Source organism: Anser brachyrhynchus (assembly GCF_964034855.1).
Source record: "Anser brachyrhynchus genome assembly, chromosome: 4".
Classification (NCBI taxonomy): Eukaryota; Metazoa; Chordata; class Aves; order Anseriformes; family Anatidae; genus Anser; species Anser brachyrhynchus.
The window spans coordinates 52,791,230-52,935,408 of NC_137698.1; the positions used below are offsets into that span (position 1 = coordinate 52,791,230).

The 144,179-nt window shown below is 36.4% G+C and overlaps 2 protein-coding genes and 3 long non-coding RNA genes across 15 annotated transcripts in view; 3 read left to right on the top strand and 2 right to left on the bottom strand.

Moving 5' to 3' along the window:
• Window positions 1-3,769, top strand: part of LOC308193920 — a 6,175-nt gene extending 2,406 nt beyond the window's left edge. Inside the window, exons 2-3 of the long non-coding RNA XR_013950058.1 lie at window positions 253-338; window positions 419-3,769. This is a non-coding gene — a long non-coding RNA (uncharacterized lncRNA). The remainder of the gene's footprint in view (window positions 1-252; window positions 339-418) is intronic.
• Window positions 3,770-9,978: 6,209 nt separating this feature from the next.
• LOC308193784 lies at window positions 9,979-20,958 on the bottom strand. The gene is made up of 3 exons (XR_013949917.1): window positions 19,587-20,958; window positions 14,030-14,107; window positions 9,979-12,370 (listed from the first exon to the last, which is right to left on the bottom strand). It is a non-coding gene; the product is annotated as an uncharacterized lncRNA (long non-coding RNA).
• Window positions 20,959-25,815: 4,857 nt separating this feature from the next.
• Window positions 25,816-82,755, top strand: GABRG1 (gamma-aminobutyric acid type A receptor subunit gamma1). 10 transcript variants are annotated; one of them, XM_080591158.1, is made up of 10 exons: window positions 25,816-27,083; window positions 44,082-44,230; window positions 51,968-52,035; window positions 64,567-64,787; window positions 67,611-67,693; window positions 68,897-69,034; window positions 69,172-69,324; window positions 72,751-72,962; window positions 73,227-73,308; window positions 78,828-78,964. In XM_080591158.1, exons 1-9 carry the CDS (start codon window positions 26,779-26,781, stop codon window positions 73,263-73,265), a joined length of 1,368 nt encoding a protein of 455 aa, XP_080447284.1. In that variant the 5' UTR covers window positions 25,816-26,778; the 3' UTR covers window positions 73,266-73,308; window positions 78,828-78,964. The 10 variants fall into 10 exon arrangements, with proteins under 10 accessions (XP_080447284.1, XP_080447285.1, XP_080447282.1 ...); XM_080591159.1 differs by lacking the exons at window positions 73,227-73,308; window positions 78,828-78,964 and adding an exon at window positions 79,828-82,755 and having other exon boundaries at window positions 25,817-27,083; XM_080591156.1 differs by lacking the exon at window positions 73,227-73,308 and having other exon boundaries at window positions 26,037-27,083; window positions 78,828-82,729.
• Window positions 80,304-103,220, bottom strand: LOC308194793 (uncharacterized protein). Of its 2 annotated transcripts, XM_080591166.1 has the most exons (5): window positions 102,951-103,220; window positions 94,366-94,483; window positions 92,998-93,079; window positions 92,204-92,290; window positions 89,620-89,921 (listed from the first exon to the last, which is right to left on the bottom strand). In XM_080591166.1, the coding sequence occupies exons 1-4, from the start codon at window positions 103,044-103,046 to the stop codon at window positions 92,224-92,226; spliced, it is 363 nt and encodes a 120-aa protein (XP_080447292.1). In that variant the 5' UTR covers window positions 103,047-103,220; the 3' UTR covers window positions 89,620-89,921; window positions 92,204-92,223. The 2 variants fall into 2 exon arrangements, with proteins under 2 accessions (XP_080447293.1, XP_080447292.1); XM_080591167.1 differs by lacking the exons at window positions 89,620-89,921; window positions 92,204-92,290 and adding an exon at window positions 80,304-83,284.
• A 2,975-nt stretch (window positions 103,221-106,195) lies between these two features.
• On the top strand, window positions 106,196-109,603 carry LOC308194797. The gene is made up of 3 exons (XR_013950874.1): window positions 106,196-106,919; window positions 106,996-107,087; window positions 107,847-109,603. It is a non-coding gene; the product is annotated as an uncharacterized lncRNA (long non-coding RNA).
• The last annotated feature ends 34,576 nt before the right edge of the window (window positions 109,604-144,179 follow it).

Sequence of the window (144,179 nt, forward strand, 5' to 3'; positions counted from 1 at the left end):
GGCCTAAGCCATGTCTTTATGGCAAGTATATTTGTGTTATAACCTGTGAATGAGTAAAAACTGTTGCTTGGATCACAATTATGGAAACCTAGAGAAGAACAGTTAATATCTATAGAACTAAACTGTTACATAAACGAGGAAACTTCCTAATCTAGCTTGATATAATACTTCAAAATGTTCAAATAGTTATAGAATTAAAAACCTAGGCTGACATTCATCACTCTCAGGCTGTGTTTTAATAATGTGTACAAGGTGATACCAGACCATGGTAATAACAGAAGTCCTGCCCCTGCCTCACCTTTGATGATGCACTTCTGCTTCCTTGCAACAGCTTTGTGGTGAGTTGGGAACTGATATGGATAACAATCAATCTGTGAAAATAAACACTGATTTTATTTATTTATTTTGGCTGGATTAGCTCCCTGATTTCACCAGCTGAGCTACAGCAGAAAACAAGTGCTCGCTGAAAGTAAGAAATGGGAAGGAGCATCCAGAGTTAAGACAAGGACTTAGGACAGCTGTAAACCCACATCTTCCCGCTTTGTTTGCTCTGTCACAGTTTGAATCCTTGGGTAAAATCCTGGCCTGATTCCTGTAAGTTGGGAAGTTCCCTTTGTCTCCAAGGTTTGTCACCCACCTTATTATTAGCATATATTTTGTCTGTAATTTAGCCTTTTGGCAAGTATGTCAAACTTATTTGGTATTTTTCATAGGAGACATCTTTCCTGTCTATCAGCAGCTTCTTTATTTACTTGAGTTCTCTTTATATTCAGTATCATCCTCTCAGAGCCTGTGTGGTTAGCCAGCCAGAAAAGCAGAGTCCACTCTCTATGACCACGATCCAAATCCTGCTATAGAGATGAATAACTTTACTGATGTTAACAGATCTGTTTAACTCCTGGAACAATGTGGGTGTGGTGTTATGCATTGAAGTGCTGCATCAAGGACTGCATCTTTTCCAGAATTAGGAGCATATAGCAGGACATTGCCTTTAGGGTTGTTAGGATTTTTGCTAATTCTTCAGATATTTTTCTCCTACATTAAGGGAATTTAGGAAAAATGAACTGTATCTCTTGCATTCCCATGACAGTCAACACAATATGTGACCCATTGTCATTGCTGCCCTCCCCCCCCCTTTTTTTTCCTACCTAATATGCAGATGTTTCAATTTTCCTTAAAAGAGTTTGTATTCCTTACACTTTTAAAGAAAGTCTCTGACCTATGAGCTCAGCATCAAAAGTTATAACAGCCTCTGTATCTCCAGACAATCTGAGTCAATGGATCACTTCTGAGAAGTGTCATTTTAATGTGCTGTGGACTAATCAGTTAATTATTTAATTGGTACTTCAATTAGGATAATTTAAGTAATTTGGGCAAGGAAGAGGTTTGTTTCCCCTACTAGGCTACAAATACATATTTTTAACTGTCTGTGGTGCTAAGGAAATGGAAAAGAGGAAATCATAAAAGAAGAACAAACTGAAGTCTCTATTGCACCAACACCAACATTCTGAATCAAATAGAACTAAAAACTGCAGACTGTAAGGCAAGGAAGAACTTATTTAAAAGTTCCTACAAAAGCTACTACAGAAGCAATAGATCTTATCAACAATGCAAACACTTGCCCTCTAATAAGGAAATGGGAAATGGTGGGACACAGTCTAGAATTGCAGCTGCACCTCATTTTGGTGATAGTGGCATGGAGAATTCTTTTGTCCACCACAGGAAAGCCAGTATGTGAGAAGGCTTTTCACAGTGTGTTTCAGGTTGTCAGCAGTTTCATCTTTATCACATGATTAGATCTCTGATTACACTTTAATATCTTATGTTTATTAGTCTAAAGTTATTTGGAATAATCCTTTTTATGTTATGATACTGCAACTGACTCAGTGTCCTGATCTCCTGCTATTCATTCTCTGCTTTTGCAATGAAAATTTCTAAATTATCCATTCAGTCTTGCAGAACATTAATGACAATAAGATGATTTCCAATTATTCTGAGCTTTTCACAATGTCATAAATAACTGACTACTTGAAATTATTCCCTTTCTTGCTATTCACACATTATACTGGTTGCTAAGGCCTAAGTATTTATGCCTGAACAGTAGTTGGTTTGTTGCTAAGTTCTAATAATGATAACAACATGTTAACTTTCAAGTTTAGTAAGCATAACACACATATCAATATTGTTTTAATTATTTAAATATTGATGAAATAGTGATCATCAATGCTGAAGAAAAAAATTTATGCTAATGAAAATTTGTTATGAATGATATTTTGTTAATATTAGCAATGTGTTTAGGTCATGATAGGGTGTTTTAACCACTGTTTCCTCCTGACTCCCACTGCAGATCTTGATTTTGTTGTTGTTGTTCAGACTTTCCACTTGTTTTTATTAACTGGATTTTTTTTTTTTTAAAAGAGGTGGAAAAACTACTCTCTTTCCACATATGAGAATTACTTCTGACATTTGTTTTTTTTTTGGATGTTGACATTTGATTTCTCATGTTAGTAATTATACTTGAATCCCTTACAGCTGCTCAAGTACCAATTGCATATTACATCCCTGCATCCAATTACATTTTCTGGTAACAATTTATTATTATTATTTTTCTCATCCTGGTATGTATTGCAATAACACACTGAGTACTGCTGTTCAGAACATTCATAAGTCTACTTCATTAGAATTTATTTTGATCAGTTTTGAAGGACCAGAGAGGGCCACAAAGATGGTCGAGGGGATGGAGCACCTCTCTTATAATGAGAGGCTGAGAGACTTGGGACTGGAGGAGGCTCAGGTGGGATCTTAGGGTTTATAAATACCAGAAGGGAGCGTACAAAGAGGATAGAGTCAGGCACTTTTCAGTGGTTCTCAGTGCCAGGATAAGAGGAAAAAACTGAAACACGTGAGGTTCCCTCTGAACATCACAAAGCACTTCTTTACTGTGTGGGTGATGAAATACTGACACAGGCTGCCCAGAGGGGCTGTGGAGACTCCCTCCTTGGAGATCTTCAAAAGCTATGTGGACATGGTACTGTGCACCCTGCTGTGGGTGTCCCTGCAGGGCTTTGGACCAGATGGCCTCCAGAGGTACCTGCCAACCTCAACCACTGTCATTCTATGAAGGAATCTTATTGGTTTCAAGTTTTTAATTAATACATTATCCACAAATTATTCCCATTGATTAATTTGCAAGTTCACTTACTGATTACAATTTGTAAAATGTAGACCATATATAAAAACTGAAACAAAAGTCTCAGTTCATCTAAAGATTTCTTCAGTGGTGTAATGTGTCGCTGCATACCAAAATTACTTACCTATTTTAGTAGAAATTAACATTCAGATGACAAAGTCTGCCTTGTACCTACTCCTTGAGGAAAGTCATAGCATTTGATTAAGAAAATAGGTACAGTATTATACTGTAAACAACCAAGGAGGCTGAAGTTGCGCAGGCAAATAGGTGAGCAATTGATTTACTGATCTATATCATGTTGTCATATATAATTGTTTACATTTTAAATTTAATGTAAGGAAAAGATTATACCAAATACTACTAAGTAACAATCCCTCACCTCATGCTTCACCAGCTTGAATTACACTGGTGTGGGTTTTGTTCCTGTCTTGTTGAACCAGGATCACCCACTCAACCATGTCCCTAAGCATCATGTCCAACCCCTCCTTGAACAACCCCAGGTATAGTGACTCCACCGCCTCCCTGGGCAAACCGTTCCAATGCCTGACTGCTCTTTCTGAGAAGAAATGTCTCCTTATTTCCAACCTAAACCTCCCCATGCACAACTGGAGGCCATTCCCTCTAGTCTTATCACTAGTTATCTGTGAGAAGAGGCCAACCCCCAGCTCCCCACACCTTCCTTTCAGGTAGTTGTAGGGAGCTCTAAGGTCTCCCCTGAGCCTCCTCTTCTCCAGACTAAACAACCCCAGCTCCCTCAGGTGCTCCCCATAGGACTTGTATTCCAGGCCCTTCACCAGCTTCGTAGCCCTTCTCTGGACAAAATCCAGGGCCTTGATGTCCTTCTTGTAGTCAGGGGCCCAAAACTGAACACAGTACTTGAGGTACAGCCTCACCAGAGCAGAGTGCAGGGGGACAATCACCCCCCTGGTCCTGCTGGCTACACTATTCCTGATATAAGCCAGGATGCAGTTGGTCTTCTTGGCCACCTGAGCACACTGCCAGCTCATGTTCAAGCAAGTGTCAACCAGCATCCCCAGATCCTTTTACTCTGCACAGCTTTCAAGCCACTCTGCCCCAAGACTCTAACATTGAGTGGGGTTGTTGTGGCCAAAGTGCAGGACCCGCCACTTAGCCATGTTGAACCTCATCCCATTGGCCTCTACCCATCGACCCATCCTGTCCAGGCCCCTCAGCAGGGCCTTCCAACCCTCCAGCAGACAGACACTTCCCCCCAGCTTGGTGTCATCTGCAGACTTACTGAGGGTGAACTCAATTCCCTTGTCCAAATTGTCAATAAAGATATTAAAGAGGATGGGCGCCAACACTGAACCCTAGGGAACACCAGTCCTGACCGGTCACCAACTGGATTTCACTCCATTCACCACTACTTTCTGGGCCCAACCTTCCAGACAGTTTTTAACCCAGCAAAGAGTGTAACTGTCCAAGCCATGGGCTTCCAGCTTCGTTAAATTTAAATTAATGGAGCTCAGAACAAAGCACTTTCCTGCCCAGATAACATGCAAAGGTAGATTCACGTTCATTCCTAAACTTAATTGCAGTCCTGAAAGAAGCAGAATGGTGTGTAGTGAGAGTGAGGCCATTGCTCTCTCCTCCCATTGCAGTGGAATATAATCTGGTCTTGTTACAGGAAAGACAATGACTTTCTTTCATAGGAATTGTACCACGATTTGTCTTCATTCTACTTAATCAAGGAATGATGCTAACAGTTGAGCCTGAAGGCATTACCTAGTCTTCAGGGACCATTATTGTTCATATTTTGCCATTTTGCATAAAAGCTTTTAAAATAAAATGCAATGTTGAGGCTGTAAAATAACCTCAATATCTGTTTAACATCCCACTCATATGATATCTCAGTGAAATCCCTACAAAAAAAGAAAAGTGGTTTAAATGAAAGAGGAAAAAGCTATGGAAATCACATCTGTTGTATGATACAGTACCATAGGGAGTGAAAGAAAAGGAAAATGTGCAAAGAAGCTAAGAAAAGAATTACTTTAACTGGAAAATAATTGGAGAGGGAGAATCATCCAAGAAGAAAAGTGCAGAACATGACTCATTATTTTCATAGCAAGTTACAAATAAATTGCTTAGAAATGCGTTATGTTATTTGGATGTTTAATTATTCAGAATGGATTTTAAAGAGAAAATTTTAGAAAGTCTTATTTCTAACCCTGACTGTCTTTCAGCCTGACCTACCTTTAAAGAATTGATGCTTTTTATGTTCTTTTGCACTTTAGAAAATCTGACTAAATAAAGTAACATGATTCATTGATACATTTGTTTTAAGAAGTAATTCAGTAAAAAGCACAACAGATTTTTATTTTTTATTTTTTCTTGCTAATCCAGATATATGACCATTTCAGTAAATTGTTAAATTAGGGTTAAAAATGGTGTTTGCACAAACCACATTCTATATATAAGCACAAAAGTAACATTTGTCAGTCATAGGAAACATCTATAACCAAAATAAGTTAGAAAAGTCTTCTATAAGAGAAATCACTCATGCTTTAAAGATTATTTTAAAAGTAATTGTCACTGGTATTTAGAAAAATAAAAGATTTTATAACTGTTTCATCCTCCCAGCACATACAACTGTATAAAACTCTTTAAAGCATAAAAATGTTTAACAGACACCTGGATTTCAGTAAATTTAATGTGAGATGAGAATTGTATTTTCATTTCATGGTATATTTCCCTAATTCTAAATCAGAAACTTAGTCTAGGCAATAGTCATTAGCTCAATAATTAGGGAGTGACTCAAAGATATCTCACACCCAGTGCAGCAGAATGTGAATATCAATACCTGCAATATTTGTGAATAATTTAAATTAAGCATTTGTGTGTTTGGAAAATTATATTGCTAACTGCTGTGGTGTCTTACATCTTGTTGAAATCTCTGAGTAAATCTCTGACCCTTTGTCAGATGGTGGTGCTTGCTCTTGGTGAAGGGGCACCTTGCAGGTGGATGAGCCTGGGAAGAGACCTGCTGTTTGTGCTAACAGTGAATGACCTAGACCTTCAGCTGCCATGGAGGAAAAGATCAGATTGTATCACAGCTCAAGTTTCTAACTACCTTTTTATTTTTATTTTTATTTTTATTTTTATTTTTATTTTTATTTTTATTTTTATTTTTATTTTTATTTTTATTTTTATTTTTATTTTTATTTTATTTATTTTATTTTATATTATTTTATTTTATTTTATTTTATTTTATTTTATTTTATTTTATTTTATTTTATTTTATTTTATTTATTTTTTCCTGGATGTAAAATACTGGTATTGAATTGACTTCCGTGTGGCTATCTAGCTGCCACCTCCTCCCCTCATGTCAGCTGGTGGCACAATGTGGCCTCACAGAGTGCAATGACAACCAAAGCTCATTTTGGTGGTTGCAACAGCAGATTGGGCAAATGAGTCTGGGGTTTATGGCATGACCACTGGCTGGCAGAGGAATGATTGGAAGGATGGTGTCAGGTGCCTTGTCTTACTGGGGCAGCTGACAAAGCATATTTCTTGTGGTGGTCACAAGGATGGGGGCCATTAGGGCTTTTTTTAGAGGTGGGAAAACTATGAAAGTTGGTACGGATTGAGCTGAAGAGAATGATCAACAACCTCTCAAACTGTCCTTCAGCTATGTAGCTCTTGCCTCAGAAAATGTCCTAGCAATACAGGCACGTGAGAAAAGAGAAATACAGATTTTCTTTTTTCTTAATTCACAAAAAGAATAAAAGTCAATTTCTCTGATTTTGAGAGTTGCTCTTCCTTCTCCTATAACTTTTTCTTTCAAAAAAGATTAATACTTAGATGTGTCTTTTATTCAGAATCCATGACACTGAGATTTTGGTAGAGAGGGACCTTGTACTCAACAGAGAGCTCTCATTGCAGTCGACTTTTAGAAAACCTTCCTCTACTTAAAGTGCCTCCCTTTCTGCTCTTGTAGCCTTTGATCAGGTTACTAGAGGCTATATAACAAAGGGGAGGTTATGTAATAATGTATCGCTTCAAGTAAAATGTATTTTATATTCATTCCTCAGTACTATATATCCCTTTCATAGTCATACTTGAGAGTCACCATAAATAAATTTGGGGTTAGATTCTACCTCTCAAGGTGACTTGTGCAGAATAAAGGCAGTTGTTATTGTGTTTCAGGTCTTTGTAATATATGTAGAAGGCAAAGAGGGTTGTATCAAACAAAAATATTTCAGTTTCCTGCTTTTTGCTTTTTTTTTTTTTTTTTTACAGCAGAAAGTCAGAAAAACAGAAAACTATTGAACTTGCACTTTCTCAAAGAAAACTTGCTGAGCAATTGAGGGGGAATAGCTTTCTTCAAAATCAGCTTGTTTGAGTTTCAGTTGTTTTAGGGATTTCCTGTTGTTTTCTTTGCTAACACATTTAATCCTCATGATTTTTTCCTTAGCTTAGTGAAAATAATTCTTCCTTAGCATTGGTCTTTTCCAGATTTTTTCCTATCTTTTCTAGCATCAAACATCTCCAAATTTAATTTCTTTAAATTCTGTTTGTTTAGGGATTCATTTTAGTTTGGATTTTGTTTGTTTTCCCAGCACGTGGCATTCTAGTGAATTCTTTGTTAGCTTAGTGAAAGGAATTTTCCCCTTAGCTTCAGTACTTATCATTGTATTTCCTTTTTAAAAAGTGTGGGAGCTTACAAGAGCATTTCTGAGTCCCGTATCTCCCCACAAAACCACAGAAGATTAGATGCAGTGTACCTCTTCTCAGGCACAGAACTCTGAGGAAGAAACAGTTTTATTTTCAGAAACGTCTGCATGCATTGGAGAGAAGTCAATAACAGGCAAACCTCAACTGCATAACATCCTTTGCAGTTAGTTTGAAAGTATGAAGGCGTAAGGATTTATAATGTATGTAAAGCCATAATCCTTTCCTTAGCTTTTCCGAATCATCTGAGAAATTCTCACTCATTCCCCTGTGCTGGCTCAGGGAGGGGATAGAGCTGGAGCTGCAGGTGGGTGCAAAAGGCATGGTGAGCCCCCAGCTTTTGCAGTACACCAGGGGCAGGGGGTGATTGCCACCAACTTTGCATGGTGTGTGGTGGAGATGGAAGGCAGCTTGCATCAGAGACCAGCTTTCAGCAGCATGCAAGCCAAAAAAAGAGGGCTTGCAGAGACAGCTCAGCTACAAGCAATTGGCTGTGGGTGCCAGCAGCTCCAGGGAAATTCTCAACAACTGGAAAGGGTAACCATTTTCTTTTCACTCTCCTTCCATTCCTGTGAACAGTCAGGCTATTGGCTGTCCCCTTTTTCTGCTTCACCCACATAGATATATAACCTGGCATCAGGCTGTGCAAGGTGGGATGTACGTGAGTGTGTCCCATCTTGCTGCAACAGAAGAGAAAGCTCAAGTAACATGACAGAACAATAATAAAAGAGTTATTCCAAAAGTCTGTGGTAAAGTTCCTGGAGGGTATGAGAGAACTTACCAAAATGTAAAAGAGAACATACACTTAAGTCAACTAGAGGATTCAGATCATAAAACTTTTTTTTCTACAGAAACAAATTTCACCCAGAAAAAAAAAAAAGGCCTTGAGATATTTCAAACCAATATTAATTCCCAGAAAATCCCAAGCTAGTACTCTGTAAAAAAAAAAAAAAAAAAAAAAAAAAAGAGAGAGAGAGAGGAGAGAGAGAGAGAGCATTTGTTCTGATAGTAAGATAGTAGGTGCCTTAGAAATGGCTTTGAGAATAAAATTCCCTCCACATGTATCAGATGTTAGCAATCATTTTACTTGAGGTCTTTTGGCATCAAACCAGACCACTTTTTTTTTTTTTCCTATTTAGAAACAACTGGGATGGTTTAATTATTAAAATAATGTGAGAAAAAATTAATAATTGTAATAACTATTAAACAGCTTCAAAGGAACTTCTTGGTTCATAAAACTCACGATAACCTGACAAGGGATATTTAACTCAAGTTTATTTAAGGTATTTTCTACCTCCAGCTTCCCTGGTGCCTCAAATTATTTCTGAAATATAGAGTGTATTAATTCTTTCACTTGAATGCCTTGGACTGATCTCCAGGGAATTCTCTTAAAGCAGATCACATTGTAGCCTTTGATAAAACGCAGCTCAGACTTTTACAATTTCCTTTCCTTCAGCATTTCCATTCCCAATTCAGTTAGCCTGAGTTGCATGAAAAATAATTATATTTTGCTTGTCCTTTAACTTGCCTCACAAAAATTCTTCTCCCTTACTTTGCATGCACAGAGCACCCATCCATACTTTCTTTTTGCCTGGGTAAGAAGAGTGAAATTGTCATGTTATCTCCTCCTCTGGATATTATAATAAAGAAAGGTTATTTTCAAAATCTCATTCTCTAAGGTATGTCATCTTAAGTTTGATTCTGAGGTTTGTGAGGCTTTACCCTACAAAGCTCCTGTGGGTCTGCCTACAGGCAGTGTTCTTCTGCTTGTGCTTAGGTCCCCAAAGAGTAACTGTTGGGGTAATGTGTCACAAAATGTCATTCCTCAGTTCTGTTACTGATTTCTATTACCAGCAAATTTCTCTACACAATTTGCCTGCATTTTACTTGTGTTTTCTTTGGCACAAGCTTTTTTTTTTTTTTTTTTTTTTTTTTTTTTTTTTTTTTGTGTGTGTGTGTTTTTTTTGGCAAAACAACGTTTATAACTGTGGTGCCTGTAAACAGATAGACAATTATCAGGATGTTAGAGATAATACATGATATCCAGGCACCATGGCATCTTCAAGATGCTGTGTTTAAAGCTCATCTTGTGACTTTGTAGTGAATTTTAAGTGGGAATGGTTTGTTTTCCATTAGCACAGTCTCTGCAGAGTGACAGGTATAGTGGGAAGATAACTAAGCAGTAGCCATGTTCAACACTGAGTTGTGTAAATGATGAGGGAGCACACACAGCCTCTTCTTATCACAGGCACTTCCATTTAGAGCATATGAAAAATGATGTGAGACATATATTAATATCTAGGTAGCTACTGTGCTCTACGAGAGCTATCTTTAAAAGGCTTGTTTGTCTACTAGAGTATCCAACTGTTGGTTTTTTTTCCTAAAATATGTTTTCACACTTAGATGTCATTTCAGTCCTGAAGAACTACTACTTTAATCTGCTGAATGCGGGATGGTCCCTAAGGGATTTTTGGACACCATTTAAAGTCAGCTTTTATAGCTCTCTTATGCTTTATGACTGACACAGCTATTTTGAAGTGGAGAGAATGTCTACAAAGTAGATAAAGGGGAAAAAAAATGCTCAGGCAATTCAGAATAGGAAAAGGAAGAAGCAAACACATTAATAATTTGCTATATTTAATCACAAGCTAGAGTATTACTCCCTTAGAGGGAGATTTCCTGAAGACATTCTGCTCAAAAATTATTGAATTATGTTAGGATGAGAGATTATTTAAGAAATTCTGTGAACTGAAGTAATCAGACACATCAGGGAAGTAAAAAGACCCTAGAAAGGACTTTTGGGGTTTTATGTGTTTAGGGGGCTGTTATATTTAAGGATACAGTAAAAAGATGTGCTGTGGCGTATTAAGTGATTCATTGTTCTTCAGTAACTGTGTCTGATGGGCTGTGATTTTTATCAAAGACTCCAGCAGCTCATTTCATAAGCATTTACCATTATTTTATAAACATTTGTTTTCCCTAAACTGCCTCTACTAGTGAAAAACTAATTATCCCAAAATAAATATCAGAGATACAAGGAACTTTCTCTTGGTTTTTCTCACTTGTGTCTCTGAAACTTTATAATTTTAGGCAGAAGCTTCTGTAGCTGGGAGGAAGTAGGGCTTTCTGTGTAAAAGGAAAAGATTCACCTTCACAGGTACTCTTTGGGGCCATCAGAAGATGAATTGTGCCCGGAGAAGGCTTCGACAAATGAAAGCTCAGTCCCATCCTGATACAGTCTGACCAATCTGGTCAGCAGCAATTGTAGCAATGAGAGCATGCAGACAATTCAGAGATGGCCAGGAGGTCAAACGGTGCCTGTACAGATGAACTGAGGGCACAATTAACTTGTGTGTGTGAGGTGGCTCCTTATTTGTGTAGTTCAGGGAGCACTGTTCAGTGACTGCAGTTAGCCAATGCTGCAAACGTTTGTGCTTTAAGGTCTTGCAATCCCTGCATCTTTCCGGAGCGCTAGGGGCTAGGTGGAAACAATGACACAATCTCTTCACCAAATTGCTGCTATTCTTGTTTCAATTGTTGTGACATAAAAGGCGATCAAACATTCCTACTCAATAGGCCCTTATATATACAGAGCAATTCATTAAAAGAAAAACTATCCTATTTACCTGTCTATGATTACAGTAGGTGCATGTTTTAAGAAATGAAAGAATAAAAGATACTTGAGATACCCTACATATCTTTAAAGAGTAATGCATCCAAATTGCAGTCACAATTCAAGGGTGGAGCACCAGACCAATAGCTTGTGCAGTCTATGTGGGCTAAAGAAACACACCTTCTGCAAAGTCAAGAATTTATTGTTAGTCTAATTAACATATTAGAAATCTAATCAAAGACTTATTACTAATCTTGTTACAATGATACTGGCACTTACTGTTCAAATTATCCAATTACAGCTAATTCTCATTTATAACAGAGATACAATTGTTGAACACAGACTTCATAGTGTTTATCCTTGTCTCTTTTATGTTCACTTTTTCACTGATACTCTGGGACAGAAAATTGATAGTACTACTCTTCCTTAAAGAGAATATGGTAGGGAAAGTGAATTATTCAGGGGATCTGTCATCTCAGGTGTTTCACTAGAAGCAACACAGTGTTGGTGGTTGGATTTCTTCCTCCTTATTTCTGGTTTTGTTTGAGATTATTTTTATAAGTTCTCCAAGAAATTCATATGCTTTATTTATTTATTTATTTTTCCAGTGGTCTGCAAATTCCATGTTATTTTTTGGGTTTTAGTACATATGGTTTTTCATGTGTTGGATACTTTTGCTGTCTTTGTTATCCCTCGGCCCTGTACTACCCTGGTCTCAGGGTTGCATTTCTTTAGTAAGCAGCAACTGGTTGTCTGTGATTTATGTATTTAGCCCTGAGGTTTCTGGTATCATCCTGCACTTGCAGTTTCATGGCTCTAATATTGAACTTTTGGAGGCTGCTGTACTTCTTCGTGAGCCTTGAAGGTGTTCTTTCCTGATAAAATAATTAACACTCCATTAGCACAACCTAGTCAAGCATACATCCTTGTTCAAAGGTTATTAAAGAGTTCAGTCCACAAAAATAATGCTCCAGAGATACATCTATTTGTATATAGATATGCCCTGGTAACTACTTGATATTAATACCTATTAGTTATGGCAATATCACTGTTATCAAAATTGCTTTACAACAGGAGGGATTTCAGTCACTAGAATCATAGTAGCTATTTAAAATATTTATAGCATGTTACTTTTGGTCACTGCCTTAATGTAATTATATAACTTGGTAGTGCAATTTAGTGGCTTCTATAGCTCAGAGAAGATTTGAGAAGTTAAACTCAAATCCTCAGCATATTTCACACATTATGAAAAGCTGTGTAGGAAAGAAGATAGAGTTATTCTATTTAAATGCAATGAATATGCAAAATTCATTGGTAGGTAGCACTGGGACATGACTCCTAAATCACTGATTCCAACTCATTGTTATTACCAACATGAATTATGTTTCTTTGTAAACTTAACAGTTCTGTTTAAAATCCATTTATGTTTTGCACAGATAATGACATCACCTTAAGCAGGTTTGTACGAAGAACAAAGGCAGCTCAAAATGCCTACTAGCAACTCTTCACCCATCCAAGACTGGATATTTTGACAGTTACATATTCTAAATAGGATTTGTAATGCTATACTGAAAGCTGTGTACTGGCTTTGTTAGGAGAAAGAGCAGGACCACAATATAAAACATCCAGTTACCATGAAAAATCCTGGTAAGAAGTAAAACTAGTTGCAGACAAGAGAACAGGGAAGAAAAACTCCTAGGAGCTATATTAGTGGGAGTTCTTCTATGGCTAAAAGTTTGAACTGATTTATGAAAAGAATATTTGGGTAAGTTCAGCAAGTTGGGGAGGATTTACTGAAGGACTTAAAGGCACTAAAAGGTACTTAAACTTACAAAATCTCATGGAAAAATACTGTCTGAAGACGACGGGTGATTTCAGAATTCTGCTTAAAAAAACAACAACTTTTCTTTAGACCTTCCAGCACCAAACATAATTCTTTTAGTTCAACAACCAAAAATTCAGAACCATGTTGTGAATGGATCATTAAACCAATCTACCTTAATTCCTACCTCCTATAGGTCTTTGTTCAACGGGTGCTAAGTGCTCTTTGCTTTCAACTTGTCTGTTTGACAAATAAAACTATGTTAAACTGAAAGTAACTGTATTTAACCTCTATTTTGCTCGGAATTGTTCACATTTTTTTCCAGACCTGGTAAACACATTTTGTAACTGCGTTCTCCAACTATTTCAGCTGGTCTTAGACAATATCTTACCTTTTGTTTCCCTGAGAAAAGACAAAAATCGTCACAACAGACCTGATTCTGGTAACTTGTTGATAGAGAAATACGGGGATAAAGATGGATCATCAGCATGCAGCATAAGATTACAGACCTATAAGCCTGAATAATACATTGGGCTCCTATAAAAAAGCCACAAAACCAGGAATAAGATCTGAAATTTAAAACAAGATTGAAAGGTATCTAAAAGTCACCGTTACTTAGAGGGATGAAGGTGATAAATATTTCTATAGCCAAGGATCAGGGACTAAATCTGGAAAAGGCAAAAGGAAACATATCAACGTTGTTCATACCTACCTCAATTGTGGGAAACACAATCTGCTGTCAGTCTAGATACACTAGGTGGGCAGTTTCTGACAAGAAAGATAAAGCATCCTGCAAAGGGTAATGAAGCACTGAGTTTAATGAAAGCAAAAAAAACCAAAACTATGCAGGTACTTCATGATGAGGACGTAAAGCCTTCTGCAGACCAGATGTCACACAACAGGGTGAAAGTTTCTTAGTTTAATATTTGGGTTTAGTTTTTATATCTAAGATGATGATAAACTTGGAGATGTAACATGGTGTCTGTTACTACGGTTAGTCTTGTAGCTAGCAGGGTGATTTTATATTTTCCTTACAGAGAGAAAGAAAAGTAGCCACAGACGTGTATGATGAAATGGGGAAAAGACTACCGACCTTCAGATGATAGGTTGAGACAGTTGGGTACATTCATCCATGGCTAAAAGATTTTCAGAAAAGTTAATTAGAAAAAGTAAGGGATTTCTTTTGGTTACGGTTAATTGGATAAATTCTCAATGATTAATATAGGCAGCATTAGCAGCATGAAATCTGCAAGATCTTGATACACAGTGATTTGTTTTGGTTTGGTTTTTATTTGGTTTGGTTTGGGGGGTTTGAGGTGTAGTTAGCACCTCAAAACTCCATATAGCTGCACTGTGGATGAAAGAAGGCAAGAGGCTGTACAGTGGGGCATAAGGTAGAGGGGAGACTGATTATATTGAGTTTGTAGGAATTGAATGCATTCTACTAATTTGTCAGAAACAGTAATTAGCAGTAGTACAGCTAAAGTGAACATCATCTGAAGGAATGGGAGGGAAGGACTAGTCACACAGCTAAATTGTAGACTCTCTGAGCAGCTGAGAAAGAGAAATTGAATCCTCCAAAAGAATTATACCCCTTTCCATGGACTACTTAGTGATCCTGAGAAGTAAATCTCTTAGCCTAAGCACTCCACAACAACATCAGAAGTAAATTGGGTGTCCATCTAGGCACTTGCTAAACTTTCATCTTTGCTGTTCACTTCCCAAGAGTCTAACTATTAAAATAACTATAACATTCTAAATGTATCTGTTTTTATGGACACGAATGCAAAAATAAACCCTTTTGAACTATTTTTATAATTGGTGAGCTAATGCAGAACTGCAAGTCAAAGAGCTAAACATACTTATATGACACCAAGCTTTCTAAAAACAATCACCTATTTAGTTGCCACCAAAGTAAGAATAAGAAGTCATTCCTGCTGGTGTGAAATAGAAGTCCTTCTGAAGAATGACTTTCCTAGTTAATGTATTGTTCAAATTCAGAGACAGCATAAATATCTAGGCCAAAAGAATGAACTAGGCTTTCACTCTTACATACCATATCTAGGAAGATATTGTGTAATAGGATTATATGTGCTATACCTTTCTTGAATCTAAATAGAAGAATTAATTGCGCAGAGTTACCAGTTCAGGTCCTACCATCATCTCTATGTCCAAACCAGAACCAAAGATGTCAGAGCTATGTCTACAGCAGCAAATACATTTTTCCTAGTCTTTTCTTTCTTAAAATTTCTACAAATGTAAATAAAAAAGCAACTAGATCAACTCGTTAATTATTAAAAAATATGAGGAAGCTCAGAAGCATGGTTTTCTCTTAATCTGGTAAGAAAATTACTACTAAAAGCCACCATCAAAATTTAAAATGTGGAAGTAGTGTTTAGCAGTATAATAATTACTTTTTCTGACCTTTTCCTCCCAGAAGCATTATATTGTTGGAGTTATAATGCCATATTTATGGTTGAGAGGACAGGATCACTGCAATACAGTACTCCTAAAGTACATGTGCTAATAAAGTAACATGGTAGCTTAAATAACTTAGAAACAAATCAGTTTAGTTCTGTCTTAGCACTTGGCTACTGACATAATTTTGCTTATTCTCAGCATCTTTCCACTCGTAGACCCTGATATTGTCAAAGTTGTGACTTTCTGAAGTTCAGCTATAACTTGGAATTTCCAGACACATTCTAGCAAAAGAGAGAGATTACATTTAAAAATTTCTCCCCTCTCCTCGATAAGTAAAACAGATAAAAATTATTTCAGTATGTATATTTTTTTTCACCTAAATTACTTCTCAAAGGAAAATGTGATGATATTTCAAGGAGCATTCTTACAGGATAAAAGCATATCTTGCTATCTTTAAATGCCTTTAAATAAGATCAAAATGCAATCACAACTACATACATTATGTAAGATGACATTAGGTACATCTAGTAAGATGTTGCACAACTTTATATTATGTTGCATTTTAGTCTATGCAGTTATTTTCAATACATTCTTAATCATCAGAGACTCAAACAAGATTAATGAAGTCATCTCTCCTCAACAGATGTAGTGTGTAGGGTCACCCATTTTTCAGAAGTTTTAAAGATGTTTAAAAGCAGCTTATTCTGAGCCCAAACAAGAAATATGCACTTCTGACTAGGACATTCATATAAGGCTTCAGCAAGAATACTTGCTGCAAGCAAGAATCTCCATCATCCCAAGAAGGCAAGTAGCTTTACTTTTTAAAGAAAGTGTTTAGTCACCAGGAGAAAAATGTTCTGTGATATCTATTTGGCAGGGGACTACACCACTGCTATTCAAAAGTATTTTGCCATTGCAGTATGCTCCTGCAGTCCCTGGTATTCATACAGCTGTGACTCAACTTATCTGGGTCTTATACAGAGACTGTGGTTTAGAATAATATGTTGGTGACTCATGGCCAAGAGATATCATGAAAATGTCTTTTCCATTTGTGTTGCTTTTTTTTTTTTCCCTTCAAGGGCCTGATCTCACTCTGCTATGGACTGGATCTGTAGAGTTTTGGCAAAGTCTGAGACTGGCTAAAAGCATGGTCTCTTGCTCTTGCCATGATTCACCAAGAGAGTGCAGCTGGATTCCAGGTCCAGCTCACAACACAGACTCTAAATGTTAAAACCTGGAGGCAGGACTTTATCAAAAGAACAATTACTGGAAGAAATCTGTAGAACGAACAAAGGCAAGCAGGGTTCATAACGGACAGAAGGCTCTGCTGAAAGACAAAACTGAAAAGTGATTGTCTCTATCTTTCTGTCTTTCCAGAAGGTTTTCACACTCAAGATCTATGTTTTTATTAACTGGAATGTGTGCACCCCACACTGAAATTTGACAAGGTAGTTAAAGAAATTTAAAAAGTCATTGATATTATGGTGGATATTTTGAAGAAATTCTGTGGAGAGGAAGAGACAAGCTAGAAAAATGGAAGTAGGAGTATGGTCCTCTTAAAAGAAATTTTTCTCAGCAGAAATAGTGTGACACAAGAAGAGCTGCAAACTGCCTTGTAAATAGTAACCTTGGTCCTGGTATTGATCCAGAGAGAAGTGAGGACTATGATAAAGAGGTGTATAAAATGGAGATTCTTCAGCTACAGTATGTATCGTCAAATTCTGCATGAATGACAGCTTTTACTGTCACTTTTCACACTCAACTTTTACTCATAAACCTGTGACACACTGAGATTGACAGCTATTAACATGTTGCAGTCTTTACAATACTTCTCAAGGAAAAGGGCTAGCCTCTTGGTGGATGACATTTTGCCAGCAACTAATGAGTGTTTAATAGAGAAAAAGAATTGGTAATATAGAAGAAATAATTTAAAGTAAAGAAATAAAACAATATTAATTAGAAAATTATTTTTAAATAGCATTTTATTTTAGTAAATCAGATTAAATTAAAATGATATTTTTCAGACTAAATAAAGAATCTCTTTTACATGGCTAATACAGTTTGGTAACTGAGGTGAAACTTCTCAAAAACATGTAATACTTTTAGCTGCTATTAAAGAAATCAAAGAATATAACAGAGTACCAGCTGAAGAACAAGATAATATGAATATCACCAGTCTTGTCAGTGGAATTATTTTAGGAGATACTTTCAAGAGAATGGTTGAATTACCTCAGGGAAGGATCATACTCAAGAATAATAGAATCATCAATGATATAAACTGAAACAGCTGTTCTCTTAGTCTCCGATCAAAAGGGTGAATTGTTATTGATAATCATAGCTGCTAATGACTTTCCTGAGAGCATATGATAAACCGTAAGATAATTCCTTCATATTTAAAAATAGTTGATTTCTGCGTCATTCACTAGAACTACCTCTGCACAGCAATAAATTTTGGTCATGCTGGAATGATGAATTTTCATCATATACTAGAATATGCAAGTCAGTGATTAAGGATGACTGCAAAAACAAGTTTGTCTAGCAGCAAAAGTCCCAAGACTAAGGGTATTCTAGTCTTACCTCTCTAGTATTGATTGAAAGAGAAAAATAACCTTCTCTGGGACTTGCTAAGAAAAAAAAAAATCAAAGCACTTTTGTATTGATGATGTGATGGAGTTTTGAAAACTCTGCAGACTTCTGCATTTCGACACAATGGAATATGCATATTTATATTCTTTATCGTTTAACTTCAATCTATATCAACACTCCTTAATGCTGACATGTTTGATACCATCAGGAAATGGTTACTGGTAATTAATAGTATTATCTTCATGCGATCTAGTGAGGACTTGTCATGACAAACTACTGAGGAAGGTTGTTTTTTTCCTCTTTGTGTTTCAGTAATTAAGCTTGGAACTAATGCAGTTTTTACATTATGTATTTGGACCTATTCCTGACACTGCAAATAAATCTATTGACCTGACAGTTGACTTTACAGCAAACTATTTGTATAATTTGAAGCTCAGATAGATCTCTCCTTATTTCCCTAGGAAACATGGGAGATACTGATGATTGTGATGGATTAAAAAATGGAAATTGAAGATACCTTTTTAACGTGTCCTACACTAACCAATAATGGGAAGATGAAAGAAGAACTGTAAGAAGAAAAATGGAGATGCAAAAGAAAAGGGCAAAATTAGTGCAACCTCAAAGAATATATACCCTCTGCAATAGGCAGGGAAATGTAATCTAATACACCAAAATGCAATCTCCTAAATACCTCAGGTTTTTGTTACAGTTGAGAGGTCTAGAGGTCAATTAATAACAATTATAGGAGAAGTTCAGTAAGTGACATAATATATTACAAAAAGAGTGCTCATGTTCTGGACAGCAATTATATTACTCTTCATTAGATTTGCGATGGGATTCTGTTACTAAGAGTTTAAATTGGCATTCTGGAGAGAGTATTTTTCCATTATCAGACAGACCAGTCTTATAAAGAGGATTCACCTTTTTATGTTTTATACTTTGCAGATTAAAAAACTTCTTATATTCTGAGGAGGATTTGTCAGGATAAGGTATACTAAAAAGCCACTTTCAACAGAGGCTGAACCGAGTACCAGCCAAATCTTTTTGAAACTGGGAAAAGTACAGACCACACTCTTTTGCCTGTTCCATTATTTTTCATTTTCACATCTTTGTCCTCCTGATCTGGCTGGAACAGTAAGTGCTCACAGTAGTCAAATAGAACAGCTGCCCTGTTAGCCTCTAACAAAATAAGACCAGACAGATAATCAAATATTAGTCTCCTGAGAGCATCCTATAAGCTGTGAAACAATTCTTATTCTTACCATTTTCAGAGAATTTCTATCCTGTGTGGAGACAAGAGGAAACAGCAAAAAGAGAACTTTGCTATATGATTTGAAACTATGAGAGCAGGTGCTTGGAAGGCTGATTTGCCACAGCTGATGCCAGGGTCCCTGTCTTCTAATTATTTAATATGGCTTTAGCTACATTGGCAAATACTGTGGTGTAATAGGACAAGGTCTTCAGAGAAAATTAGTTGGTGCCGAGGATTCACCACAACTAATCTGGTCATGTAGACTGAAGACCTATTAGGACTGGAATACAGTAGGTTCCAGCACTTCTGGAAGGCACTTTCTTGTTCAGTCTCCTCCAAAAACATGCTACAAGCATCATCATGTGCTTCAGGGCCTCTCTGTTATGCCAATAAAATCTCAGTACATGGGGATGATCGCGAAGTTCACTTTGAAAGTAAACTGTATATGCACATCTGTGGTTCACTGGGGTGAACTGTGTTGCTTCCTTGCCAGGGAAAACAGCAAAAACTGGAGAAGAGTCTGAACCAGTGTTCACCTCCTGCCTGCAATACCAACCTAGTCCAAACTGGACTTATGTTCCTAAACCACTGGCCTGAGATACCACAGGCATCATTGCCCCATTCCTGTGTAAGACTCCTCATCCTGTCTACAACACAAGTGCCTCGCACTTGCAAATATGATGCAGCCCTCTTTCTGTTGGTCACTGTCTTCCATAGGAAAATCCACCATCTTAAAAGATGGGAAATCCAGGTCGTGAGAAATACAGTACCCATGGCCTCTGTTTTCTCTGATATTTCCTGGAAGGTGAGGGAGATGCAGAGAAAGAAATGTACTCTCGGGAGGAAGAAGAGACAGAGTGTTAATTTATATCCTGAAAAAGAGGATGGGGCAAGAAAGTATTTACTTCTGTTTTCTGACTCATATTAAGAATATTTCAAGGTCTAGTGAAAGGCAATTGTGTAGTGGGTTTATGTGACAAGGTTTTGGTAGCAGGGGGCCATAGGGGTGGCTTAAGTGAGAAGGATCTAGAAGCTGCCTCATGTTAGGTAAGGGCCCCACTGCTGACCAGAGCCGAGCCAATAAATGATGTTGTTTGCGCCTCTGTGACCATATTTAAGACAGGGAAAAACAAAAAAAAACAAACAAAAAACCCAAACACTACACCACACAGCAGCTGGGAGAGTGAGAGGAGTGAGGAACAGCCTTGCAGGTGCCAAGGTCAGTGAAGAAGGAGGGGGAGAGGTGCTCCAGGCGCCGGAGCAGAAGTCCCCTGCGGCCTGTGGTGAGGACCATGGTGAAGCAGGCTGTCCCCCTGCAGCCCATGGAGTACCACGGTGGAGTAGGGTTCCACCCTGCAGCCCATGGAGGAGACCACGGTGGAGCAGGTGGACCTGCACCAACAGAGACTGTGTCCTGTGGAAGACCCCTGCCAGAGCAGATTCTGGGCCGGACCTGCAGCCCGTGGAGAGGAAACCATGCAGGAGCCGGTGACCTGGCAGGAGCTGCTGCCCGTGGGGGATCCAGGTTGGAGCAGTTTGCTCCTGAGGGATGGACCCTGTGGTACGGACCCATATCTGGAGCAGTTCTTGAAGAGCTGCTGCCTGTGGGCAGCCCACGCAGGATCAGTTCAGCAAGGACTGCGTCCCGTGGGAGGGACCCCACAGCACAGGGGACGAGAGTGACTGAGAAGGAGCAGCGGAGAAGAAGCGCTATAGACTGACCATAACCCCCATTCCCCTGTTCCCCTGCGCTGCTTGGGGGGAGGAGGTGGAAGAGGGTGGATGGGGGGGAAGGTGCTTTTGGTTTCTTTCCTTTGTTTCTCGCTTCTCTAGCTTGTTAGTAATAGGCAATGCTCCCTATGCTGACTCTCTATGTGCAGACTCCCTATGCTGAGTCTGTTTTGCCCATCACGATAATTACTGTGCGATCTCCTTGTCCTTATCTCAACCCTTGAGCCCTTTTCATCGTATTTTCTCCCCGTTCCTCTTTCAGGAGGGGGAGTGAGAGAGCGGTTGTGGTGGAGCTCGGCCGCCCACCCGAGTAAAACCGCCACAAATGGCAACAGTTTTCTGGAAGGCCAAGCAAATTAGTGGGATTTTAAATTACCTTTCTGTACCTAGGCACTTCAGCCTTGTCACCCTGTATCTGCCTCCTCTCCAAGATTTTTCATTTTGGAATGGCATAAAAGGAGAAGGGTAACAAGTGGTAACTGTAGAGGAATACAGTTTTATATGATCTAACATTTCTCCTCTCCCCTGGATGCAAAGATGTGTCTAGTCTTCTCCCTTCCCACATCCGTCGCTCTCTACTTGAGATTACTTCTCATTTAATTTTTAAGTGCCGCTATAGTTGCACTGTTAGTAATCATTTTAATGAATAACATAAGTGAGTGAGCAGTTAAATCAATGTATCAGAGATGAAATCATAATTAAAATGGTATTTAGCTATGGGAAGTGAGAGTTTTATAATTTATTTTCTATTAAGATGTTGTCTGTTTCACCAAACACAATTATTTTGTGGTTTTAATCATGATATGAAAGCTTCACTGAAGTTATTTTTCCCCATCTTTCTGTTCTCCTCCATGAAAAATCCACTAGCCTAATCTTTAAGGATACATTTTAAAAGCTCAGTGCTAAAATGTTTGCGTTCATTGTCTTTGTTCTTGAAATTATTATTTATTTATTTATTTATTTTACAGCAATTGCAACAGCAGGCTACCATGCTGTTTATCATACAATTCTTGAATTTTATTACAGGGTAAACATTCAGATGGGTTTAAGCATGAAAGATTTATTGCATATTTGAAACATTTTTTTTTTTATTTATTTCCCCTGATGTGCCCTAAGAAGAATGTAACTGTTTTCATTTGGGCTGCAGTTACAAAATACAATACATGTGACTCTGCACTCGCATTTCTGGTTACTCAAGTGCAACAACATAAATCACATGTGTATGCTCTTTGCAATCTGAGGGGCAAGGTACCCACAAGTCCCACAAGTAATTACTTTGTGCATCCGCAGTTAGGATCTGCATATGTAACTCCACTAAAAAGGTGCTAAGTAAATTTGAACCTACCGTTCAAATGGTCCTTTATCTCTTGCTGCAATGGTCCTTTATCTCTTGCTATTATATTCACTTTTATTTTTCTGGAGAACCGAAGACCTACATTATTTTCTTTTCCTTCTCCACACATTGGATGTCTTTGCTCTCAGCAGGGTAAGTGCTCCTTACACAACAACAAAAGTGACGACCACCAACTTTTCTCAAGCACAGTGAATGCAGTTGGACCACCCATTAGTGCTAGATTTTCAAAGCTCTTCAGGTACTCAAAGTGGTAGGCAACACCCAGACCTGCCTTTAGATTTAATTTGTTCCTGTCAGGAAAACAGTTATGTCCCAGAGAAATAAAGAACATGTGTGATACCAACTATGTGAAATTACATAGGGCTGCTTTTAGGTTCCTTGGTGGTCTTGAACAATGAAATGTTGAGGACTCAACATGCTTTTGAATACTAGGGGTGAAAGCTCCCAGCTGCAAAATACGTTTTTTTGTTTGTTTGTTTGTTTGTTTTTCTTCCTCCTTAGATTTGGACTTGGACTTTAAGCATGAAAATTCTTTATAATTGTAGATGCACTACAGATTGTAGGTACCTCAAAGTTGAATAGGTGGCATCCAGACTGGAAATCACGAGCTTGTGCCAAGTCTTACAGCGTCCGAGGGATAGGGGTATTTGCATGGAATCCAAATCAAACCTCACAGTTATAGGAAAGGAGTTATCTAACCTGGCTGTGTATTAAAGGACTTTCATGTTGCATTAGGTTATCTTATTATATTGCACTCCTGAAGGATGGAGTGTAGAAAAAGATTTCAGATGATCTTAGGCAGAATCTCGGTCCCGACCTATGTAAACTAGTGCCCTTCTAGTTGCTTATAAGGGTGCTGTGCTACAGTGTTCGAGCATTTAATGGTTAAATATAAATGCTTTCTGTGGATCTTCTACTATTAGGTAGCAGCATTGCTGAGGGCTGAGATGCAGTTTCATATTTAGGTACTTCAAATCTTTACCAAATTCAGTCCTTGAATTATCATCTTCTGTCTGCCAACGTCATCACTTCCCATTTTATTTTTCATTTTCTTTACTCTAAGGAATTTATCAATACTCTTTATTTTCCATAGTCTTAAAAAACAACAACAACAACAAAATTTCACTTGCAAATTTTGCTATTTCTTGTCTTTAAATCTATTACTTCAGTGAAGAATCAGTTAAATAAAATAATCTCAGGAACAGACCTACAAAAAAGGTGACCATGCTGATGGTAGTCTCAAGCAATTTGTGAAAGATTACATTAATGTCCTATCCAACCTGTAATTATGCAGCTCTTTTAACAATTAACTGATAGACTTTAAAAGGTCTTGAAAGACAATAAATTATGTAGCCCTATTCTTCTATTCGCAGACTCATTAAATATGACTGAAGAAGTTAGAGAGACGTTGGTTTTCCTTTGCAGAAGCCATTCTGGTTTGTTCCTCTTTAATAACAACAGTGATCTGAATCCTGCAGTTTTGTTTGAGCATTAGCGTTGTTCATTTTGCTGTTTCTGAAGTGATGCCTACTAGGTCTGAAATTGCACTGGCGATCCCTCTAATGTTTTAGTCGTTTGTTTGTCTGAAGACAGCCCTTCTACTGTCAGCTGGAGAAAATGATTTTAACTGAGAATTTAAATATTGTTGTTAGGTCATCTTCACCAATACCAAGTGACTGATGAGTATCAGCAAGTCCTGATTAACACACTGTCCTTTAGTTTATTATCCTGCATCAATATCTCCTTCTTTTGATACTCATCTGGGCAAAGTTAACCTCCCCAGATTTCCTTCAATATCTCCTCTCCCATTTTGCAGTTTTCCTTTATTGCTTCTTTTGTTTCTTAGAAATCCAGAAAATCCAAGAATTTTTGTATCCTTGGGTTTTCTTATTCTGATAGTTTACTATTATTATTATTCTTTCATATTTGCTTTTCAAAGTTTTTATAACAAATTTTCATCTATTTCATATTCTATTTCATATTCTATTTCATATTCTATTTCATCTATTGTTTTATAATGGACTTCTGTTGCTTACAGCAAAAGTCAGATTAGCTACTATCTGAATCCATTGTGTCCTGTTACCATTCTTGTTCTTGTATCATTTGAGAAATCTGGTGCTGATTTTATTTTAAACTATTTTTAATGTCAGTCTTCTGTGCCTTAGTATCCTAATCCCAGAAATCTAACAACAAAAAAAATTTTTGCACTATTTATTCTACATGCTATATTAGCTGTAATCCTCTACCTCAAGTGCTAGCAAGCAGGTGGTCCCACACAAGGCTGAAATTATGTGTTTTTAAATCTTTATTGTAAACTGCCTCTGTAGAAAGAAGTTGTCTTGTAATCCTGCAAGTACCCTTAAACTTCTCATGTCAAACTTTTCTCAATAGTCACATTAATTGTATAACATTTCATTGATGGGATGAAATTTTATAGAATAGTAAGAATTTTAATGGCTCCATAAACATCAAAATGCAAAGGCACAAGAATTTATTGCATATTTGTGAAACACGGTCCATTTGACAGATCAATCCATAACAAACCTAAAGACCATGGCTGTTTTCAGGGCAAAAGGACTTCACAGAGAGAAAGGGACTTGGAGATGGGCTGGGATTACTTTATTGCTTAGGGGTACAGCAAACCTGCTCCTTGGAGCCAGTGCCACCAGCTGCAGCAGGAGAGCTGCTCCTGCACTTACTCTTTAATAAATGCATGTTCTCTCCTCTGAGCTCATGCCTCTGCCATCATGCTAGGATGCTGCCTGCTGTGTTAATCCGCCAATAAAGAGACCTCAGGTCATATACTAATATGTGCCTTTACCTTCTGCCAGCACCCCCAGGACTGGCTATTAATTTTCAAGTCGTTGAATTTTCACTTAATGTACTGCAGCTCTCTGAAGCGTGGTGAATTTCTTTAACCATTAAAGCAGCTGTAAACCGTGCGTATGGAATAATAACTGGATGATGATGCATAAAGAAACAGGAGAACCCAAACCAAAACAACACCTTTCATCGGAATAACCACTGAATGGGGCATTAGTTGCATTTCTATACAGTTTTGACTCAAAGGAGGAGGATGATGATGATCACAACCAAACAGGTTGCTCCATGCTGAGAATCAAGCAGTGCAGTTACTCCAGGAGTGCCCCATAGACAGCTGCAGTCTGGGACACCTCCAGGGCCACGGAAGAGTTAGGGGGAGAGACTGGGGGGCCACCCGACCTGAAGCACAGGAACGCGCGTAGTTTCTGCGCTAGTCCCGCCGGAGGAAAGGGCTGCGGGCGCGCAATGGTCGCCGAGTTTCCGCCACTGCAGTTGCCTCACAATTTATACAAATCGCTTTTTTTTTTTTTTTTTCGCCTACTCTTCCCCGCAGGTCTCCCGAGAGGGGCAGGAGGAAGAAGCAACAAGGGGAAGGAGAGGTGAAAAAAAAAAAAAAAAGAAAAAGCTCGTTTTGCATTTTATAGCAAGCCCCTATGCGTTTTGTAGCATCGTCGGCTCCAGCCCCCGGCCTCCCTTCCCCACCCCGGGGGCGCTCCGCGGCCGCGCAGAGCCGCCTGCAGCCTCCGGGCTTGCGCGGCTCTCGTTTTTGGGGTGCACGCAGTTCCCGCGGCTGCACTTGCGCGCCGCCTGCCTCCATCGCGGCTCTGGGGGACCGCGGTTGGAGGGGAGGGCCCCTGGGGACGGGCGGGGGGCTGGAGGCTGGAGGCTCCCCCCATGCCTGCAGCTGGTGCCGCCCTCCCCCAAAATCGCGGTCGAGCGGGGCCGCGCAGTTCCCGCGGGTCTCCGCGCAAGGGGACCCCGCGCATCCCCTCCCGGCTGCGGGTCCCCGTTTGCCGGGGCCGAGGTGCTGCCCCTCAGGCTAAAAAAAAAGGATTAATATATATATTAAAAAGCCTAATATATATACAATACATAGCTTTAAATATATATTAAATATTTTATACATCACACACATATATATATTAAAGATCTGTTTTATTTCCCTCTTTGAAGAAAATAGCAAATCAATGCCTCCCTTTCCCCCAAGCATGTTTCCCTTCTAGTAAAGAAGGCTCCACCTCTGCTAGGGATTGATTCGCCCGGCGGTTTTTAGGATAATTTATGGAGCAACCTGATGAGCCTATTGGGCGAGTTGCTCGGTCCTTGTAGAGTGGGTTCCTACCTGTTTGGGTGTTTTATTTTATTCCCCCCCCCCCCCCCCCTTTCCCTTCCCCTCCCTTTGCCTGCCGTGTGCCGCGAAGGGGGGGGGGACGGTGGGATTGGCAGGGTCGCCGTTCCCCAGCCTCTCCGGAGAAAAGTCGGGGAGAGGAGAAGCTCCCGCACGCCCATGGATGCGTGGGGGGGCCCCGCGCCCCTCTGGAGCCGCCGCCGCGGGGCCCGGCTGCTGCTGCTGCTGCTGACCGTGCGGCTGGGGAGCGGGTGAGTACGGCCGGGCACCGCCACCGCCAGCCCGTCTCCTCCCGGGGAGGTGCCGGCCGGGCTTGGGGAGGGGAAGGAGGCGTGCTGAGAAACTTAAAAAAAATAATAATAAATAATAATAATAAAATTTTAAAGGTGCTTCCTTCGGATGCGGGGGAAGTCGGCACCGGGAAAGTAAAAGTTGTGCCGCATCCCACTTGTTCGTGGGAGCGTCGCATCACCCGGCCGGCGCAACAAGCGGCCCCCCCGGCCCGGCTGCGCTCCCACGGGTGGGGAGAGTCTGCCCCCGCCGCGGGTGGCAGCGTGCTGGCACCGCTCGTGGTGCTGCTACTTTTTTTTTCTTTTTTCCTCCCCCCTTTTTTTTTTCCCTAGCGCGCCGCCTGTGGGGCGCGCGCAGCCGGGGGTGCCGCCTGGCCCTGATCCTGCCCAGCCCTGGCTTGCGGGATCGGGCCCACGCGTGCCGGGCTGCTGCTGCTCCTCAAGTCCGCCAAGTTGGAGACGTGCCTTCCGAGGGAGAGTTGCGAAATTCGGGCTGGAGGGTCTCAAGACACAACAGTTTGGTGCTGCTGCGTGTTACTAGTGCCCGTAAAAAAAATTAACAAAAGGCAATCTGATCGTTCAACGGCGTTAATAATTCAGAGGTGATGTGCATCATTCCACAGGTTATACTCTCGTAAAAAAACACAAAGCAGTATCGAAATGGTATTCGGTTGTTGCTCAGTGTCTTCATAAAGGAAGACCAAATTGTCATTCCAAGAGGCTATAGCAGATATGTAGTATAAAGACTGGCTGAAAAAGAAAAAAAAAATCCATAAACATTTTTTTTTAAAGTCCATTAGAATGTAGACCCCTTCCTCATGTTGAATGATCATTTATCAATCTGTGTGAAGTGTGTTCATCTCAGCTCATCTCTCATCTTCAGAAGGCTGCTGTGTTATCCCATTTAGAAACCCTACTGATTATACTTTTCTTATTCTGCCTTTTAAAACCTTGGCATATTATGGAAATATTTTTCAAAAGCATTGATGGAAATTATACCAGTGCAGCTGTGCATCTTCAGAATGCTTCTTAATGAACATATTGTACCTCAGGTATGAACGAAATTATCAAGTGGTTTGAGAGAAAAGAATATGCATCCTAATTTATCAGTTCAAAGGCTTGGTTACAAAGGAGGAGGACTAGCTTAAAAAAAAGTTAGTTTTTTGTTGTTTTTTTGTTTGTCAAAGTGTGGTTGTGATTACAAGACTAGGTGTTAGATTATTATGTTTACATCTCATTAATGGTCGCATTTATAAAGAAGTTGATGAGAAGTCTTCAGTGAGAAAAAGGAGTAACTTACATGCATCTTTTTATTTTGTGCTTCAGAACATCTCAGATAAAATGCACCCTTTGGTTTAAATATGCACATATCTGAATCAACGTTTTTCAGCCTTGCCTTTCATTCAGAGAATACATAGGAAAACGGTGTCTGTTGAGAGATTTTGTTGTTGCTGTTGTTATTTTTTTTTTTAAGTAACCGCAAACGGACATTTTTTTCAGATGTTTTCCTGATTCTCTGATGTGTATTGCATTACAACTCAGGGTGTTTGCAGAGAGCTTGTGAGCTCTAGCGCCCTTTAGCAGCCTGCCACAAAGTATGATGGAAATACTATTTCTCTTCTCTGGCTGCCTTTCTGTAGTTTCAGCCAGAGCTTTTCATTGAAGTCCAAATGAAAAAGCGTAGAAGCAATGCTTTTCTCAAGAATAGACTAGGCTGCACCAATTCTAGCTGGTTTTCCAAAAACATCCTGGAGGAGCCAAGCCATCTTTCAAGACACAGTTTTTAAAGGCTGCAAATTGCATAACTTTTCATATGTCTTTCATAGAATGGGTTGGGTTGGAAGGGACCTTAAAGACCATCTAGTTCCAACCTTCAGTTATATATGTTGTTTTGTGTTGAGTGTGGGTAAAAGTTACTGCAGATGTGACATGTGGAACTAAAGCCTAAGAAAGGAAATTTGAAGTTGACTTCAACCATGAGTTTATCATTTTTAGTGTATTGCCCCCAAAGCCATAGCACACCTTCACTGAAGGAATTTGCAACAGTTGAACTCTGACCCGTAAAACAGTTGTTTTCCCCTAGTTCTGCACACACACCACAAAGAGACCAGAATTGCCATTGCACTTGGTGCAAGTTCATGAGCTGGTATTTTGAAGGGAGATGTCTTCAATAGCTGGTATACCTTCTACAGAAGTGATCCTTTCCATTAGGTATGCGCAAGAAAAGAGTAGTTACCCAGCAGTCACTGCAGTCCTACAAGTTCAGCACACTCATTATTCTTATTAATCTCATATAAACAGATATTTCTTGGGGAGACCATAAGGGTTGATAATAAAATTAATATTGTTTTCCTAGTTCTAAATATACAGGTACAGCTAAACTGTCACATTTTTTAAAAATTTCTACTGAGTAGAGCAAGAGTTCAGTTGGAAGGGACCTTCAAAGATCATTGAGTCCAACTTCCTGACCTCTTCAGGGCTAACCAAAAGTTAAAGCTTATTAACGAGGTCATTGTCTGAATGCCTCTTGCTGTTTTAAACGATATCTGTTGGTCAGCATCTATAACAGCATACTGTAAGGTTTACTTTATTTTGCTATATCTTCTCTTTAGTTTTGGCGGTGGGTGTTCTAAAAAGCAATTATAAATGCCCCATCACAATGGGACTGTTGGCAGGTGCAAATGTCAACTAATATTTTCTTTTTCATTTCATAGAATCTCATAGGAAAATACTTATATAATACAGCCTACATTTTCTTCTTGGATAAATTCATGGATCAGAGTTAAGCCTGTTATAACAACCTTGTTTCTTAATGCTTGATAATAGTGATTTAGTGTTTCGTTTGAACATCTGTGATGTTTATTCTTTATTATCCTTACTCATATATGCTTTGTTCATGATGTGAGAGTGAAGAACTTGTTATTTATTAGCACCAATTGTTTAAAAAGTTCTTTATTTTATTAACAGTTCATAATCTTTTTTGGGGGTGTTAATATAAAGTTTAACTAGAAATAGTTAAATATCAAGAATTATTATTATTTATGCATCACTTAATATTAATTTAATATTTATAATAATTTAATAATTTATATTTTATAATATATAATAATTTTATAATTTATAATAATTTAATATTTAATATTATTATTTATGCATCATTTTATTTTCCTTTATTGGATTTAAAGGAAATCTTCAAACTATGGCAATCTAAAAATGCTCTCATAGTAAATTAAACAACATTTTCAATTGCTTTTAACTTTCTGCTTGTTAAATATTCTGTTGTTGTTGCTTGCTACCAAGTCAAACTTTTTTTTAAGCTGGGTAGAAAACATTAAAGATGAGCACTCATTGACTTTGGTCAACTTTTTCAAGGATACATGTCTGACCACATAAATGACAAGGGGATAGAAGGACCTATGTTTTTTCTTTGAAGTTACAGAGGAATTGTAATAATTCGGGTTTAATGCAACACCTAATTTCTATGGATAGTATGCAGGACTACCTAAATGGAGGGAACTGAGTACCTTGGCATATGTGCAGTTGGAAAGTGAGTTGCCCTGGTTTGTGCTACCATATATAGCTGAAGAGGTCATGTATTTTGAACTCACAGAAAAAAGAGTCTGCAAGTTGCCAAGATGAGCAAACAACCATTTTTTATAGTAACATTTATGAGAGAAGAATGTCTGGGCTTTTTAATTACTTGCTTAGTCCTTTTTTGCATGGCATACTAAATAGATCATGCACTTAAATAAAATAATAATATCATAACATGTGTGGTAAAAAGTGACAGAGAGAAATTATGATTACAAACAACAGTATGTAGCACACTGACAAGAGCCTTTGAAAGGGTGGTGGATGGCAGCGGTGCTAAGTTTTATTTCTTAATAATTTCACTTAATAGTAAAAATTTGTAAGGAAGAATAGCTCAGATGCAATTGAATTAATCTGCTGATGACATGGAAACCCTGATTTTGCGGTTTTACACATGTGAGTGCTTCTATTAGTAAGTCTAAAAATAGTGTGGTGAGTTCAGTGGCCTACTGGCCTATGTAAAAACCTGATTCTACATATTTAAACTTAAAATGGTAAATCATGCACTGAAGAGGATGTTGTGATAGAGGTGACTGGAAAGACTAGATATGTCTCTCCAGTGCTCCAAGGATTTGATCAGAATGGAATTTGCTTCAAAGAGGGAAATCCTAATGATTGGCAAAGATGAAAATAAATACTTCATAAAATATGCTTTCAGTGATGTATGTTAAAGTCTGCAGGATCTGTTGTGATAATCTGGTCCAACATAAGAATAAATGAAGATGCAGAACTTGACTTCTGCATCAGGTTTGTTGCTTCAGTATAACTGTTCTAAGCCCCTGCACACACACTCAACAAGAAGGAATCCAGTGAAGTATTTTACAGTATTTCTAGTCTTAGGTTCTTCTAGCTTCCAGCCACTGGATTTTCTGCCTTCTTCTGCTAGATGAAAAAGTCTCTCTTCCTCTCCTCCTGTCTTCCTTCCTCTTTTTTTTTTTTTTCTCTTGCATGTACCACATGCTGCAACTGTCCCAGTCACTTTTGAATCCGATGTGCTTCAGTCCATCTCTTGGGAAATCCATGACCCCGTTTGTACCTCTGATTCTTTAGGGCAACCTCACAGTGAGGACCCATGGCTGTAGATGCTCTTAGGAATGGAGCATGGTCTACAGTACCTTGAAGAAATCTCAGAGCACCTCAAATTAATCCTGAAGATTCTTAAGGGAATCACTATCTTGGTTAGAAAACATCCTGTTTTCTGTTTTCACCATAGTCTTTCATGACACGTTGTGGGTTACTTCCTTGCTTCAAAAAACTTCCTCACCTCTCAGAGATGAGAAACTGTTGTGCAGTTATGTGCATAGCAGTATTTATGGGGTGAGTGATCTAGTCCAAAATGAAAGTTTTATACAAATGTGTCACAATCAGAGATATTCAGCACAGGGTGGAATTTTCCATTAAATTGGATTTACCCAAGTTATAGCAGGAATTATTTCCTTGGTATATATAGTTTAAGAGGCAACTTGATAGCAGATTACATTTTTCTCCCAGATAAGTAAACTGAGCTACTTAAATTTCTTCAGCAAATATTGAATTATTCGTTTAGACATTTTTTAAACCCTTTCCAATTTTTCTTTGAAGAGCAGACCTCAAAAATGGGTAGATTATACAAATATTAGCCTCACTAATGGTATATACACACAGAATATTACTTCCCTACTCCTGCTTAATACTGCTGAGATAATATATCCCAGGATTAGCTCCAGTACTGCCCTGGTGTACCTCGTGTTCTTTTTGCTTTCTGCCTTGATTCTCAAATCCTTTTCAGTGCCACTGCATTCCTCATTCCTGGTCGGGTGTGAATGTCTTTCCGTAGTCCTAAATTATATGCAGTCATTCTTGTTTTCAAGAAGATAGACAGAAATTGTGGGTAGAAAAGATCTGAGGTAACACAAGATACATCCCCACTGGATGAAATTATTCAAAGTCTTAAAAAGTGGCTGATTGTCCATATAATATGGTTTTCTTCTTATTTAAGGCAGTGTACCATGAGGGATTAAGTCTTATTATTAATAATGTAATATGATGGTCCAATTTATCTTTCAGAATAAAGTTCAGCTGGGTGGAATTTATATTAGGAAAAGTTGTAGTATTAAGTATTAATTTAGGTTGCTAACTCTGGCACTGTAAGTCATGACAATTTTTTTTTTTCTCTTCATTGTGCAATGTCACATTTACATTGTAGAATAAATTATGTAGACGTTTTTAAAAATAAACTATTCTCAAAATTTTCCTTGAGGGAGAAATGTACTTGACCTCACCAACATATAGACATTGAATGTATACCAGATTGTGTCAGACCTGCTGCAGGTGAGCTATGGAGCCATATCTTAAGATCTAGATTTTTTTGATGAAGACCATCCATCTGATGGCCAGCAGGTTTCATCCAGCAGGGGACATTTCTTACAGTCATAAACTTTATTCACCATCTGACAAGAGGTGGAATGCTTCTCTTGTAAAATATATGTGTCATATTTAATACACAATAAATTACACTGGAGAAGAGAGAATTTTGCTTGCAGAAACAGACAGCAAATTTAATCTTGCATGGTTTAGGTATTGCCACTAGCCCTTAAAGAGCGTATTTGCCTCTTTGTATGATTATTCATTAATTTCATTGACCTTGGGATTAGTCCACAATTGCCTAATAACAATTACACAAAAATTTCAGAAGAATCCATTAACTCTCTTTCTCTTGGGGATAAGTTGTCATTGTCTAGTTATAGAAGGTGTATGGCTTTTTCTATGGTATTGAGCCAGATTCACCTATACACTGCAGTTATGGTATGCAGTTCAATACAAGTCTCTGGTTCTGTTGCTACTTCAGTCTATATATATTACTTAAACTCCTGGGGAAGGAGATTGGTACTTGCTCAGGTGTGTGTCATTATTTGGAAGTATTTTGAAGAAGCTAGTATTTGTGAAGGGCTATAGTAGATTTCTAGTTACCTGAAGATTTTGCAGGAAATATGCAATGAATTGTGTTAGAACAAATGTTCGCATGAGTATGCAGAATTATCAGTAGCTTATATAACTGAAATTACCTCATGAAGGAGAACTTGTTTTATATATTTCTTGTGATGCAGGAGACATTTTAAAGTTGAAATCTAACACTGTTGACTTTGTGATTTGATTAATGTTATAGTGGCTGTGGGATGGCATTTAATTAGGGTAACTACTTTTTATTAAGGTTATGGATCTCAGTATTCATTTATGTTAGGTTTGTTTTAGGTCTAGTTCTACTCTGGAAAATGTCTCTTCAATCAAAGCACTTAACCCACCAACAATACATCAGTTCATTCTGAACCCGATGATAATTAACATTTCATCAGTCAACTGCAGATAAAGATCTGCAAGAGATCTTCAAGAGACTGCAGATAAAGATCTGCCGTCTCTTGAACTGGATGCTGATTTGTGGCACATGGATTTATGTATGTTTGTGTGATGATTCTAGTCTGAAACTCCTAGGAGGTCTGATACTGTTGTGCTTAATGTGCTCCAGATATCCAGAGGTGATGCCTTTTCATCATCATGTCCGTCCTTAGTAATTTGGGAACATTTTGTCCTTTATTTAGTACCATTTGTCTCTTTTCAGTCATATCTACTTAGACTCTATAATTTGCTATGGTTATCCTTTTATCTTCTGTCCTCTGAAGCTCAATTTCTTTCCTGTTATTTGGTCTGAAGGAGCACTGGAATATGGCGTTTTATGTTTTAATTACTTGATTGCATGTTGTGACCAAAACCCACAAAAAAGGTGAGACTTACCAATTGAGAAAGCAAAACTTAACAATGTCCATTTCATTCAAATCCATCTGAAATAAATCTCCCTAAGAATTTTAGTAATTTACACTTCAGTTTCAGTCAAGACAGTATCAATTTTCTTAAAAACTACTTTATCTTCTTGATAAATTTTATTTTCTTTTGCATATAATGGTGGGAAGACTCTCCTTAGAAGACAATTGGTAGGAGAAGATAAATGTATATTTCTCTAAAAAAAATTATCAAGGCAGAATGCTCTTCATCTGTAAGATTAAAATATAGATAGCATAAGGGCCTCTATTATTATTATTATTTTCAGCTAGCAATAGAAAGGTTTGTACTGGCAAAAAGGAAGGACCTACTTACTGAAGATAATGGGCACTTTCAAGTACTTGTCTAGGCAAAGAACTGCTTTAAGATATTGTAATAATGATTTTCTGAGAACAGAGGAAGAAGAATACTTCCACTGTGAATGTGAGTGTTATGATCAATGAGTTACACAGGTTTTGTTAGCCAAAAAAAAACACACAACACATTCTGCAAGTTTGTAATCAGAACATAGAATAATTGGTGTGAAGAAGGAGGACTAGTGATAAATGTGTCCTGTTTCCTCACTTGTCTGGGGCAGAAAAAGAGCTGCTCAGAGTATTGGGAATAATGATGTTAGTATAGCCATTGCTGAAGACAATTTATTTATTTTCAACCTGTTGAAAGACTGCTTATACCAAGTTCATATGTTTGATGGCAGGGCTGCCGTTCAGAGGGCCCCAGAGCTGATGGTAGAATGGGTCGAGAGGAATATTATGAAATTTGTTGAGGATGAATATGAAGTTCTGCAGCTGGGCCAGAAGCCCCCTGGCAGCAGAACAGGCTGGGGACTGCTGTCTGAGGATCAGCTCTGCCAGAAAGGACCTGGAACTTGTGGTGGACAGCAGGGTGCCTTAGCAGCAAAGGGGGCCAGCAACATCTTGGGCTGAACAGGCATGTACTCAGGAGGTTGAGGGAAGTGATCATCTCCCTCTGCTCAGCACTTGCCAAACCACATATAGACACTGCATCCACTTTTGGGTCTAAACAGGAGAGAACTTAGCAGTGGGCTGTCAAGCTGGTCAGGCAGGAAATCTTGCCCTGTGACAAGAAGCTGTGGGACTGGGGCTTGTTCAGCCTGTAGAAGAAGTGGCTTTGAGGGACCCAGTAGGAACCCCTAGCACTTACAGGAAGGTGATTAAGAGGACAGTGATAGCCTCTTCACAGTAATGAGTGATAGGAGAATAAAGAACAATGGTGAAGAATTACAATAGGAAAAGACCCAATAAGGTATAAAGAAAAAAAATCACTATAAAGATAGATAAGCTGTGGAACATGTCCATTAAGGCTGTGGGATTTCTGTCCTTGGAGGTTTCAAAGACCCAAATGGATTAAGCTTTATGCATCCTGGTCTGAATTCAGCATGAGCCCTCCTTTGAGTTGAAGTTGACTTCCCAAGGTCTTTTCTAAAGTGCATGATTCTGTGGGAAATAGCAAGAATTAGCAAATTACCTCTTTTATTTTCTTTTTTTCTTTTCCCATTACTGTTTGCTGTCTTACTCATACGAGGTTCTTGCTCCATGTTTTATAGTGTAAAAGAAAAGGGGTGCAGGGGTGCAGAAACCGCTACTTGTCCCCATCAGATTTACAAAACTGGGAAGAGTATTTTTGTGACCACATATGAAGGTAAACTGCTATCTTTACTAAGGTGGTCAAAGTGCTTTATCAGACTTAATATGTTTGAGAAACCAGTAGCTCTGAACTGGCACAGAGAATTACCTATATGTGGACAGATAGATGTGATAATTTGATTAGAATGATGATGATAATTTCTGTGAGAACTTTGAAGCCATTTGAATTAATAAGAACAAATTTGACAAGTGTCATTTGAACTAATATAACATTATATGAAAGTTGACATAGGAGGAGAGCAATTTGTGTTGGTCTCAAAAAAAATTGTTCTGTATCATATCTTTAATAATACGTGTTGTTCTGAACTTCAAAAATTCATGTTTCTATAAATGTTCTTTGGAGTCAGGTTGTGCCTTTGTTAAGTGTTCAGAGTTAAGACTAGTCATATTGTTCATATTAGTTTTTGTTATACTACTATATCACCGAGATGTTGAAGATCATTTTACAAGAAATGTGATAATGCTTTTAAGTGAAGGTCTTACTGAGACTAAAATTAATTGTACTGAACTTATTGTGTGTGGGAGAAAAGTTTCATATCTTTCAGAGGTGTACTTCAAAGCTGTAATCACTCAGAAAAGCTTGATCACCTGATGCATGTGATATGCATTAAGATGTCATGAGTCTGATAGTCTAAACACTCAAATTTGTAAGCAACACTTCCCATTACATGAATTGTTGAAATGCCAGCTTTTGTTTTGTTAGGTGATTTTCTTAAACAAAACTTTACCCATTATCAAATAGCTAAGTAAACTTCTTTATTAAATTTAACCTAAAAATTGAATGTTTCTCTATGTTAAGAATCTCTGTTTTTTTTTTTAATTATTATTATTTTTTTATTATCATTATTATTTTTCCCATAATTTTCCCTGATAATTTGAATGCTGGTTTAAGGGGAAAATTCATCCCTTCAGTAAAAACTTGTGAAGAAGAAGGGAAAGAGGAAACAAGGCAAGAAATAATGAATAGCCAGAAAATATGAGATTAGAGAAAGAGAAGAACATAAGTAAGTATGCATATACAGAAGAAGAATCAGCCTAATGGTATCTGGTAGGTATACCGCAAAAATATTTTAAAAAGCTATATTAAGTAAAACGGATACTTCAGTGGGATAGAAATGCATTTTGACACACAACAAGATGCCAGACTCTGGCAAGGCAAAAAAAGCAGGAAGTAAGGGAATAAATTGATAAAAGCACCTGAGATGAAATGGATGGGGAGAAAAGAAAAGAGATGTTTTTGTCAAGAGAATGTCAAACCACTTTAAGAAGAATGAAGATGAAGGAATATGTCAGTGAGTCTATATCCCACAGGATTAGAAAGAGCTAGTAATGCTTCCTGGATACATGTTTTCAGTAGCCACATTTCTTTGTTTGCAGTTCCAGTATTTTCCCAGGAATTTTCTGCCATGAATAAAGCATTCTGGTGAAGAAGCTGATGATGAAATGCAAAAGAGTTCTACTGAAATTTCATACAGCAGATGAGTATGAAGTCAGTCATCAAGTTCGGAAGTTCTGGAGAGATGCCTAAACAATACAGTACTTATAGCATCAGAAGAAAAAAATCAGGAAAGTCTTTGAAGAAAAAATGTTGTTGTGTCCTATTCTAGCAGTCATGACTATGTGGTTCTGCTGCTACTGCTATTGCTGTGAAAAAGGGATATTTTTGTATGTGCAGAACTCTGAGTCCTGAAGGATACTGCAAGTCTGTTTCAGGTTCTTGCTTTATCTTAGGTAGGTCCAAGAAAATATGCTATTATATATTTTAAATTACTCAGATAAGAGCGATTATTCTTTCCTACCGTGTTGAAGTTGTATTTTGCTCTATTTGTAATGAAGTCTCTTCTGTCTCAGGCAATGTTTAAACTTGTCATCCTTCTACAGTTCAGATTTTCATCTATACCTGGCCCTATGCCTTGGTCATTCATGTGAAACATGTAAGAACTTACCTTTTTACCTTCAGAATTAGAACCAGCACCTCTAAAAGTACCTGACTCTGCATATTGGGTTGTCAAATCCCATGCTTTGTTTTTCAGCAATGCTTTAGGTCTTTTTTCATAGTTGACTAGGTCATCTGATATCTGAACTCTCACTGATGGGGCCATGAAATACACTTTTGTATTGTATCCAAGCTTATCATGTTTGGTGTTCTAGAACAAGATCATGTCTGGTTAGATATCTGAGAGGTTGGAAGCCTGCCCTGGAAACCTTTGTCTGGACTAATTTATTGTGAAACATTGTCTGGTTAATTGCAGGATATCGACAGACTTCTGAAGCTGTATTTTTATTATCAATGTATTCTTTCATATTTGCAGTTTGGGAAACATTACCATTTTGTCTGAAAGTTGAAAACCATTTTTTTTTTTTAAGTACTGTAAAATAGAAGTTAATTATACTTAGAGGACATACAACTAATATGCTGGGAAGCACAACCAGTGAATAACAGCTGTCTTCAGGCATTTTTTGTGATTTGTTAGTTGCTTCTTGCATTAAATATATCAAAAATATATAGGCTGCTAGGACCTTACATATAAGAAGCAGAAAAGCGCACTTACTGATTGTGGAGTCTTTTAATTTTTTAAACTTTCTGTTGTGGACTTTATTCTTGTCAAGATGGTCATTACATGGTCTTCACATTTGTGCTCTGTTCTATCATTATGCAACCTTTCGAAAGCTTGGCAGGTGATGTGTGCTGGGAACTTCCTTTCTCAGGTCCCAGTCACTACATCCAATGTCAGCCGTCTATTAGTTGTCTGTGGTTTGTGCAGCACTGATTTCCTCCCCTTATCCTTTCCTTTCCTTTGTAAAGCCTCTGCATGCATCTTTAGCTGCTGAACCAGTTCATTTGTCAGGCAGAAGAGCAGAATCGAGACTGGTCTTTTAGAAATGGAAATATTACATCATCTGCTCATTAAAAGGAGCTTTCTCTTTCATCCTCAGCTTTGACTTCTGTTCTTCTTTTAGCTTGTCTCAGAGAGTCAGATGAGTGGAATGCTCTGTGCAAGGCAGTGTGTCCAGTTTACCAACAGGAGAGAGTTAGCAGTGCTTCTGGAGTAAAATGGGATTATGCTCTTTTTACTCAGAGGAAAGGGAAGGCATGAAGTGTCAGTGGAGATAATACAGGTTTTCTGGCCAGTCTCTATTGCTTCTCCAAAAGTCTATAGGTTCCCCATAGATCAACCCTACCTGGAGGACTGGGAACCTTTGTGTGTGTTGGGTGGGAAGAGGAGCCTGGGAGTGGGTAATGAAATTGATCCTCAGCTGTGTTTAAATACTCCATCTATGCTATGCATGTAGTTCTATATGTAATACTTTCATACGCTGATGCAAATGGCAGTAGCAGCAGTCTTACTATATCCATTTTTTTTTCAGTTCCTTATATAACCTGACAGATGTTAATTGCAACTTAAAGCTCATCCGATTGTTTTTTCTCATACTTAAAGTAGAACAAAGACCTGTGATATTAATGTCTGAAGATGTGCATGCTGCCTGATGTTGAAAAGAGTTATTCAGTCATTAGTTGCTTGTGCTGAGGGATTTATTAGTCATGGTAATGTCTCCAATTAGTTGAAGGACAGAGAGCATAATTAGGGCACTTTGTGCCTAATTACTGTTCACTGTATACATGCAGTTACTGTTAAGTTTATTAGGCTAGTGGAAGTGTTATAACAACAAGCATGTGATGAAGTGAAGACTTTCATACTTAGAAAATTATACAAATTAAGGTCAACCTAGAAATATTTGAATGTAAAGATGTCATATTTTTGCTCTGAACCTTTGTCTCTCCAGACCGTTCGAAAAAGACCTACTGAGTGAAATCTGTTGAAAAAAATATATAGTTTATAGTAAATGGAGAGAGGATCAAGTGTGATGATCTGTGTATAGTGAAATAACCTTTAGATAAACTGGGAAAGGAAAAGAACTCCTCTTTAATTGTTTGCCTTTCTTCCCTGGGTTGTGAGAGAGAGAGAGAGGAAAGTGCTATTTTTAAAGTTAGGGTGGAGTTAATTAGCATTAATCTTCATGGGTTTGTAAGATTTATTTCAACTGCAAAGAAGTAAAATGGTGTTAAGCTGAAGCTAACTGTTGTTGCTAAATATTTCAATGGCATACCTGAATTTAACACTTTATCTTTTTAGTTTGGAATTAAATTTATTACCCTTTATCCCATTCCAAAACCTGGGGAAAAAACTGGCCTTTGAAAAGTGAATTAAGAGGCACAGAGAATTAGGCCAAAGATAAACAGTTTTGGACCAACTTGTTCTCCAATGTGAATATTTCTTTAAATAATGTGGTCTAGCAGCCTCAGTTAGATCCTGGTAACACCTTCTCAACAAATCCTGCTGACTGTAATTCTGAAGGGTTTTCTACCTTTGAAACAGAGTGGGTCAAACCAATGTAGCATGACAAGAATCAGTAATTCTGATTCCTAGAAATGAGTATATATCCATTGTCTGCCCTTCATGTGTCTGTGTGCTCTGTTTGGGGAACTACCTGCTTTATGCGACTTCCCTACAAATCTCTGAATGGAGGACTCCAGCTGACAGTTGTGGTGTGCTCTGTTTCACTGGAACACATACAGAAAACATTCTATATATTCTGCTCACTTCCTTCTTCCGGCCAACACCATTCCTGTCTTATCTCTCTTGTGTGACTTGCAAGTCAGTGGCTATGGCTTTTGAATAAAAAGTGCAGAAATGTCTAGCATTAGCATTGCAGAGAGATTATAGTCTTCATTGCTTGCTCAAAGTGGTCTTGGGCACATTCTAAAAAAAAAATAAAAAGGATGTCATTCTGGTAGCAAGATCTCACAGTCAATCATCTCTGTAAAGGCTAGTTACATAGGATTGGAGAGAGTGACAATGTCTCCTCTCAAATTGCGAATAGCAATAGTGCCTTTTCCTCCACATTTGGATATATTCATTTCTAATCTGCACTGGTTCCTTTGGTTGTTTAGCTAATGGATGAACAAGTCACAAAGTCTTGAGCTAGCATACTGGTATGGAAGAAAAGAAACAGTTCCTGATAAAAGAACTACCTTAAATGGATTTATTTAGTAGTGTCTGGAAAAGCTGTTGGATGTTGGGATGGAATTTTTCCATCTCACCCTGCTATTGTATTATTAATAGCTTTCAGAAACCTATCAGTGTCCTCATCTGCATAGTACTTTATAGTTCAAAGTTTTAAAAATAGATGTCCAGAGATTTTGCCTTAGGCAAAACAGGAAGTACAAATCTTGTATGTACTTGTATATTTATTTTATTTTATTAATTTCAAATATATTTAAAGATATTACATGATAGAAAAAAGAGAAGTGGAGAGTGGATTGCTTGGAGAGGTAGTGCAGTTTTTTCTCCTTGGAGGTCTCCACGACCTGACTGAATCAAGCCCTGATCAACCTGGTCTGACCTCAGAGCTATCCATGCCTTTAGCAGGAGGCTGGACTAGAGACTTCCTGTGGTCCCTTCCCACATGAGTTGTCATGTGAATCCATAAATAAAATGAATGATTCAAAATGGCAGGGTATTTGAGAGGCTGTGTATAGAGGTATCATGGTCGTAACTCTTCTTGCATTTAGGTCGGCATGGGCATTTGGCATGACTTCTTGTACCTTTCATCTTGGCTAAATCTAGGCTATTTTTAATAATGATGATGCAAAAAGAACATTAAAGGGAGACAAAACTGTGTCCTCATCACTGTGTCATGTATGGAGCTCTGGTAGTTTCTCTGTACTTTCTGTTGTTTAAGGGATGGGGAACAAAAGGAATAAGACACAATGGTCAGTTTTGTAGTGAATGTTTCCTTCTTTAGAGAGTTGCTCATAAGTTAAGTTTTACTCCTCATCATCTTAATGCCTCAGGGAAAAGCTGGGATTGCCTCTGCACTCTGAGGAACCATAAGCTAATTTATATAGTAATTAGCTGACATAAAGTACAAACAGGCCAAAATTAAATAAATAAATAAAACAATGTGGTAATGAAACATGAAAGAGATGGCAATAGGTAGCTTTGAGGGAAAAGGAGTGTACATTTACAAAACTTCACTTCCTACTTCTTTTAGCACTCCCATTAGTGGAATTCTGCTAATGGGGGATGTTAAATATTTAATAGCTGACATTTCTATAATGTCTATGTAGTGCAGTAAAAGGTACATTTCAATTTAAAAGAATGAAAGCACTTTTCAGGTTGTTAGAGGGGAAGCTGATGGTGAACCTTGTATTTAGATTTCTTATTACTTTCAGCTATAATAGACTCTTGTGACTTGTTTGCAGCAAGCTAGGTATGAAAACCTTTATATCCAAGCAGTGCCTTTTGTTCACCTTCTGGAAACTTACCGAATTGTGGCCAGCTCCCTCTTGCACTTGCCTGAAAAGCAGGCTTGCTGAAACTACTGAGCAATTACTACAGTGGTGATAGTCTTGAGTTTCAGCGAGACTTAATAGAGATGTGAGAGGTGGTGCAAGGTCTTATGGATACAGACTGTTTTGGTGCATTCCGACAAAGGACTACAATAACAACCAGGCATGCCTATTCCATCTCTGTCCTTTCCTGACTTTTTCTGACCTTTCTCTATGAAGTCGTAGTGTTGTGGAACATCCTGGTGGTCTTCATTCCTGTAGGATATTTACTGAAAAATTCCACCCTTAGCCTTGAGTGCAGTATGTTTGTAATTTAGAAGCTCTTTAAAATCATTTTCTAATAATATATAAATACATTTTTAGTTTTGGTGTTCAATACAAATTGGTACAAGGACAGTACTTTGATTCCTTTCCTTTACTGGAATATCTATGCTTATGGTAACATTAGAACTGATTTATATGAATTGCATACCCTCAGTAATAATTGCTATCCAGTGTCCCCTTGTGAAGATTGTATGACAGTCAGAGTTACTGCTATCAGTCTGATGCACTTTGCTTGATTTGAAGCCCATAGCAGTTCCCTGAAATATGCTGGATGAGTAATGTAGATTGCAAACTTTAGCACTGGAGGAATACTTAAGTCCACATGCATTTGATCCAAATGGAAAGAAAACTACTTCCAGGCATTCTTTGACCTTTTGGTGATATCTGAGTGAATCTGCAGACATAACCAAAGTACTGCCATTTTTTTACTAATGACTTAGCGATAAAATACATATTGCTGCTTATCTAATTAAAAGACAGGCAATGCATGAACATATAAGTGTTTTTCTTGTGCATTTGTTCCATCTTGATAAAATGGCTAACAAATAATTGTAACCGGAAAGAGTGGTACAGAATTTTAACTATAGCACGTATACATGCAGGTATATTTTTGACACATGACTGCAGTTTCTAACTGTGAATGTTTCATAGCATATGGACACAATATTTGCTTGCTTTCTTAAAATTTGAATGGAGTTGAGTGAGTGTATTTGAGGTCTTATTGTTTATGTAATAGATAGAATAAGAGGCTACTAAGAAGGAAATTCTGTTAATGCTTTTGACACCAATATGTGTCTATTATGATGACTAAACATCTATTAGAAACATCAATACCATGAATTGAAAACAGAGTATGTATAGCAAAAAACTTAGGAATTCCATTTTGTGTTTTAAAACAGGAAAAAGTTGACAGAGGATGCCTACTGGTGCTTTTATGAGTTTTACTCATAGTTTGAGTTTTTCTGTGTATGTAATGTATTAATGTTTCTCTTGACATATTTATTAGCTTAAAATTTCTCTGCTATGAAATAAAATGTTGGTGTTTCAAATAAGGTACTTCCTCTTTCTGTTGGCACCAGAACTCATTATAAAATACTTTAAATTATGTTCAGTATTTTACCAGTTTCTTCTTCACCTCTTGTGTATTTTGTTTCACTGTTTCTTTTTTTCTAACCTTTTTTTTTTTTTTTTTAATTCAATCACCATTAGAACCGATAAAGCAGATGATGAGGATGATGAAGATCTAACAGTGAATAAAACATGGGTCCTAGCACCGAAGATTCATGGTGGGGATGTGACTCACATACTGGACTCCTTACTTCAAGGATATGACAATAAGCTTCGGCCAGATATTGGAGGTAAGCTCTTTAAATAATTCAGTAAATAGAAGATGTGAACCAGAGATCACCTGCATTTTGCTAAAGTTGGCAAAAATGTGTTTAATATGTTATTATGCTTAATGAAGTTAAATATAACAGCAATAAAATGCAGTGGTTTTCTAGAACTGATAAAAATAATATATCATGCATGAGCAGAATTTTTGTGTTATATTTCTAATCTTTTTCTTATGCAAAGTATTGTTTTCTTGGGACAGTGATCAATAAAGCATTAAAAGATAATTATATTTTGCTTTGTTACTCCAAGATAATATCACAAAAATAATTGTATATATAAACCAGCCACAATTAAATATATATATATAGAGAGAGTCAGCAGGAGTTTATTAAAGTATTATTCCTAGACATTTTAATCTTACTTTTGAAAGTGAACTGTAAATGTGTATTTTAAAGAGATTGAACTCAATCCACCACTCCTCTTTCCTTAGCTCAGATTTTGAAAAATTTTGTAAGAATCTGTGAAGACAGTTTAGGACTTTTCTTGAAGATTATAGGAAGGAAGATTTCATTACTGTAGTTTGAACTTTGCAGTTAGTAGGAAATCAATTTTGTCTTTCAATAGTAAAAATATCAATTCAGATATAACTATTAAGTATAAATATTTTGTAGGATTTGTGTTGAAAACGTAGAATACATGAAAAATTCACCAGCTCTCATCTACCACATGCATACTGGATCAAGCTAAGAAAAATAATTTTATTTCTCTGGGTCTGTTTTCTGAACTGTGGAGGGAGAGGTGGAGGACAGACTTATGTGTTAAATACTTGGTGTCAGAGAAATGCAAAGTCTATCAGGTGCTTATTCAATAAACAATTGTACAATCTAGACTTATTTCATTTATGTAGGAGAACAGAGAGATGCAATCCCAGACTGTTTTCTTTTGAAAGCTTCTGACAAATTGTTTTTTCCCTGAATTTCTTAGTTCTGTTTTGTTCCTGACTGTTTCTTTGAAGACACTGAATGGCAATTTTTCTTTCCCTGTCATAATAGGGAATCTCATGAAGTTTGCTCCAAGTCTTTCCCTTCACCTTTATTTAATTGAATTACTGTGAACATTTAGACAACAAAAAAAAAAAAACTCCTCCAGCTTATTTTTCTTTAAATTATCAATGTGTGGCAGATGTATAGCATTCCTGTTTTTTTCAGACTGCTCCATACATCAGACAGCAAAAGAATTATAAGGGAGTAATCTATCTCCACAAAAAATCCTTCTAATGGAAGGTGTAGATGAAAGAAACCAGAATTCTGTTTCTCTTCTCTCCCCTTAGTATTTTGTAATAAAGAAAGGGAAAACAGAGGAAGAGAAAATTATTCTGACATATCCAACAGGTTATGCACTGGTCTTGGCAGAACAAAAGCTCTGCCTTTCTGTGAGTAACTCTATTTATAACTTTCTGGATTTCTAATATTAGTTCCCGAAAGGAAACACCTCCTAACTTCTACCTTCTCTCATATAAATGCTCCCTTTCTTTTTCTTCTTTACTTTCTTGATGCTACACTTTTGTAGTAATTTGACTTTTGCTATCTGGGACTTACCTCTATCCATATATTAAAAGGCTTGTGAACATTAGCCAGTGATGAGAACAGGAGACATTCTGGGGTATTCACATTGTTGTTAGGAGAACAAGTATTAAGGCTGATCCTTCTGGATGGAGGAGAAGTTTCAGAGTTCTGCCACAGGGCAGAAATTTTGGAGAATGTAAGATGAAAGTTCCAGCTTCAAATACAGACATCTTATTCTGTCCAGATGCTTGAGAAGTGCAGTAGAGATTTATCAGAGATAAAAACAAAATCAGCCTATGGTTCATTCATCTTAGTCTGCTTCAATTATGTGGATCAAATGTAGTGTCAGATTCCACAATTTCAGAGTATATGTCAGTACTTTTACAGCAAGGTTATTGACTGGAATTATAATTATCTTTCAAGGTAATAATCTCCCCCACAACATCTTTACTATTGTATTACAAAGCTCAGTTAAAAAGACCACATTTGTTTTTATTTTTTTAATTTTTTTGAGGCCTGCACTTTTTGAATTTAAATAGGAGAGCAGAATTTTGTTTTCTTACTAATGTTGACACAGAATTTCAGCATCACAGAGTGAGATAAGGAGTTTCATTGTTAAATACGCAGAGTAAGATGATAAAGGAGAGCCAAATGAAAGTTGAAAAGTTAATGGTAATACTGAAATTTAATAGCAGAAAACCACATTCTGTCATTTTTGGTGTGTTTCACACAAATATCCATGAGTTGTACTGATTTCTAAATTGCTAACCTTTAATATGTTTATTAAACATATAGGTCTTTAACTTACATATAACATACTTCTAGATGTTTGGAGCATAAACATATTATTAAAGTAGTACTTCTCAGTATGAAATAGTAGCGGTTACCACCTGGGTTCTCTTATCTGTAGCATAAATTCCTATAATTACAGATACAATCTTGGAGTGTTGATGTATTAATGAAAAAATATTATTCTCCCTGTATGTTTACCTTTTGGCTACTTATAACCACACCGTTTTAGCTCCAGTCCTAGATCAAATTATTTGTTATTTTTCAACTTTCTAAAAGGCAAGTATTCTGGCTGCTCATTATTCTACCTTTCACAACTTAGGGATACTAAAATAATTAATATTTTTTTCTAGCTGTGTCTTATGCCCAGTGTCGTGTAAAACACAGCTGATAATCTGAAAGTTCAATTAGAAATAGTGATTAGTGACATATTACAACTCTAATGTAATGTTTTCAATCACCAAGTTAAGAAAAGTCATTATTGAAAGATTTTTAAGAATGATGAGGATTATAGCTCATGGGCACAGAGAAATTTCTACCTAGAGAATTTTATATAGTTGTGATTGCCCTGTAAGCAGAGCATGGGCAAGTAATTGCATCTCAGTCCACTAAGGTGAAAAGACGTATTCAGGGATTTAAAGGTTACATCACAAAATGTGGGCTTTCAAGAGACTGACAGATACACTAACTCTGAAAAGATAAGGTTATAATGAGGATATTCTCTTGAACATGTAGGTGCTCTTAGTGTAGTATCGACAGAAGGATGTAATAGGCAGGAAAGTAATAAATAAGCTCAAAAAGTAGCAGGTAAATGTAGAGAAGTATGTATTCTGATATGGAGAATATTTTACAAGAATTAAAGTAAATTAAGTACAAGAGTAATGTGTAGAAGACTGTATGCAGTAAATGTTAAAAGTACTCTGTGGGTGCACTGCATGGAAAATGATGGAAATTATAAAAGTGTTGGGGTAGGTATTTGCTAAAGATTTATTTTTTTTTAATAAAAAAGGATTGAAGAACAGGGCTCTGCTTTCATCAAACTCACTGAAAAAAATCTTTAGAGATGGAGCTGGAAGCCCAATGTAGACACTTGAGGACAAATTTTAATATAGATAGCCATATAAGTATATTCTTAGATTACTGGTTGTGAAAATTGTATTGTTATATTAAATATTTTTACAAATTAAGGATCCCTGTTATTTCTTTATGCACCTAATTTCTTTGCTGAATAACTGCTTTATCACCAAGAGGAGAAAACTCTTTAGGCTTCTTTATGCAATTATTAAGGAATTACAGAAAATTTTCTCAAAAAAAAAAAAAAAGCTTAGATGAAATTAGCAAAAGTCTCTGTTTAAATTAAAAATCATGATAAATTAAAAATCATGATAAATAAAAATAAGGGCTATGCTTTCATTGTAAAATGCACATTTTTTTGATAAGGGAAACAGTGAATGAACAGGAGTGAATTTAGATGGACTAACATTCTATTGGGTAATGGTGAGTACTGAAGTAAACTAAATGGAGGAATATTCAACAAGAAAAAGGGCAACAATCTACACTTTTAAAACAATTGTAATAGTTTCTGTCAGGAGATAGAGGTTTGTAAACCTAGAATAACTGGTAAATAGAGATCTTCAGCATAAAAGGCAGAGAGATTTCAAATACCAAAGGCTGAAAATTGGACCTGGATAAATACAGGATGAAACAGAGTTACTTTCAAAAGCAAGAACAATTATTAAAGTAATTTGTCAGTGATCAGAGTAGATTTTTGTCATTGTGATTTTTCTAATCTAGAGCTAATGTTTTCCAGAATACAGATTTTTGAACCCAAATTTGAGTTCAGAATATTCCTGGGGATTATCCATCATCATCCCTTGCTAGGGGAGCACTGGTCCATATCTGCAAAAGAAAGGCTTCTTTCCATGTCTTGTTGCTTTCTGGGAAATTCTTTCTCGCTCTTGAATTTTAAGCACAAGAGTCACTTATTTCTTTCCTGGGACAAGCCTGTCCATAGCTACATACTTGTGTCAAATGATGTTCAGTGACAGTCAAACTTTCTAAAGAACAGAAATTTAGACTAGTGAAGAAATGGTAGCAAACCAGGAAATCAGGAAGTGTGAGTGCATCTCTCCAGATAAGGCTTAGCGAATGGGTTCCCTCTGTCTCTTGCATGCTACAGCTAATTTGGGACATTATTAATTCTCTCTTGGGGGCAGCTGCTTCTTGGTGTTCTTTGCTCTCCCTGTTTAATATGCAGTCTACTGTCCTCTCGCTTCCTTGCTTTACTCTAGCCTCTTTCGTGCTATCTCTTTTCACTCTTTAGAAGTTTCTGTAAGTCTACAATACTGTTTTGTACTTCACTCAGGATGTGTTAAACAGGTTTCTACCTACTCATAATGTTTTCAAGGCTGTTACTAAATTTCGTAAATAAAATAAGAAGCATTCATTGTAGAAATATCTTCTCAAACCACGTTTTACAGTTAGCTCTATGTGGAGAGCAGTTGAACAAAGTAATTATATGGATGTTAAATTAGTATAAATAATGTATTTTCCTCCAGCTTTTGTCATTTTGGTGGGCTCATATCACTTCTAGTTTATGAACATGAGTAGAATGAATTCTTTCTTCTAATTCACAGAAACACTGGGATCTGTTCTATACAGAAGAACTAAGAAAAAACAGCCCCTTTTAATGTTATTTCATCAGATATATTTCTTCTTCATTTGGGTCAATTAAAATAATTTCAACAGAGGCAGATTTTCAGACTCTTCACTGGCTCTTAATAGGTCTAATAATTTTACTCAGAGCAGTATGGAAAAGGCAACTGAACCCTGTGGCACATTACAAGAGAACCCTCGTGGCAGATCAAGTACTGCTTTCTGCAAGCTGGAATTTCATAAAATTGACACAGCCCACATTAAAAACTGGCTCACTGACAGATCTCAAAATTCAGTTACTAATAAGGAAATATCAGAGGTAGGGCTGTCTCACAGGAAAGTCTTGATCAAGAATAGTGATATTTTGAAAGATTTCAGCAATTTTTTTTTTAAGTAAAGTTGGCAAATGACACAAAGACTGTTGGAGACTGTATGTGCAGAATAATTTCGTCCTTCAGTAAATTCAGAGACACAAACAAAAGATAATTGTTAAAATAAAGAAAAAAAGAAAAAGAAAGCCTGTGGGTTATAATTCAAGGTGAGAGCTGCACAGAAGAGCAATGATTTAGGGCAAAACTTAGTTATTTTGTGTAGTATGAGTTCTTAGGTATGCATCACCCAGAAGCGTAAGTCCCCTTTGAAAAAAGACACTATGAGTAGAAAACTGGAAGTATTCATGCAGCACTGATAACACCATTACAAAAAATTCCAGTCTTGGTGTCTACATTTCAAAATGGGTCTGGAAACAATAGAACAAGTTTAGAAGTTAAAGCTGAACAGATTATCCATGACTAGCACTTGCAGTATGTGGCATGAACTGCTCAGGTTATGGAAGTCTGAGGTGACTTTAATCCTTGTGTATAGATGTTTGTGTGTGAAGAAGAGGTTTGACATATGGCTAGGCATTGCCAAAGTTGGAATTAAAGAATTGAACTTCAGAATAAAGCAAAATTTCCTATTAATAGGAAGAATTAAATATTTCCTACAGTTACAGGGCAAACAGGACAGGATTCAGCATTTCTTGACCAATGAAGCAAGATATGCTTTGATCCAGCTCCTTATGTTCTAGCCTGGCAGTGGTTAAAATGAGGGGTTTGGCTGTTACATAGATAAACAGGTTTGCAAAATCAAAGGGAGTACATATGTATTTGTGAGACGTGGTGTGTGTAAAAATACACCACATTACACAGGCAACATGTGTATATATACACACAAATATATATATTTATTTTTATTTTTTCTTCCTCTGATATTTCCATCTGTGCATACTAATTTCCAGGGTCCATTTAAACTTCCTGTGAAGCATGCTCGGGACAGCAGGATGATCAAGGGATTTAGTGCTCCGTGGTTATACAAAAAATTTTTTGTGCAGCCTGACTAAGGTGTCTGGGTCTCAGGTTCAGGGCAATGGGTAGTCAGATTTGGGATCAGGGAGAATTTCCTGCCAAGTAAGACTGGCAGGGAAAAGGTATCTTCGGATATTTAGGAAATGTATCTTGCCTGTTGTCATAGCTGACAGGGGGGATGTTGCCTTGTTTCTTTCTGTGTGCATGTCTGAGTTTTAGATTTCTGAGATTTGAAAAATCCTGTATTAATTAAGATTTTACATTTGTTGTAGAGCACTTAGGAGATCTCTGATGGTTTGCAGTATAAAGAAATCAAATCTGATGACCTAGCAACCCTCTTCTGTGAAATCAAAGTACATTTTTCCTGTACCTTCCTCCTTGTCCATCTACAAATAAACAGAGGTGCTTCACTTTAATGTGTGAGATCATGGGAGAAAGAGCAGCAGAATTTCGTAATTAAGGGACTAGGACACGTATCTTCTTATGTCCATACTCTTTGTCATTCACTCTCCAGTACAAGCTGGAAAAAATGCTTGGTGAATTGATGTTGTTTAAATGCAAATCTCTCCTGCACCACACCCTGACCTCTTCCATTTGTACCTTTTCCCCAAAAAACAGTTATGAGGTTAGAACTGATTTATCAATGACACGTACATCAGACGTGACTTTCTTTGGAAATTGCTTAGAGTTTTTGTCTTTCTGTAAATACATTATGAGAATATATTTCTAAAACAGTTAATTTTGTCAGCCCAGTGAGAGTAGTTTTACTGGATTTCTTAAGAAAAATAAGTTTGAAAATGTTTACCTTTTAAACGACTTTCTCTTAATGAACTTCCAATTTGGTGTGTGGAGCAGTATATTGATCAAGTTGATGAAAGGATATTAATAATCCTTAGGTGTTCTATTATTGCATGAATTGAAGAAATATGTAATAAGTTATTTTATTTTTGTCAGACATCTTCAGTAGGAATTGACAGAAGGTGCTGCATATTGATTTATTGTAGTTGATAAACACACCTGCTCCAAGACCTTATGGTTTGCTGTACTAGCATTTTTTTCCAAATATTTGTTTCTGTTTATGATTAATTTTTAATGTTGGAAGAATGTTCTCCCCCCCCCCCCTTACCTTTTATACTTTTTTATATCTATCTTATACCTATTCACATGACAAAGTACAGATGGTGGTTATATTAAGAATTAAAAAATTCATCTTGATAATTCTAACAATTCACATGGAATAAGGGAGCCAAATCATATATGATTCTTCACGGAATGAACAAAAGAGAGATTTACTTTTTCTGAGTTTAATAAATGAATATTGTTGTTTTAATACATACATTGAAATACATTAACAGTGTAAAGAGTTAATTAAATATGTAATTACTATTGTTACTATTTTGTTTAGTGAGAACTACGGTAATTGAGACAGATGTCTACGTTAACAGCATTGGCCCAGTTGACCCAATCAATATGGTAAGTTTTGAATATTGACAGAAAGTAGTATCTGAGAGATGTTGTAGATTAATGTTATGAAATAATTATAATCTTATTCAAATAAGCTTCTTTATTTCTTACTGTGTATTCTTTTGTTGTTAGATATAGTTGTGCTTATTGCAGAAACTTGTTTAGACTCTGTATTTCAAATCGTTTTACTCTTTCAATAAACTTCTTTTTAAAAATGTGTTTTCTAAAAATACAGAAGACATTGCATCAAGTGTTTATTTTGGTACATGTTGAACATTTTCCCTATGTTTGTTTATACTTGGTCTACCTCTGGCCCAGTATAAAATATTTCCTGGAGATATTCTTAAGACTAGGAAAAATAACAATTTACCCAGCATTTGTGAGTAAAACCATTTTCAGTGTAATGAGTTATTTATTTTGATAATTCATGGAAAGAAAAAAAAAAATTAACTCTATTGTCTTCCTTCTTCTATGTCTTATTTAGTTTTATGGGTCTTCCTCAATGTGTGTGTACATAGCTGGTTTCTTCAGAAGTTAAAGCAATGCAATGCACCTTAGTTTCAGGAGAGATATGTTGAGGTCAGATCTCATATATTTGGTACAAATACTGAAATAACAGCACTTACGAGGAAGTTCAGCCTGTGGCCTTTCCTCAAATTACTTAGATTTTCTGTCATTTCTGTCTGAAATGGCGATGCTGGAGGATTTAGAGAGGCTTCTGTACAAGACTTCTCCTGGGCAGTGCTACCCAGCAGTGGCAGTGGCTCCTGTCAGTAGCTCAGGATCTGAAGTACTAAGACTGAGACTGGCACTTGGGCGAGTTTGAGCTCATTGTCCTCCTGTCTTTTTCCTTTTCCACCTCCCTACAGGGTTGCTCACAGTTTTGCATTTGCATGCAGAAGGGCATTTTGTTCAGTTCTAGTATGCTGGGGTATGCCAGTGCAGGCAATTTCTGAGCACGTGGTGAAAGCATAGTTATTCCAGAAGACTGTTAAAGATTTTGTGATTTGCTTGTATGTCATCATGCTTGGGGACGGGGAATGTTGACTTTTGTTGGTGTGAAGCAGGAAAGGACAGAGGTATTTAGATACTAGGGATAAAGGTGCCAAAAACAGATGATGCAGATCTGTGGCAAATGACATACATTACAGCGTAACAATCTACCAAGTTTAGGGTTGTCATCACTTGGGCTGTGGCAGGGAATTCAATGTTTCGGGTGAGGGCTGTATGTAAATTACTGATTGAAAGAGCAGAAGAGCAACGTGGTAGGGGAAATTTTTCACATTTTCATGTCCAATATAAGTGCTTTTTGTGGTTTCATCCGTTTTCCGACTGTAGTCTTTCTCCTCTGCTTCTTCTCTTCACATCTTCTGAAGGAACTTACGGCGGGAGCCAAATATGGGGACAGACAGTTACTGCTAATGAGGACATAGCAAATTGTAAATGTTTCCTTTACTAGTAACCAATATAAGTCTTTCAGCCTGTGACCAGTAGGTTGCATACAGGAGGACCAAAAAGGGGAAATGCTTACAGCTCCAGTTTGCCAGTTGTGAAGAACCAACTCTTGCCATCCTCTTACCCCTACCCTGTGTTGCACCTGTAGTAATTATAGCATCAGCCATAGGACTGTATCATGCCACTTGGTTAGAGGTCTACCCATATCCGCTACAGCTGGGCAATGCTGCTTTTGCCATAGTGCTAACAAAATGCAGTCATACTGACTTTAATCTAAGGCAAGGATATCATATTGAAAAAGCATATTACTTCATTATAAAGTAGGATCCTAATGGTTATAATGTATATCAACATTTATCCCCCTAACCTGATTTAAAAAAGAAATAACAATGAAGCCGCTCACCAGAGGCTAATAAGGTAAATGTCTTTAAAACACAGAACTTTGAAAACTATTCTATGTTTTTAAAAAATGAGCAAAGAACTACTTAGCAATTCAAATTATAATCTAAGGGCACTATGGCCTTCATAAAATATCAATTGCTTTCTCTATGCTTGGACTCCAGGAACCTGGTTCATATGAGCATCTAATATCACTAGAAAAATCAAATGTTTGTGAAAATAAATAAAACCATATATATGCAAACAGTTTTTATTAAGGCTTCCAACAAAGATGTCTTTAATCTAGGAAACGACAATCTCAGCAAAAAATAATTATGGATTTGACCCTGTAAGCAATTGTTATGTGAGCTCTTTCATTAGGGAAGCACTTTCCCTGAAGTTAATATTGTTTGTGATAGTTAACCAATATTCCAAAAATTGCTTCCATTACAAGGGTTGTCCTTAGTCCTTCATTCTATCACTCTATGTGAGAACACATATCTGTGATTCCCCATTGAATTACTCATTTGCCAGATATGTTAATTCACTCTGGCAAATGATGTCCTTTAACTATTTACTTAGGAAACAATATGGCATGATGTAGAAAGGATTTTTTTTGAAACGATGTTGAAACAGCGTATCAGGGGAGTATGTTCCTCTGAAAGCTTCAAAGGACACTCATTATGAGAGGAAACTGATTTATGTTTATAATTCAGTCTATTTTCCTCTTGCTATCTGATAGACTCTTTCACTTTCATAAAAGTGAGGCTTTAAGCATATGTATGACATTCATTAGAACTTGTTTTTGAAGGCTTGCATTTTGGCTTTCAGTATTTAATTTAACAAAGATCTACATAAATTTCTAGATGGTATAGACACCCCATGCATAAAAGATGTTTTCCTACAGCGTGTGGTCTCTCTAGGCATCTGCAGCCTCAGTAAACATTTTTAAAAAGTGTCCAGATCAACGAAGTATTTAGGCTTCTAATACTCATTAAGCCTAAAGGTTTTTGAATCTGTTGTTTAGAGCTACCCTGGGCTATGCATCCTGCAAGGGTCATATAAACCATATCTAAGTGCATTTTTATGGCCAAAGTCTCAGTCCCCAATACCTCTGCAGTGGTCCAGAGTTTTGTTAATGGAATTTAGACATATGATGAATATTTAGAGCCTGTTTTCATTTATGTGGAAGCTTATTCTGCTGAGCGCTTAATATATATGTACTAGGCTCTTTCCTTCCAAACTAGGAAACTAGGACTAATATTAAAAAAAAAAAAAAAAAAAAAGCCACTCTGGTGGTACAGGTTTTAAGTCTGTTATATGGTCCCTGTGTAGAAATACATATTCATCCATGCTGTCTGTTGGCCTCACAATCTTTTTTTTTTTTTTTTTTTTTGGCCCTCAATTTCATCCCCCAATCCCTCTGTGTTCACCAACACATAATGTTTTGTGCTACTGTTGCCCCAATGTCTCCAGGATATGCAGATGTTCTCTGCTACTGCCTGTGGCAGAGCCATACCAGTGCCTTGGCTTTTGTGGTCTGAAAGCTCAGGTTGGAATTCCTTTCATGTTGGAAGAAGACTGTGCAGAGGAGAACCATTGTCTGTAAGAGCTCTATGATGACCAAGTGAGAGTAAGGGCATGAGCACTTCTGGCCATGTTTGAGAATTTGAGTTTTCATAAGGTTCTGCATGTTCATCATGCAAGCATTACAGGTTTTGTTTTATTTTGTTTTGGACCCTATTGTATGCATGTTATGAAAGCAGCTTCCTTTCTCTTTCATATGGTAGGAATAATTGTTTGGAAATCAGAACAGAAATATCAACAAGTCTTTGAATATTACCTGTTGCTTATTGTGTAGCATCATCTTTGGATTGAACTAGAATAGCACACTTTCTTTCCCAACTTACTCTTTTATTTTGACTAAAAAAGGTAGATCCCAATCATTCTGATGCCTATCAGCACTAAAAGTGATCAGAGTTAGTTGCTTGTTGCTTGATGAGTGTTTGAGATAGATGGAGACAACGTTCATTTACAACAGTTGAGGAAATATTCCTTCAGTAATCTTAAACGTTGTTTCTTTGTTATAAAATACATTTAAGTATTAAAAACAGCATGTCTATTAGTATTTCTTATTTTGGCAGCTGTAGGAGTTTGAATAATAATTCATAAATACAATTTTATGAATGCTTTCTGTTTTTCATGGGGGAAAAAAAATAGCTTAAATTGATTAGTCTGGTTCTGGCGGGTAGCGAGTTTACCTATTACTACTGCAAGGTACTCGCAGCTTATCCTACCCGGTTTCAGGGGAATCAGCCAAGTACAAGCAATATTCTGCTCATACTGGCTCAGCACAACAGTCCGTATGTCACTCTCAATTTCTGTAATCATTTTGAAGGGAATGGCAAGGGATGAGGGAAAAGACAGCCTTCGTATGACAGGGAAATGTTGCAGCAGCTTTCTGAAAGCAAACCAAAGAAGAGCCATCTTTTCAGCCCCCCGTTTAAACAGCATTCAGTACTTGTCACTTTTTCAACTGCAGTTTACCAGCCGTCTCTTTACAGATACGAAGTCAGAATAGGTAGTTAAGGTCCCACACAGAGCACTAGAAAATCTGTGCTCTTTGATATAAAATGTGCCCTAATTTGTTTGTGCTGTTTAGGAATGATGCAATATGAGGCTGCAGACTTTTTGTGCTGTAGCTCATTCTTAAATCTTGTGTTAGTCTAGTTCATGTTTCAGGAGATACTGTTTTTGTTTAGTAGCATTGTGTTACTTAAGACACAGTTGACATATTTTCAGTATAAATAAGAATTAAGAAAAAAAAACGACTTTAACTCTCTTGACTTCAGTAGAGAGTATGCCACCATATACTGGTTTAAAATCCATTTTATATCATTTTAGATTCGTCATATCCACAGTCAGAACAATAACTTTTTGACCCTTCCACACTGTCCTTTGCTGTGGATAATCACAGCTCTGTATGGCATTGAGGTCTGAAATCTAAAAATTTTCCATAATGTGATGGATCACAGAACCAGGAGCAAGGTCTCAGACAGCCTCACAAATTCTGATTTTCTTTTTTTTTTTTCCTTTTTTTTTTTTCTTAATCCATCTATCACAGTGAATCTCTTGTCCATGTTTCCATTGTTATGATGACAAATTTTTGTAACCTTTCCAATTGCAGTTTTGCTCCACTCATACCATTTAGAGATGTCCTACAGAGAGAACATTCCGCAGTTTCTGCTGAGCCATTTCTTGCTCCTGCTTCCTTTAAGGCACTTCAAAGCCTATTCTCAGCTCTTGTTTTTTTTTTTTCTTTTTTTTTTCCTTTTTTCCCCCCAAGAGGCCAGCTTCTGCTAGCTTCTGCTTGAAAGAAACTTTCTATAAACAAATAAAGCTTCTAAGTTTCTTCCCTGTTTCTCATCATGATCCTGCTTAAACTTTTTTTTTTTTTTTTTTTTTTTTTGTGGAGGCTACAAAATGTTGCAAGCAATTAAGCTTTTGCTGTGCTAAAATCTTTACCTGTAATTCTGACTGGTATTGGGTTCTCTGTTTTCTGTTACTTTTGTCCCTGTTGTCTTTCCAGATTTTGTTTTTTATGTTAAATTTAAACTGTAAGTTCCTTGCAGAGGATGTGTATCCTATATAAGCACTTTTGAGTGTCTGTGAAATCAGTTTTGACCTAAACCAAGAATAACATTAATATAATTACCACGTAGCATTTCACTGAAAAGAGAAGGTATCAGCTATCACTCAACCAGTGTTCTGCTCCTGCTTTTTCCCCAGACTGCACAGACTGCTTGGCTGCTCTGCTGTACAGTTTATTGTTACTTCTGATGCCTTAATATCTGCTCAAACCCTTTCTGACTGCTGCTGTGGTTGTCTCTCTTGTGTCTGCAGCTTAGACAAGATACATACAGTTCTTTGTCTTGTACCTCTTATCTTTGCTTCAAATATATTATAAATATTTTGGAGAACATTGCATGTCTGTTCTTTGTTATTAATTCCTAATCTGTCCTAATCTGTCTGTCTATGATGCTGCATTCAAATTGTGGGAGTGATTCTGCTGGCCTAGATTTGCATAGGTTTTGGGTAGAAAGATGAGGGATGTGCTTTGACTGTTACAATTGCTTGTAGTCATCTAGAAACTGCCCTTGGCTTTGGCTCCTATAGTACAGGTTGTCGTTGACTCCTTCACTACTGTGCTCCAGAGGAAAGCTGCTGTCCTGGTGAGTGCCAGGATCTATGCTGACACTATAAAATCTCAACATCTGTTAAAAGCTGAGCAGCTACAGGAACAGGATTTTTCTCCTCATAGTGCATGCTCTAGGAAGTCCACTTTGCCAAGTGAGGGAATGGTCTGCTTGCCATTTCTAGAGCCACACCTCCTAGTTGTTTACTAAGGAGGCAAACCCATTTTTGGAAGAAGTGTTTGTCCTACACTCTTAGTAGGTGTGAGAGAGCTGATAAAGTAGCTGTTAAGAAATGCAATTTACTAGTGAATTTAACTTCCCTGCCTGTTATCTTGGCTTTCATTATTTTTATTTTGTTGTAGTGTGATTTTAAATTTGTTGAAGTCTTATATGTTCTTGCTGCTTATTTCAACTACCATGGAAAATTCCACATTTTGTATGGCTATTTTGGAGTTTATCATTCACTAGCATATATAGCTGCATGAGATTTCACTTTTTTGAATAACAGTGTTATCTCTTGTAGTGTGTCAGCCCTTACAAAGGACTTGGGATCAATAGTTAAATAAAGTCTTTGGAAGTTCTTAGCAGTTATCCATGCTCTTATATCTTCAGTGTAGCACATAGGTATTAGGAGGTTCCTGACTGCCTCAGGAACCAGAAAGATAAACTGGTATGACTGCTATTATTTCACATCGGATCATGTATCATAGAAGAGTTGCAGGGTAGGAACCAAACGCAGGTAAGTCTCCGTCCTGGTTTTGCTGTCAATATTGGGATTTTGGTTTTGCCATCAATGCTGGGATTTTGAATCTTAGCAGGAAAACCATGGAATCAAAAGAGCAAAGAGTAACTTTGCTCTTTTTTAAAAGAGCAAAGAGTGCAATTAATCTGGTGGTAAAGCAGTTGCAGTGTACTGAATAGTGAAATGTTGTGTTTGAGACATTTATAAAATGAAACTGTAGAAAACCATGTGTACTTGACTGATGTACAGCTTTGTTGCTAAATTTGTTTATGGGACTAATTTTGACTACTTAAGTCTCTCTAGTTACAGAAAGGTAAATGTAGCTTCAGAATTTAGAAACTACTGCTAATGCAGTTGATAGATCGCTACTGGCAGCCTTGAAGCTGAAGACTTACTCCTTATTAGTACTCACTCCGGGGTTTTATTTATATATATATATATGTATATATATATATATATGTATGTATTTGTCTGATTTTTGAGATCTGAGTCGTCAAGTTCTGAAACCGTGGTTGAGTCTGATGCAGCTCAAGAATCTTGTTTAAACAGCTTTTAAAGTAACCCACCAGGGAGAGCAAGCATATGTTAAAACTTTTTTTAAGAGAAGTTATACTTCAAGGATAGCTAAGTATTTTAATAAAGTACTTAAAAACACTGCATTGGTGTCCAGAGATATTTTGGTGAGGGAAAAGGTAAAGATTATGAGAGCATATTGGCTGCTCAATGACAAGGTGAAGATAAATTGGCTACTGCCTGATGGTTTTGTTGGCTCTTACCTCTTGGGAGAGCATGTGGTCGGTTACCAGTTTGTCTATGACTCTTCGTTGTCTAAACCTCTTAAACATCATACTTGTCTGAGTCTTTGATATTAAATTGCATAACTTAATGACGTCAAAATATATAGATTGATAGAGTGTTTTCTCTATCTTCCCTTTCTTTATTTCTTTTTCCCTGAAGAATTCCCTGCCTCATTCACATTAAGTTTGACATAAAGGAATTAGAAACTGAATAGAATGAAGAAACATGCTGAAAATATTATGGGTAACTGAACAAGATGAAGTCATGTCACACTTGGCGATTGAACTGAGTTCAGGGGCTACCTCTGAAATAGATTTCTGAATTTGCTTGTGGCATTGCAGAAAACTCCAGGTATGCTTCACATGAAATTTTGAATCTAGTAGAGAAGCTAGGGTAGGTTTATTGTGAGTGAAGAAGGAATGAAAAGTAGACACTTTTATTCTTTTTTTTTTTCCCCTCTGAAATTCATCAGTAATGAACTGTATTGCAGGACTGTAGTTGGATAACACAGTATTTCAGCTCCAGTTTTGGTCTTGGGGCTTCTCACTGCATTTGTATTTAGTCCCAGAAAGCTAGGGCACTTTTTCCAGTTGCCAAAGAAAATGTGTCGTGGTTAACACAATCCAGCCAGACGTTTAGCTACTCATTGCTTGACTTTTCTACAATTTTTACTATGGAATATCAAATCACTTGTGAGAGTGCCAGACAAAATAATCAAGAAAAATTGTTTTCTTCTTTGTGTGATTTTTCTATCCTTATTGATGCTATGTTGGAATTGGCGTGTTGTAGGTACACTAAGAAATAATCTTGTAAAATGGTATTTGCCTTCTTTTTTCTTTTTTTTTTTTTTTTTCCCAGCTTTCCAATAAAAAACTCTAGCAGGCTATTTTCTTGTTTTACTATAAATGAACTGTGCTTGTTCTTTCTGAGAAACTAATTTTGAGAATTCAATATATTCCCATACAATAACTGTTCCTACTCTGTTTGAAATAGTTGCTTTTACTTACTGTTTTTCTCTGAGACTACACACCTGCTTGTCAGTATTCACAGATTGTTGTGACTGCATGGCCCTTTAATGGTAATCTCTGATTAGCCACTGTGTTCCCAGACTTTGGAGTTTGTTATGATCTTTTAGAGAGGAAAGAGATGGAAGAGGATTGCAGTTATCTGTAAATAATTAGGCAGGTGGGCTCTTTATGCCAGCTGCGCAAAAGAGTTCGGTGATCTAATCAAATACCAAATATGAGCTAACATGTGCCATGGTTATTGAACCATGTGAGGCTAAATATGAATAAGCACACATTTTGCTATGGCTGTGACTAATGTAGGCATAGATTGATTTCATTTTATTCTGCATGGCTATTTTATCATTAGTTTCATTTGGAAGAGAAAATAGTAAACCAATTTTTATGGTTACAGAATGGCATTGAATTGTGAGCTTTATGAGACTAATAGAGGTAATGATAAGAGTGTTAAACTTCACTTTTCCTAAGAAAACAAGGAAAGCAAAATAGTTGCTCAGAAAGATTTGTTGCACTAAAAGAAAATCGTATAAATCTGATGTGCCATTGTGCTTTTTATTATGGTATATAAACAAAAATGGGGATTTTATTTATCTAATTCCGGAAACAAAGTACTTTTAGAGAAGATACCTAAGTGTTTTATCGTAGTGATTTTTCTACCACATTTTCAACATATTTTAGGGACCCCTATTTCCCCTTTTAATGAGAAAATATGAGTTGTTTTTCAGGAGCTGAAAATGTAAGGGAATTCAGTGTATGAACCCATAAAACCTTCAAATTTCAGTCTCATTTCAAAACTAGATCTTCAGAACAGATCCAACATTCTGACAGTACCACTTTCAGGTTATTGTTCTCAGGTATCTATACTGCCACAGCTGCATGCTGCCAGACTCTCTCGAGTCTCAGCTGTCAGTGTGTTTGATGGTTGCGCAGGATGTTTGGATCTGTAACACCTGGCCTATTTTGTGAGGACATTTGTGTTCAGAAATGGGGCTAATAACCACTTGTGTCCCATTTTCACATGTATTCACACTGTAGAGATACAGGACAACATATTTATGCTTGAACTTTATGCTAAAGTTCACCTGAGTGTAGGATAGTGTAGATAAAATTGTCTGAATTTATGAGATCATTTGTGTGAAGAAGATATGAAGCTTAAAGGATGTATTATACTGAAGAATTAGGTAGTAAAGTCCACCAACATAAATGTTAGAAGTGGAATAAATGCTCTTGTGAGAAATCAGAGAGTACTGACTCTGGGTCCCTACTGAAGAGAGGGGTAAACTGCTGCTGTCACCCATGAAGAAGCTGCGAATTCACATCTTTCAGGTAGGATGAGTGAGTAGGATTATGCCTGTGGCTGTGTGGATCCTGAGGTACATGTCTGGGTGCTCATGTCAGCTTCAAAATAGAGGATCACTCTCTGCAGATAAGTGACAAGAAGCTGGCATTTCTTAGCATGCTTTCAGCAAGACACTTGGAAACAAATAGTTATTGATGTTATGATATTGAATTATTATGTATCAGATTCTTTTTGAGCAATGATAAATGTTTCATGAAGGATTTTAACAAAAGTTTCTTTTTTTTTTTTTTCCTTCAAAAGGTTGTTTAAACAACTCCTGTAATACACAGTTGTGATAAAAAAAACTTGTACATTTAATAATGAAAATAGAATCCAAGCATCTGGGTCTACTGAGACTGTTCCTTTGCTCTGTGCATTCAGAATCATCTGTGAGCTCCTCTTCCTTTTTTATCTTAATTTAGGGTGGCTGGTATTCTATGGCAACATGAGTTTCCTTGCCCTGGGTGGATTTAACTGTAATAACACTTTGATATATATATTATTTTATTTTATTTTATTTTAGACAATGCAGTGCCACTGTGAAGTGGTTGCTTAGGTTAGCACCTTCAAACTCAGTCAGCCTGCTCTTTTCATACATTTGGTTGTTTCTGTTGATTTCACTCACTGACTTTTTTTCTCGTATTTGTACTGTTAAGGCAATAAATACATCTTTGTTCATGCTGTTCTATTTAAGTCCATTAAGGCACTTCTTTAGTGTACTATCTTGGGTACTCATTTACAATAGACCAAAGGAAGTTTCCTTTCCATTTGTAACCATTGTAGGTAAACACAGAAAACAGAATTTTAAGGATAAACAAGACCTGGGTTTTCACAGCTGTCTTGAAGGACTTTTATAGAAAAAAAATAATCAAGTACTTGTTCTGACCTGCAGAATCTTCCCCTGGTGGCAAAGCCCCTCAAGGAATAAGCAAAATTTTAGAGTGAAGTCGTCCCTAAAATGTATTTTTAATTACTCCTTTTGTTCCCTCTGTCCCTCTGCTGTTTTCCTCATACACTAATCATTTGTAATCTTTGAGTGAATGAGTTACCAAAGTCCAGGTGGACCAGAGAGCAGAAGCAAGCCTCCCTCTTGAATATCTATTCTATCCCAAACCTGTTCTCCCACCTGAAGAGGTGGGAAAATTGAGAGGGGTTTAGGCAGTCCTAATACCTGTCTTTCAACTTCCCAAGGATGGAGTGGAAAATTTCACACGTTTTCTTGGGAGGTGGCTTTTATCGTTTGGAGAAGTGGGTGAGGAGTCTATAACTCTTACAGCTGGCTGCTATGCCTATTTAAAAATAAACAGAACAAGAAACACTAATCCAATCAGCAAAGCTTTCCACTTTCACTACGTTTAAAAACAGAATTGACTATTTGCAACATGCGTTTTTATTGGCCAAGTAAACTAGTAGCACATCGTTTGGCTTAAGCAGGCATTTGAACCATTCTCTCTCTCTCTCTTTTCCCCTCATAAATGACAGGTGACCAACAAACACAATGTGTCTAAGTCTGGTCTTCAGTACTTTTTCCCTGCAGACTGAGCTCTGAAAGGAGATGCTGAGTTGCTCATTGGAGGTGTCATGGGACAGCCATGTAAGGAAGATCTGCCACAAAATGGAGTGGCTGTTGATGTTTAGATCAGAGCCATGGTCTGCAGCTGTGACAAATACAACAGAGAAGAGGCTGCTGCTTCGCTTGTTTATGTGGTGTGGAGGAGCAAATTGTGGGATTCTTTGCAGATGCAATGAAATATTTTTTTTCAATTCATATCTCCCTCTTAACTGTGTCAAGAATTGCCTCATTAAAAGGCTGGTTTTTTTTTTTTTAATTATTATTATTATTCACCACTTTTATTTTATGTCCATAAAAGTCTACTGAGGAGTTTGCTTTCTATCCAAAAAGTTTTCTTCAGGATCTAATAAGTAAGGTGAAGTCATTTAGGGAAATTTCTTTCCTGACCATGATAATGTATACTTTTGTGTGTACATAGGTAAATATATGAGGCAGATGGTAACAGATAATTCTGCAATCTGTGTTGTTTACTTCCTGCATATCCAGGAATTTTTCAAAATCTGAAATTTGGCCGGTGGATGATTTTTTTTTTTTTTAATTTATTTTTTGATGTTGTTGAATGTTGAAGATGATTGTAGCTTTCTTGAAGGATCTTAAACTGTATGTTGTGAAGTTTTTTGGGGGGAGGAAAATGTAAGAAATTTTTTTGGCTTGCTTTTTAAGCAATGTAGAATCTCTGTCTTTAGTATGTAGTCTAGCCCAGAAGTATAAAGACTGCTCTTAAATTTCTGTCTGTGCCCCAGAATTCATTGTGTTTTCTGGGGACCACCAAGTCACAACAAGCTTCTGTCAGGTCTCCTCCTCCTTAGCTCCTCCCTTATGTTTCAGGGGAGGGGAGGTAGAGGCAGAAGGCTGTATGTGCGTTTCATCAGTCTGTAATTTCCTAGCTTGGGGGTATAGGCAGCCGAGTGCAACACAAATGATACAAAAGAGAATAAAAGAGGTGGCCTTGGATTTATATATGAATTACAAATTCTTGATTGCAGGCTTTGGTAAATGTATACATAGATATAGATATTTCTCTGTTTTTTTAGGAATACACCATAGATATAATTTTTGCCCAGACTTGGTATGACAGTCGTCTAAAATTTAACAGCTCAATGAAAGTGCTTATGCTTAATAGCAATATGGTTGGGAAAATTTGGATTCCAGACACTTTCTTCCGGAACTCAAGGAAATCTGATGCTCACTGGATTACAACTCCAAATCGCTTACTTCGAATCTGGAGTGATGGAAGAGTATTATACACTCTAAGGTGGGTTTTTAATAAATGAGTAGAAAAAAAAAAAAAAAAAAAAAAAAAACCAGAACTGTTACAGCTAAGAATATGAGAGTAAAAAATATGGAGCATGTCTCTGGCAATTCTTTCTTGGGCCACAGGAATTTGCAAGGAGTTTTCTAAGGAGAAAAAGAATAAATTATTTGATAATGAAAAATATAAAATAGTATTGAAATATATTGCCCAGATAATTGGGTAGATATAATTGAAATGGATAGCAAATTTTAATCCTGTTTATGTACAGACAGGATTTAAAAAAAAAAAAAAAAAAAGATATGTAGCCAGTAACATAGTGGTGGTCTGTCATTAAGCTATCACGGATCTAGTCATAAATCATTTAACACATTTCTGTGCTAAGCAGTTCAGTATTTAATTTCCACCAAATTATATTCTATAAGGAAAATATGAATGCTTCAAAAAATAAAAATCATAAAAAGTTTAATTAAGTCTAAGGCCCAAGTTCTGCCTATACTACTTTACGTGTTTACTCTAAAAAGCTTTTAAACTTGTTCCTCCAAATTTGGCATAAGCAAACGTTGGCAATTAATCTGCTTGGTAAATGGGGCATGCTTTCGGTGATTTTAAGTTTTGCATCTAGGCTATCTGTACTGATCATTTAGTCACTTATCAAACAGTTCTTGAATAGCTTTAGTCTACAGAAAGGATTTTAGGGTCATCTCTCAGTTTATTTCTTAAGAAAGTTTAAAAAATCTTGCTAGTTTTGGAGCTGATAGGGAAGTAGTGAATGCAAAAGATGCCGTAAATCTGATTCTGCTCTCCATCAGTCATTATTATTATGATTACTGTTTAAATTAGAAAGTTTAAATTACTTTTTTTTTTATCATTTATGATATTTTCATATGCAGGCTGTTAGTGTTGTATGAGTATTTTATAAAAGTATTCTGTAACAGAAGAAAGAAGAATTTTAAAGAGATTCTGTTCCCTTAATGTTTTCTTAATATGCTTCATTTGAAGGTATATGAATACCGTGGGAGAGCACTTTGTAAACAGTTTATTCTTCTGGTGTTTACAAAAATCTCTAGATAGTCTCTTTTGTTAACATGTTATTTTTTTTATTTTTATTTTTAGTGAAAAAATCATACTCAGACTTTACCCTTCCATTGTCTGTTTAGTTTCAATGGTGTATATATATATATATATTTTTTTTTTTTTAACAGGCTTTAATATATCAATCAAACAAGCAAACCCAACCAAAAAATGTGAGCTCTCGCAAAGCAATAGTTTAGAATTATTGTGCTGGAGTTTGAGCTATAAAGTGCAATAAACTAGTAATAAAAAAGCAAGACTGTGTATTCACCTGGCACTGTAAAAAGCAAACATCTGTATAGTTGAGATGGTCTGAATTTAGCCTTAAGTGGAATAACATTGAGAAATTCATAGGTTGGTGATTGAAGGAACAATAATTAGATCTGACAGTGCTCCAGATTCCCCTGCACCACCACTCTTTCCTTACTTGAGGGAGTAGACGTGGTGATTCTTTAACGCTCAGCTACTCTTACATTCTGGCCTACTGAGCTTACTCTGAGCTTAGACCTTACTCATTCCTTTGCACCCATCAGTGATTCCAGATCTGGTTGCATTGTTTTTAATAAAAGTCTGGTTTTGTTTTCTTTTTCTTTAAGGGCTTGGCTATCCAAAGACTGAAAATGGAAAACAAAGGCAGTACATGCATATACCATAGTTGGTAAATTTGAAAAGCATCTCCAGAGGTCTCTTACTTGGAAATATGGTCTTTTTTTTTTTTTTTTTTTTTTTTTTCTCCCCAAGTGTATGACAAGAACTACACTTTCCCTTACAATCCCATATCTTTCTCTTGGTCAGGTCAGATTTTGGGAAAGCTCCTAGTGACATTTTGGGTAGAATAACTACTTAGTTCACAGACTTTAAGTGCTTTATGGCAGTGCATGGCACAATCTTCCTTTTCCTATCCCTTTTAGTCTGGTACAGAAGTATTGCATACAGTTCAGCACGCGAGCATTTTGTTAATTTTCATGTTAATTTTCAAAGTTGTTTTTAGAAGAAATTCTGACTTTCTTCACTGTAGTGCCATCAAACGAGGAACTATTTTAAATGCAAAGAAGGCAGTTCAGAGTCTAACCCTTTAATCTAGCTTTCGAGTGAAAGTTAGTTGAACTGGTTTTCTCATTGGTTGCTTGGAAGCTCTTTGGAAATCTGTGGTAGTATTTTTTAAAAGCAGCAAATGATTCTGTTGTCCAAATATTATGAGTTCAAAACTGCTTCTAAAATGTATATTAGCTACCTGAATAACTTAAGTACCTTAGACATTGAATGAGTAGAAATGTTAAGACTGGTCTTTCCAATCCATATTACTGTCTTTACCAGAGCTTCTTCTGTAAGTGTAGAGCAGGCCCTATGTTAAAGTTTTGCTGTAATAAACTCCTCTCCTTGCCCTGCCTTCATCCCCATCGTTTTACCCCTCTTTCTTTGAGAGACATCTGGGAGATCCCTCAAATCAATTGACATTTTTGAAATTGACTTGATATGGCAATTGAAACAACACAGGTCCTCAGGCTCTATATGGTGATAGTTTTTGTTCTTCAAAGGTCAAGGTGGATGCTTTTTGCAGATACACAGCTGACTATCCATAAAATCCATTAAGTGGCAAAACTGATTTCTGTGCATGTTTTTTACTATCTAGTCTGAAGTGTCTGGATGTCTGGATGCTTGAATATAATCTTTCTTGTCTCTTTCTTTTTTTTTTTAATTTTTCTTTTATTTTTTATTTTTTATTTTTTTTTAATTTCATTTTCTAATTAGACTGACAATTAATGCTGAATGTTATCTTCAGCTTCATAACTTTCCTATGGATGAACACTCCTGTCCACTGGAATTTTCAAGCTGTAGGTGGTACAATACTTTGTTTTCTTTTCTTTTTACATTCAGGCTTTAAATTTCCTTAAGTTCTGGCAACAAGAGAGCAAGTAATTACTTTTTAAAGCCTTGCAGTGAAGGAAAAATAACAAACCTATTTATAATTTGCTTTGATTTATTGCATTACTTATTGCATTATTAAATGCAATAACGAATGAGTTGAATTACATGCATTTCATTTAGTTGCAACTTTAAAAATAATCATGTTGCTTAGGAATGTGATGCAGTGCCCATTCCAGTTAATAGGAATGTATTTTCCTGGAAGAACTTTATTTTTTATGCCTGCCATACTTGCCAGCTTTGAATTGGTTCCATGTGGTATACTTAAGAGCAAAAAGACCTGCTCTCTTCAGCCTGTTCTTGTAAATGCTAAATCAGTATAAGGACTCCTTCTCTTTTCAGTCGGACTTACTTATGTGAGCAAGAAATACAACATACAGACTTATTTTTTAATACAAACTGTGTTAGATATATATATATATTGTTCCTAAGGGAATTGTTCTATTACTGGCAAAAGAATCCTAAACAACCTGAACACAGCCAAACAACTTATTCTTATATGTGAAATCTAATGGGCAATGAAATCAAACTTTAGTGATTCTTCTTAAATGAATATTTTCATTTAGCACTTCCTTTTTGAATATTTCTAGCTAAATGAACTTTGGTAGCTCTGATGATTAAATAAAATTTGGGTAATTTGGAACTACATGTGAAACACATGAAAGTCAAGAAGGTTGCAGTTCCAGCTGGATTACTGAACAGTGACTCAGGTCACAACTCCATGCTAGGGAACTGAAATTTTACCAAAGTATAAACTAACAAGTGTATATGCTTTGAAGCTCTTTGAGGTCTATTAAACCTAATGTGTATTATATATTGATACATGGTGATGACTCTGAGACAGTTTTTCATGTCAGAGTTCCAAAATTTTGTGTAGGTATTTTCTAACCAGTTGTATTTATATAGTTTTTGGTTGATCACACTAGCTAGACTTAAAAGTTAGGCTAGATATTTTGTTATTGTTAGGTGTATCAGGTGGAGTACAGATTTTCTCGCTCTCTGATGCACTTTATATATTGCCCTGGTTTAGTTTATAAAGAACTTCAGAAATCACAAAACATGCTTTGATATATACCGTGGCTGAACGCTTGATTTGCTCTGTTTTGTTCTAGATGGATATCCCAGAAATGAAATTGAATATAAATGGAAGAAAACCTCTGTTGAAGTAGCAGATCCAAAATACTGGAGATTATATCAGTTTGCATTTGTAGGGTTACGAAATACAACTGAAATTTCTCATACTCTGTCTGGTAAGGCAAAGTGTGAAGTTTTATTGCATGTAATATCTATGTAGAACAAAAATAATAGAAGAAGATACAACGAAAACCCATTTTCAATGTCATCCAAGAATGTATTTTTTATTTACTTATTTATTTTTAATTTGTAGGTGATTATATTATTATGACAATCTTCTTTGATCTCAGCAGACGTATGGGATATTTTACTATCCAGACATACATTCCGTGTATTCTCACAGTTGTTCTCTCATGGGTGTCATTTTGGATCAATAAGGATGCAGTTCCTGCAAGGACATCTCTGGGTAAGGACGTGTTTTGTCACCTCTGGAGGTTCTGGTACTCCACAGGAATACAAATCTGCAGAGGGCACTGAATTAACCACAGTTTATTCCCCTTCAGGTTATGACCATTGCTCACCCTTTCTCTTAAACTGCAAGGTAGGAGGATCCTGTTGCAGTAGCACAGCAGGGCTTAAGGAGGGAGTGTTGAGAATGGAAATCTGGAAATACTGACCCAAGCCTTGTGGACATGCTGTTGTTCACATAAATATATATTTTTCTTTTTTATGTTCTTTTCTTTGTCATCTCCAGTTATCTCCATTCTCCAGAAAACTGAAGATGTGTGGTATTTTATTATTTTATTTTATTATTTTATTATTTTATTTTAGTGTGTGTGTGTGTTTAGTGAATTTGTTTGTTTGGTTTGTTTGTTTTAATAATAAAAACAATTAATTTGCTCTTTTAAGTCCAGGATAAGAGAGAAAATTTACAACCAAAGTTGAACTTCAAGCATTTAAGTACATTAAATTGCAAATTTTCTGTTTCTGTCCTTCAGGACATTGTTTTTATTACAGATATTACAGAAATGTTGCAAGTTCACTACAGTTTTAGTTCTGTGTTAGTGTCATCTTGGCTGAATTGATTAGCGTGGCACTGGCCTCCTACATGTGACCATTTGGGATTCATACACGACCTTGTAGAAGTGTCATAGTCCCCATATATTCACAATAGATGGAGATGCATGGAGGGCATAGGATGCACATTAGCAATTCACAGCTTAGCATTGGTGGATGATTATAGTAAAACTGGTAATGGCAGTATGACCCCTTTTTTTTGGAAAGGCCAAGAGTTGAGACTGTATCTTAGGATGTGAGAGATCCTCGTCAGTTTATAGGATTTTGAATACATCGTTCCCACCTGGTAGGAGCATTTCCTACTAGAAGAGTAAGTCCAGGCTTTAGCTCCTTGCCTTTCCACTGAAACTGGTCTACAGTCCAGTCAGGACTGGAAGATTAATGAGTCAAGAAAGAAATCAAGCAAAAATGAGCATGGCTTAGTAGCCTAATGAAAAGGTAAGGGAAGAAAATCCAAGGCTTGGATTTTACGTATGTGCTATTCAAAAGTTCTGCAAAGGTTAGTGAAGAGAGCCTAAAATCTTGAATAAATAAGTGAAACTCTCTCTTGATATTAAGAAATGTATTATAAAATTTCTTTCACTTACTAATCATTGGGCATCATTGTGGGGACAGTCTAGGAGGATGCTAGCTGTAACAAAAAAAAACTGTCATACTGGTATCCTGCTAGTATCTAATTTGTTCTTTTTACGGAGTGCTTTTTCTGTACCACTAACCTAGCAAATTTGCTTTGGATCTCATGATGAAACTAGAGTTTTCATGCTGTCACTTCAGCAGTACTGTCTTCCATCTACTTGAGATGTACTACAAATGTTTGCCATATCATATTTATGGCTCCCTGCAGTTAAATCTGAGTTCCTTTTGTGTGAATACTCAAAAGCCAATGTTTGGCAGATAGTAGGATGACTTTTCTCAAATGCAGGTGTCCTGATGAAGAAAAAAAAAAAAAAGAGTTAAAAGAGTTTACAAGTCAAATAGATGTGATTTTAAAGGAAAAACAATAATTAAAATAAGGAGTGATAAATTAAGAAAAGAAGGCCAAAACTAAGTAAGGTGCATCATGGCAAGTAGTTGTGATGCTGTGGAAGGTTTGCTTCCTTCCAGAGAGTGGAGAGGACTGGGAAAGTCCGTGTCATCTTTCATCCTTTTGGAACAGAAGTCAGCAAAGGGAACAGTGGGTGTCACTTCCAACCTGGAGGCTGTGCTGGGGTCTGGTATACTTAAAATGCCTGGTAATTTTTCTTGCATACATGCTGGAAGATCCTGGCAGATTGGGGTTTCCCAAAGCAGAAGGATTGCAATGATTAAAGGTCTTTGGATACATAATTTTGCAGAGTAATGTCTAATTGATTCTCAAAAACATCTACTGGGAGCAAAGCACACTGCTGAAAATCTCTGTGGTTGTCTGTGTGCACTTTTAGGCAAGTAATATCTTTGAAAAATCTGTTGCAAATCTGCTTCCCTCCTGCATCATCAGTCAATAGCAACTCCTGATTCCATGCTTTGATTGAAAAGCCATAGAAAGCCCTAGACTGGTATAGCACTTTTTTAAAAAAAAATTTAAAAAATATTTATTTATTTTTCTTTTCCAATAAGCCTACACATATAAGTAACAAATTATGTGTGTGTTCAAGTATTGCTCTCCAAAGTAAAGGTCACAGCTTAATTTTGGACTACTATGAAAAAGCTTTGCATCTCCCTGAAGCGTCACATATAAGAAGAAAGTGTTAACACCTTCTAAATGTTAAACCAGTGAGAGGGGTATTGTTGAGATACTAAGCAAATTGCTACCAAGGCCAGCTTGTTCATTTAGTTAACTTATATATAAGTAAATAAAGGGAAACATTTTTATTAGTAAAGACAAAGTTTTGAAAAAATATCTAGTAACTCAGAGAATGAGACCAGAAAGGCCAAGAGAGTCATCTAATTTGACCTACTACAAATCAGAAACAAATAGTTGTAAACATTATTCATATAATCATAGAATGGCTTGGAAGGGACCTCATAGATCTTATAGTTCCAACCCCCCTGCTAGATCAGTTGCTCAGGGCCTCATCTAATCTAGTCTTGAATACCTCCAGAGATGGGGCATCCACAACCTCTCTGGGCAACCTGTTCCAGTGCCTCACCACCCTCTGAGCAAAGAATTTCCTCCTAACTTCTAATCTAAATCTCCCCTCTTTTAGTTTAAAACCATTTCCCCTCATTCTGTCATTATCTGATTGAGCAAAGAGTTGCTCCCCTCTTTTTTATAAGTCCCCTTCAAGTACTGAATTCCTTTTTCTGATGCTTTCTGAAAGTTTATTGTTTCTGTTGTTGTTGTTGTTGTTGTTTTTAATTATTGATACATAATGCACCTTTTTTTATGAGTGAGTGTTTTTATATATTTTAAACTTTCAAGAGCCAAGGGTCTTTTACCTGTTTATAAAATGTGTGCTTATTTGTACTGGTTTGCCTATTGTACTTGTTTTATGCATGCATTCTGTAACATTTATAAAATTATACAAACTTTATCAGTGTCTTGTTTTCTCCGGTGTGTGTTGAAAATGGGAAAGATGTAAATTAAAGGTGAAATGCGCTACCTTCTGTATGATCCCCTGGTGGCCACTGGATCCACAGTGTCTTCTTACAGTAGCACTAGTGTGTATGAATGTGATCTGGGGTGAATCCTGTTGTGGCTCAGTTCTTGTATGCCTCATGAATGAATTAAGGGCTAATTTGAGTGGTGTATTTATATATATATATAGTGACAATATGATCGAATTACTCATATATTTCCTTATTTTTCTGTTGTCTTTCTTACTTTATCAAACAGGCATTACAACGGTGCTGACCATGACAACATTGAGTACAATTGCCAGGAAGTCACTCCCAAAGGTTTCCTATGTGACAGCAATGGACCTTTTTGTCTCAGTTTGCTTCATTTTTGTGTTTGCTGCCTTGATGGAATATGGCACCTTGCATTATTTTACCAGCAACAGAAAAGGGGACAAAGGAAAAGATAAGAAGGCAAAATCTAAGCCATCAGTAAGTTTAACCAAATGATTAAGAAGGAAAAAAAAATGGTTCTTGATTTTATTATCATATTAATTTTGAGGGACTTTTTCAAAGACAGCTGGTTTGTTTATTTATTTTTATATAAGTGGGAGGTTGCATTCGTTTTCTGTAAATACTACTAACAAGCAAACTTTTTTGATCATTCCACTCATATGTGAGTGAGAACACGAGTCTAAAACACCCTAGAGAGGTGTTTTGATGAAATTTTCCATGCTATGCCCTTGGTGCTTCTAGAGCTGCCCATGGATCTTGTGCCTATGGAGAGTTCTATAGGGGCACAGCATTTCTGGAAACATCATCTGTCAAAGAACCACAGGTAAGACTATAGCAACAAAGGTAATGTAAATGGACTGAAGCTGTGAGGATTTGTTAGGGTCTGTATCACCTAATGTCATTTGGGTTTTACCTTGCTAACACTGCAGAGAAAAAACTGCTTATTATCAGTCAGAATTCTGACCCTCTTTCACTTCATAAACAGTACTTTAAGTCATTTTTTTCGTTTACTTCCATGTTTCTTTCTAGTAAAATGAATCTTCTCTTTTTTACAAGTTGAAGTTTTTATTGTATGAATGCCCAAATATCATAGGAGTAAATATTATTCTATTTTAAGAGAATTTCTGTTCCCATAGTTAGAATATTGGAATTTCTGAAAAAATCCATTGTTGGAAGACGGTACAAATATTTAAAGCTAATCTCTATATTACTAAAATATTTAGGTAAAGGAATTAAATAGCTTATTCATTAGAACAATAGTCCTACTAGTTGAGGCTTTACTGTAGTCTTCTTTGGGACCGAATAAAAGGAAGGAAAATGTTTTAAAGCCCCCTTCCGGATCATTTCATCCAAACAAGTTGTAGCATAGATAAATCATAATATCAGTTGTCTTTCCTGGGCGAGGGCTGAATGACACCTGTGTAAGATCAAACAGAAGATGAAATGAAATTACAAAAGCCCAGATATGGAATTGCAGAAATCCTGGTATGAACCATATCTGTTTTGTGACTCACATCAGAAAGTGCTGGTGCACCTGTTTTGAGCAGTGCTATTGTGGGAGATTGTTTTATGGCAGCCCTATGGAACTGCTGTGGCTTAATAGCTGGGAAGTGAGAGTCCTGTTTCATATGCACAACTAGTAATGGTGAGCTGGTCCAGGAGTGTCAGCTTTACAACAAGACTAGTGGCGAAGGGTTAATACTACCCTATCCTGCCTTGGTCAGGCATCACCATGATCCTCAGGGAATTCCAGACAAGAAAACTGGAAGTCAATTGGAAAATGTAAACCTAAAACCTCCTTGCTGTTAGTGGTAGGAGCAACTGCATAGAAGGCATGGAAGGTAGGTGTTAGCAAGGGCGACAGCTAAATTTACTGTCATTGCTTAATGACAGTATAAGATAGAGGCTGCAGAATTTGGAGTACATCCCAGTGTTATTAGAGCAGTTTCAGTTCAGTTTGAGATTATTGTGGCAATGAAGTCTCAACAACACTTAGGGATCAGGGATCAGAAATGGGTGTGCTCACAGCATGCACAACAAGGAAAAAGTGAAGAGAAGAGGAATTACTGCATATTCAAACCAGTGAGAAATTAAGATCAGCTGGTGGCAAATCAGCAGACATTGAAGTGGTTTGAAAGTATACTCTTAAGGAATGGAGCACCGAGACTTTCCAGAACTTTTCTTCCTATATCAGCCATTTGTGCAATAATCTGCCAAGTGCTTTGAGACTTTCCATGCATATGATAATTTAAAATGTAGAAGAATGGTGAAATATAAACTATGATACATTGAATAAACAGCTGAAATTTGGACTAAGATTAGAATTAGTAATATAATACTCAAAACACTTTTCAGTTGTGTTTTACTTTGCTCTTAAAGCATGCCTTTTATTTCTAAGGAGTGAAAAAACAATCTTTTCACATACAATTCTTTAAACATGCTTTAGCACATTATGGCTATAAGAGCATACTAGATAAGAAATGACTAAAAAAAAGGGGGGGTGTCAAATTGAATATAATCAGATGTAAAGGATTTTCATTTAATAAATAGATTTTCTTAAGTTTTAATAAAAATCTTTAAAATTTCTTGCTCCAAACAGAGCAATTAAACAAAATATCTGGTTAATCAATAGGAAGTCAGTCACACAATTACAAATCGAGATTTCTTTTTTTTTTTTTGTCAGAGACTTCTGTTCATTCTTTCTTGCAATTATGGATGTGCAATTAAAAAAGAAAAATCTACACAATTTAGTTAATTCAAATAGCCGTTTTATTTTTTTTCTGGAAAGTTCTTATTCACAGGTGTGTTTTCCTAAGAAAGATTGCTTTGCATAAGTTTTATTTCTATTGCAAAATGCAATAAAATATTATTCCAAGAACTGATGCCGAAAAGGTGTAAGAAAGGATCTTGTGAAGTAATGGTAAGATTTTACAAATGATTACAGCAATATTATCTTACAAAATATGTGCTGGCATAAATCAAGTAAGGTAGAATGAATTGGCTTATGCAAATCCACATTAGTAATGATAATGAGTTTGGGAAGGAAAGATTAAACTTAATAAGTTGTGGATCTTGTTCTGATTTCCATTTCACCTGAAGTGAATGTATCACCTGTGTTATGAGCTCCACAGATGATGTCTGTCTTTTGTACATGTGTTATTGTTAATTCAGAATAATTTGGTTTTGTTCTTACTGCAGAGTATTATAAATGTTTGTCACTGTATGTAGAGTTTTATCTGCAGTATCAGTAAGTATTACATGTACAGTACACGTACAGTACTGTATATACATATTATTTTTTTTAAGTCCCCGCCAGTTAATATGAGGTCATGTTATTGTGAAGTATTGGATTCTACTTTTCGACGCACCATAAACTCACTTATGCCAAAAGTGCAAAAAAAAAATTTAGATGATTTTGTTTGTTTGTTTGTTTGTTTTTCTTCAAGTTACCAGTTTTCAGTTAAAGTTTCTTCATTCTTTCTGGACTAGAACCTTTCTGATGATTTGAGCTCTTTGTAATCTCTGAGTTCATAGGTTATGGATGCTAGATGTGTTTTCTCTCGTTGATGTGGATCCATGTTGGGCTCAGTAGGACAAATTGCTAAGGATTTTATTTTACCTTTGTCCTTTCCTGATCTTCAGATTTACCTTAAAGGTTTCATTTGATATTTTGAAAAACATTATCTTTATAACTTTTTCACATCTTATCCCCCCACTCCCACCTCCTTTTCCATATTACATTGTTTTATTTACGTTATGTATTCCCTGTCAGGAGCTAGGCCTGTAAGATGGCACTCTTTCTGCCTCTGTCAGGGCACCTCTACAAAATTCTACATCAGAAGCTAGTTTCAATCTGCTATGGTGGTATAACATAGGATTTGTTGAACAGATGGCAGGGAGAATGCTGGTAATATTTCCAGCAACAGAAGAAACTCTAGAGCAAACAATCATTGAATGCTGGAGAATCCTGCTGGGATTCTGAAGGCACAAGCTATTGAAAAGTAAGGATTTCCTTGGCTCCTCTTATAGGATTGTTTTATTTTTTCTTCTGTTTTGCTGTGGAACGGACTATTTCCTTGTTTCCCTTCTCTGAATGTCTTCCTGTGATATGTCAGTAATTCTTGGGAGCAGGTGACTACTATAGTAATCTGAGTGGTGACTTAGGTCTTGTGATCAATGTACCCTTGAAATGTAAAACGTTCCTTCCCCTTTTGGGGTTGAATCAACACATCGATTATGAAGTCTCACTGCATTCTTTACTGTGGTCTTCTTAATCACGTGTAATGCATAATGACTGGTTTGATTGAAAAAAAAAAAAATTTTTATAATCTATATCTATCTTGGGGGAGAGATGTTCTCCAGATTAGGCACAGATAAAGATGAGGTATCAGTTCTCAGGAATTTAGAAATCATTTGTCCCATGAGCAATAAAAAGTTGTACCATCATTTTTTCTTCCTACCATGATGTTTCTGAGTTGGGAATTCCTATTTTATTTCATGAGTAAAAATGAATCATTCCATCAGTCTTACATTGGTGGAACCAGCAGTCAGAAAATTCTTGTAAAGTCAGAGAAGGCATGCATATGAAATAGGCATCTTTCCTATATATCTTCAACAAAGTAATGATTTTGTAAGTTCAAAACAAATTTAAACTTACATGTTACATTTTACAAAAATAAGATCTGTTTGTAATGTCTCATGTAGCTTCTGTTTTAGTGTTGTCAGTATTTTATCAAAACTGAAAAGAATAATGAGGTCCTTTAGGATGATAATTAGCTCCCTAGGTCATCATGTCTAAAAAGTGTTGAAGCAGCAGTCTGTGTGAATCTTCCTCTGGTAAAAATGCTTATTAAATAAAGTTAACAAGGCTATTAAAAATATGGAGGATACTGCAAAGTTTTAACACTGTCCCCTTGGGATATGGTAGTAAAATGTCCCTGCAGCAATAAAGTTTCTCCTTTAACAATGTATAGAGATCTGTGTACTGGCCAAAGTAATTTCCTGGAAGTGGGACAATTGGACTCTAAAGCATCAGAAGAATTGATATGATGTGGCTTCTTGCTTTTCATATATTTCTCATACTTTCCTATCATGTATAAATTATATGAAAGATTCTTTTATATGTTTCAGTAGCCAGAGTTGCTAATTACATCATCATTTCCTGTTTTGATTCCTTATATGACAAAAAAAAAAAAAAAGTAAGAGCAGTATTGCAGTATTGATGTAACCACCATATTCAGTCTGAAAATTTTAGGAGATGCCAAAAGTGGGATGGGACTGAAAGAATGAATGAACAAGATGACTACAGAATAGTGTAAAAAGGCTATAGGATTTAGAAATTAAAACAAGGACAAACAGAGAAAGGGAGAATGTATTTTGGCATATTTAGGAAAACAAGGATAAGGAGTGAAGAGCTACATGGAAACAAAATAATAAAAAGAGGAAAGATGGGCAGTGGTAGTGCAAGTAAAAGAAAGGTGGAAAGTCACAAGAATATAATATACGGTACATAATATACGGTAATAGCAAACCGTATATGTAATAGGCAATAAGGCACCCAGATTCTTTCTGTGAAAGCTATTTATGAATCTCAACACCTGTTACACAGTTTTAACGAGAATGCAAGAAGGTTGAGTTATGCACGTGGAAAGTAGAAGTAAGAATTAAGAGCTAAATTAATCATTTTCACTGACTTCATGGCATTCTCCTAAGGAGCCTTATGTCTTGGTTTCTTTCAGCAGGGCATATTGTTTAGGGATTTAGTATCAGAGGGTTAGATGACATAACCTGGCCTTGTGTGTATCAGTCTGCAAAACTCCAACAGTAATGCTGTTCTGATCCCACTAGCTTGCTTTAGTGAAAATCCAGACACAAACCCAGTCCAGTACTAAAGATTCCAAATGATAGTAAAGCCATTATTCCCTTGGTAGTGGTGCTTATATCCTGCCCGTGGTTTTGTTTATGACCCAGTCACCAAGCTGTGGCTGACTTCAAAATGTCCTTCTGTGTTGTGTAGATGGGATCAGCTAACCCCATCTGTGTAACTAGTTATCCAGTATTCCCAGATCCCTTCAAAACCCAGTTTTCACTGTGGCAGGTGAAAAACATTCACAATCTTTTGCCTGCCTGAGCTAATTATATAGAGCAGTTCATAATTTGCAAAGCTCCCGAAACTGTTTTCTGCAATATTTGATTTTCTGTATATTGTGCTAATGTGCTTATAGTGGCCCTTGCTGTGGGAAGCATATGGAATTATTTAATGAGAGGGTAAAACAAAAACAAACACTATATTTTTCTCTTCTTTTTTTTTTCTTTTTTTTTCTTTTTTTTCTTTTTCTTAAGAAACCACCTGCAATTGCTGTTCGACCTGGATCAACACTGATTCCAATTAATAACATTAATCATCTCCCTGAACGTGATGATGATTATGGATATGAGTGCCTAGAAGGGAAAGACTGTGCTAGCTTCTTTTGTTGTTTTGAAGACTGCCGCACAGGATCTTGGAGAGAAGGAAGGATACACATTCGTATTGCAAAAATTGACTCCTATTCTCGAATCTTCTTTCCAACAGCCTTTGCATTGTTCAATCTTGTTTATTGGATTGGCTATCTTTATCTATAAATTTCAGTGGTTGGACAAACTCAGAAAAAAAAAAAAGTTATCTGTCATTAATTCTTTTCAGTGAATTGTCAAAGAATAGAGCTGGTCCAAAATGATTCAGATCGGATGTTTTTAAAATCTGAAACAACGAGAGGAAATATGATGATGTAGTCTCCCTCTTGTGATCAACTATAGAATAGATATTGGTATTTTGAAGAGGAAATTTAAAAATAAAACCTCTTATGATTAAGATTATCTGAAAACAAACCTATTTTCGTCCAGCTCTAACAAAATGCACAGACAAGAGGCTATATTATTGAACTGAACATTTCTACATAACCTTTGAATTTCAATTCTAAATGATAATGCAGATGAATTTTGTAGCATCTCTTACACCTTAACAAAGAAAGCCTTAATAATATGGGATTAATTATTCTCATCCATTTCATCTATAAGATGATGATTTTTATTAATTCCTGACTTAAAAAAGTTGAAGTGGAACATTTCTATTTTTCAACTAGACATTTGTTCTCTGCTGTATGTTAAGAAGAATGGTTAAGTCATGATTAATCACATTATACAAAACGCAGAGACAAGAGCAGCAAGAAATGCGTAAATCGCAAAAAAGCCACAAGGGTAATTCTGAGCTTGTCTTATCCTGACCATTGATATAGGCTTTTGGCTTTCAGCCTTTGATTACATGTATGTCTGTGCTCCATCTGCTGTTATTTCACTGTTGCAGGTTCCCCAAAGTTCTCCAAGAGGGCTACAACTTTGAAAAATTCCTACCAAGCTGCCATTGCTCTAATTTCATGGAATCCAGACTGGTGTTGGCTAACAGATTCTGGCCCTTCAACATAACGCTCTACACATCCTCCCCATCCCCCCGTCCTTTGTCTTATTCATACTCAGGGGCAGAGAAAGAGTTAAAGAGTTCAGTAGAATTTGTATCATCAGAGTTTGGAAAAACCTTATAACAGTGCTATAGACATTGTATTCAAAACAATTTATCCATCCTACCCATCCCTAAGAATAAAATATAGGACCTGGTCTGCTCTGCATACAGTATAGTTTTGTATATTCTGTTTGTTACTGCTTATGCTTCTCACTGAGCCAAAGCCAGATTTACTGATACTGTGTTATGGATTGCTGTGTAATTACCTCCTTGATATATATACTTTTTTTTTTTTTTCTGAATGAAAAGCCCTTTTATAAGGGGAAAAATAAATATAATTCTTATGTATTACAGATCCTTCTTCAAGATGGGGTGTATTCCCCGAAAATCACAGGACCAGTACTCTAACCTTTCTATGGTCAGAGCTTCTGTTCCCTTTGGTAGGAATTCTTCAGTAGTAGTCTTTCTGGACTAACTTCTATGTGTTGACTAGTGCTGGCTGGCAGCATTTACTATCTAAATTCTATTTTAAATCCATTGTCTTCATTATAGAAAAATGCAGTCTTTCCTCCTTTCTCAGAAAGAAACTGGTCTCAAGTGAGCTTGCAAAAATCACTGTAAAATTAAGATATGCATTAAGTAGAAGTCAGAATTACACAGAAGACCTTACAGATCTTTAAAGAGGATTAATGGGATTAACATTTGGCTGTAGGTGAGGATGCTCGGTACGAGAGATAAAGACATGATTAATGGTTAATTATAGAAAATGATACATGGAAGAAGCCTCCCCCTCCCCCCAATATTTCTGAATGTGCTACCTCCTCTGAATTTTTATCAGAATAAAAGTAATGGATTTTCATAGGCTAGTTGGTACCAGAAGTAATAAGATACTCAGTACATATGTGAACAGTTACTGCAATGTTCAGCCCCAAAGTTTAATAAAGAATGCCAGACTATGTGCAGTGATTCTGGAAGCAAGTGTGACTGAGAAGATCACATTTTAATGCAAGCTTTACTTCTTTATTTAGCCAAACATCTGTTGTATGACCTTTCTGAGCACCAACTTCCTCTGACTGTTAGACTGAGGGTAGAAGTGCAGCATCATTAACAACGCTATTGTTTCTTTAGAGTCTCATTTTCAGAAAATGTTCAGTACAATGGAAATATGTCAGTTTTAATTCCATAGTGCAGTGTGATGCGTTTTGACAGCACACTGAACATGTTCCTCTGTAGGAGGGATGAAGGTGGCTTCAGTAGCAGTATGTTAGATGCATATTTGAAAGGCATTCTACTTGCTACTCAATACAGGCCCAAATTTTTGTGAGCTCCTGGTTGTCATTAATTTACCTTTAAACAAAAGGAACTTGAAAGAACTTGGCACTTTGCAAGGGGAAATACAAATTTCACAGCACATCCAGTTAGCTTTTTCATTTGGTTTTCAGTTGCCAATCAACCTCTAGTGATTTATCTGGACAACAGAAAACATCCTGAATAAAGAAGAGATGGGTAAAAAGTCTTTCATCTTTAATTTCTATGAAACAATGTAATGGAATATTAAAGCTATTGAGTGTTATGACTCTTTGGTTTAGCGATGCACTTGCTTCTGTCTGTTGACAAACTTTTCTGTGTATCTCATTTGATTCTGATGAAATCATTTCAGTTTCCCATAGTACTGTGAGTTCAAATCGAAATGGGAATGCAGTGAACTGTAACTTGGCATGTAATAAATGTATTATTTTAGTCCTATGTGTTTTTTTTTTTTTCTTTCCAGTTTGCATGTAAACAATAAATTACAAGAAATCCAAGCATTGCTCTCAAAAAATGGCAAGAAACAGAGACTATGATTACCTAGGCTTAGATGCTGCGACCATTTTTGAAACCTACCTGGAAAAAAACTCATTTACTGATAGCTGGGATTACAATATTTTGTGTCATATTATTCTGACCACTACTGCTTAAAGACGTGCTTAAACCTATTCCTAATCAGTACTGTAATTAGGCCAGAATTTAGAAAAGCATGTGCTTATGTACTGACATAAAGAGTGATGCGGTCCTGAATTGATGCCATTAACACATGCTTAATTTGCATTAATTTCAATAATGAGTGTTCAGTAGCTCAAATCATTGAGCATTAAGGATGGGAGCCAGAGCCTCTTCAGTAAAACATTTTCTGGTTGAAAGAAAGGGACACAGAGGAGAAATTGCCAGAAAGGCAAAAAAGGGGACAAACAAGTCTGGGGAAACTGTTTGCACCCATTGCGAACATCTCCTGAAATGTATTTTTCAAAACAGAGACATTTCTTTTCTGCATTTGTGTTTACTACTTGTCTGTTTTAGTAGTAAGTACAGGTCAGAGTGTTATTTTTTCGTAAGGTTTTGTTTGTGATCGTACTTACTCATCTTCAGTGCATGTCTTCTGTGTCTGAATGCATCTGTTTAATGTAGTAGCAGTAAAAGTGCAACCAAAGCATGAGCTCTGGGTAGTGTATTTTATATTCATATATTGATGTGCTTCAAAGACTTTAACCTTATCCAGTTTTCTGACATTCAGAGACATAGGATTGTGTAAGGCTTTGAAGGAGAACCACCTCCAACACAGTTTCGATAATTTTCTGTTGCTTATTTACAATGGCAGTAAAAGATTTGTTTAAAATTGTTATCTGAACTGTAGTTTGTAATGTGTAATTTGTGAGCACCTTTGACCTTTCAATTGAAAGCTCAACAGGAGGAATCTGGATTTAAATAGCCATCTACATGATGTAAGATATATTTTATTTAATTATATCAGTCATCATTTCAGTTTACTGTTTCCATATAACTGAGGATTAATGCTAATACATCTAATTTGCATTTTTAAAATCATTGCTTTCATAACTTTTTTTTTAATTTACTGCAGTTCTCAGCTTAGTTATACATTAAAGACATTATTTTATGTTTGTGAAATAAAATTGTAATTTGTGGTGATTATAATAGAGAGAATAGCAACTAAAGTAGAATTTCTCAGCTAGACTAGAGTTTAGAATATGAAACAAGGAATTAGAAAGAACTGTTGTGCTTCCACTCCTGAAAAAAAAAAAAAAAGTGAATTTCCACAATGAATGTGCTATAGGGGAGAGTGACTCAATGAGAAAGGTAGAATATTTTTTAGGCTGAGAAAACACCTGTGCCGGTTCACACGAGGGACTTGTTACCCAAGTGGTTTAAGTCAACAAAAGATCAGTATGTCCTTTGGTGGTCTCTTGCTTCTGCTTCAATTGTTCCAGCAATTGCAGTTGTAAAGCCATGTTGCCAGATGACTCAAAACCTGAAAAAAAAAATAATGTTTTTATTATACTCTTCTCTAAGATAATGTTACAACCAGATGGGAGGGATCATCTGACTGATGATGCAACGCTATGGCCCTATAGATCACTGAGTTTCTTTCTCACAGGCTACATGATTTTCTTTAGAAGGTGGATCAGAGCTATTACTCCCTGAACAATGGAACAGCATCCTTGTACATCTGTCTGCACATGTGCAGTTCCGTTGTGTTGACTGTCCTGTTACAAGGCACTGGATGTTGTTGTTGTTGTTGTTGTTGTTGTTATTATTATTATTTTCATATGTGGGTGAATTTGGATTGCACTTCTGGGTAAGATGTCCAAAACTTGTTACAGGTTGTGGGTTCTGAGACCCGTTCTAGATCAGTGAATACTAAACTTTTGAGGTTATATACTAGTAAATCTCATCGAGAGAACTGGAGCATTACAAAGCCTTTAGAGGAAACTTCAGGCTGCCATTGCAGGTAAGCAGTTAAAGTTTAAAATTGTAATAGAATAAAGGATCTCCACCTTTTATCTATAGGCAGATGTTTTTACCCACTAAAAAATCTGCAATATATATTTAAAAAAATCTTAAAAGTTTCATGGTATTTTAAGGAAGAAATGATATCGGTAAAATTGCTGAGCAATCTCATTTCCCTTCACAGTGACAAATCTTGCTTTGCCTGCAAATTTTGCTTATGGTAAATCAACATAATTTGAGCTGGGTGATGGAGCCGCAGGGGATGTTAAGACCTATAAACTGTTCTATGTTCTTCTCCATCCCTTTTCTTAGTCAAGAAAAGTGTATTAAAGTACTAGAAAGTGTATGATGTATAAATGAGGACAATTTTTTCTACTGAAAACAGGGCTTGAGTTCCACTGACTGATAGGATCCAGAAAGAGACAGGAGTTTGCTCACAGTAATAAGGCTTCCCTTTTGTAATTCTTTGTGGTAGCTGATTTTCCATACATCTCTGCATGCCTACCTGAAACTCAAAGATTACCCAGGCTGGAAGTAATTTGTTTGCATTTCTGGCTTCACAGAATGATCTTTATCATCATGGTTTGAGTCTTGCTGAATTCAAAAGAAAGGTTTCCTCTTCAAGTTTCCCTGAATTGAATTCATTCTGGGAATGTATGAGAGGTCTAGCCATTGGAAAAGTGATCTTCTGTTGATCCAGCTGAGGAGGCAGACTGGCTCTGTAGGGTGGCATTAAGACTGCTTTGTCATTTAGACTTGAAAATGTTAAACACTCTTAACAATGACCAGTACTGTCCCCACAGAGAGTATAATATTTTTGCCAATTCAATATTTAAAAACAAAACCTCCAAATGGCTGCTGTGGGTGGGAATTAAGGATGAGTCATTGTTTAACTGCAGAAGTCAATTTCCCTTTAAATTGTTTTTCCTCCTGAGAAAAAGAGCAAATACGAACCTTTTGGTTTGTGAAGTCTGCAGAGAGCAGGTCACAGTCAATTTAAACAGGTAATGTCATGTTTGTCCCTCTGTCTGTGATGGTATAGGAGCAGGAAAACTGAAGGGACCTGAAGGGTTCGGAATTCTCAAGACAGGTAAATGCGGACATCTGTGTATTCACAGGCCCAGCATAAATACACCATCCATGTTCACACTTTAGTCACCTACAAAATATTAGTGACTGGGTTCTTCACAACATCTTTTGTTTTTCTCACTGTTGCCCACCATGAATGCCCAGACTGTTCTTCATGGACATTGAGGGTTGCATTATGATACCTTTGTTTATAGTTTAAATTATAATATAACATAAATACTTCCTTAAATGAAACCAAGGGGTCAGAATCTGTTAATCTTATGTTGATTCCTATCTTGAAAAAATATAATACCTGTTTATAATTCCTATTCCAATTAATTAAACAATAATGCTATAATTTGTATTCCTCTCTAATGAATTTTTATAAACATTTTTTTTTGTATATATATTATTTTTACAGTTTATTTTACAGTGTTTGGTCTGAAGAATTAAGTTTTTGGAAATTGTTCAAAAATAACACCTGTTAATTTATTGTATGACATGTCTCTTTTATATTGAGGTTCCGTTATAATAGCAGCTTCAAATGTGCATACACCCTTATTGAAGGTCTTTGTCTCAACATTTATAGGTCACTTAATGTTTCACAGATTCGCAATTTTTTTCTTACTAATACATACTAATACATCCTTTTTTTTTTTTTCTTCTCTCTTTTTAAAAAATCTGTCATTTTTAAGCTACCTAATTGAACATTCATACCATGTATTCGATTTGGTAGAGTCTTGGCAGCAGTGGATAATATGGCAACATTGTGCATAATTGTTACTTTTAAAATGATATATGAAAGTCTTTGTTGTACCTTCCTGAGCAAAAATACAGAACATTAAGATAAATTGAATAATTTTCAGTGCTGCTTCTAAGGAGTATATATAAAATACATAATACTAATGCAAATCTGTTCTCCTATTTCAGTTTTACATTCAGAAGCCTCCTCAGTTGGGCTAATATTGTGTGTGCTGATACTTAAAGTTCTGCTCAGTTATTTGGTACTTCTCCAAAAACCTTGTTGTGCAGTTGTCCATTATTATATTCAGTTGCCCAGAAACATCAAAGTATCCTCACAGGCTTTTAATGTGATTAAACCATGACTTCTTCAGCCTCTTTTAAAATACCATAATGTTTTGTGTGCAATGCCAAAATTAAAGCATTTTCAGATATTAAATTGAATATTATTTGCTTCTCTGCTTTGGTAAAGTCTGTCTGCCAGGTTAGAGTAAAACGCTGATACCACCATTTCAGTATTTGACAACACTATTAAAGAGCACAATGGAACAGAAAACTTCAGAGATGACAAATTGATGATGCTCTTGGCTAAATCCCATACAACTAAGATTTTGCAAATGTAGTAGAAATGATATTAGCAAGGGAAAGACATTTTCATATATAGATTAGAGAGCATGTTCTGAAACCTTTTTATATACATCAAGATCAGATTGTCATTTTCAGAAACATTTTTTTCTATAAAAAATTTGTTCTAAGCATAAAAAAATATACTTTTATTATTTATTTTATTTGCACAGTTAGAATGCAGAAATGGTTCAGAAGCTTAAAATAATTTTGGATTTATTTGATGAGTTTTGTGGATTCAAACTAATTTATACTAAAAATAAAAAAGAAAAGAAAAAGAATGGAGAACATAAATGTTCTGACTGAAGATAAGAATTGAAATCACTGAAGACAAACATGAAAATTTTGCCTCTGGTGAAAAGTTGATTTGCAGATAGGAAAGAATTTTTTCGGTACTGAGGGAGGTGCTATGATTGCATTCACAGAGCGGATGGATTCTAGTCTTCCTTGTATGAATTCTATTGCTGTCAAGGTAAAAGATCTACTCAGAGTTTAATTTTTTTTAGTACACACTTAATACTTGGATGCTTCATTTTCCAATGTGCAATTTAAATACTGTTTTAATTTAAAATCTGTTAAATACTTGCTTTGTAGAGAGTGAGTGTTTATCCCTTTCTATCTTCCCTTAAGCTTTCATTTAAAGCACTCCAAAAGCAAGGGACTCAGACTGACTACGTATCACTGAGAGAGTTTTAAATAAATATAAAATTTAGTTTTCTGTAGAATACTGCAGAAAGTTCAAGTATAGTTCAAGGTTATAATTTTCTAGCATTTTGTTCTCTCTTGCCTGCAGGATTTTTATTATTATTATTACTGATTTATTTTATCTTTTTTTTTTTTTTCTGAGGTTTGAGGAGAGATGAAAGTAAATAGAAGGATTTCACCTAGTGTTTTTTGACAACAGCATACCTAATGCAGAATAATACATCTGCTGCTAAAAGCTGATTTTATTTGAGTACTCCTTTGAGACTGATGGAAGGAATAATGCTAACAAGCTCAGAAAGGAGGAGCTTGTGGCCCTCATTATCAGAAGGTGTTTAGCTGCTCAAAGCTTTGAAATCAGAATTTAAAAAGTCAGAAATCTTTTGCCCAGAGAAGACTGATATTAGTTAGAAGGATAAGTTTTATAGCTCATGACTATATTGTGAATGTTAATATGTTAATGTCTACAGAATTTTCATATAAATGTTGCACTAGTCCTTGTGCATTGAGTGGAAATGTGCTTGCACCCTGATGCACGGTTCACACTGGTGTCTCTAAGACATAGCTTGTAATTTTTCAGTGTAAAACTCTGAAAGCCATAGTCTTAAAAATAAAAGTAAAAATAGTAAAAGCCACCATTGAATACCATGTGTTCTGTGCAAAATGAACAAATTAGATGTTTGTGCTCTGATGTCTCCAAACTGGTAAGAATTAAGAGAGTTTCAACACTGAACTTTGGAAGAGAGTTGTAATGCATTGTTGGTACTGTATCTGCTGTGAAGTTCATTGGTTGCACTGTGAAAAAAAATAAATAAATAGTGCCTCGCTACTTACTTTTAAATGCTATTTATTTTCTATGTGGCATACATTCTTTTCTCTTTAGGAATGAATAAAGACCAAAGGTCTGGGGCCAAAATTCCACTTCACCAGTCATTTTGTTTGGGACGAGTTTAATAACACAGACCTAATGAAAGATTTCCTGTTACTGCCAAAAGGTGTGGTCCTGTAATGGTTAATCCCACTCTCCTTCCTCTTCCAGGATCCCTCATGGCCATGATGTTTGTCTCCATTTTCATTGTCTTGCTTGTTATTTTATAAAAGGTTGTACTTTTCTATTAGTTGTGTCAGGGGGCAAGGAGCAGAGTTCATGCTGAAAGCAGATGCCTGGGGGAAAATCACTCTTTATTTTCCTCAAATACTTTTTACTCTTTGATCTGGATGGCACACTGGAATATCATCCTGTAAGCACCAGATTCCTCTTGTGATCTGTCCCAGGAAATATTTTTAAGTCATTCTAAATAGTCTGTGGAAAGTTAATGAAAGGGGCATACAGTCAACATAAAAAAAAAACTCTGAGAAAGGAGTCCAAGATGCTCTAAGCCACTGTGGGCACTCAGAGTTCTGGAAGATGCCATAGATTTCTGCAGCCACTTAGACATTTACATTAAAAACAGGAATTGCAGCAATACCTAGGTTCCTTTCAACACTGTATGTTCTTCTTTCCCTGGTAACTACCTCCAGTATTATGTCTTGCAAGGTGTTATTTAAATTATTAGGGTTACTTAAACTATAATAGATTCTTTTTTTTTTTTCCTTTTAGAATCTATTTTTTTTTTCTTTTAGATTGTTGATGTCCTCTCTGTTATATGAAAAATACAATGCCTTGTGGTATTGCACAATAACAAATCACTGAGAGAACAATGGTTTGAATGGCTTTTTAGCTACAAAGAGTCAAACCTCTAGCTTTCACAGTACTGAAGCAGCTGACGAATAAGGAAATTAGGCAAAGCCCTTAGGTACAGACTTCAAAGTAAATTCTGTCATCTATATTTTTAAGGTAAACATTTTTCATTATTACTAAAATTAGTAAAGCAAATTTATAATAATAATAAAAAATACTTGTAATAACAAATATATGGCCTGACAGTTTTCTGTTAATAATATCTACAGTAGAAATTGAGCTCTTTTAAAATGTGGACTTAGAGTCCAAATGCTACCTATGGATGTTTTAAAATCTGTGTCAAAAAGAAGCAGAAACTAAACACAGTAGTAGGTAAAAATGTCTTTGTGCTCACTGTCTTTGTGCTCCCTGTCTTGCCATGGGGTCCTGCACTGTGGCTTATGAGAGAGTCAACCAGTCTGCTAGACCTGGGACTGAGAACGGTGTTTCTTTGGTAAGAGTGAGGTCTGTGATCTCACTTCTCTTTTGGGACTGTGAGCACTGAAGTCATTCCATAGGTCAGTGAGCAGCCAATTTATGGTAATGAATTTCAGACTCAAGCAGCTATTGTTAGGTAAATGTTAGTGATAGAAAGTTTTCACAATTAATTGGCAGTGCCTGGTGCACGGTGTCAGGTTAACTGCAGCTCATCTGTTTTCTCATCTGTTCTCTCTTGCAAGAAACACTGCCTCAGATTTCCCCGTCACCTTTTCTCTTTGTTCAGCGCTATCACCTACTGTCTTCTCAAGCCTTGCCATCATAACTTTACCCAGGAAATCTGATATGTGGTTCTCTTCTTGCCTTAGAAATCACTTTGTTTTCCCAAGCTTACACTGCACTGTCCATCCTTTCACCTGCTTCCACACCTTCATTTTCTCATTTTCTGTTCTGTCCTGGGTTAATTCACACATTCACAAGAAAGAATTATGGAAGATGAGAGATGATAACTGTGAAAGTGCCACTGACTTAAGAAATGAGACCTTTCCTCCCCACACACCACCAGCAGTCTGAAGATGCAGTATATCAGCCTCCTGCTGTGTGAAGTATCCCAAAGTAGACTTCTGTCTGGTGTGAAGTCATCTAATACGAAACAGTAAATAAGCAGAAGATCTTTCCTAGCACTCTCTTAAGTAAGTCAAAAGGTGAAAGGGAAAAAAACTCCTAGAGAATGATTTTTGGTTTGGGTATTCTTACATGGCCCCGCTGTTGACATCAGAGAGCTCTCAGCAACAGTTTCTTCAAAGCTAGTAGGGTTCCTGAATGCATCTTTCCCATGTGAGAAATGCATGTTAAAATAGGTAATCTGGCAAAAAAAAAAATCATATATTTTACTAAGCATCCTACCAGCAATGGATAGGCAAACAGGGGTGCTGGTATTTCAGCACACACTGTGTTCAGGACACACCTTCTTCCCCTGCTCCTAAGTGTAATTTACTATAGATCAATACTAAAAGTCCTAACTTAAGGTTGATGCTGAGGTTCATGCTCAGAGAATGAATCAAATGTTAGACATGAGCCTTAAGACTCAGGTTTTTAAGGTTCTCCTTCCTACTCTACCACTGAATCTGTATGACTCAAATATTTTCCCTTTTAGTTGATATAAGTAGTTTCCCCATGCCTCAGATTCTATCCATAAGATGTCAATAATATTACTCATGGAGCTGTTGAAATTAACACTGAGTTAATGAATGCAAAGAATACACATTCTATGTTGATGTTATTCCATTCTCAAAAAGAAAATATATTCAACTCTTCTGTGAACCTACACCGGTTAAGGAGACAGGTGTCAGAAGTGTGCCTGAAACTTCTCTACTAATGAAAGTATTTTTAACTGATGTATTAAAAGGTAAATAAAACAGGCAATGTTGAAGATACATCCTCAGAATAACTTGGCTATCAGGACTAACCTGAAAAAGTAACCAGAAGCAGAGTTATCAGGCAGGTATCCTCAGAACAAGAAAACTCTTTGCTAAAGGTAAGAAATTGGGTAACATTATATGTTTTTGTTGTTATTAATGACAATACATATGAGAAATGTTTGTCCTGTTTGTCTGTTGCCTGTTTCAGGTCTGTTCTGACAAAAAAAAAAAACAAAAACATTATCAATATTGGCTTTATTTGTAGTTAGTCCTACATACAGTATTGGAAGACTCTAAGACCTTCATAGTTGCACTAATATAAGCTGTAGCCATAAATACAACTCAACATCGCTTATGGTCAGAATGATCAGATTAAAATATAGATATATATATATATGATCAGATTAAAAAAAAAAAAGGAAAAAGATATATATCTGTCAGAGAATAAGTAGAGTTAATAGCAAAAATTAACTTGTGCGGTGAGAGTCCTAACTGCTCTGTTTATTTAAAAGTTTATAGGACCAGAATATCAGTGTAAGGCAGTATTGCTCCTCTGAAATCAATAGCATTGCTTTGAATTACAGCTGTAACTTTGTATGACCTAAATTATTTCATAACTAAATATGTTCTAAGTATTTTATAACTCAGTATGTTCTGACTTGGGTAAGAAGCAGCACAAGTGTTTTGCAGCAATGAAGTCATGGTTTTGAAATTACAGCTTTCTCAGAATACAATAAACTAGTGAAATCACAATCCACTGTGATTCAGATCACAGTCTACTGTCATTCAGAATGACAGTTCAGACTGCCAAGGAATATTCAGCACTGGTCATATCAGTAGCTGCTATTTAACCTACACAGTCATTTGCATTGAGTACTTAACGTTCTTGAGTTAACACTAGGGTTGTCTCTACTGAGAATTGGGTTTGATTCTGTATATTTGGAATTCTAAAACAGTATGTAGTAGAATAGCTTTGAATATTAGTTACTAAATTATTTTCTTCATCCACATACCACTTCTTAGGTTATAGATTTGTTGTTTCCTTCTGATAACACAGAGTGCTTTAAAATCCTAACGTTTATTTCTCTAAATGGGAAAAGCTTGCTACAGACATCCTTTAAATTTCCCAGCAGCAACAATGAAGATAAATGTGCATGTGTTATTACAGTACTCCAAAAAACACATTAAGTGGAGTTATAAATCAAAACTATTTTGTCCTCTAGACTACTTGGGATTAGTGGTTAATAACTGGGCAGCAAATTCAGCAGCATGCAGACAACCATTAATGGTGCACTTACTATGAGTCAGTGTCCTGCGTGATATAGCTAGCAGTCATGAAATTGCCAAAACTTTTATTTCGTAAAGATATGTAGAAATAAATGGTATTTGACTATGTTGACTACCTAGTACACGATTCAGTCAGTGAGAATTATTAATTCCTCAGTATACGATTGCCTCTAAAATCTACTAGCTTTCTGTATGCTCTGCTGCCTTTGTGTCCTGAAGCATTTCATTTGCTTCTCCAGGAGCAAACCTTTTAATACCTCTGTTAGCACAAAGTCAGTACCAAGCTATGCTCACAGTAGCTGCCTTAGGAAAGATGACTGGAGCCACTTTGCCAGACATTATTCTCGGAAATTGATGAAAAGCATCACTGTAATTTCCACTAAGACTGGAATTGTCGTTGTTCTAACTGTGGTGGAAGAAACACACAACAGAAACATACTTAGCTGTGCCCTTTAGATCTCAAGACAGATTTTGTAATACTAAATACGTTTTTGTCCATGAACTCTGCACTGGAGGCTTGCTTATTCTGTTAAAAACAAAACAAAACAAAACTGTTTTAGATAACAATACTTTATACCTTTGTGTAGAACTTGCATGGATTGTCTTTGTCCAATTAAACAGCTCCCTTTTTCTAAACAAGTTTCAATACTAGGTAGGGAGTAGAATGTTAAACTGGAAGCCATAGAATAATTAATGAGTTTAAAAAATATATAAGTGAACAATAATTGCCACTATTGTACACTAGTTTATGTGGCTAAAACACAACAGCTGAGAGATTAGTGGCACCAGTTGCAATTCAAGTAATTTCTAATCCTTATTTAAAAATGAATAAAATCTCACAGTGGTTTTACATTCCTTTTGACTGCATTTTTTTTTCCTCTAGTAGTTTACATTTTGACTCTGTAAATATTTCTCTAACCTCTCAAATTTCCCTTCAGTTCCTTATCCCAGTAAGGTTTATCTTCTGGTGATACCTTGCTTTCCATTCCTCACTTGCATTAGAAATTTTCAAGATTTTGTTCTTTCTTGTCTCCCCTTCCTTCAGTTTCCCCTCCAGGAAACTCATCTGCTTCAGCTGAACTAATACTCAAAAACCCCATAAAACTATAAAGTGATGCTTGCATGGTATTTGAGCTACCAGCCAGGAAGATGAACAGCTTAACATTTCAGGCACTAAAATAAAGTTCAAAGGCAGAGAAATAGGAAGGACTAGATCGAGAAGTTGTGACCTACCTCTGAAATGAAATCAAAATCCTGGAATTCTTGTTGTGTAATAGACTTAAAAGGCAGCTGTACAATTTCCTTTGATCATTGCCTGGCAAAACATGACAATGAAGAGCATGAAGGTTGAGTTTAAAAGAAAATTTTTGGGGGGGTGAGAGGAACTGATGTGGGTTCCTGTCACTCTCTAGACTGATGAAGAATGCTATGCCATGCTCAGATGTGCTTTCCTGAGCTTAGCTATACCTGGCACAGTTATGCTAGTACATTTTCCTGACTCAGTGCTGGGATCGGACAAGCAAGAGAGACTGTGATGGGACCCAAACAAATCCCATTCCATGTGCAAGCATTTCTGTGGGCAGGAGGCCCAGGCAGAGTATGGGCAACTCCCCAAGCATCCAACCCAAAGCTGATGGCATGCTGCAGGCATGTCTGCCCCACGCTGCACATATTACCATATGGGTCTATTATGCTTAGCACAAGTCTTTTCACCAGCTCCACTTAATGCAGCAGGGAAATAGGAAGCTAAAAGGCCCAATAGATGGACTTCCCAGCATCACTGCATTCTCTTGCCTTTTGGGGGAAAGGCAGTGGTGCCTTCTGCCTAGACTAATGGCTCAGAAGGAGGAAGGGGCCTACTTTCTTTCTCCACACCAACTCAACAGTTTTTATTGGCATTTTCCATTTTCCCAGGACTAGATGGTGCAGTACTTCAGACTAAAACCAGAATAACTGAGAGAGTATTTGTATTCTTCTGGCTTGATGCAAGATACAACACTAATTTTATACATGGAATTAATTCTGAAGAATATGTCCTAGATAATGTTGTCATCTAACCCTAAATCTCTTGTTTTGCTGTCCTCTGTTGTCCTAGTCAAATTCTTTTTTTTTTTCTTTGTGAATTCCTCTCACTTTTACCAACACTGCTGTGTTTCTGTCTTTCTGTTTTATCTTGACATTTCACTTTCAGACTGCTGGCCTTAAAATACAAATTTTCACAGATATAGATTTTAAGTGGATTATCACACAGTGGTAAATGAAAATCTCTGTATTCAAGGCTGTTCCAACTACTTGAAGCTCTGGACTACTTAGAGAAGGGGGAAGGCTTGCACCAAGACAAGATTAACCTTTCTTTGCTTTATATTTCTAAGCTCTTTGTGTTCTCGATTGAAAATATTCCCTTTGAAGGCTTTCTGTCATGAAAGGGATTATTGCTTGCCTGAGAAATAATAATTAGCTGATAATTTAAACTGAAAATAAACCACTAGTTCATGATTCATAGTCCAGCAGAGAAATTATAGTTTTCTGTACAGGAAAACAATTCTGCATTCTAATAGTCATTACTCCCTTGGTGAAGGCCGTGCAAAGACAACATTTTACCTGGAGACAACTTCACTGGGTGATGGAAGCTGATAATGCCTACTTGCTCCTTTTCACTGCCCAGATACAGCTTTCCAGGAATAGTCTCTTCACAGTTCCCCTTTTCAAGGGCATTTCCCTATAAAGAGGATGTTATGGAAAGCAGAAAGATCAAAGCAGTGAAGGAGCTAAACAAAACTTTAAATGTCACAGGAGGTCACTATACTTTTCAATGCCTCACCAGATGTTTCACTCTTCAAAGGACAATAGTTTGAGAAGAATACAATTAGCTGCTGGGGGTCAGTCTACAGGGACAAATGTCAAATGTTGTTAGCATCAGGGAATTAATGGTTAATAGTGGAAGCCCATTCAGAAAGTCTGAGGCAAACTACATTTTGACAATCTTAAATATTATGGTAAAGGGTATTAGAGTCTACAAACTTTTTTCATGATTTATCAAGAAAGCCAAATCATCTGAAATATCTCTAATGTGTGATATTTATTACCAGAAAATTGTATGCTAAACATTTGCTTTCAGCTGCTGGGCAAGAAAAAGAGGGAAGGGAAGGGAAGGGAAGGGAAGGGAAGGGAAGGGAAGGGAAGGGAAGGGAAGGGAAGGGAAGGGAAGGGAAGGGAAGGGAAGGGAAGGGAAGGGAAGGGAAGGGAAGGGAAGGGAAGGGAAGGGAAAGGAAATTATCTTCAAAGCTACTCATAAAAAGCAAAAACCATACATGTCTCAAAAATTTAATTGCTGATGAATTTTAGACATTTTGAACATAGTTCTGTCTTTCTGTTTTGTTCAGAAATGTCATAGGAAGTCAGAAAACTGTCAAATATGACTTTTTATTATTGGTCAATTTTGGTATCAGTATTTAGTAAGAATTTCATTAAATTCAGTTATAGATGGCGCCAGTAGGTCTACAAGGCACAAAGACCCCTGAATCACCGCTGGCAGAGAGAACACCAAAACTAGAGGTAGGATGATAGCTCTACATCACAGCTGATTAGACTGCGTGTAACACTGTGCTGTTCCTGAGAGAACAGCTGTTCGCTTTGCTTAGAGAGGGGGTGTTTGCTCAAGCAAAGTAAGCTGAGGACTCCCACAGGCCCATGCACCATGTAAAGACACAGAAAGAAGGAATACATGACTGATCAAGTATGTCTAAGTGTCAACTGTGTACACATTTCAATTTATCAACAAGAGACAGTATAGGCTCCTTCCAAAAGTGATGATCTTCCCTCTGAAAATGACTGTTTAACCATAAACTCAGGATTCAGAAGCCATATCCGTGATCTTCCACTTCAAAGCTGTCAAGAATTTCAAAGAAATGACATTTTGGCCTGACCTGAAGCAGAGAGATATTCGAGGTACAGAAAAGAGAGTCCTCCATTTATTCTTTCTGATTCAGTTCAGAAGTAAAGACACAACTTGCTTGAAAGATGGAAACTGCTTTTATACGAAGACTGAGGTTTTTGTTTTTTTTTCTTCTTTTTTTTTTTTTCCCCACTTTGCATCTTCTATTTATTTTTCTCTTACAAAGAGAGACATTTTTTCTTTTTCATGGTATCAAGAATGCCTTGAAGGCATACTCATGGTGTCTGGGACAGCTGGACAAATCATTTTTAGTCTAATGAAAAACTAAGAACTTAAGAGGATGCACTAAGGAGATAAAATCTATAATCAGTGAATAATATGGGTAAACAACTGATGAGAAATGTATTTCATTTCAGAGTGAAGTAACAACTGTTGCTGAAAGGTTTATGTTTATATACTTCTTTACTGAAAATATAGATGTTGCTCTTATTGCCATCTGGGGATACTGATGAGGTTCCAGGAGATTATCTGGTGTAATCTACTGTATATCATGAAGTGATGCATTTTATACAATTCTCAGAGGAATACAGAACTCAAAAACCATGAGTCTGTTTACATAAGGGTTTCAAAAAGATGTTTTTTTTCAAGATTTAAAAACTCAGAATGTGGAGATGCAACTATTTAACTTGATAATATAGAGAAGAGATCAATTATCCTCATTGCTTTTTTTTTTTCTTTTTTTTTTTTTTTTCTTGTTTGTTTGCTTTCTCTGAATGCTGAGGTTTAAAGTACTGGTCAGTGCATTTGTTATACTTGTGTCCGAAGAATTAATGAACTTGTAAGTAACCAATATATTCTACCTGGGAGGGAACTTGACATTTTACTCCATTATATAGCAATCCTCTTCATGATAAACTAAAGCTCTCTTTTTCAGAGACATCTTTCTTCAGGCTATGATTTGTATTCGGAACTCCTCTTGTTCTGTGAGAACTCTTCAAAGCTAACTATGAGCACAATATTCTCTTATCAGCTTTATCAATGTTCTATTTGAAAGCAAACCTCTAGTTCCAGTATTTTAATTAATCTTGTATATTCCATGAGACCAAGTGTTTCATTCTGAATTGCCTTCTAATCTTTTTAAAATTCCTGTCCTTGCTATATTTTCATGTGTAGTTGTAAGTCTGAGAGGAGCTCTTACCAGAGCCTAGAGGTAGGTATAGAAGGAAGACCTCATCTAGAAACATTGTTGAAGAGGCACTGTAAGACTTTTGACACCAGAATTATTATTAACACATGGAGCAACATGACCATAATGGGAAAATACTTCCTCCAAACAGGGACCAGTGGGCATCCAGCGCTCTTAGTTCCTGTTGTAAGTCCAAGAGCAGCTGCAGTTCTTCCATGACTACTGATTATTTTACATTCTGTGTTTCAGCTGTCTCATATGCTGTATGGACCATTTGAATTATAAATCAAGAATTGTAGCACAGAGTATTTTTTTTTTCTCCCTGAAGAATACTGCTTAATACCTGAAGTCTTGAGGGAGATTTTCCACCTTTTCCAACTTTCCAAAGAAATCCTTAGTACGCAAATTATTTTTCTTGTTTCAATAAGAACAGCAATGGAAAAACAACAAAGAATTCTAGAAGAATTTGAGGGTAGAATTTTTGTATTGCAAATACTGTAAGCTATGTATATAACCTTGATGCCAGTGCTAATTTACTGGTATTCTCTCCACTGTAGCATGCTCTTCTCAGATCTCAAGCTCGACATGTGCTTCTTTCTAGAGGTGTTTCCTTCCAGATCAGCTGTACACCACTGACACAGTGAAACTTTCATTGAGGAAGACGATTTTCACATGTATACAAAATAGACAGTGCTCAGACACTAGACATATCTTAGGAAGTGGATTCATATAGCAGAGAAAAATGAAAATGGAGATAATATTTTTAAAGCAACATGTAAAGTTTGTATCTATATAGTTTTCTTCAACTGTTTATCACAAACAGAGTCTTTTGAAATTAATCAAGTAACTGCTATACACTGATTAGAAAGGAGAGTGATTAATGATGAATGGAAAAAAAATCAGATACAGGCAACTCAAAATGATTTAAATACACTGAAGTGGAGTGAAATATACATGATGAATAAGTGAAAGTTTTATATGCATATCCACACAATGAAGAGTTTGACTGTATTTTCACTGATGTTTCCATCATATTTTTAAGATTAAAAAATATATATATATTTTACTTTCTTGTTCTTAAAATCTAGTGGAATTACTGTGGCATACATTTTCCCGTGTATGGAATAATCTATCTTTACCTGGGGTTGTACTCAAGGAAGAGAGATAATAGTTTGATTCCACTAAGTTTCTCTGCAGAATGTCCAAAGCTTGTTGGTAACAACATCAACCATTAAACATATGATTTTTAATTTTTGGTTTTGAATGCTATTGAATGGAAAAAAAAAAACAGCAGGAAAAGTCTACTATTTTATTTTTTTTTTTGAACTGTTTTCCTTACTATTCTATATGAACAATTTTTCTGCTCTGAGTCATAATTTCAGTGATCTCTTACTTTCAACTTGACTTGTCAGTGGTTAATACATCCTTGATGTGAATAGGAAATTGGTCAGTTTAAACACACTTCAATTCTGGATGTCTTGCAGGAACCTATGAACTCACTTTATTCTATGGAAGGAGTTACCAGATCATTCTGTCCATCTCAACATATGACTTATATTTGACATGACATTCAATGTTACTTGTTCTGTTATTTTTGAGGGACTTCTATCATGAGTAGCTGCACAGGGCTCCCAATGATTTATCTTTGCTTATAATCTGTTCTTGAAACAGATCTACTTGCCATAGATAAGTACTGATGTTTGACCCTGAAATATGACTCTTCCTGCACTGCTATGTGTGCAGATCTTCTTCTACACCTTCTAGAGGTGGGGTAGATATAAAATGGGAAAATCACAAGTTTACCAGATTCCTCCTAAGTAGGAAGTTACTGAAGTCTGAGAACTCTGCCTGTTATGTAGGCAGCTGATAACGGTTGTGTTAACATATTTACATGTAACGTTACATTTCTTCATGAAATGTAGGCATTTCACAGAGATTTTCACAAAAGGTCTGGGAACTTGAGAGTCCTAGGCTCTGCCTACGTGGACTCTGTTGTAGAAGATACAACAAGGATAAGTTAGAGTTGATTTAGTTGAATTAGCTTTAAAATGACAACATACTCTCCCCTGGATCTCACCTGCAAACAGCACAGTCTTGGATAATGTGTACTGTTGGCTGTTCAGAGAAGCCTATGCCTTTATGGAGAGCTAAACTTATCCAGAATTACCAGCTCTTCTTTGGAGCTTCTTGGCACTAATTTAGACCAAATCTGATACAGGAACATCTGTAGAACTAATTAGAAAGCCAGAATCCATTGTGTAGGACCTTAATTTAAGCATCAGCTGGGTTAGGCCACTGACATGATGAGAAGATGATGAAAAAATTGTCAAGGAGAATTGTTTTGGACCTCACTTAGTTTGTCCTGGACTTAAAATGAATCCCAAACTCTTTGGAGGCTTTAGATGATTTTATTTTATTTATTTATTTTTTTTATTATTTATTTATTTATTTATTTATTGTTTTGAATTATGCCCTTTGAAGAATAAAGAGAAAAATTAAACTGTGGAAATATAATAGAAATATTGAACAAGTAATACTTGCTTTGCAGTTGAATCCATGGGATTTGTATAATCTTTTATATAGTTTTACTAGATATTACCAAGTGGTTTGAGCTGAGCCTTGATCAAATTTTACACACACATATATATAAATATATATATATATATTCTGATGTGTTTAAAGCTTTTGGAAAGTAAACAAGTTTGTTAAAGACACAACTGAAGGGACAGGATCTCAGCTGCTGTTGAGGCTTCTCTTTGGCAAGACAGTTTAAGAAACACCTTATTGAAAAACCTTCTTAATGAATATATATATATAAAACCTTCATAATGAATATATACATATATATTTCAGTTCTAATAGTAGAAGGTCTGTTTGTGTGAGACAAAGCAGATTACAGCTGCTTGGCACTGCTTCTACTCGGTTGCCAGGATGGCTGAGTCATATTTTTAATGAATTACCCTCTGGTCAGCAAAAGATGTTTCTAAGCCAGAGTGCCATCCAGAGGGGAACTGGTATGTGTACTATCCAATTCTTTGGGCTGTGCTAGAACAACAATCTTGCTGTTTCTGAAGTAGAAAGAAGAACGTTCTGTACACTTGGAGACTGGAACTTTAGAGAATTGCTGCAATCTTATTATGGAGATGTCAGACATTAACAGATTGTTCACATATCTTTGTCAGGAATTTTTATGACTGAAAGAAGGAAACAAAACACAAATTTAGACCTGGTTTGTGACATTTACACAAATGGATCAAGCTGTGAAGATATTGCTTTAAAACATGCTAGCTCTTGTCATTGCAGCATGGCAGTTTATGTAATTGATCTTCAGAGCAGCCTTCCTGTCATGATACTTCTGGTACCTGGATTGTGGAAATGCTAGTAAAAAAGTCCCTCTGAAGTGCTATGCTGAAGTAGCTGGGTATTTCTTTGATGGAGGGTAAAATGCACCCATCTGTTTCTAGTGTCATATTTTTAATTAGATCTCAAGAGCAAGTGCTGTGTTCTGCACCTGGGACAAGGCAATCCTGAATATATGTGTCTTGCTGGGGGACGAGAGACTGGAGAGTGGCCCCAAGGAAAGCAATCTGGGGATTTTATTTATTTTTTTTTTGATGGCAAGTTGAATGTGAGTCAACAGTGTGCCCTGACAGCCAAAATGGACAAATATATCCTGTGGTGCATCAGGCACTTACTGGTCAACGGAAGTGTTTATCTCACTGTATTCTGCACTGATGAGGCCTCACTTCAAGTACTGTGTGAAGTTTTGGGCACCACAGTATAAAAGGGACAGAAAACTACTAGAGAACATCTAAAGGAGGGCAACAAAGATGGAGAATAACCTAGAGGACAAGATGTATGAGGAGTGGCTGAGGTCCCTTGGTTTGTTCAGCCCAGAGCAGAGCGGGCTGAGGGGAGGCCTCATGGTGGCCTGCAGCTCCTCACCAGGGGACTGAAGGGGCAGCTGCTGAGCTCAGCTCTCTGGGGACAGTGACAGGACACAGCTGCAACAGGAGAGGTTCAGGCTGGATGTTAAGAAAAGGTTCACCCAGAGGGTGGTCAGGCACCGGAACAAGCTTCCCAGGGAAGTGGTCACGGCACCAAGCCTGCCAGAGTTCAAGAAGCCTTTGAAAAATGCTCTCAGACATATGGTTTGATTTTTAGGTGGTTCTGTGCAGAGCCAAGAGTTGGATTCAATGATCCTTGTTGGTTCCTTCAGACTCAAGATATTTTATGATTCTGTGATACACCCTTTGAATGAATTGGTTGAATTCAGCAAATAAGTTATGATTTTCCCAGGAGAAATGAGCAGCCTTGTACGAATTCCTAGCTATGCCTGAAATATTTTTAGAGAAATGTGTGAAAGCATTTTATCTTGTACTATGAAACTGTTGTGGGAGAAATATAATATAGCAAGACTGTACTGGGAAGACCATCCTCTATCTTGAAGTCCTTCAGGACACAAGGATGGTTGCAGAAAAAAATGCATTGTTTGTGACAGGAGGTTAAAATTCAGTCATTTGTCTTCATGAACAAGAGTTGCATTCTAAAAGCGTAGCTGTTGACCACAACATAGTTCATCTTCACTGAGTCTCAGTGTACTACCATTGATTTAAATTAGTGATGAATTACAGATTCTCCAAATAAACTTCACATCTTACAGTCAATTTCTGACAGTCAGTAAGCTACATTCCTCTGGACAATTTATTTATGTTTTTCATACTATTAAATTAAGCTAACTGCTTGAGTGATGTTGAGAATGGCCATATTAAAGTAAAGCTGCTGCTAACAAAATATTAAAATGGAGTTCAATAACTAACTGCATTTTCCTTTGGCAAGAATAATACTATTTGTATCACTTAAATACTTTTTCAGTCAACGGTGTTTTGATTTGTCCTTGTAGATGCCTGGTATTAGTCCTCTTTTTATCCAACAAGAGCTTCTTTCATGGGACTGAATATTCACCATTTCAAACTCCTGTCCCCCTTGATACTGTTTGCTAGTATTATTAAAACACAAAAGCAAAATTACTGCTGTTCAGAGTGCACCAGAAGGGAAAGGCCAGGCTGTTGATGAGCCTGATGCAGAGACATGCTGACAGCAGAATATTTGTTTACCATTTCTAATTCCTAGTTTGTCCCCAAAAGTGTCATTTGTTTTTTAGCAGTGATTCAAGCTGACATTTACATCACATCACATTACATTAAGCAGTGTTATGATCAGGAGGAGTAGTAAGCTATGTAGGTAGACTAGATAATTTAAAATAGGAGCTCCAAGTTAGATACATTGCTTAGAAAAGGCCTTTGAGGTTTAGCACAGCTGCTGCAGGAGGGATGAAGGGAATTTGGTCTGTAAAGACTGAAATACACCATTTCAGAAAGAAAAGTGGTCTTGTCAATTTAACCAAGGCCCAAAGCTACTTCCTGAGGTGTTCAGGTTGATTAAATCTGCCTGAGAGCTTTTTGCATGTGTGCATAACTATTATTTCCTTAAAAAAAAAAAAGTAAATGAAGTTATAAAATAGGTCTCAGATGAACCAGCACCCTTTTCTTGTAGTTCACTCTGCATTTTCCTCAGCTATAAAACTGATCTAAAACAAAAATACTATCTGAGCTCCAGCTGACCTCTGTCCAGATTTACATTTTCTGATTTCTATTGGTCTCAACAATCTAGTGGAAGATGAAAATCTATCTATCTATCTATCTACCTATCTATCTTTTTTTTTTTTTTCTCAAATAGCTTGTTCCTTTGTGTCTAGTGAAGCTTGTCACCTTCCAGCTAGCTTTCTAATTGGACAGGTCCCCTCTTAGAAAGATATTTAAGAGCAATGAGCAATGCAGAATCCAGTGTAATGCTCTGTAATAGTGTACATTACTCAACAGTAGAAATATGCTTAACTGTTCAGAAATATGAGGAAGTTTGGTGAATTTTCCTAGGGGAAAAAACCTCCATCTTAGCTCAATAGACAAGAGTTAAAATTCAGCAACAATTTAAAGATAGACTAAATGTACTCATTCAGGATTATGTTAAATAGGGAAGAAGCACTACAGATATATCTATCAAAACTCTTGTGACAAACTTTGGAACAAAATAGCAGACTTTTACCTCTTCTAATCCTTCAGTTGATGGTGGTGTTACAGGAACAGTTGATATGAATACGGTGAGTTTTGTCTTTGTCTTTCCAGCTGTTACTCTCCCCATCTCTGGTCATCATACCACTAGACCTTCATCATCTTCATTCTGAAAGATGTCCTGAACAAAATAAGTCAAAGACAGGAATTTCCATTGTTGACCTTAACACTAAATTTGAATGTATAATATTCTCCTCTCCTCTCCTCTCCTCTCCTCTCCTCTCCTCTCCTCTCCTCTCCTCTCCTCTCCTCTCCTCTCCTCTCCTCTCCTCTCCTCTCCTCTCCTCTCCTCTCCTCTCCTCTCCTCTCCTCTCCTCTCCTCTCCTCTCCTCTCCTCTCCTCTCCTCTCCTCTCCTCTCCTCTCCTCTCCTCTCCTCTCCTCTCCTCTCCTCTCCTCTCCTCTCCTCTCCTCTCCTCTCCTCTCCTCTCCTCTCCTCTCCTCTCCTCTCCTCTCCTCTCCTCTCCTCTCCTCTCCTCTCCTCTCCTCTCCTCTCCTCTCCTCTCCTCTCCCCTCTCCTCTCCTCTCCTCTCCTCTCCTCTCCTCTCCTCTCCTCTCCTCTCCTCTCCTCTCCTCTCCTCTCCTCTCCTCTCCTCTCCTCTCCTCTCCTCTCCTCTCCTCTCCTCTCCTCTCCTCTCCTCTCCTCTCCTCTCCTCTCCTCTCCTCTCCCATTCTTGTGCCTCCTTTTCCTTCCCCAGCCATATCTGTTTTCTGTCTGTCTCCATTTTCATTCTGCTATTTGAATGGCAGACTAATGTAAACTTTCTTTAAGAAAAAATCTGTACTTTTCTGTTTAGAATGGTGGCAAAAAGATCCATCTCAAGTATCCTTTTACTGGTACAAGTTTTCCAGGGCTTGGCAAGGCTAATAAGATCATAGACCAGACATTGTAAAGCATTAAGATTTCTGAAGCAGTACTCATGCAGACATTTAGTGGTGAAATCCAACATTGTGACCTCAGATTGTATCTCCTTAATCTTGAAGCTGTCAGAAATCACCAAGACTTAATTTCTGTCAGTACAAAATCAATTCTTAGACTGATGATGTATGTGTGTAGCTCCACAAATCTTATTCCCAGATATGTTTTCAAAAACCAGACTGTCAAAGGACCACGGTATTTCAACATAGCAGAAAGGTGTCTTTATTGTTTTTCACCTCTTGTTCTGTTGGTCTGACCTGTTTATGAAATGTCATCAGGTAGTACTGGCCACTGCTATTTTGAAAAACAGGAAAGCAGGGGAGACGTATATACTACAGACTCACAAAACTACACATCTCTTTCAGGGGGTTTAATTTATACTGATGTAAGAATTTTAGGGATTAAAGAGAGCAAAAATAGAGCAAGGACTCTGAAAAATAGTGATGAAAGTGTTCTCTTTATCCTATTTCAAATGCTCTGACCGAGGTCAGCATACTGGGCTTGAAACCTTCTCTCTTCGTTCTTGGTTTTCTTGCTTTTCAAATATCCCTGTCACTCCCCATAGTACCCACTGTTTCTGATTTGCAGACTGCAAAGCAAATCTTCAGACTGCAGCTGAAATAACAGAGCTTTTATTCTCTGCTACAGTCACCTGAAACTTACTGGTTTGGCAACATTCAATTGTAGAAGCTGAGTCAGGCAGTTTATAAGAGACTGAGCCAAGAAGAGCTGTATTTAGCTCCCCTCGATTGTGATTTTGCTTTGCCTGTTGCAAGTTTGGGAGTGAAAATGTATTCTCTCTCTCTGATTATACAGTAACATCTTTACTGCATCTGAACATCAGTCAAAGACCAATTGCTTCCAAACAGGCTCATTAGAAGTGTCTTTGTGACAGCATACAGATAAAGACAGCTGACAGAAAAAAAAAAAGAAAAAAAAAGAAAACAGGCAGCATTTAAATGCCTATTTCTGTGAGCTTCCTTGTTTTCAGTGATTGAATATAACGATTAAAAAATGATATCTGCTAGAATGACAATGGTATCAATAAATAATACTCCCAGTAATCTCATGGCTGCAGAATTCTTGTGGTGTTTAGGTACCATGAAAAATGGAAAAGAAGTTTCCAGCAATATGATATATTGTTAGCTCAAACTAAAGCCTGATTCAAACAGGGAAAAGAAAGTTTATTAGTAAATCACAATAGAAAATAATTAATTGCCATTTAAGAAGTGACTAGTCAAAATTTGGACATTAATTTCAAATTATATGGCAAATTATTGCCAGCAGTTTAATGTAGAAATAGACAATGATAAATTGTTAATGAAAACTTTTAAACTCCTTAAGAACCCAAAAATTTGGATGAGCAGTAGAGAAAAGATGCAAATCCTGTACTTATGTTCAGATAAAAGGAAATAGATTCATTATTATTATTATTATTATTAAAGTAGAATGACATTTCCTGCAGAGAAAGCACATTTTAGCCAATAGGGCCAATACTTCAGACCCTCAGTGAAATGGTCAACACTTTGGTGTTGTCTCTTGGTGGAGTTAAAATCAGTAACGAGGCAAAAAATATTGCCTGTTCACAGTGTCTAATGATGTGGGACCAGACTGTATCCAAAGATGATTGGGAATTTCGTCAGATGACTTTGTCTTGTATTGAATAATGTGATTTGATATTTCTCCATGTGACTGTTATCACTTCTTTTTGGAATATCTTCATAAAGAGGTCTGGGACTTTCTAAAATGTAACTTTGACTTCTAATAAGTGCTTTTATACTGCTACCTATTTAAAAGTTCTCTCTACTTTGCACGTCTGTAATCTGTGTAGAAAAGTGTCAAAAAAAAAAAAATCCTGTAAAGTTGTGTATGCCTTATTGAGAGCTGTAGAATAAATAAATAAAACTGCTTTAAGAGGAATTTGTGATTTTTACAATCTATTAATTGCTGTACAAATGTGTCTTCTATGTTTAACTTAAAACAAGAATAAAGTTTTTGCTTTTTAGTATGGCAGACTTTGTCTGCAAGTGTTTATAAGTTCAGTACCTGAAATTTTCTTCCCTATGACATTTGCAAAGAGCAAGTAGTAGTCTTAGTAATAAGCGCTAATAATTCATGATAGTTGAAATTGCATGATTTAACACTTTGACACTATGAAATCTAGTAAAACTGCCATGCTAAGAAAGTCTTTCAGTATTTTTTATAACTTTCTCCTAAAAAAAAAAAATAGTTGGGGAAAAATAAAGGATCAAAATGCACCTGGTATGTGACATGTACTGTGTTATGGTACTTAACTGTGAAATTAAATCAACTTTTATTCTATTACATAATCTTTCTCTCTTTAAATTCAGATGTTTAGCAAGAGATGAGGAGAAACAGACCAGGACTGATTAATTACTGTCATTCTATGTATCTTCCATAAACCATAAAGAGTGGTCATTGTGCAGCTCACTGAGTAGTAGAGTAAAACCACTTTCTTCAGAAATACCACTAGGTAGGATGCCTTTAAAGCTTTATGCATATTACTGAAAGATCAGTGAAACTGAAAACTGTCCTTAGATGTTATTACAGAACTTTATAGAACAGGTTTTTGGGTGGAAGCAGCTCCTCATTTGCTTTGGCAAATGATTGTGATAGGTGAAAATAACTGACATCACCTGGAATACAACAGGGAAGTACAAGAGAATTTTGTTTTTGTTTTGCTTTGTTTTGTTTTCCAACATAGTGATGACCACCAAATGATGATGATGATTATTTTTTTTTAATAGTGAAGTGAATACACCCATGTTTTGAGATAGTGGTGGAAAAAGTCAAATAGCTAATATAGCTAATAAAAGGAAGGGGATTTTAAAATCCATGTCACACATCTTAACTTGCTCTCTAGACAATTAATTCTTTTCCTTTTGATTGCTTGCATCTGTGTCAGTGGCTAAATTTTTATCTTCAGAGTCCTCCCAGGAGTACTACCGCCCATGAAATCAGAGATCTATTGCTTGAAGAATGTACTGTGGATTGTGTTGGGAGAGGTGAGGTGGTGAAAACAATATTTTTCAGGTACTCCATGTGAAAGAATAAGTATAATTTCTCTCTGTCCCTTTTCAGAATTCCTGTGCAGCCACTAGCTGAGATGGGCAGACTGTGCAGGCTGGGAAGCCAGTAATCTCCTTGTAGAATGGTAACTCAGCTCTTATCAGGTAGTCTCAGAGTTGCTAGTGAAGTAGCCTAGAGCACATAAAAGTTCAGCTTGTGCATGAAGAACAGCTGGCTAAGGCTAAACTCATATGAATTTGGGTCTGTTGTGAACATATGCCCTACTTTTGTTTTGGACTTGGATTCTTCATCAATATTAAGTACATCTTCATCGATACTAATCTACAGCAAATGCTAGAATAATGCTCAGTTCTTTTTTGTGCTTACTGAGGAGGAAATTTTTAGCAGGGGGGAAATGAACAACCACAGAGACCATACATAATTTTTGATCCAGGTTGAGTTTTGTGATCAAAGTGAGGTTGTATATGCACATCTTATTTGTTTTGTAGGTCTGTTGAGATTTAGTAAGAATCACCATTCTGGTGTACATAATCTTCACAACTACTTTGTTTTCTGAAAAGTCACTGAAAGGTGCGTGGAACTTCATAAAGTCCAAAGAAATAACTACTTAAAGCTGAGAAAAATGAACAAGCCACCAAAAGGAAATGAGAGAAAGTACTCTGTCAGAAGATAGGAATATATCTTGGTTACCAAGTAAATCTTGGTTTTCTGGTCCACAGTTAAAGATTAATGAAAATAATGCCCTTCATTAGTTCTCTAAAATGCATAAGAATATACAAAATATCCAATATTTCATTATCCAGCAGAGATGTCACTGAGACTGTACACCAGAAAGAGACACACCACTTTTCCTTTAACCTCTACTGTATTTCTTAGGTATTTTTGTTTTGTTTCATCTTCAGGAAAACAGGACTAAACTCCAGGAACAGAAGCTCAAAATTTGCTCTCATCATTTCTTGAACTCACTTTTCCTTGGAAAAGACTGATTATAACCTTCCTTAGTGCTACAAAAAACACCCTAGAAAAACAAAAGAGAAAAGAGTTCTGAAGAGTAAACTTTACAGATAAATGTAAAAGTTGTGCAAATTGTCTGTTTTGTTTGTTTGATTGTTTCTCTTGTATCCACGATAAAGAAACTTTTAAACTTTTTTATTGGTAATAGCGACCATTTGCAGGCAGCCTGCAAATGTCTATAATTATTAGATATGCCCAAACTTGCTTACTTTTGGATCTTGAACATGCTTGCTGATTATTTGGGTGCATTTTGTACTAAAATTTTCATAATATCTATAACTTGTATTTTTTTTCTTATCTAGTATTCCACATTTTATATTCTAGTTCCCCTGTAGCCTTTCTCAGAGCAACGCATTGTGTCATAGCAAGAGGATTTTGGTTATAATTTTGCTGAGTCTTAAAGATTGTAACTGTCACTTTTACAGAGTTCATATTCCAATGCTCACCAGTTCTCGTCAATTAAAAATCTCTGTTTTGAAGAGTATGGGTATAAGTCTGTGGTAGGAACACACCTAACTATTGCATAAATATTATAAATATTATTTATAGATAGCTTTATAAACACCTGTGTAAATATGTGTGTATATATAATTGTGAAACAAAGAGAAATCTATGACAGCCCTATGTAAAGAGTTATCTTTACAACAAAATCACTTCTTAAATCCAAGCTCTAATTAATGTAGTTCTTCATATGGAGCAAACATACTCCTCTGGAGTAAGAAACATCATTTGACTTCCAGTTTCTGTCTGTCAGATGGTATTATAAACATATAGTAAGTTTGGTAATAATGTAAATAACCTATGCTTAGAACAATGTGGCAAATCAAATCTGTCTGTATAACTTTGAATATTCTGCAAAAAAGGTTCATTACTGAATTCCAGTTACACCTACACAACTGTATGTATATATGTTTGCCCAATTGCAAATGAATTGTCGCAATCAGGTTATTTTGTGTCACCTTAAATTAGTCTGTGCTCATTATCTAAAATGTTGGGGCTATAGCTTTGTGACACAAACTGTCCTCTGTCTTGCCTTGGCAGCTCCAGTTCATTAAAACAATGTTATTATCATCATGAGCTATTCAAGTCAATAAGCATCGGTACCAGTAGAACACAGCATTCATCTATTACTCTCAGCAACTCTGCATGGGTTTATTTATGACTAATCAGGCTGCTCAGCAGAAGGTATATTCATGCCAATTACATGCTACCTATTGCATGAAATACCTAATTAAAGTTTTCTCTATAAACATTAGCCTGATTGAAGTCAGCTTACTAGCAGCCAGACAGTCAGAGTCATGCCAAGTCCTATGTAAATCCATGAAACACAATTGTTTCTGACTCAGTTTGCATTAAGCCATTCTGTATGTCTTGAATTCAGAGAGAAAAAGTAAATTTAAACTCCTTTGAATGTAATAAAATATAAATTTAAAGTACTTGCAGGCAGTGCTGCATAATTGCTGGCCTTCTGGGAGTTTGTTGCTAATTCTCCTGTTTTTCCTCATAATTTAGGAATTTAATATTTTATTATCATGAGGATTAAAACTTGACTAATAGAAAAGCTATTGGAAGTTTTCATGCAATTACACTAACAGTAATAATAAACATAAATATAAATATGATTGGTCTCATACCTGTGAAAATGCCAGGAGCGACCCTGAGAAAGTGAAACTGAATTTCTGTTGCAATGTGGTCTAGAAGCTGACAGGCATTTACGAAAGTGAGCAAATCCACTTGACCAGATTATACAATGGAGATCATCTTTTTTTTTTTTTTTTTTTTTTCCAGTGCCGTAGGAAACATGTCCTTTCAAGTGGGAGGACTTCAATATAAATTGTATCCTGTCTTATTCACCTTATTCACTTTCACCTTAGTCTTAAATCACATGAGAACGTGCAATTTTTAAACATCATTAATGGAAGTCTTTTGAGCACATAAGATAGCTGATATACCAGTCCAAATTATGATCCTTTAAATATCCATAAGGCAATACCGATCTCCATAAATCTGCATGAGAAACTGCTGTCAGCGCATATCACACCCAGGCCACCAGATCTTTTCTCTTCTGTTTCTTCATTAAAATTAGCCTAAGTGACAAATTGAAAGAAATTTTTATTTTTAATTATGTTATTAAGGATTAAAAGACAATTAAAAAGAAGTGTTTATTGTTTTAGTCTTCAATATTACCCTTTTAAATATAGGTTATAACACTGTCTAGAGGAGTAGTTCAGGCTGATAATGTCATTCAGGCTGATAAGGCAAGAAGAATTTTGAGTGAAACAATTTGCCTTTGTTAAGTGAGCATATCCTATTGACTACACACCAGCAGTTATGCAATACAAGCAGGGACAATTAAACTAGGTAGATTTAAACTATTTAATTATATTGTACTAAATTATGTGGTTTGTGGAAAGAACACGACACATTTAGTGTAGTAATAATAATTTTCCAACACACAAGTCATTTAAATGGAGATAGATCTAATAATAGTCACCAAAAATGGCTTTCCTAAAACCCTTACTCCATTTCAGTTTCACTGCCTGGAGCTTATGAGGGATGATATTTCAACATCCTTTTTCATGGCCTTTGGCAGGAATAAGGCGGCACCTCGTTAAGATAAGTAGAAAGTGCAGCACTGAGCAGATTGTGGTCATTTCTGGGAAGATACAGGTATAAAGAAGATGTTCTCAGCTTTTCTATGCCTTTTTGGAAGCAGAAAGCAGTGAAACTTGGGTTGTTTATCCTTCATCTCTACCTGATGAAGGATCACACCTATCTTCAGGATTTGCAAACTTTATGGGCAACTTTTTGTAGTGTTTTAACTGGAATTTTATAATAAGAGGAAAAAGCAAAGACAAAACATGAAGGCAGTGGAAGTAATTAAGCATCTGAAAGCAATACATGGAACCAGATTTTCATTATTTTTCTATTAAGAAGTCTGGAATAGCAGTTCTCCCATGTTGTTTACATAACATTGCTTAACTAACTAAGGAAAAGAACTGGAAGGATGTCCTGGAGAGTGGAAATCAACAGAAATCTGAAGTTGGGGATAAACAGGTCAGAACTTCTAAGACATAGGCATCAGATATGTCAGAGTCTCACATTAAAATTACAGCTGTGTTTAGACCTATCTATCTTGCGAGCAGTGTGGTAACTGCATTTGAAAAGGGAAATAGAAACTGATACATATGGAAGCAAACAATGGAGTTCTTCATGTTGAGATGAGAAGACAACTTTAAACTTTCTTCTTACTTTGCTTTTCTTAGGGAAAGAAAATATAAAGGAAAACAACAACAGCAAAAACACAAACAAAAGCAAAAAGTCAGCTAAGAAGCTTGCTAATTTCTACTTAAAAACATGTCTGGTCTCCTGGACCTTGGTTCAGGAAAAATTTTGAGGGTAATTTACTGAGGGCATCCCCTGGCCCAGGAGCAAATAGCCATAAAAATATGTCTGTGCCAGGCAGCACTGCCTGGGACCTTAAGAGACTGACTGAGTGCTCAGACAGTGGAAAAGAGCTTTTAACTTTTCTTAACATTGGTCTTGCTAGCTGAGGATGTGCTTTTGCTGAGGTATGTGATCCATATGCTGCTGTTTAGGAAGGAGGTTTTTTGTTTTGTTTTGTTTTTCCCAAGAAGTGATTGATTTAATTTACAATTGTTTGGTGGTGTGTTATTATTATTATTTTTTTCCCAACACAGACTTTTTTTTTTTTCTTGGATTAGTGAGGATATGGGAATTTAGAGGATTTAGGATTAATTTTTATACAAAACAAAAATTATTCCAGCCTGCTCTGGGTGTCCCTGCCCCCCCTGGGCAGGGGTTTGGAGCAGATAGCTTCCAGAGGGCCCTGCCAACATCAGCCATCCTGGGATTCTGTAATTCTATAGGGAGAAACAAAGAACTTCTGAATTCTTACTGTTTGGTACCGGCAGATACTGAGCTGTATTGTTCAGGTTATTGTAGCTAGAACATGGATTGTCATTGTATATAAAATATACTGCATTTTTTCATTCTTATCCTCTCCCTTCACAAACATATATATTTAAACATTGTGCATTCACAAGATATCTTTAAGAGATGTTGTCTTGAAAAGAATGGAAATCATAGATAAGGCAAAACCTCTTTATAAAAGCAAATGCAAATTTTTCTTCATAATACTTGGGAATGTTCTTCTTTTGTTGAAAGATATGAGGCCTGTGAATACAAAATGACCTTTTCTTTATGAACCTTTACAAAGGGGATTTGAAAACTAAGATAAAAGTGATTCATTCAGAATGATTCAAAATGATTTTTCATGTTAGAGCTAATCTTCATAGAGCTATAGTTTACTTTTTACTTCTGAGGTAGAAGCTGTACACTTTTCCTTGAAGAAAAATTATAGCAGATACTTAATATTTTCCTGTTAGTCTACTCTAGAAATAGAGATCTTTCTCAAATAATCAATATTTTGCCTACAGACAAACATGGCATGGGTTATTCCAGGTGAGAACACATGCCATCTTGTTTTACTCATTATAAAAGGAAAAACATGGTGTATTTCTTGTTCCCTCCCATGATAATATTTCTTACTTGCTTTGTGCGAGAGCAGCATTCACTAGAAAGATAGAACATCCATGCTGATAAAACTAATTAGTTTAATCATGATAGATCCAGTATGTGAATTTCATTAGAGTATGAATTATGTATTGTCCAGAATAATACTATAAAAATGCAGTGGGTAGATAATTTTTATTTTTATTTTTTATTTTTTTAATAATATATGTATCTATATATCTATTTATGCCAAGAAATAGTGTAGGAAATAAACTTATAAAAATTATCAATCATGAGTTCAAAAAAATGCATTAGTATGTTTTCAAGATTTTTTTATTTTTTATTTTGTACGGATGAAAGCATATTCCATATAGAAAGTAGATATTCTCTATTTACCCTTTTGATATAAAGTTGTGAAAATATGCTACTCTCTGAGACAAAATGCTACAGTGGAACAAGATAGTTTTGTACCTAAAAGCAAATGATTAGAATTCCGCTTGCAAAAATTGTAAGTACATCTTTGCATAAATTTGTAGTTATTAGTAAAACAAAAGTTCCAAAAGGCATAAAGCCACGCATCCACATATCCACATCATTTTATTTATTTATTTATTTTTGTCTGCAGATTTTTACAAGCTATTATAGTACAAGAAGCTGTTACTTAGCTCTCTGACTAGTGCTTTAATAGCAGCTTTAGGTCTTAATATCAGGCAGAACAGGTGACAGTTCAATTCAGAGGATGGGTGAGAGTAAGAGATCTCTCCCCAGGATAAAGTAACGTATTTAGGGAAAAAGACAGGTTCTTTAAAGTTATGTCTCCATTAACAAGTAGTGCAGCTTAATAGAAGTGGTCTGTAGAGAGAAACAGTTGGCCCTGAGGACCTGACAGATATATTATAGTCATTTTAGGGGTTTTGCTGTGAAATAGCTCTAGTCTAGTGTGCTCCTGGAAAGTGTCACACAAAATAAGTGTGGTGAGCACACCTTCGCGCCACTCCACAATGCCAACCAAAATGTAGCAGGTGGTAGTGAGCACAACGTTTGCTTCCAAAGTGAAGCCCTCAGCCTCACTGAAATGCTAGTATAGATGTACTTCTGTTTCAGTTTGTAGAGCGTGCTGATTGTATCTGATCATTGCTGGATCTGATTATGTCCAACTGGGACACATAGGTGTCAATTTATCAGAAGAATCTGCTAATCCTTTTATGGTTTTATGAGGATGCTTAAAAAGGCAAAGAAAACACAATCAAGTTAAAAGTTCAATTTTTCCTCTAGGAAAGGTGACTATTGAGTACCTGCCAAGAACATATTATAAACTGAAAATAAAGAACTGTACCATAAAAATAATAATAATAATAATTAAATCTTGAAATTTGACTATCTGTAGTTGGTATATCTAATTCCAGTATGTAATCATTCAGGACTTTGCTTATCCCCATGGATCTAACTTGGATCCGTGGATCTAGACAAAAGGATATGCAAGATTGTTACACTGTGGTTAATACCTTTCAAAGTAGGTGCCGTGGTGGATGCAGTCTGTCAACAAATTTTATGGATGACATTTCACCTGAACCTTATGAAGTATGTGAGATCAAATTTTTTGCACTCTATCTATAACAAGATGAGAAAATCAATATGTCTTGAATGTATGACTGATTCAATATGTATCATGATTCATCCTTCATTGTTGCTCTTTATTCACTAACATTTTTAATATGGACACTGAAAGATACTATAATATATACTCTGTAGTCTATAGTTATAATTATGTAATATATATTCTATAAATCAAAAATAGATCATTGTTTCTACAGTAAAACATAAAGAAAATTCCTCCTGCTAGGAAAGACATAACAACAGATACAAAAGTCCAGAGCATTTTTATTATATGCAGTTATGGTCTATACATTAAATCTACAGTAGACACACAAGTTTCATTAGATTTGTATTTAGGAGACTGTAATTATAGATACACTTCTGCCTCTGGACTCTGAGGATTTTATAAAACTGTCAAAGATCTCTACAGATTAGAGAATTGGCTCTTTTCTCCTATTATTAAAAATGAAAAAAATAAAACCCTACTTTTCTACTTTACTCTGGGCAAATTGGAATGACTTCTTAAAGTCATGGGCAAATGCTCAAAGTTGCTTTTTAGATGTGGGATTATGAACAAAGAAGTTCTCAAACTGAAAATCTTCTGATTTTTTTTTGGAAAGATCTAGGTCTTCCCAAATTTAATATAAGCTTCTGGCTCAGCATGCTTGAGTCAGTGTCAGTCCCATGTACTGTGGTGTCACCAAAGACCTCATCTACACCAGAAAAATCATCTGACAATTAAAAACAAACAAACAAAGCAGCCTAAACTAGGAATATGCATTTCATGCTCAGAGTATCAAAAGAGTTATATATAAACTCAAATTTTTACTTGAAAAAATTTAAAACTGTTTTTTCACTTAGGCTGTCTTGGCAAGCAGGCTCAGTAAAAAGCATGTTAATGAGCTATTTCACTGTTTTCACACAGAAGTCCACAGATACATAGTGTTGTATCTACAAAGCTGATATGCTTTTCTTGTTGCTAACTTATAAGTTAGTAACATATTCTCCAGAAATAACAAATAAGAGCTTCATAAATATTTATGTGGAATCTTGGTACAGTACTGCAATATAAATAGCAATATTAATACATACTTTTTTGTTTTTCATTTCTGATATTAAAACCAAGTCTACTAAATATGTTAAAAGCTAGACTTAATGTTGTTTTGATGGACTAGGTATTTCTTCAAAAGAAAGCTAGATTGGTGTATTTCCAATTTACATTAAATTCCATAAAGCTAGCCATCCTGGCTAAGTTACTTTGTGTGATGTGGAAATTGTAAGATTTATGATGTCTTTGGGGCACAGCTGGGATCATTTGGGACTCGAGTATCTCTCATATTGAGGACAGTCTGAGACAACCGGGACTGTTTAGCCTGGAGAAGAGAAGGTTCAGGAAGTATGTTATCCATGTGTATAAATACACCATGAGGGTTGTAAGGAAGAGTGAGTTGGGCTCTTCTCAGCAGTATCCTGTGAAATGACAATAGGCAATGGGCACAAAAGAAAACATACCTGAACAGAAGAAAACATGCTTTTACTGCGAGGGTGGTCAAATGTTGGCACAGGTTGCCCAGAAAAGCTCCATCCGTCAAAACACTACTGGATGTGGCCCCGAGCAATCTGCTGTATGTGACCCTGTTTGATCAAGGAGATGGACTAAGAGAACTCCAGAGGTCCCTGCCATCTTCAATGATCTTTTGAACTCCAGGACATAATTATGTACATGGTGCATAGAGATCAACTAGAGAAATAACCCACAATTTAGGTAAATTTAGTATCTCCCCAGGTTACTGCTGGGAAGCACTAAAATTTTCTGAAGAAGTTGGTTAGTATCGTAATGATAGCTGTACGGCTATACAAAGACTGGAAAGTCATGACCTGTAATGGCTGGGAACTGCACAGGCATATCAGGTATGCAGGAGGTTTCTATGTTGTCCCTATGCCACCGATCGTGATGTGGCAGAACTTCCAATACACTTAGACAGAAGATGCGGCCTGTGGCTTAAGGACAGGTCACCAGAATGCCAACACTGAGATGTAGTGCTCTCTGAAGTACATCATTCTGCTTCTGCTCCATCAAGACACTTACAACCATGAGTATCCTAAACACTTTCCTGTCTTTTCTGCTTTCCCTGTTGGCTGGAATTATTCTCACTTTTGGCTTGATTTTCATATTCTGCATCCTGCATTTCAGCATCAAGCTTACTCTCACTGTTGGTGAAACCAAGGTAGTCACCAAGTTCAGTAAAGCAGGGATGGTGACTTTGTTTTACTTCTATAATCCAAGCACAAAACAAAATGCAACTCAGGTAGACACTGAATTTGATAAAATTGATTTACTAGACATACTGGTCAAGGAGATCTCTCCTGATTACAGTGTGGTGCAAACCAGAAATATTATTATCATCATCATTTTTCATCTTATTGCTGTTATTCCTGGGTCAATTTAAAGGAGAATTTAGTACTGTATTTCATTCATCTTGATAGGTAGGACAAATACAAGGATAGCTCTACTGAAAGAAATGGAAATGAAGAATGTTACTTAATATCAACGGTTTGTAATAATTATGAGCTGAGTTTTAGATGTGTTTCAAAATATTATATATAGATTATAGACCAAGTAAAATACAAATAATTCAGGGCTTCAAGAAGAAAAAGATTTAGAAGATTTCATTTGAACATCTGAATAGACATTAGTCAATTCTAAGTCATGTAAAAAATGTTTTATGAGTTTTTGAAACCGACAATGTGAAGAGGTGGTAAAACAAGAATACACAAATGAGTAACATAAATTACTTCCACTTAAAAGTCCTTTTTTTGTCCCATTATTTTTTGTTTTATTTTGTTGTTTTGTCAATTTTTATGTTAGCAGTGCAAAATATTTTTCAAGATTCTATGACCATTTTAAACATTTTAAATAACATAAGAGGTATGAGGTTAGGATTTCTGAGGTATTCCTCAGGCATTTGATATAATGTTGACTTGAAAACTCTGGATGTCTTATAGAAATGGACACTGTCCTGGACAAAATGCTCTAGGTGTCCGTACCTGAGCTGAGGGGTTGGACCTGATAACTTCCAGAGGTCCCTTCTATCCTCAAATATTACATTATTCTATGATTCTGTGAAATCAAATATTTCCCTATCAGTATTTCTACCGTTGATCATGTTTAGAAATAAAATGATTTTCAGAACAGTTTGATATTTTTTTTCTGTGAGCCGTGACTTAATCTGGAAAATCTGGAAAAGTTTGGGGCTTGCCTGTGCATTACAGAAGATTATTAGAATGCTGAAGTTTTATTTAAATTTGGAATTTCTATGTCTCTGGACATAGAAAGATGTCCATATGGAGATGGGCCTGACAAGATAGAGCCGGTTTGTATATTTAAAGGAAAATTATTTCTAACGTATGAAAATACTGGATGTTAATCTCATAATACACTCTTAATATATATATGCATACATATACATACATATATATAATGTATATGTATATATATCTTAGCACAGGGCTTTTTTAGATGATAGGCTAGTCTATCCTGTTCAATTTAGCTCTAGAATCATTTATTCTTTTTACTATTTTATTTTATTTTATTTATTTTATTTATTTTATTTTATTTTATTTTTAGTTATTAGAAAACAGATGTTTATCTGCTCCTTCTAATCATACTTCCATAACAGTGCTTTAACTACTTTTCTTCCCTTTGTTTTAGTTGTTCACTGTATGTTACTAGCTTGAGGGGGAAAAAAAAAAAGTATGGTGATGTTCATGTTGTCAACATTTTTGTCAAAATTTGTATGGTCAACTGTACAACTGCTACAAACAATTTAATATTTCATGTTTGTTTACGGAAATGTTAGAATGTGATCTACAGCTCTTAGGTAGTTTAAATTTAGCTGGACTTAATCCATCTCAATTCATAGGTCATTTTACATCATTTGATCATCTAGTTCCTCTGTGCTCAGAGTTCCAGATCAGCGAAAGAATGTACATCTCTGAATATGTACATAAATACTTACACACAAACACACATACATAAATATAAGAAGAATAGTTATAGCTTCTAGGTTTGACCTCTCTTGGCAGAATACTTTGACTGCTACAACTCAAGAGCAGGGCAAAACTCATCTTTGGAGAATTCCAGACAGTTTCAAAATTTGTACAGCTTCTTCATTAGTGTCTGTAATATAAAACATATGGCTCTGCCCAATTACATCTACTACTTCTTTAAAACCTTAGTAAGGTTGAGTCTGGGGGAAGAAGATGACTGATAGTGTTTTTAATTCAATGACGCAAAGCATTCAAATCAAAACAAACACGATGAGCAAAACTAAGCGCAAAATGTATGTCACTAAGCAAGACAGTATTACATGAAAAGTCAATAAACCTGATTCCTGCTTACCAGAAGGAAAAAGAAATAGATAATTTATTCCACTAGAGACCTGTAAAACTGGCTTCTGTCTATTTATTATATCTGTATATTTCCATTTGTATTTCATTTTCTCTGTCATCTATCTACTGATTGAAGAGGTACTAACACAGAATGTTGCTTATTGCACAGAAGCCACTATTTCACACTGGGTTCCAAAGATAATAGTTGCACTACATGAACATAACAAAACCATCATGTCTCAAAGGTCTTGCAGTATACAAACTTTCAATAGCTATCATTTATAGATATTGATGTTTTCTATGATTATGCATTGTAAAAAATAATGATGAAGTTAAATCTTTTCCCTTTTGGAACCATTAGTAGTAATAATAGAAATACTGTTTCTGGCCCATTTAAAACTGCTCAGTATACTATGAAAATGAATAGAAGAAAATAAATCTCCAACAGTAGGTGGTAAATTTGCAAAATAATATGAATTTTCTTTGTTGCTTCTGTTGAACAGAGCTGTGCAAATGGAAGGCAGAAAGGGAGATAACTTGGCATAATAAAGAGAAGTGTGAATAGGTCATGAAGTTGTCTTTTGTTTGTCTGTTTGTTTTACTTATTACACACATCTAAATCTTAACTTGAGAACTGCAGAGCCTGCAAGGGCTCTTTCTGGTCTTTATGTTCTTTTGTATGTGGAAAAACAGATATGGTGGAAGTCTAGTTGTGAACTGGACTTTGAGGTGCTAGCACTGTAATAACTACAGGAAATAGGAGAACTGTGATCTTGTAATCAGTCTGACAAATTTAGGTGAAATTAATTGCAGTGGGAGATTTAAATACTATTATCAATAGTTATCTGGCAGTTGCCCACAGCTATAGAAATGGATGCTAATATTTCCTTTTGGTTAGAACCAGAAACAGGATCATGTGAGTGAATATTGAATTTCACTAGTTCAAATAAATGCTATTCTCCTGGGTCATTACTATCACCATATTGAATCCAGCCTGATCTTGATTAAGACCTTGGTCTTTATTAACATGAGTTCATGTGTTTTTATTTATAAAGTACCTGAAGATCTCTTGGAAAAAACAGACCTTAACTGGCGTCTCAGTGAAAGTGGATCCTAAAGACAATACATGGCATGCCAATGCCAAAGTACAAATCAGGGATGATGGCCTGGAAGACATTAGTTTAGATGAGCAAAGTTATGTTTTGACTTGTAAACATTTGAATGACAGTTGCATCTTAATAACATGCAATAATCAAAATGGACTGTCTGTCCAGAACCTGCAGCTGAGCGATGCTGTACAGATCCTCATACAGACATTTTCTGCCACTTCCCAGAAGGCAGTTGATGTGGGATCCACTGGTGTCAGTGAGAACAGCAAGAGCAAGGAGAAGGCAGAAGCTTACCCCACCAAGAAAGAGTGAGCCTACCTGGTTCCCATCTGGGAAACTTGCCCTCCAGCAACATTCAGTACATAGAACACGCTCTTCATTGTCACCTAAAGAAGACACAAGGACTAAGCTTGCTGATGTGTTTCTCACTTCTTTGTGAAAAAAATCACTGTTTTACACTGAAAATATGTTTCATAGTCTTCATAATTTTTTAAGTTTAAATGTAATGCACTCACAATGTTAACAGTGATATCCAAAGCCAGTGTTTTAACTACAGTGAAAAGGAAGCTATGGAGAAATAAATGCTTTTATTTTTACTTTTAATTTTGAAAGCTAGAAATACCGATAAAAAGTGATTTTTTTAATGTTCAGATGTTGAAATCTCCTTCAACTAACAGATGCCTGAATTTTTCCACTTGTTACCTATTAAAATGGTGAAAATCGAGTAACAAGTGTCTTGGGGAAAAGGCTGACAGTTATTTTAAAGCCTATAATTTTTGTTCTAACATTAAGATAGTCTGCATCCATTAGTATCTACTGGATGCCTTTGTATCTGAGGCTAAGCTTAATTTTTGTGTGTCCTGTATTAGCTAGGAGAAGCTTAAGAAACATAAAGGCAAATATGCCAGTTTACATTCTGGAAGGGGGTTTTGCAGGGGCTGAAATGCATTCCTGTGATTTGCAGTTGGCTTGGCACGAGTTCTGTTCTTGTTGTTTGTCCAAAGCCTTGTTTTAAGCACAAGGGTATATATTTTATTTACTTGTTCATTATATCTGTCCTGGTTTCAGTTAGGACAGAGTTAATTTTCCCTCATAGTAGCTGGTAGGGTGCTATGTTTTGGATTAGGATGAGAAGAGCGCTGATAACATGCTGATGTTTTAATTGTTGCAGAGCAGTGTTTACACCAGGCCAAGGACTTTTCGGCTTCTCGCTCTGCCCTGCCAGCGAGCAGGCTGGGGGTGCAGCAGGAGCTGGGAGGGGACAGACCCAGGACAGCTGACCCAAACTGGCCAAAGGGGTATTCCATACCATCTGACGTCATGCTAAACAATATATAGGGGTGGCTGGCCGGGGTGGGGGGCCGGCTGCTCGGTAATAGGCTGGGCATCGGTCAGCGGGTGGTGAGCAATTGCATTGTGCATCACTTGTTTTCTTACACATTATTATTATTAATACTATTATCATTATCACTATTATTATTATTATTGTTATTATTATATTCCTGTCTTAATAAACTGTCTTTATCTCAACTCACCAGCTTCACTTTCCCGTTTCTCTCCCCCATCCCAGAGAGGGAGGGGGGAGGGTGAGCGAACGGCTGTGTGGTGTTTAGTTGCCAGCTGGGTTAAACCACAACATATAGAACATTTCAACAAAACTGTGAATTATGGGTGTTGTGGTTTAACTCAGCAGGCAGCTAAGCACCACAGCCAATTTGTTCACTCCCTCTCAGTGGGATTGGAGGCAGAATTGGAAAAATAGTAAAACTCATGGTTTGAGATAAAGATAGTATAGCAGGACAGAAAAGGAAGGAATAATAATAATAATAATGATAAGACTAAGAATAAGAATACACAAAACAAGTGAAGCAAAACGCGATTGGTCACCATTCACCAAATGATGCCCATCCAGTCCTAAGGCAATAGCATCCTGCCTGGCCAAATTCCCCCACTTTTATTGCTAGGCATGATTTTATATTATATGGAATGTTGATTTAGGTCAGGTGTCCTGGTTCTATCCCCTCACAGTGTCTTGTGAACCCCCAGCCTCCTCACTGGCAGGGCAGCAATGAGAAGCTGAAGAGTCCATGACTTAGTATAAGCACTGCTCTGCAACAGCTAAAACAGCAATGTGCTATCATTATTTTCCTCCTAAATGGAAAACGTGGCACCATACCAGCTGCTATTAAGAAAATTAACTCTATCTCAGCCAAAACCAGTACAATGGGCCAGGCCTGCATCTTGTTGTAAGTGGAGTGTATGCAGTCCCCTTTCTTCAGTGAAAATGTGTTTGTTCATATTGTCTGAAGTTCTGTTTTAATGCTTTTATATACACAAAGACTTGAATTGGAGTCAAAGAGCAAAACTGAAAATTCTCATGGTCCTATTTTTCAACTTACCTATATGAAATTGTCATTGAAATCCCCTGTTAAGTGACTGAACGCTAATTTGAAATTCTAAATTTCCAGGTAAATGAATAAATATAGACTTTATACAATAACTTCAATAAATAAATAAATAAATAAAATTATAGTTGTGTGCAGAATAAAATTGGAATAAAGAAGCCTCCTAAACTTAGTGGTTTTGGTGAACTAGAGAAAAGTAACAGGAAATTTATGTCTATATTAGAGGCTTTGCTTTAACCTAGACTTGTGTGGAGGAGTCAGGTATGTGCAGCTGAAATTTTTCCTGGTAAATTTGAATAATTTGCACTTCTAATCCTCATTCAAAGTAAAATTCTTCCTGGAAAAGAAATATATATATATATATATATATTTATTTGAATCCTACGAAAAAGTAAAAGTTCCACTGTGAGGCTCAGATCAGTGTTCACTTCATATAGCAGTTTTATCATCTAACCAATTTAGAAATACCCTGAGAGTACGTTGGGAATTTGAGGAGCAGTCTACAGTCTGTGAAATGACACTGCTAATTGCGTAACTTTAGGACTGCATTTTATAATGCAGAGTGCTTTCCATTAACTCAAACACTCATTGTGGGTGGAGGAAGCCTTTCAGTGCAGGGATTGTGACTTTGGCTGAGACTTGATCAATGTTTGTCTTATTCCTGGCTTGGATATTCGTTGCTAAGTACCTTTTTAGGAATTCCTCTTCAGAATCCAGGGCTATACATCCACAGTCTGGAGCTGAGAAAGAAATCAGCTCTAGATGGTAAAGCAGATACTCCTGATGCACAGAAATATGGCCAAGGACTGCTACAGTCTGACACAGTAAAAAATCTTTTCATGAGAATATATATTGTCCTTTAAAATGAATATAAGATACATATTCATAAACTACCTTTACTTAGGTATCTAAAAGTGACTGTTCTGAAATATTTTCAGATGGTGGATAGACTGATGTATAACATTCAGCTCTCAGAAGCATGAAACGCAGTAGGCATAACAGCTTCTTTTAAAGTGAGGTACTGAATCCCATGCTGACCCTATAGCTGTTTTGCAATTTTTTTTATTCTTTTTTTCCCCTGGGGGGGGGAAGGAGGAGATAGAGGGTTGAGAGGTGGTTGTCAGTGCTAGCAAGATTATTCATCTAGTTGCTCTTAAGTAAGCTCATGAATGATCAAAATTTCTGTTCCACTGAAAGACAAGGAAGAGGTGATATAGTCCCTCTAATATACACACTTGGTTTGCTCCTGACTTCTAACTGTAGAAGCAGAAAATTAATCTACTAGAGGTTGAATATCTTTGTTCATTCATCAATATTTGGTATGCACAGATAACCTTTCTCTGGGCTGTTCACTGTCTATGAATAATAGCCAAAACAATAATATCTTAGGAAAAATTAATATCATGCTATTACCTCAGTGATAGTATAGACACACAGTATTTTTTAGACAAATAATCATAACTGTCGATGAGCAACACTTAGAAATGGCCTGAGGGAAAAAGAAGGCTAGTTCTTAATGATTTTTCTTCTTTCAAGAACAAGGATTACTTCCTTTGTTAGGGAAGGTACTTTGTTCTGATAGAAAAATTGTTAATGTTTTCTGTAGTGACTTCAGGCTCTATACTGCTTTCATTTTTATTCATTCAATGTATGTAGAGTTTGAATTTTAATAATTTCATGAAAGTTATTTCTCTTTCCTGACTACCTCAGTGATCATTTCCATTGTTAAGGTAGATTAAAAGAATGAAGAGGTAAATTAGGAAAAAAAAAAAAAAAAAAGATGCTTATTGAAAGAGTAGTTGAAATCCAGATGGGATCTGACACTACTTTTAAATAACAGAAGACTAATTCATAATGTATAAGACCAACACTCTAGTAAAAGAATAAGCAAGCATTGAATAATAACTAACCTAACTGGTAATAACTAAACTAATCGGCAAAACAGTAAAACCATGGCTACTGCCTTATCATCTTCTCAGAACAGGCACAGTCAAATTTATTTACTATACCTGATCCACAGAAACAGATTCCTAATCCTATCTGCTATTTAGTTAGAATCAAAGAATTTTCAGACAGGATTTCAGCCTTGCCAGTTTGCAGAATATAGAGTTTAGGCTTTTGCTGGTATCATGGAATTACAACTCTTATCTCTAACTTGGCTCGGTCAGATACAATGCAAAACTACCCTTTTTCCCCACTGTTTCTTCCTCACTGCCCTCAGGCTCAACAGTTGATACTTTGCCAGGATAATGACAATCAGTGCAGCTGTAAAGGGAAGAGTAAGATTATTTCCAGTTTAAATGGAAAGCTTCAGCAGGACAAAGCCACTAGTATAGCTGTTAGGACTTCTCAACTTCAGTTCACCAAAGAGATATGTATCTCATACAGAAGGCTTTCTACTTATCTTCCTGATATTAATACTTTATCTAATTCTCAAAGAATGCTAATGGAGCAAGATTGTGTTTGGTTTTGGTTGGCTTATTTTTTCCCTTATTTATTTATTTATTTGTTTTTTTTTGTTTGTTTTTATTATTTTAAGTTAAGGTTTTTTTGCTTGCTTTCTTAGGGAAAAAATCTCATAACATAACAGATACACTTTGACCTTTAGCATTTCTTCTTAAGGCTTAGAGATGTCAAAGAAGCATATGTGTTAACCAGATTAACCCCTGGTGTAGTGCATTATCTTTTCTATTAAACAGTTGATGACTCAGAATGGTTTTAGCTTCCAGCAAATTGCATAGTCTCCATTTGGGCAGCTTAAACATTTTAAGAGGGTCACTTCACAGACTTTTTCTCATAAAGCATCTAAATTTTTTCACAGTTTATGAAAAATCATATAGTTTTTCTCTTTGATGAACAAACCATTAGACCTGAGTGTTCATATATTAATGTGGTGCTTGTTGAATGAGTCAAAAGAGGCATTATCTTACTGTATAATCTCTGGCATTAGTAACTCTCTAAAGAATAAAGATGTTTATGAACAGTTTTACAGTGCAGTAACACTACTGATTTTACTGTTACCACCTTGCATTTTTTCCACTTATCATCATTATTCCATTTCTATCTTTCTCTGAATCTGAAAGGTGAAGAAGGTAGGAAGTGTAAATACTCAACATATTTCTGAAATTCTCAGCCAGTCTTCTCTCCCATCATGGCTTTTCTGGACTAAACCAGGTGAATTTATGGGTTATAAATAAAAATTTATGGGTCTATAAGTATAAGTTACTTGAGGGTCATTTGACAGATCTGCTACTCTTCTACCCCAGGTACTTTTCCATTCATCACTCTCTTTTCCTGGTGCATCTTAGACAAATTTAAGTTTAATGTATGGAAATTATCCCAAAGGATTGAAAGAATATCTTAGTTTTTAAGTTGACAGTTAAGAAAAAACAGATGCTGTATTCTGCTGCCTTTCAAAGAGTACAGAGATAGTCTAAAACTCGAGCTAGTTTGTCTTTCACAGTATCCTTCTCTCCTCTGGTGGTGGCTTTAAGGATACGTCACATTTGACTACATGGCTCCAATTCTAAAAGTTTAAAGTAATAGTCTTTGGGTCTTATGCTCCAGTGATAGAACAAGAAAATATACCAAAAGTCATCTTCTGTCACGTTTCTGGATGGAGAAATTATTACCAGAATGTTGCTTCCTCTAAGTAGACTATGCAGGAATTCATTGCTGACTTTGAAAGTCACTGCAACTCCATACATAGTCAGAGGTGGTTGAGTAGGGAAATTGGCTGTGAGAAGAGGTTCTTATTTTTGAGGAAGATGTGACAACTTTCCACAAAAGGATCCATGTTCTTGAGAGTGCTTGATGTGAAACTGAACTCAGGAGTGTTTTTATGCTCAGCAAGGCAAAACTATAGAAGAAATTTGGGATGGAAATTGTCACTAAAATTGTTATTGTGAACTAAGTGTTGGGACATCATGTAAAACTGGATGATGCTTTCTAGGGTAGAAAGGATGTTGGTGAAGTACCCCTCAGGACTTAGGGACTTTCTACCCACTAACAGTAAATAATGGTCAGAGATTAGCAGAAGGAAAAATGGTGTTGCATAGAAATATTTCCTGTTCATAGGGTCCTAACAGAGAGTATCAGCTAATATATTGTCAAGAATTATCCTGAAACAATGCTTATCTTCCATCAAAATAATTTAATGTGCACTTTCTTATACTCAAAAATCCTTTTTCTTCCAATAGAGTTCTCCTGGAAGTACATGGCAGGAGCCAATTTAAGTGGTTTATAACCATGCCTAGCTCCTGGGACCAGGACCATGTCGGTGCTTACATCAGTTGGCAGAAAGATGACAATGTAAGCCATATATTAATATAAGAAAGAGGAAAAGGAAACAATTCAAGGTAGTGTGCTGAACCTCTCAGTTATCTGTTGTCACAACTGGTAAGCCCTGTTGCACTGTTGTGCTAAGAAAAGTGGCATTTTGAACAGGGTCTTATTGTTGGGTGTTGCTGTCAGAGCTGTTTGCATGCTGAGTTCACTGTTCATAGCATTTAAAGAACATAATCATTCCAATTATTTTGTGCATTCTCCTGAGAATCATCTGGAGCCAGAAACTACATTTCTACTTTCAAATTTAAGTAAGAATGCCTGAGGTCTGTTTTTTTTTTTTCTTTTTTTTTTTTTCCTTGAACTACCAACTAAAATTGACAAATTGCACTGTAATTTAGCTGAGATTTTGCTGTTAATTATACATTGGGCAATGTTGATCAAATCAGATTATTTTTAGACAAAAACTGTAACTTTTTAATTTTACAATTGTAACAAAGTCATAAGATCTAGGCTGCAATAAAAGTCCTGTAAATATAATTTTCCTACTGATACTTAAATTTATTGAATGGAATTATTCTCTGTTTGAAAGAAAAATATTTTAGATGAAAAATATACAACATTTCTCCCCATGGAAATGCTTTTGGCCAGTGGCTTCTTTTTCAATTCTGCAGCAGAATCTGCTTCAGGGTTTGAAAACAATGACTTATAACAGTCTGCAAAGTGAACAGAAGATTCTTTCACTTACTGAGCCTAATGGAAACTTATCTTCTTGAGTTACAGTACTTCTTAAAATATTCTTTCTTCAGTAGAGTATTAATTGTTTCTGTCCACAAGCAAAATCTTTGTCCATAAGACAAAATTATGCAGTACGGTGCACTGTTTGGGTTTATGTTTCTCTACGAGAGTATTTTTAAATGATAATTCAGACTAAGAGAAAAACTATTTTTATTCAAATCTCTTCCTTCAATGTGTCATGCTGTTATACATAACATTAATATTCCAACATAATGAATTATGTTTAATATTAATACTGGGATAAGTAATCATAAAGGCTGAATTCCTTAAAGGCATGAAGGCACTTAAAAGTGTTGCTGCTTGCCTTGCTCATTGTTACTATGAGTGTGTTTCCATGTACATGGTTATGCAGTGGCATGCATATCTTTGCATGTGTTTACAGGGCTTCCAGTCAGGGGAAATTATTCGTACATTGTAATTGAGGAAACAACTGGAAGGTGTTGTAAGATGATGAATACAGAACAGCAAGATGCCATTTGGAAAGCCATTCTGAACTCTGTTGGACTCACAGTGTAAAATAAATAAATAAATAAATAAAATAGACAAAACCAGGAGCCATCAGCCATCTACACCATATATGATAAATAGACTGCGGAGAGCACCAGACACGAGGAGAAACAGCTGGAAACAGCTGGTTCAATAGAATATGAGAAGATTTGTGCCCCATTTCTATGCTTGAAACTAGATACAGTTTTGGGTTACAATCTCATCCAGCTTGATTTAAACATATTTTGGAGAGAAAGGAAAATTTATTTTGTTAAGCTTGACAGCTGTCATTGAGCTCATGTGACTATTGGCTGATATGAGGAAAAGAATAATCTGTAGACAAAGAATATCATTTGGAATGACAGTGAGTCAGTGTGTAAGCCCTGGTTTCTGACTGCTTAAGATTTGAGGCAGAAATGTAACACTTCCCAGAAGCCATAATTTATCATGATTAAAATTTGTTGCACTAAAATAAATATAAGCAAACTGTTCATTGTTCGTGGTACACCAGTTCAGAACATGGAATTTTTAAACCAATAAGACTGTGTGATAAAAACAAGTTAAATTAAGCAGAAAATGCTGCTGATAATTGGGGGCCATGTACACTTTACAAAACGAAATAAAGCTGAAATAATCTGAAATAATGATTCTGAGCAGAAGCTTTATTTTTCCTATGAGAAGCTAGCATTTCCTCTAAATGTAGCTTATTTTTCAGGCCACTGTTGTATTCAGTTCAGTTACACCAGTGATAACATTGACTTGTGAACATCTGGAATAATTATCCTTTCTTCTAGACTGAGCAGTGGGTAGCACAAAGCTCAAGGAGATAATTCTAAAGACACCAAAGAATATCAATTGCACATTGTCCACACATGACTTCGGAACCAAGCAGGAGGACTTGATTGCCATAATGCTCTCCTGGAGTAAGGAAACAGAATTTAGATTTTATTGCTGGCAAAGGAACAAGATGCAGATTTAAAACCTACTGGTCTGTAAGCTGGCTACTAGTATTCTGAAGTGAAATCTTGGGCTTTTAAGAAAATGTTTTAACTTACGGTGTAAATCTCAGGTACTTCTATGTCTTGTACGATGTGCATAAAACTCTGAATACATAGCCTCTCCCATATGTCTTCTTTCTCAAAAAGGCTGTGGTAAAGCTAGGAAAACTTCAGAGAGGGGCAACAAGGATGAACAAAGACATGGAATCATTTTCTACAAAGAAGAGATAGGTAAACCTGGACTTCTCGTGTAGAAAAGAAACTGGTGAAAACATTGTAACCGTATGTAAAAATACAAGCATTTTGGGAAAAATGTAACACCATTTGTTCCAATACATGAACAAGAGGCCAGATTATCAGCAGGTTTATGAAGAAGAAACAAGAGGAAGGGCATCTTTCCACGATAGATAGTTGAGCTATGTAGAAATGTCATTACTTGTTGTGATGACTAAAATTTACATGGGTTCTAAAAGCAATTAGGCAAATCAGTGGAATTCACAAGAATTATTAAAAAAAATATATAACTTCTGGCAGAATAAGGCCTTGAGCTGTAAAATAGCAGAGGCTGGGAGAGTATTCTGTGAAAGCACTGTTGCATGATTGCCCTGTTCTAGGATACTTCTCTTAGCATCTGCTCTTCGCCACCACTGCGGACAAGATATGTAAAACAGAGAGACCTTTGATCTGACCCAGGGCAGTCATTCCTCTGTAAAAAGGTTAATCCTGTTGCAAGAATGATTTCAGAGATTAATAAATAAATAAATAAATAAATACTGAGATAACAGAAGCCCCAGGAACACTGAGCATGCCAAGTTACTGTGTGCTATATTAGCTACCTATGGAGACACACACTTCTGAAAGGAAATTGAAAATAGGATATCAGACTAGAAATGGTAATTCAACAGTTCTCTTATATTCCTAATAACAATTGAGGAGTAATTATTAATAACTTACTACTTCACGTAATTTATAGGACTGAACTGAGTCAGTGTCACAAAACTGTTGTGCCTTGTAAAGACTGAGGATCATGTTTATATCAAATGTATAAGGCTAAAAATACAGTATTACTTGCTGAAAAACATCATCATCACTGCAAAAGGAATTGGTAGGGAAGTTGTCTTTTCACTATTATTAAAGAACCAAAACCTCCATTTCATGTAGCAAACAGATACTTTTTTGCTCCTCTTCCATATGCAGTCACTGAGAGTTTAAAAGAAAACTTTTGTTTTCAGAGGTCAGTGAGTACTGAACGCTCTCTGACTCAGAGATGGCCTGCTAGGTCACATAAGCAGCCTGGATAATATTCTGTAAGAAGGTCTTTTTATTTTTATTTTATTTTTTTCCTTTGAAATCTTCAAAGCATTCTATGGCAAAGTGTGATTCATTCTTCACTTTTCAAATTTCAATTAGACAGTCCCTTACTATCTGATGATGAATTTTACCGTTTCTGCTGAACTTCATCCCTGCTGATGCTTTGCCTTCATAGAAACCCAATTATTCTGGATTAACACCTACTATCAATTTGACATCTGGTTATCTCAAAGAAACAAGTATAAAATTCACTTTTGGGTATTTTTCCAGTTCTGAAAATTTGGACACATTTAGAATGAATGTCATTTCAAATGAGAGCATGCAGGTCAAAATCTCACTACAGCAAAAAGATCGTTTATTGAGAATGTGGAGATGATTTCAGAAATGAAGATTTGTGCACATTTCAGGCTGACTACAATAAATTGGTTCAGAGCAGGCACTTATTACAGTTGAGATTAGAAACTACTTCAGTTTTTTTTTTTTTTTTTTCAAAGATTGGACAAATACTTGTCCCTTCCTGAAGACATGAAAGCAAAAAAAAAAAAAAAAAAAAAAGTTTTAAACTGGCTGAAGGCAAAAATGCAATTTTTTGTTTTTCCCAAAATATTCTTGACTAATTATAAGTAATACCTTGTTCCCTATCCTCTTGCAGCCCAGAATGCCTTCTAGGATGAAGCAGGTATGTGCAAGGGGAAGAGCATTGCACACAATACGCCAATCATTCTGGCTGACACTGCAGCTTTATGGGAACTTATTTCTCTCTGTGTGTTTTCCATGGCAGTTATCTGAAAATGCAACAGAAAGTTATCCATGAACTGTGCAAATGAGAGTACTGGGGAGAACTATGAGGTCACTAGTTCACTGTGAGCTGTATGTGCATTCTTACTACCTAGTTGTTGTCTAACTAGCCTTTAGCATATTATTCTAATGTAAATTAATTTTTCACCCATTTAAAATGTTGATGTAGTGTTGAAAGGATAAAGGATTCAGAAGACCATATAAGTTCCCCCCCAACCCCAAAATCTCCTAATGTAATTCTTCTGCTTTTTTCATGAAGATTCAATTGTATTTGAGGGTATAATTTACTGTGGAAAGAAACAGTATCAATATTAGGGGGCATCTAGGCACACTGAAAAAAAAAAAAAAGTTAACCCAGAATAAAGAAAAAATGTATCTGTCATGCATTGCTACATATAGCATATACAGAAGTAGGATTACATGGGTTACATTTGAGTAACTACAAACAGTAATTAGAAGCACTGTTCTGTGAGTCCTATTGCTGCAAGGGCAGCAGATACTGATGTACCTAAATTGTGAGCTGAAGTAATTCATGACAAATACTAGAAATTCGGCCTAGCAAATTCAGTGTGCATATGTACATAAAAATATCCTTATGTAAAGACTGCTGGAAGGGGTGGAAAGTATGTTGGCTTTGCACTTCAATTGAGAAGACTCATTGGAATTGTCATTATTATTTGTGGTTCAGTTGTAACAAAAATATTTAGATCTATTATTTTACAGTGTTAAATCTTTAATACACATAATCGATCATCAAAACTTCTATACTATGTCAGTGGTGATGGAACATTACTTGTGATGATAACCTTTCATTAAGAGACAGACACGTAATAAATATTTCTGTATTCTTTCCATTTTACATGAACTACTAGAAAGGAGGAAGCACTGCTTATATAGATTTATATAATTTAGATTTTTAGATTTATATTTATACAGAAACATTGCAGCAGTCTTAACTGACGTAACATTAATAATGTTGCTATGGTAATGGGTGAAGAATTCCATTTGCTTTTATCTTACACATGTTAATTCAGAGGTCAGTAGGGATATCTCTAGGTTTATGAAGTTTTCTAAACATCAGACCTGGAGCTTTAATTTTGATAGAATTAAACCATCTGCCACTTAATAACTGTGGTATGTGGTCCATCTTATTTTCATCTGCCTTCTCTCTCCTCCATCCCTTTAAAAATTAATAGATTTTATGGAAAGTCTTGACAGGACCAAAATTCTGAGCAAACTCAGAATTATCACATAATAAATCTGTCATGTATGCATTGGCCTAAGTATCGGCTATATAATTCAAGTAAAGTATCCCTTCCCTTACCAATTAAAAGTCCATATTTAGACCAGAAACCTTCACTGTATATAACCATCACCATATATAATGAATTAGAATTACATTCACTGTTGCCTTAGCCTGGTGAGGAATACTAAAACAGTGTTAAAAACAAAATGCTAGTATTTATTAATTTTGCTACTGTACATGATTGCACATATAATTTCTTATTAATAAAATATTATAAAACTAAATATCAATTTAGATAAGATGCATAGATTTCTAGGCTTAGATGGAAAACATTGCATAAAATGTTTATCACAACTATCTCAGAAGGAAAGCACAGACTATTAAAACAATCAAAAAAAACAGTAACAACAAAGCAACAAAAACCCCAACAACTCTAGTCTTTGTTACTTATTAGTTCCAAGGGATGATAAAACTTAGATTTTGTATCCAAAGAAGAAAACATTCTTATTCAAAAACTTAGAGTATTATATAATATATTTTTCTTCGATAAATTTCTGATTGTGTCAAATATTCTGCACAATTTCAGATCACCTCCTCATCTGTCAGTACTTTCAATGACTGAAAGTACAAAACAAAAAGAACACAAAATAAAAATAGAAATAAATATTGTTACATCATATTTTCTAGTGAAGAGATGTCCTAGATGTCAACATCAACCATTCCAAGAGTCTATTAGATGTCTGCTTTCATAATCCATTAATAGAGTCCTCTTTGTTTACAAACATCAGTACAGAAAGAATAAGTTTTTAAACCCAGGATTCCTGTTTCTTAACCCACATGAAATTTAATTGACCAGTAAAAATGTTTGACAAAATGCAGTATTGTCTAGTATTGTAAATACATGCTGTGAACTATCAGATATCTTTTTGTTGTTACTGCCTCTGTAGCTAAGACTGAAAATCAACCAGAAACCTACAGATGTTTCTTAGAAAGTAAACTGCTCCCAAACCTGATTTTGAGTATATCTAAAGGTTGATTTTGAGCAACTGCTGCTTCCTAGGCCCTGGTCAAGGTCAAGTTTTTGATTGCTATGTCTGGGTATGATAAGAAAGTAGAAGTTCTATGAGGCTAAAAATGTGAGCATAAATTTCAAGAGTACCCAGGTGACTTACAGTTTGTCTTCACAGACCAGTTAATCCACAGTAAATGAGGGAAATAATTTATAGCACTGTTTTCTTCCTGAGAAGCTATTAAATTACAGCACACAAGCACTTCTAGATTAAATTCACAAAGGTTAGCTTTAGCCTAGTGGGGTTAAATTCCTGAGCTTTCTCTGTATGTGGAAAAAAGGAGATGACTTTATAAAGAGAGGGATTCAGTGCAGGATTACTTAACATAAAATGATATTTTCCAGGTAGAGAGATATAAAGAAATATAGTAGTATAAAGAAATAAAGTAGTATAAAGTACATAAAGTACATAAAGTACATATAAAGTAGTATAAAGTACTGCAGTGTAATTACACTGCACTAACTATTCCATGCAGAAAAACATTTACAAGCCTATGCTTTATTTTCATTCAAAAATGCAAATATTAACACTGTTTATTGAAGTTCAAATTGACCTATTTTTCACTGGATATGCCAGAAATTTCATATATTGTTTTGCTGAGAAACTCTCACAGATAATACTCAACTTTATCTTTTACTCCTTGGATATCATTGAATCATTTTAAAAAGCTAGTTGCTCCAGTTTCCACTCTTCAGTACTGCATCTTATTCTAGGTGAATTATATTCTATGCACTATACGAAGTTCAATCATCACACAATACATTAGCTGAAATAAAATGAATAAACCAATGTAAAGAAACATAACTATCACCCAACAAGGAAGAGACACAGCTAGCTACCACACCTGTAAAAACACTAAAATCTTACTGCTTGGAAACATACAGATGAATCAATGACTAGGGATAATTATGTTGCCAGCAGCTGAATTTATCATGAACTTTGTCAGCTAAATGTCATTCATATCTCAAATGGCATAGTCAATTTAATCAGTTATAAAATATGCAGCAGCTGTTAAAATGCTTCATTTTTACCATTTTCGGTTAAGTACATTGTAAAAAAAATCAACTTTTCAAGCCCATTATATCCATTATAAAGGCAGGTGTCATATATCATTAATTTTTCAATGAGAGTTTCTTTTTCCCTCCTTTGAAAATGCCCAGTCATACAGATCTGTAATGCACAATCACAAGTGTGATTAGTAAACAAAATACTTTTGAATTCTTCGTATATTCTGCTCTTTCTGACAATATAATGTTTATGGATAATATGATGCAAATTGATGGCAAATCCACCATCCCCATATCTCTGATTCTCAAAGGAAATTTATCCTTAAAAACAGGCCTAGAGCAACTTATATCCCAAGTAAGCCCAGACTAGATGACCATCATCACTTTTATATACATATATAAATGCTATATATATACATATAAATATATGCTATACTAAATATATACTATATATATATATAGTATAACAACAGAGACAAACCTTTGCTATTTACTTTCTGAATGAAAAAGGTTACAGGTATGTGACTAGTGATTGTAACAAGTATCTCCTGACAATTGACATTAGCAGATACTTCTTGATGTATATTTGATGGTATTAGTGACAGTGTATACCTATCTTTTGTAAGATGGATAAAAGCAAAGCCATTCATAATTAAAGGATCTTTTGTCCTTAATTATGCTCTAGGTGCCTGTGTGCTAGATCTGGTGGGACAAGAACCTGAAGATGGGTTACCCCAGTTTGGCATGCTACTCAAAAGAATTCATGCTTTTTATAATTCATGTGTGCCATACCCACATAAACATTTGTACTAAGCAAGAGACATTTCAGTCTGGGCTAACTCTGGGTTAAAAATAAGTAGAGACAGTTTTTGCTCCTGTTACAGACATGTAAAGTTCAGGTTTGTCAGAAAAGGCTTCTTCCTCTTCTGTGAAGTCATGTAGTGATATCTGCACCTAAAGCAGTGATCACCTGCCTAAGTACCGTAACTTTTCCCAAATAGTTTTTATTTTCAAATTGGATCTTCCTGTCAAGCACAAAAACACCACAGCTTTCTGCTGTTTTGAAATACAATAGTGGGCAGCAGAACTTCACTGAGGAAGACTCTTTGTTGGTGTGGGTGGCACCCACCACCATCTTCCAAAGACCAACAAAGTGTGTACTAGCAAATGCCCTCTGACAGGGCTTTTCTAATCTACCAAATTTAAGATGTGTTCAGGGACTTAGAATGTTTAAGTCTGGCAAGGATCCATAAGTGGTTATGCATCTCCAGTTATTCCTTTCCTAAGCCCATTAGCTGAGTTTGGCTAAAGCTTAACTTGTAGAAAGCCACCCAGTAATAATGGGAAGAAATCAAGAGGGAAAGAAAATCTATCACCTCCTCTGATAATTGTTTTTCCACTCATTAATCACTATTAAAACTGTGTGCCTTTTCATAGTGGATCTGTCTGTTTTCAGCTTCCAGACATTGGTTTTTGCCTTTCTTTTCTCTTATAGCTCACCAAGTGCTTTAATAACAGAAATTTTCTCTCTAAGACAGTGTGAAGTCGCCGTCATTAACTTTCTTTTGCATAAACTGTAGTGATTGAATTCTTTAAATCTCCTACAGGAAGGCTTTTTCTCTAGCCTTTGAATACTTTTCTGCACCCTTTGTGATTTCTCAGTAATGTTTTTTGTGTAACATGAACCCCCATTGCTACTCATTATGTTTCTGTTGGTCTTACCATGCCATAAGGAGAAGTGAAAATCACTTCTGTTCTTACTCAGTAATCCCAGTTATATTTCTGCTTTCAAAAGCATTTAAAATGTTTTAAAAACACATACTTCTGACATTTTTTTCTACTACATATTTGACATCTCATATTATGTGTAGTTTTGTTTGTGGCTGAAAAAAATGCATTCAGTGTGAATGAACTATATTGCCCTGTTTTTTGCAATGTTCCTACTGTTATTTATGATGCCACCACCCTTTATTTTACCCACATGTTTTATATAATTATAATTACATATAGTTATAATAATTGTTCAGTTAATTCACTGAAATGTAGATTGCACTTCAAACATGGTATTGATCACTGTAGAACACCTTTAGATTATACTCTTCTCTCACACTCTTAATGAACACTTCTCAATGGCTGTCCGGTACATTTTGTAATCATCTGACATTCTCTCTCAATACTGGGCAGCATTAATATTATAGTTAGTACACTGAGTGATAAGCTTCATTTTTAAAGAAGGTGAAGCATTCACTACAGGCAAATTAATTTGTTTTGAAGAGTTTGTTGTTTCAGGACTTCTCAGGCTCTCCTCTCCCCACATTGACCTAACTTTCTGAACTAGCCCTTTGTTCCTTTGTCTCTCCCACCTTTGGGCAGATTCTGGTAGGAAAAGTTCCCGTAGGTACTAGGTTAATTATTCTACCAGCCTGATAAGAGACATCCTACCCTTGTCTAATACAAGTGCTCTTCCATTATTTTATACCTAATGGCCTGAGGAAAAGATGTCTTGCTTTCCATTAGTAATCCTGTGCTAATTATGCTTTTTCTCTTGTAAGACCTGTTTAAGGGAGATAGGCCCTTTCACACTTACCCTTTTCTTCCTCTCTCTCTAGGCTGTCCCTTATAGACTTTTGTCTTTTTCTTCATGAGCTTCAAAGGCTGCTTCTCTCTTTCATTAAACTAGTTTCTCTGACTTCTTTTTTATTTTATTTTTTTCTTCTTCTCATTTGAACAACTCTCTCATGATCTTCCTTCTTCTTTTGGTTCTCATTATCCCTTGTTTCTTTTGACTTCCTGGTAAGCTAGACATAAATGTTTCCTCCACCATGATCTGCAGTAGGTTTTTCTCCCTGTCCCCATATGTTTACTGTTTCTTATGATGATTCCCTCTTGAGTTTCTCATCCAGGAGAAAAACAAACAAACAAAAGAAAAGAAAGCAAAATAAAACAAAACAAAACAAAACAAAACAAAAAAACAACCTGCAATGAGACATACTTTAACCACACCAGCCTCCACTAATAATTCAGGATTTCCTTTTGGTCAGACAGAGAAGGGAGAGAAAGAGGGAGGGAGGGAGGGAGGGAGGGAGGGAGGGAGGGAGGGAGGGAACCCTTTGGGTGGGTGAAATCTGCAGTCAGTGCAATCAGTAATTCAACTATTATTTCTAAACTGCAAGTCACTTAAATGCTGTTGCTCACTGACATGAGATAAATTAGTTTATTGTAGTGTTATAGGAGAGTTCCAGTAGAGTAAAGACTACTTCTGCTCTCCTGATTTACCTGTTTGTAAGCTGCTTAAATAGCTGGTTTCTAACATGTATCCTTCCTTCTTCCTTTCCTCTTTGCTACTCTTTTATTCAGTGAGTTCTTTTCTTCTTTTAGCTTGGGAAAGCTAGAAATGGAAAAGATGGAGGGTATTTGGTAATCTCTGGGTCAGCAAATGTGGGAACATGTGAAAGTGTTTTCTGTGTCTGCAGGTTTTTCTCCCTGTTTTCCTATGAAGTTCTTTCTTTCACTTGAGAAAGTCAAGGACTTCCTTGACTTGATACAGAATGTGATTCTTATCTCACTCAGACTGTGGTAAACAAGAATTTCTTTTCATGGTATTAAATTAAAGGAAGATTTGGGAAACTGACATTAGAATCAGTCTTACGCTGTGTGTCCAAATTTGAAGATTTACCTATGTATTTCTGTAATCTTGAAAGACCTTGCAGTTGCTTCAGAATCATTTTATTATAATAATTATTTATAAAATTAATATTAATAATAACAGTATTTTTACTTTAGTGTGCTTGATGTGATACCATTGTTAAAAAAAAAATAAATTTAATTTTATGTGAGTTCTTTGTGACCTTACCTCAGGATAGCACAGACCTACTTAACTTTAGCTGGATTAATGAACATATCCAAAAAACTATTGTGGAAATAAAGGTGTTCCATTTCTGCCTATGTCCTATTTAAGAAACCATTTATTTCTGCTGGAAGAAGGATAAACAGCAAGAAGAGAATTTGTAATGCATTCTTTCTGAACCACAGTTTGAATAAGTGCTTAGCATGTCATTTAGTTTTCTATCAAGTATAGATTTGCCTTCAAATGCTGAATTCAATTATCATAAACAATAGTTTATCACTTGTTGTGGTTTAACCCGGTCGGTAGCTAAACACCACACAGCCGTTCGCTCACCCTCCCCCCTCCCTCTCTGGGATGGGGGAGAGAAACGGGAAAGTGAAGCCTGTGAGCTGGGATATAGACAGTTTATTAAGACAGGAAAATAACAACAACAACAATAATAATAATAATAATAACAATAAATAATGTGTACAAAACAAGTGATGCACAATGCAATTGCTCACCACCCGCTGACTGATGCCCAGCTTATCTCCGAGCAGCCGCCCCCCACCATCCCAGCTATCCACCCCTATATATTGTTTAGCATGACGTCAGATGGTATGGAATACCCCTTTGGCCAGTTTGGGTCAGCTGTCCCAGCTCCTGCTGCACCAGTGGCCTGCCCACTGGCAGGACAGAGCAAGAAGCTGAAAAGTCCTTGGCTTGGTGTAAGCACTGCTCTGCAACAATTAAAACATCAGCATGTTATCAGCGCTCCTCTCATCCTAATCCAAAACATAGCACCTTACCAGCTACTAGGAGGAAAATGAACTCTGTCCTAACTGAAACCAGGACATCACTTAAAGTGGAATTTGCGATTAGCTTTAACATCAGTTTTTAAAAAGCAAACACAATGTACATGTCCAATGTAAAATAATATGATCTTCATCTGAAGCTTTGCCTTAACAGAGTCAATATTTAGAAAACTGACTACGGTTCTTTAAACAAAGAAAATATTTCTGATACTGCATTTGAGGTAGTAATGAACATAATATATTGTAGACATTTTAAAGCATTTAAGAAAACTAGGTTTAAAGCCAGTACAACAAGTACACAGTTCCCCAAGTACGCACCAACCTTTTAATAAAAATCTCAGTGTAATATATTCTTCATTAAAAAAATAAAAATAAATCTATATTCATTCAGCCTTTGGTCTAGACTCAGAATCCAAAAAAATCTTGAAAAGTCTTTATTTTTTTATTCATTTATTGGTCAAAAACTATGTCTGAATCAGATTAAAGTAATTTTATTTCCTTAAATCAAGATAGCAAGTTAGGTATCTGAGACAAATATACACCAATTAAAGTATCTCATTTTTTTCTCCTCTTTTTCACAAGTTGTTTTGAGGAGATATGTTTATCACCAGAGAATGCCTCTTTATTTCTGAGCTGAGCTGTAATTTGCCATTTTATGAATGCAATTTTGTCCTAAATTTCATACTGAATAGGATCATATTGTCATAATTATGAGATTATCACATAATACATACTTGTTTCAGAGAGTCAAGATTATCACATAATACATACTTGTTTCAGAGAGTCAAAGCCACTATCCCTTGTGCTTAACCTTCCTAAAAACTGAAAAACGAACCAAAAAATTGCAAAATTCTACATAGACTCGACTCACTTGACGTTCAAAGTAATTTCTAATAACTTGAAAAGATGTTATTGTCCATTAATTACAGAGAGTTATCCAAACAGATCCATTCTGTGCTAGTATAAATGATATATTTCCTGGAATTCTGAAAGTCTTTTTATGGCTAATAAATGTGATTATGTAACAAAAGGTTCAGTATTCCAGAGCAAATGATAACCTATGTACAGGGTACTTTGCTACCTAAAGCAGATCATTAGTTGGACAATTAGCTGGAAGCAAAGTTATCTTTTTTATCTCTTTTGTTATTGATTTATGGCTAGAACAGAATAGTCAATTCTTTTACAGCTTTGCAAAAGTTCAAACCATTTATTTTTAACACATTTTTTCATTTTCTTAATATGATTACTATGTTTCTGTTTTTAAAATAGTCAAGCAGGGAGCATACTATTATTTCAATTGCATTTTAAATAAAAATCTTGGAAATATTTTAATGCTTCATGGCTTAAGACAGTAGAAAACATAGGAAATGAGTTTCCTAACCTATTTGTAATTGTTTTCTTCATTGATAAGGTAAGGGCAGTTTCCAAGTACACAGCTAAAAATAGCTATTTCCAAATGCTGATGGGAAGAGCTCTGATCCTTTGTCCTACACCAAACAGAAACTGAGTTACCATTTATGTACAAGCTTTGGCTTTTCTGGGCTCTGTTACAGCCCACTAAATTATATGTAAAAAGCTTTGAGATCCATGCAACAGGCTCAATTTCTGGTGAAATTCTCACTGAAATTACTATTTTCCCATCAAAAATGTTAGCTTCACTAAAAACATTTTTACTGGGAAGAGAAAAAAAAAGACATTTTAAATTTATATGAACAGTCTTACAACTTGATTTGAGAGCTTTGAAGAGCTGGTTCATATCTACTCAACATGTTATTAGTCATAGTGCTTGTTGGGCATGTCAAGTCTGGATTTGATTAATTCTATCTTTTCATGTTTCTTTTTGGAATTGCTCATAAGTTTTATATAAATTTATATAAATTTTATATAAAGATACTTTTCTAAAATGTGGATAAAGAACAGTGTTGAACATTTGCTAATATTTTAGAGGGTATGTAGACCCCATCCTCATCCTTTTTTAAAACAGAATCACAGAATCACAGAATTGCAGAATGGTTGAGGTTGGAAGGGACCTCCAGAGATCATCTAGTCCAACCCTTCTGCTCAAGCAGGGTTACCTAAAGCATGTTACACATGTCTCATCAAAGCAGGTTTTGAATATCTCCAAAGAAAGAGACTCCACAACCTCTCTGGGCAGCCTGTTCCAGTGCCCTGTTACCTGAACCGTAAAGAATTTCTTCCTTATACGGTGATGAAACCTCCTGTGGTTCAATTTATACCCATTACCCCTTGTCCTATCACTGGCCACTACTGAGAAGAGTTTGGCCCCATCCTCTTTAAGTTGTACCCTCAGGTATTTGTAGAGGTTGATAAGATCCCCTCTCAACCTCCTCTTCTCTAGGCTAAACAGGCCCAGTTCACTTAGTCTTTCCTCATAAGACAGATGCTTCAATCCCTTAATCATCTTTGTGTCTCTACTCTGGAAGTTCTACATTCCTCTTGTACTGGGGAGCCCAGAACTGCTCACAATATTCCAGGTGTGGCTTCACCAGAGCTGAGTAAATGGGGAAGATACTCGCTGCTGTCCACACTCTTCCTGATGCAGGCTAGGATGCCATTGGCCTTCTTGGCCACAAGGGCACACTGCTGGCTCATGGTTAACTTGTTCTCCAACCCAACCCTCAGGTCCCTCTCCACAGAGCTGCTCTCCAGTAGTGGTACTGCCTGTACTGATGCCTGGGGTTGTTCCTCCCCAGGTGCAGGACCCTGTACTTGCCCTTGTTGAACCTCATAAGGTTCCTCTCCACCCAGCTCTCCAGCCTGTCTTTGTGGGTCCCCTCCAACTCAGATATTCTATGAAATGTTAAGGTAGTCATCCATAGCATATTCAGCCCTTTCCCTAACTCAGCTGACACTGTATCTAGTTTCAAAGTGCTATTGACTTCAGTGGGAGAAGAATTAGTAAAGTTTTGATAACTTTCTGAAATCTCAGTCTACAGGTATATTTACTGAATACCTTTGTCAATCATCATATGTATACATTATTAACTGAACAGAGTTGCAGCAGCAGCAGAAGAGAGAGAGGGAAGAAAAAAAAAGAAAAAGAATATTTATAAATTGAAGGCTAGGTTGCTGTTACTTCTTATCTTTTAACTCCTGTCATCACTAAATGAGATATGACTAACAGAAGCTGAAGTAAGAATTAAAAATGTCCCTCCTGTTCTTTGACTGTTTCTTTCATTTTCCCCACAAAACTCAGTCAAACCTAATTTACAAAACTTAACTTTTAAATTATTAATCTTTGGAAATGTCTACTCCTAATTTCTGTTGAGATCATATGTGGGAACTTTAAGAAAGTACTTTAACAGCCTACTTGACTGAAAGTCTCAGAATGAACTGTGTTCTCAGCTGATTTATGACACAGTTTTTCAAATAGATCAATTAACCAAACCTTCCTTAAGATTCAGGTCCAAGCACTGTGTGTCCTTGCATTGGCAAACTTTCATTAAGATCAGTCCTTCAAAGCAAGATGTCTGTGAATGTCCCTCTGCAAGTCCAGGATACTGAGGAGGGACTCAGTGCCACTGTACACTAAATTGTTCATCTTCAAGACAATACACAATGTTGTCAAAAATAAATAATCAGGTATGAATGGAACTGGTGAAGGGCCTGGAACACAAGCCCTATGAGAAGTGGCTGAGGGAACTGGGGTTGTTTAGTCTGGAGAAGAGGAGACTGGTCTGGTCTCAGGGGAGACCTTAGAGCTCCCTACAACTACCTGAAAGGAAGGTGTGGAGAGCTGGTGGTCAGCCTCTTCTCACAGATAACTAGTGATAGGACTAGAGGGAATGGCCTCAAGTTGTGCATGGAGAGGTTTAGGTTGGAAATAAGGAGACATTTCTTCTCAGAAAGAGTAGTCAGGCATTGGAATGGGTAGCCCAGTGGTGGACTCACCGTCCATAGGGGTGTTTAAGGAAAGGTTGGGCATGGTGCTTAGGGACATGGTTTAGTGTGTGACGTTGGTAGGTGGGTGATGGTTGGACCAGATGATCTTGGAGGTCTTTTCCAACCTTTATGATTCTATGATTCTATGAACTGAAGCACTAAGAACACGAGTGTATCTTTATAGGATCATCATATATTATGATATGAAACTGTTATTAAATTTGAGGAAATCAAATACTAAATCTATTGGAAAACATTCCATTGTCTAAATTATGTTAAAACTTTAATACTAAAGACCTTTCTTCCTGATGGTAGATTGATCAGGAACATGTGTAAGGTCTCTTGGGGTAAAATCATTACAATTATATAAAGAATTTTCTTTAGTTCTTGCTTCTCTACAGAGTTATTTTTTGCCATTTTCTTAGTTAGCTTTTATCTTTGTTTTCTACAAGGCAGTTTTGCAGAGCCAGAATTACGTTAAACCCCATTAATGACTATGTATCTAGAGCAGCTAGCCAGTTGGAACGAGTTCAGTGTTGGAATGCTCTGTATTTTACAATTAAGAGCTGGCATGCAAGGAAATATTCTCCATGGAACTGAGTTTCTCTTGGCAGCTTGCCTAGCTACTCCAGCACCTCACAGCAGAAAAGGCATCTCAGCTGGATACTTTCTGTGGACACTTCCTGTGCACACTGAGGGCATACATACAATGCATAGAGAGGTATTGTATGGTAGTATGCTATAGCTAGATTTCAGTAATAATAGTGAAGAAGTAGAAAGAAGTAGAGCTGTAGTCTTCCTCTCTTTCACCCAACCCTTTCCCTAGCTCAAGAAACTATGGTGTTTGCTAGTACTATGCACAGACACCAAATGTACCAGAAATATCCACTTATTTCAGGACAATAAGCAGACAGCAATTTTATGTCATGGCACATGGCGCATTCACTCCACTGTGTAGACAAGTCCTTGGATTAAAAGAACAGCTTTACTGGAGACAGAGAAATGTTAATTTTTAGATGTTTGTATACTGAAAGAATGACAGAGGAGAGAATGAAGATAGATTAGAGGGGAAGGTCTATTTCTCAACTTCTGTCACACACAGAGGTGCGAGAGTTCATGAGGTCTGGAGGGTGAATCACCCAGCTCACACAGGAGAGAGGGCACCAACACCATGAGTCATATGCTTTTTGGTGTACAGTAATGTGATTTCCAAAGACAGAGGTAGTTTGGCATTTTGTTTGATCATTACAGTTTTGAAATTATGGATTTGAAGTCTTTCGGACAAAGAGGATGATGATCCTAGATCTTCTTTTTCTTCTGTGTACTCTCAGCACCAAGTTGCCTTGGTGACCTCCAATTGTCCTTCTTCTGTCTAGGGTGGTTGGATGGGCCCATGTTGAAAGGACTCGCCCTGCATCTCCTATCCACCAGCAAGATCTTGGTTCTTGTGGCACCCTGACACCAGAGCAGTTTCAAAGGCAATCTACAGACTTGCATTTAGGACAGAACTGACCTTACTATCCCCAAACTTGTCAGTGTACATAGAGAGTTTAGAGGTGGGGTGCTCTTGTCCCATGAGCCACTTTCTTGCACTGCAGGAAGTGTGGCTTCCTTGCACTGCAGCAGCTTGGTACATGTGCA

Coding starts and splice junctions, on each gene's coding strand:
- LOC308194793 (XM_080591166.1), bottom strand. CDS start 103,046: ATGGGGAGAGTAACAGCTGGAAAGACAAAGACAAAACTCACCGTATTC. Junction 93,080..94,365: donor CCCAGTGAAGTTGTCTCCAG/GTAAAATGTTGT, acceptor ATGTTTTGCCAG/GCAATGATCAAAGGAAATTG. Junction 92,291..92,997: donor ATTTTGATTTCATTTCAGAG/GTAGGTCACAAC, acceptor TGTTTTTAACAG/AATAAGCAAGCCTCCAGTGC.
- GABRG1 (XM_080591156.1), top strand. CDS start 26,779: ATGAGCCTATTGGGCGAGTTGCTCGGTCCTTGTAGAGTGGGTTCCTAC. Junction 52,036..64,566: donor CAGTTGACCCAATCAATATG/GTAAGTTTTGAA, acceptor CTGTTTTTTTAG/GAATACACCATAGATATAAT. Junction 72,963..78,827: donor AGGCAAAATCTAAGCCATCA/GTAAGTTTAACC, acceptor CTTTTTCTTAAG/AAACCACCTGCAATTGCTGT.